Source organism: Podarcis pityusensis (assembly GCF_964106645.2).
Source record: "Podarcis pityusensis genome assembly, chromosome: 1".
NCBI classification, from domain to species: Eukaryota; Metazoa; Chordata; class Lepidosauria; order Squamata; family Lacertidae; genus Podarcis; species Podarcis pityusensis.
In genome coordinates this window covers 43094244-43237981 of record NC_138028.1, presented here as the reverse complement: position 1 = coordinate 43237981, position 143738 = coordinate 43094244, and the positions used below count along the sequence as shown (strand labels likewise).

At 44.5% G+C, this 143738-nt stretch overlaps 4 protein-coding genes and 1 pseudogene across 9 annotated transcripts; 3 read left to right on the top strand and 2 right to left on the bottom strand.

Moving 5' to 3' along the window:
* Positions 1-27034: 27034 nt before the first annotated feature.
* On the bottom strand, positions 27035-36680 carry VPS18 (VPS18 core subunit of CORVET and HOPS complexes). The gene is made up of 5 exons (XM_081022717.1): positions 36435-36680; positions 33446-33587; positions 32286-32377; positions 29532-31402; positions 27035-28115 (listed from the first exon to the last, which is right to left on the bottom strand). The coding sequence occupies exons 1-5, from the start codon at positions 36523-36525 to the stop codon at positions 27387-27389; spliced, it is 2925 nt and encodes a 974-aa protein (XP_080878843.1). The 5' UTR covers positions 36526-36680; the 3' UTR covers positions 27035-27386.
* Positions 36681-46518: 9838 nt separating this feature from the next.
* RHOV (ras homolog family member V) lies at positions 46519-65751 on the top strand. Of its 2 annotated transcripts, XR_013983597.1 has the most exons (4): positions 46519-47001; positions 61469-61527; positions 62959-64486; positions 65190-65751. XR_013983597.1 is itself a non-coding variant. In XM_080997663.1 (3 exons), the coding sequence occupies exons 1-3, from the start codon at positions 46803-46805 to the stop codon at positions 63397-63399; spliced, it is 699 nt and encodes a 232-aa protein (XP_080853789.1). In that variant the 5' UTR covers positions 46519-46802; the 3' UTR covers positions 63400-65751. The 2 variants fall into 2 exon arrangements, 1 of the variants encoding a protein (XP_080853789.1); XM_080997663.1 differs by having other exon boundaries at positions 62959-65751.
* Positions 65752-79771: 14020 nt separating this feature from the next.
* LOC308459441 (2-iminobutanoate/2-iminopropanoate deaminase pseudogene) lies at positions 79772-80923 on the top strand (annotated as a pseudogene). Its single transcript has one exon. The product of its transcript is annotated as a 2-iminobutanoate/2-iminopropanoate deaminase pseudogene (transcript).
* Positions 80924-84359: 3436 nt separating this feature from the next.
* On the bottom strand, positions 84360-117207 carry SPINT1 (serine peptidase inhibitor, Kunitz type 1). 2 transcript variants are annotated; one of them, XM_080997259.1, is made up of 10 exons: positions 115362-117203; positions 99853-100004; positions 95747-95882; positions 95363-95533; positions 94295-94321; positions 93314-93439; positions 91148-91198; positions 89983-90153; positions 88715-88771; positions 84360-86989 (listed from the first exon to the last, which is right to left on the bottom strand). In XM_080997259.1, the coding sequence occupies exons 1-10, from the start codon at positions 115804-115806 to the stop codon at positions 86781-86783; spliced, it is 1545 nt and encodes a 514-aa protein (XP_080853385.1). In that variant the 5' UTR covers positions 115807-117203; the 3' UTR covers positions 84360-86780. The 2 variants fall into 2 exon arrangements, with proteins under 2 accessions (XP_080853385.1, XP_080853386.1); XM_080997260.1 differs by lacking the exon at positions 93314-93439 and having other exon boundaries at positions 115362-117207.
* Positions 117208-129077: 11870 nt separating this feature from the next.
* On the top strand, positions 129078-140493 carry PPP1R14D (protein phosphatase 1 regulatory inhibitor subunit 14D). Of its 3 annotated transcripts, XR_013983611.1 has the most exons (5): positions 129078-129737; positions 133690-133788; positions 134518-134550; positions 136503-136595; positions 138106-140493. XR_013983611.1 is itself a non-coding variant. In XM_080997771.1 (4 exons), the coding sequence occupies exons 1-4, from the start codon at positions 129495-129497 to the stop codon at positions 138134-138136; spliced, it is 393 nt and encodes a 130-aa protein (XP_080853897.1). In that variant the 5' UTR covers positions 129078-129494; the 3' UTR covers positions 138137-140493. The 3 variants fall into 3 exon arrangements, 2 of the variants coding, with proteins under 2 accessions (XP_080853897.1, XP_080853896.1); XM_080997771.1 differs by lacking the exon at positions 136503-136595 and having other exon boundaries at positions 138119-140493; XM_080997770.1 differs by lacking the exon at positions 136503-136595.
* Positions 140494-143738: the final 3245 nt, after the last annotated feature.

Below are 143738 nucleotides of genomic sequence, written 5' to 3'. Positions count from 1 at the left end.
CGTGGCAATTGCTATTTAAACTGTTACACACACACACACACACACACACACACACACCTTGCAGTATGGTGGCAGGGGCATTCATGATTGAGAGTGCAGCTCAGTGAGTGTCGGAGGGAATATTTAACTCTTCCCCACCTCCCACTGCAATGATCTGAAGGAAAAATTCCATCTCCCCCAACATTTAGGGGTGGAGAAAGTGGACTGCTCCTTTGGCTGCAAAGTCTGGAAGCAGGGCTGCTATTCCACTTCCAACTTAAAGCACAGCAGCAGTCACTGGGTGCTGCTAAATCGCTCGTGTCTAGGGAAACCCTTCGTTTGCTGAAGCCCACTGACATCAAAAGGTTTACACGCAGCTACATCTGTGTTGAGCTGCGGCCACTGTCTTCTCTGGAAATGTATGGTCTACTTCCCTAAACACGTCCAAATGCAGAAGCCTTTGCAGCAAGTTTTCAATGTTGTGCTTTAATTAGGCCATTTCCGTCATCTCCACAAGAGACCTGGATGAGGCCAAGTCTTGGCAGGATGTAGCTGAGTCTGTGTCAGATGGAGAAGGAGCAGGTGGTCCTGCCCTGAAGCTCTGTCATTGCCACACTGTGGCCCTTGGAGAACAAGCAGAAATGCAGAAGAATGGATGATGGCTTTGGTTGTTCACTTGTCAGTAAATCAGAGTAAACTCCAAATCATTCCCATTCCCCACTTTGTGGCAAATAATCAACTCTTAAATATCGCATGACTTTGAAGGCCTACATGGCTTGCCAGAACTGCTTGACTTGTGACTCTGCCTCCACCCAGACAAATTTATGTAGTGTCTTTTATTGTTAGAATGTTGGTGCTAACCCAATGCAATAATAAAACGTGTATAGCGCTTTCAAGTGTTCCAACATTTGTACAGCACATTTCAGCATATATTGTACTCCATTTTGCAGCTTGAGGGGACCAAGACTAAGAGAGGGAGTGGCTTGCCAAATACACCAATCTATGGGAATCTATGGGAAAGAAATATTCAAACAAGGGACCTCCTGAGTGCACTTGTTGCACAGTCTTCAGACTGAGGAAATTGCCATGTTTATTCATGATTACATCATGGCTGAGATTGCCTTTGTTTGGGACTGCTCTTGGAGATGACTCGGAAGCTACAGCCCTATTCAGACTCCTTTCACTGGATAGTTCTTGGGTCTGATCCAACCAAAGCTATGCTTTGTATCATGGATGGAAACCTATAGACTCGAATTCCCATCAGCCCCAGTCAGCATGTCCAGTGATCAGGGATGATGGGAGTTGTAGTTCTGCAGCCACAGGTTCACCTACCCCTGTTCTGTCTACCTGAGGGCAAGCAAACATAACAAAAGTGAACATAAATCAGACCCTCCAAAAGGTTCTGTTTTTGTCCCCCTTCAGAACTAGTTCAGTCCTCATTGACAGGAAATTTGCATCAGGAAATCATTAATCATCTCAGTGATGATACCTGTAAAGGTAAGGTAAGGTAAAGGACCCCTGGACAGTTAAGTCCAGTCAAAGGCGACTATGGGATTGGGGTGCTCATCTCGCTTTCAGGCCGAGGGAGCTGGTGTTTATCCACAGACAGCTTTCCGGGTCATGTGGCCAGCATGACTAAACCGCATCTGGTGCAATGGAACACCATGGCAGAAGCCAGAGTGCACAGAAATCCCATTTACCTTCCTGCTGCAACGGTACCTATTTATCTAATTGCACTTTGATGTGCTTTCGAACTGCTAGGTTGGCAGGAGCTGGGACAGAGCAATGGGAGCTCACCCCATTGCAGGGATTCAAACCACCGACCTTCTGATCGGCAAGCCCAAGAGGCCCAGTGGTTTAGACCACAGTGCCACCTGCGTCCCACCGGTGATACCTGTAGGACTCTTCCTGCTTTCCAAACAGCTGAGATGTGCTAACTTGTTATCATTTTTTGGGGGGGGGGGAGAACTCCTTAAAAACAACTCTTCTGTCTTCTCTTTGTTTCAAATCTGCTTGCGGGGGGTGAAAGATAGCTGTATGTGGTCATCTGTCCTCCAAAGCCAATTTCACAGACACTTAACCAGGCTGTCAGCTTCACCCCAGCCTCTAATTGGGCTACTCATGCCACCGTGTTAAATTGAAACAAAGCCGGGATGCAAGGAGAGAACCATACTGAAAGGAACAAGAGCTGTGTTCTTGGAGCCTCAAAAAAGTTTGCCCGCTCGAGGTGCCAAACAAATGCCAGCCGTGATCGTTTACTGCCATGAATATTCAAGCCCAGCTGCCAGCAAGAAGGAGCAGCTGTGCTGGCAAAAACTGGCACGTCCCCTTCAGGGTGCCCTTGCACACTGACCCTAGCATCTGGGTCAGCTTAAGAAGAAAAGCCCTCTGTGTCCCAGGCTTGCCGAGCTGATAAAACGGATGCCTCAGGCCAACACAATTTTGCAAGCAGAAGTGTTTTAACAACAACAACAACAGCCCACAATCATAAAGTTGTGCCCATCCACTTCTGAAAGATGCCTTTCTCTAGCTCAGGTGTATCATGTCCATGTAACACTGAATCGTCGAAAGTAGCAGTTTAGGTAAAGTGATAGTGGAAATCTACAGAATTCAAATAGCGCTGGAGTTTTGGCAAAGACCACCAGGGACTCAGAAGAAACACCCTTGTAGATCTCAAGGTGTGGAGATGACTTGGTGGAGGCGCAGGCTGGGAAGTTAGTGCTGGTTATTAGAAGGGTATAAGCTGCTGCCATGGTGGCTAAGTAATTACACTCCTAAGAAAAGGAGCAGATGTCTAAGTCTTTGTCTTTTGCACTAACCGAAAGCATCTGGGGGAACAGCACCACTTGCTGCTCCAGATGGCTTAGGGCCTACAAACAGCAACTGGCAAGGAGTGGTAAAAGTGGGCAGCGATGGAGGGAGATCAAGTACCACATTTCACTCATGATCAGTCCTTAAGCTGAGAGTGGTTCGTGCGCACTTGCTCAGCAGCATTGCATGGGGACTTTTATATGTGAATGAGCCGTCAGAATTCATCAGTCCAAAGAAAGAACTTTCAAGTATGTAACAAGTACAATGGAGTCAGTCCGCACATTTAGCTGCAAGTTGTCAAGCGTAGTGGTAACAATTTTTATTTGTTTAAGCTATACGCCTGGAAGACAAGTTGTAAAATATTACGGGCATTGTGAAAGAAGCGTGTAGTTCCTTTTCAATGCTGTTGGCAGTGAAATTTCCAAAAGCAAAAACAAATGGTATCTTCTTAAACAAGCAAGTATTTCAACTTAGATACTTTACTGGATACAAGTTGTGTGGAAAAAAGGGATATATATTTGTATATATCCACTTTAAAATTTATGTATTACTGACAAAAATTCCAAAGTGCATTAAGTTAGGGAAGATAGTTTACAAAAATGTGCAAATTAGGCAAAATTACATACAAAAACCTGTGTATTAGAAGTGTGCACTAAAATGCTGATATATTTTCACGAGGACTGGCAAACTGATGCAGAAAAATGTTGATGAGAATTTAAGATTGGGAAAATAATAAACTTACAGAAACCAAAACTGAGCTAGTCATCTACTCCTAGCTACAATTCTAAACACAGCTATGGGAGGATAAGTTCCACCTTGCCTTTTTTCATTGACTTTGTGTGTGCCCAGTCCCTCCAACTATATTATTGTGGGTGCCCAAGCACCCACGGCCCCCTGGAGTGGGCTCCTATGGTGGGAGTTATTCCAAGTGAAAAAGGCATAGCATGACACTGACAGATTGGAAAGTTTACAGAAAAGGGTAACTGAAATCCGTAATGGACCAGAACAACTTCACTTGGAAAGAAACCCCCAGTCTCTGGGAAATTTTCAGTTCAGATAAAAGAGGACCAAGGAGTGGTGGCGGACATAATAAAGAGGTTCACAAAATTATGAACAGTGTAACTAGAGTGGAATGACATATGTGTATAAAATTATCAAAAACCCAATAAAAAATTGTAAATAAAAAAACCAGAGCGGAACAACATTGCTCCTCTTGCCCAGAGTGCTAGTCGTTACTCAGTGGAACTGATTTGCAGTGGATTTAGAAGTGATAATATTGTATTTTAATGTTGTAACTCACCCTGGGACCTTAGGGTGAAGCACAGTTAAATATAGTAGTAGTAGCAGCAGTAGTAATTTCTTCTTCACACAATCTGTGTTGAAATATACTAAGGGGACTTGGTGGTGGTAGCAGCCGCAAATTCACACCTCAAAACTGAAGATAGTCACCAGTTTAAGTGCCTTTACCCCCCCCCAAAAAAAGGCTTAAACAAATTAGCGATTAACTGAAAAAAATATCTGAAGTGCTGTTTGATGGCTTCACACCTATTTATCTATGGGCTTATCCACACTTACCTTTTGCCCCACACTCACTAGGCACAGATCTGTACTTTCCCGGTCTGTGTCTGTTTTCTTTCTCCCCCACTTTCCCCAGGAAAACCTGCTCTTTAATGCCGAATCAGAACAAACAGCAGTTTGGGTTTTCCACAGAATTATTTTCAGCAGTAAGGAGAGGGTTTTCGCAGGGGAAGCACTGGGGCAAAAAGAAAAAGCACTTGGACCCAGTGCTCTAAAGTGCGGACCTGTGCCTTGAAATGAGGCATAAAAGGAAGTCTGGATGAGCGTTAACTATCAATACAGATATATTTTGACCTTGCAACTGCAGCAACTCTTCCTTTTTCTGGCTCCATCGCGGGAGTTTCTTCCCGTTCATTTCCATATAAGAGCAACTGCATTCCCAGGAGACCCAACTACTACAGTTAAGGCAAGTTTGTTACATTCAGCTTGAGTTTCTCCAACTAAATCTGGACTTGATTAGTTCTTTTCAGAAGGGTGAAAGTACAGAACAATACGGATGTGTTTGCCAAAAGCCCATTGGGCCTTGAATGTCCTTGTATGGTGACCCGCAAATGCCATGGAAGAACAGGACAAGCCTGTAGCAATGGGAAAGGTCGCTATTGGAGCCCCCGATTCGCTTTATACTCGGCAAGCTGTTTTCCCATGTTGCTTGGTGGCAGCTGTGGCAGCCTTTGCTGACAAAATTGCATGAGCCTTGACACATCCACAGGCTGCTTATGTCTTGGCCATCACAGTTTACTCTTCTCTCTCCTGCCCCCCAACCATATAGTCACTTGCCTGGGCAATGAAAGCAGTCGTCTTTTTTAGAGTGTTGTGGTTTTTTTTTAGAAAAAATAATTTTTATTGGAATTTTATTTACAACATAACATAAACCCCCACCCCCAATACACAAATCCACCCTCATTAAACGTGAACATAACATACAGTGAGCATAACATACAACAATACAAACAACCAAATAAAAGACTTCCTTTATCCTGTATTTGACCTCCTTATTTACTTCTTACAAACTGCTTCCTTTATGAATAATTATTAAGATTTTTTTTAACTATAACTTTAAGATCCACAACGTCTCCTGCAGACATTAATCGAAACAAGTCCAGATATGTATTTTAGGGCTCTGTTTTGTGAAGTATTCTCTGCATTTTCCCCATGCTTTTTGAGACTCTTGTCTAGTGTATCTCTAATCATAGCTGTCAACTCTTCCCTTTTCTTGCGAGGAATCCTATTCGGAATAAGGGGGTTTCCTTAAAAAAAAGAGAAGCGTTGACAGCTATGTCTCTAATTGCGTCTGTTAATCTAGCCAGTTCAATATACTCTAACAGTTTTGTCTTGCCATTCCTTTATTGTTGGCACAGTTACCAACAATTAGTTTTTAGTTTTTAGCAATTAGGATCCTTGCCACTCCTGTGGCATAAAGGTAAAGGTAAAGGGACCCCTGACCATTAGGTCCAGTCGTGGCCGACTCTGGGGTTGCGGCGCTCATCTCGCTTTATTGGCCGAGGGAGCCGGCATACAGCTTCTGGGTCATGTAGCCAGCATGACTAAGCTGCTTCTGGCGAACCAGAGCAGCACACGGAAACGCCGTTTACCTTCCTGCCGGAGCGGTACCTATTGATCTACTTGCACTTTGACATGCTTTCGAACTGCTAGGTTGGCAGGAGCTGGGACTGAGCAACGGGAGCTCACCCCGTCGCAGGGATTCGAACTGCTGACCTTCTGATCGGCAAGTCCTAGGCTCTGTGGTTTAACCCACAGCGCCACCCGCGTCCCCCTCCTGTGGCATAGAGTTTTGGAAAGAGAAATAGTATTTTGAAAGTTGGTTATCTTTCCCCCCCTTTAGGCAGAAAACACTGACGGGCTAGTAACATTTGTATACTTTACTGCACAGCTGCAGTATGCAGACTGACTCTTTAGATATAGAATCATACAATCATAGAATTGGAAGGAACCCCAAGGGTCATCTAGTCCAACCCCCTGCAAAGCAAGAATCTCAACTAAAGCATCCATGGCAGATGGCCATACAACCTCTACTTAAAAACCTCCAAGGAAGGAGAGTCTACAACCTTTTGAGGTTCCACTGTCAAACAGCTCTCGCTGTCAGAAAGTTCTCATTTCTTGTAACTTGAAAGGAAAATAGAATTGCAGAAGCTAGTCAAGGCACCTGACCCATTCATCCTAAAAAAAAGCCAGAAGATCAAATCATGGATCTTCCCTTAACATGTGTTTGAAATTTACTACAAGGGCCTAAATAGTTCTCAATTCATCACCAGGGAACACATTTACACCCTTTACTTCCTAGTTATTCAAAATAACATTTTTCAAAGTCCTGATCAGCCTATTACTATGTCTATGGTATTTTCAGAAATGTTATGTACTGAGTTGAATAGGATCCAAACTGTAGCAGTCTGATTGGTCCTAGAACAATGCAGCAGTATGATTGGTTGGCAGGAACCACCCAATCCTGCTCCAGATAGAAGTGAATCCACAACCTGATTGGCTTACAGTAGAATTCCAGAATTAGCCAATCATGTGCAGCCCATTGTGTAAATAATGTATATAAAGCAGATACTGTGAGGGGACATTCATTCATTCCTCCTCACCACTATGAGCTGAATAAAGAGCATGAAATCACTTTGCGACTCTGAGTATATTTCACTGGCGACGAAGGTGGGATCCCGCTGAGCTGACTGCCACACACAGCACCGCAGCACCGCCAACTGCCGCACCGCTGCCTCGCACCGTGTATCCAGGCTTCAGCTCCGGGGCACAAGGAACTCAGAATGGCAGCCAACAGCAGCTTCTCGCCATTCAACCCAGCATCTGGAGACTGGGAAGCGTACGCCTCCCGTTTCACCTTCCTCCTAGAAGCCAAAGGGGTCACCGACGAAGAAGACGCCAAGAAGAGGGCGATATTCTTCAGCGTCTGCGGAGAGGAGACGTTTGAAATCGCCCGGGCTCTCCTTGCGCCTGAAGACGTCGCTACTGTTCCATACAAAACAATAATGGAACAGCTGAAGGGGCACTTTTCGCCGCAGCCCTCAGTGGTGGCTCGTCGAAATGCCTTCTACGCAAAGCGGCAAGCCCCTGGGGAAACCATAACTGGGTTTGTGACCTCTCTCCGCCAAGCCGCCCGGTTCTGCAACTTCTCAGAGCTGGAGAACATGCTTCGTGACCGCCTCGTCGGTGGCCTGAAGGATGAGAAGCTGCAACGGCGCCTCTACGCTAAGAAGGACCTAACGTTCCAGGTCGCTCTGGAGGAGGCCCTGGCAACAGAAGCTGCCGAGAGGTCGACCCAAGAGGCACGGCCGAGCCTGCCATCCCAACCGAGGGTCCACCATGAAGACCTCACCGACGACTCAGGATCCGACAGGGAGGAGGTGCACCGAGTACAGCAGCGCACTCAAGCAGCGCACAGACCACAGCTGCCTCGACGAGAAGGAGGGAACTGCGCAAGCTGCGGGGAGAGTCACGAGAGGAGGACCTGCCGTTTCCGCAACGCAGAGTGCAGGCAGTGCAGAAAATCGGGACACATCGCCCGGGTGTGTCGGGCTCGGCCCACCCGACACCAGGCATCAGATGACCAATCCAAGAGCCCCAGGTCCCGGGGCCCAACGCACCAAGGCAACTCGACGGAGCTCACGGACTTCCAGGTATACCAGTTGCCCCACCCCAACGTAGAGAAAATTTATGTAGAGGTACAGATAGAGGGGGCCCCATGCCGCATGGAGCTTGACACGGGTTCAACTCTATCCATAATCTCGGCAAGGACCTTAAGGAAACTGTGTCCCACTGGGGGTCCCAAACTCAGGCCGGCCCCATTCACCCTCCGGGACTTCCAGAAACGTAAGGTCCCCACAATGGGGGTGGGGACCTTCAGGGTGCAATACCGAGGGCGGACGCGGCAACTGGACTTGCTTGTGGTCAAGGGCCCCTACATTAGCTTACTGGGATTGGCATGGTTTGGACCACTGGGGCTAGCTGTCACCGGGGTGAACCACACTAGCTTACAAGTGGACGTGGACGCCATATGCAAGGAATTTCCAGGGGTTTTCGATGGGAAATTGGGACAGTATACGGGCCCCCCCATTGCGCTACAGCTTGACCCCGCAGTACGACCGGTCAGGCTCAAGGCCCGCCGGGTCCCGTTCGCCTTGAAACCCCGTATAGACGAGGAATTGGACCGACTCGTAGAGCAAGGAGTGCTGGAGCCGGTGCCTAATGCTCCCTGGGAAACCCCAATCGTCACACCCGTCAAGCCTAATGGTTCGGTCCGCATCTGCGCAGACTACAAATGTACCATAAACAAGGCCCTCACGGCCCACGCATACCCAGTGCCAGTGGTCAGCCATGTCCTTGCCACCCTGGCTGGGTCGAAAATTTTTGGCAAGCTGGACTTGGCCCAAGCATATCAACAGCTGCCAGTAGATGAGGCCACAGCAGAGGCACAGACGATTGTGACGCACAGAGGAGCGTTCAGGGTAAAGCGGCTGCAATTCGGTGTCAGCGTGGCACCAGGCATATTCCAGAATATAATGGACTCTCTCCTTAAAGGGATTCCTGGCGTCACCCCCTTCTTCGATGATGTGTTGATTGCCGGCCCCACACCAGAGGAGTTTGAGGACCGCCTCCGCACCGTTCTGCACCGTTTCCAGACGGCGGGTCTCAAGGTGAAGCGGGAAAAATGTCTACTAGGAGTGCCTCAGGTGGACTTTCTGGGATTTATGGTGGACGCAGAAGGGGTCCACCCGACTGGGGACAAGGTACGGGCCATTTGTGATGCCCCAGCGCCCAAGAGCAAGACTGAACTTCAGGCCTTCTTGGGACTATTGAACTTTTACCATTCCTTCCTTCCCCACAAGGCGGCGGTAGCGGAGCCCCTACACAGACTCCTGGACAAGCGGGCCCCTTGGGTGTGGGGCCAGCGCCAGGAGGCCGCATTCCAGGCAGTCAAGGACTTGCTTGTCTCAAACTCGGTCTTGGCACACTTCGACGAGAGGCTGCCGGTGGTGCTAGCATGCGACGCCTCACCCTATGGCATTGGAGCTGTCCTGGGGCACCAACTCCCGGATGGAAGAGAGGTACCGGTGGCGTACTTTTCCCAGACACTCAACACAACCGAGCGGAACTACTCGCAAATCGACAAGGAGGGTCTGGCAATCGTAAAGGGAGTAAAAAAATTCCATGATTTCTTGTACGGGCGGCCCTTCACCGTGGTGACTGACCACAAGCCGTTGCTTGGCTTGTTTGCCCCCGAAAAGCAGACCCCCCAAGTGCTGTCTCCTCACGTCCTCAGGTGGTCAATTTTCCTTGCCAGCTACCAGTATGCACTGATTCACCGACCTGGGAAGGCGATGGGCCATGCGGACGCCCTCAGCAGGCTACCACTACCGGAAACAGGCCCTGACCCAGCACCTGCACAAGAGGTTATGAGCCTGGAGCTGCTTCCCGACCGCCCCATTCAGGCACAAGAAGTTGCACACCATTCCAAGAAAGATAGGGTCATCTCCCGGGTCCTGGACTGGGTGTGGAGGGGATGGCCCAGCAGCAGCCCCGGGCCAGAATTCGCCGGCTACACAACCCGCAAACATGAACTGTCGGCCCACAAGGGGTGCCTGTTATGGGGAAGCAGAGTCGTTGTTCCCCAGCCCCTCTGCAAAAGGGTCCTCACAGCCCTACACGAGACACATCCAGGGGTAGTAAGAATGAAGGCCCTTGCCAGGAGTTATGTGTGGTGGCCGGGGATCGATGGAGAGATAGAGGCCTGGGTCAAACACTGCCAGGCCTGCCAAGAATCCCGCCCAGATCCCCCAAGGGCCCCAGTCCAGTCCTGGGAGTCCGCCCGAGCACCATGGTCACGCCTGCATGTGGATTTCGCTGGCCCCTTTCAGGGGAAAACATTCTTCATAGTGGTGGACTCCTACACCAAATGGCTGGAAGTCGCACTGGTACCGTCCACTTCCACGTCCGCAGCCATCCGGGTACTACGCAGGCTGTTTGCAACCCACGGGCTCCCTGACACTCTCGTCTCAGACAACGGGACTGCATTTACGTCAGGAGAATTCCAAACCTTCACAGCGCAGAACGCCATCCGCCACATCCGTTCGGCGCCGTTCCACCCTGCCACCAATGGCCAAGCAGAACGCATGGTGCGGACCACCAAGGACACCCTTCGCCGCATGACGCAAGGGGACTGGGAGTACCGCCTTGCCACATTCCTTCTAGCACAGCACAGCACCCCCAGCTCAACGACTGGCCGGAGCCCCGCTGAACTACTAATGGGTCGGCGCCTTGCAATCAGATTGGACCGCCTTCACCCCGATAGAGCTCAGGATGAGGTAGTGGTGGGGGAAGGCAGGAACCCCCGGACCTTCGAGGCCCAGGACCCAGTGTACGCAAAGAATTTTGGGGCAGGCCCAGCATGGGTACCCGCCACAATCACCAGGGTCACTGGCCCCGTGTCGTACGAGGTGCTAACGGATGGGGGGCAATGCTGGCGCCGCCACTGCGACCAGATACGGCGACGATTCCCGGGAGAAAACCAGGAGGAGGACAGGTCAGAGGAGTCCCAAGGGAACAGCGGGGCAGTGAGGCCCATAGAGCAGGAGGGGCCAGCAGGAGAGGCAGAATCAGTAAATACAGAGAGGACCCGTGAGGCCGAAAGGACACCGGAACCAGAACCACGACTGAGCGAGCCGGTTGCACCAGACCAAACAGCCGCATCACAGCCAGCATCCTTGGAACACGAGCCAGAACCCGGAGCCCGGACCAGGGAACACCCCAGGCCACAACGCACACGTAGGCCGCCGGCATACCTTGAGGACTATGAATGCGACCTCCCGGGCAGGACTGGAACTTAGAGGGGAGGGGTGTTATGTACTGAGTTGAATAGGATCCAAACTGTAGCAGTCTGATTGGTCCTAGAACAATGCAGCAGTATGATTGGTTGGCAGGAACCACCCAATCCTGCTCCAGATAGAAGTGAATCCACAACCTGATTGGCTTACAGTAGAATTCCAGAATTAGCCAATCATGTGCAGCCCATTGTGTAAATAATGTATATAAAGCAGATACTGTGAGGGGACATTCATTCATTCCTCCTCACCACTATGAGCTGAATAAAGAGCATGAAATCACTTTGCGACTCTGAGTATATTTCAAGAAATGTTCAGTATACTCCATAGAAATCTGATCTTACCTACTGAACTGAAGTTTGGTTAAGCAAAAATCTCTGTTCACATTTTCCATGCATCTGATAAGATCCGATTCAGAGGGTAAGATCTGATATTAGCAAGGCACAGCTGCAGAACAACAGGAGAAGCTCTCAACCTGGAAAAATCAAACCAAGGACCCCTTTCTCTCATACACATATTAACCATAACAATAACCAGTGCTGATTTTCTAGGAAAAGAGGTGCCAGAACTCACCATGATCTCTTTTAATGACAATGGCGCCCACCTGAGAGGTGCCAGTATTGAGTTCTGGTGAGTTCTGCCTGAAAAAATGCCCTGACAACAAGAAGTTTATTATTTATACCCCACCCATCTGGCTGGGTCACCCCAGCCTCACTGGACAGCTTCCAACATCTATAAAAACACAATAAAACATTAAACATTAAAAACTTCCCAATACAAGGCTGCCTTCAGATATCTTCTAAAAGTTTTGTAGTTCTTTATTTCCTTGACATCTGATGAGAGGGCATTCTACAGGGAGGATGCCACAGGAAGGCCCTCTGCCTAGTTCCCTGGTTCTTCTTGCAGTGAGGGACCTGCCAGAAGGCCCTCAGAGCTGGACCTTAGTGTCCAAGCTGAATGATTGGAGTGGAGACGCTCCTTCAGGTATACAGGTCTGAGGCATAGCATGGGAGTTGTTCTCTTATAATGGCAATGGCAACTGAGTTCTGGTGAGTTCCAGCTGAAAACAACAACAACAACTCCTCTATGGCATGAGAGTCCACATAAACAGTCTCATCCCATGCTCAGAATATTCATGCACATTTCCAACAATATGGAGAATTAGTTTGTTTATTTCTTTGTTGCATTTATACCCCGCTTTTTCTCCAAGCAGTTCAAGGTGGCCTAGCAGTGAAAGCTTCAAGGATAACTATGAAAAATGTTGGCCTGAAGTGAAAAAAGACTTAGAAATATGGTCAAATTTGAAGCTTTCACTGCTAGGCCGTATCGCTGCGATAAAGATGAATGTATTGCCAAGAATGTTGTTTTTGTTTCAAACACTGCAAATTTTGGACAAAATGGACTGTTTCAAGAAGTGGCAGAGAGATATTTCCAGATTTGTCTGGCAGGGCAAGAAGCCCAGAATAAAATTCAAAATACTAACGGATGCAAAAGAAAGAGGTGGATTTGCCCTGCCAGACCTTAAACTTTACTATGAATCAGCCACATTTTGTTGGCTGAGAGAAGGGCTGCTTCTTGAAAACACAGACATTTTGGATTTAGAAGGTTTTAACAAAGTATTTGGGTGGCATGCATATTTGTGGTATGATAAGGTCAAAGCACATAAAGCATTTAAAAACCATATTGTCAGGAAAGCATTGTTTAATGTCTGGACAAGATATAAGGATCTACTTGAAAATAAAACTCCAAGGTGGCTGTCCCCGATGGAAGCGAAGGCTCAGAAAAAGCTCAATATGGAGGCCAAATGGCCGAAATATTGGGAAATTTTGGAACAAGAGGGAGATAAATTGAAATTGCAGAGCTTTGAAAAATTAAAAAATAAAGTGCAAGATTGGCTTCACTATTATCAAATAATGGAGGCATACAATTTGGACAAGAAAATTGGCTTCCAGGTGGAAAAATCAAAATTGGAAACAGAACTGTTAGATCCTAAAGTTAAGAATTTGTCAAGAATGTATAACTTGCTGTTGAAATGGAATACTCAAGACGAAACAGTGAAATCTGTTATGATTAAATGGGCACAAGATGTTGGACATAACATTAGGATGGCTGACTGGGAACAGTTATGGACCACAGGTATGAAGTTCACGGCATGTAATGCCTTAAGAGAGAATATTATGAAAATGATATACAGGTGGTACATGACCCCAGTCAAGCTTGCAAAAATTTATCATTTGCCCGATAATAAATGTTGGAAATGCAAAGAAACTGAAGGTACATTCTTTCACCTTTGGTGGACGTGCCCAAGGATTAAGGCTTTCTGGGAGATGATCTATAACGAAATGAAAAAGGTATTTAAATATACCTTCCTGAAGAAACCAGAGGCCTTTCTCCTGGGCATTGTCGGCCAATTGGTGTCAAAGAAGGATAGAATTTTTTTTTATGTATGCCACAACAGCAGCAAGAATTCTTATTGCAAAGTACTGGAAGACACAAGATCTACCCACCCTGGAAGAATGGCAGATGAAGGTGATGGACTATATGGAACTGGCGGAAATGACTGGCAGAATCTGAGACCAGGGAGAAGAGTCGGTGGAAGAAGATTGGAAGAAATTTAAAGACTATTTACAGAAATACTGTAAAATTAATGAATGTTAGATTGACGTTGGAATGAAGCTAAGGGGTTTTTAGCAGCAATGTTATAAGGAGTATGTAAAAATGGACTGATAACAGATGAGAATATATAGTTATTACATATTAAGATAAAGGATTAAGATAAAAACAAAGAGGGAAAGGATTTGCTGAATTAACTAACTGAACCGGAATACAAAAAAGGGAGGTGTGAGGAGGTCAGGGAAACAAGTAAATGAAAGACAAGACATGGAAAGATTGATTTGTTTTTAATTGTCTTTATTTTTCTGTATTTTCTGTATTTTGCATTTTCTCTTTTCTTTTTTTTCTTTTTCTTATTCTTGTAACTTTTTTTTGAAACTTTAATAAATATAATTTAAAAAAAAAAAAAGGTGGTGTACATGGTTCTCCCTCTCATTTAATCCCCTCAACAACCCTGTGAGGTAGGTTACTCCATGAGACAGTAACTGGCCCTCAGTCACCCGGTGAGCTTCATGTCCAAGTGGGGATTCGAACCCTGTTCTCCCATGTCATAGTCTGGCACTCTAACCAGTACACCACACTGGCTCTCGTACTATATGGCTGGATGGCTGGATGTGTACATGTGTGCAGGGGACCTAGAACACTTATGTAGAAAAGGAAATCGTATGTGCAGCCTGCTGAAGCATGCAAATGTGACACGGAGTCCTGCCCCAGAATTTGACACTGCGTCAGAAAATAGAAGCAAAATGCTACTTTAACCTAAACAGTTGTTTTCACATCTTTAACAGAGGGCCTCTTCCACCTTAGGCTGTTGTGATAACAGTTTGGCTGGAAACAGATGCTTTGTCCTTGAACGTCATTGGACAACGTGCACTTGGGGCGATGCCATAGACTGCATCAATAAAGGAGCCCAACAGGGCTTTGCTCCTTAGCACCAAGCCCCCAGCCTGTGATACCAGCACGGTGCCTCTGTCCTGATCCTTGTAAATGAAATTAGGAAAACGGGCTGCCTCAGTTGCATCTGCTTTTGCACTGCACGAAATGGCATTACAGGCAGGGTTCACTGGCTGGGGAAAGTCATAAATGTAATTTCCTTCTCAAATTAGCTGTGCCAATCTGGCAGTGGTGGGTTGTTGTTGCTGCTGTTATTGTTGTGTTGTTTTAAGGAGACTCTAACCGCAACCTGTTTTTAAAAAAATAATACATTTAAAAACCCACTTTTGGCCCCAAAGGGACAGATCTTTAGGGGATTTAAAAAGGAAAGACATTTCTAGATTTCAGTGAAGCGTTGGTCAAATCAAAATCAAATATCTTTAATACGTTCAATGACCAGCAAGCAATTTATAAAATAAAATATGACAATATAAGTACTATTGTACTACAGATAACAGTGGAGATATGGGCCTTGGAAGAGAAACATGCAAAAAGCTTAGAGATGTGGTGATCTTTAGCTAAACCCTTGTGTGAAAGACCTGTGGGTGGACAAACGGGTAATTTCAGGAAGGGATTTACATAGCAATTTTTTTTTTTTATTAAACAGGTTTGAATTTAAGACAAGAGCTTTAGCGTCAACAGGGTTCTGCAAAGTTTCAAAAGTGTATCCGACACTGGTAGTCTTTCATAGTCCTGGGCTGGCCCACACATTCATGTACATCAAGTAATTTCTCATCCACTTGATAGTATGCAAGTGAATATGTGAATGGACGCTACATCAATATGTTGTGATTTGAGTGATATTAGTAGTAGTAGTAATTAAATGTGTATACCGCCCTTCATCCATAGATCCCATGGCAGTTCACAGCACAAAATATTATATGAAAGTTACACCTGTAATGTGATGTTGACTTAGCATGCAGCAGCAGCAGCAGCTACTGAGTCCATTGGTGCATGAGATTTGAACTTGCACAAAAACTATCCAAGCCAAAGACTTTAGTCACTGGTTAGACTGCACTACAATGGATCTCTTAAATTTATGCTACAGATGAAAAGCAGAAACAAGCTTAACCTCAAGACTACCCTCCCATATATCTACCTATTTCCCCACCAAAATAGGGCATGATCCAATGGACATTTATTAAAGTGACAGAGTAGTTAGTTACTTTATCGTATATTGCTCCATAAACATGAGAAATAGTGAGCCAAGGAATGAGCCAAGATTGCTATAAATTGCTGGTGAAATCTACCACTGTTTTAGCAAGTATGACAACTGTCCAGTTTCTCTCCAGCACAGAAGAAAGACCAAAAGATGAAATCATCTACCAGGCTAAACTTTGTATGATTTGATTACAAATATAAATGAAATAAAAGGGACAGCTTCTGGCTTTTAAATAAAGACACAAGCTGTTTATCAGGACTGGAACAGGAACAGGAGATGGTTTTTTGTTGTTCAAGTTAAGCAGGACCATTTAATCTCTACTGAGAAACACAGGAAATCAAAGAGATGATTTGGCCAACCATGGACCATCCTTGCTGGATCAGGGAAGTATTACTGAAACAAGAAACCTGCCGTTCTGACAGCCAAACTTGTTTACTTGTAGGATATATGTTGTGATTTATTTGTATACCATCTTATGGTCCAAAGGTTGCCAAAGATACAAAAGAATACAAAAAGAGAAATCCAATAAAAGCACAATCAATACAACAAATCATCATCATCATCATCATCATCACACACACAGACACACACACACAGAGAGAGAGAGAGAGAGAGAGAGAGAGAGAGAGAGAGAGAGAGAGAGAGCTGCTCCAGTCTGTCATCTAGGAGCAAGCTCAGGCCCTTGCCCTACTCCAACAGAGAGACATTTTCCCTTCATTGATGCCCTACCAAGGCTGCCTCAGCAGTGGCGATGGACTGCCAATAGCAGTCTCCAAACAGCAGATTTCCACTTTGGGAACCAGCTACAGTCGTGGCAAAGTTCTTGCTCTTCATGGGTGGGGCCAGCTGGTCAACGCTTCTTGCCCCTCTTACAGGCTGCTGTTCTCCAGCTGCGGTAGAAAAAGCCTGGGGAGGCTAATATTTGTACCCACCTTCCAAACAGCAGATGCCCAGCTACTGCTACCTGCTTCCTATGTGGAAGATACTTGTAAGTGGAAAACTACTATTTCAAAGCTCTCTAGGAAGGATTAGGCAGAGGCTTGGTGTGCCCTTTGATGTGACACACTGTAGAATTATAATATTATCCACTGAAAGAGGATACAATTGGGATGGAGAACTAACAGGTGAGGATCTAGTCTGCTTTTTTAATTCATATATCATCATCAATGTCCAATGCCTAGGGGGCTATTTATAGTTTTATCCCACCTTTCCTCCAAGAAGTTCCAGGTGGCATGCAGTCTCCTCCCCCCATTTTATCCTTTACCACCCTGTGACATAATTGGGAGAGGAGTTGGTGATGAGTCCAAAGTTATCCAGCGAACACTATGGCTGAGTGGAGATTTGAACTCAGCTCTCCTTCAATAGCTCTTGAAACAATCATTGGCTTGCTTGCACACTAGCTATTTTCTCTGGAAATGCCAGCCTTGGGTTGTTCATTCTTTTTATGCCCAAAGTAATTTGCAAAGTGTTGCATTCCAGCGTTCAGAGTCAGACAATTCAATTTCTGATTTGATTGGTGGCCTTTTTAAATTTCACTTTTTGCCTTTCGGGGCTCCTGTGCCTTTTAATTTAAAGTTTCCTGTTTGCAGATCCAAACTGTTTGACGGTCTCCTGTTGTTTAAACAAACGGTGGATTAATGCTGAAGAACTTCATAACTGCCTCGATATTATTTTCTCATGAGGTGGAAAGGCTTTAAATACCCATTTCCTCTCTTCACCTTTTAAAAACAAACATAAAAATGGAGGGGGGGGAATAATGCAACACAACCAATAATTGAAGCCTCCCGCTCCGTCCACAGGAGCAGACACTGACATCGGGGAAATTTAAGAGACCATTCCTTACCAGGCCCATAGTCACAGTCAACAGGAAACCATCAAATGAACAGAACCTGAAAACCGGAAGCTTCTTATAAACAATGGGAACAAACTTTACTGAACAGGAATGGCATGTGAGTAAACACGACAGGACGACTGTGGCTGTGGGGACTTGCATTGCTAGAGAACATAATGCTGTATTAAATGCTGTGTAAAAACTTTGTTTCCATTCCCCTTCTACCTAATTATAGTGCCTGAGCCACACACTAGTGTGTCTAATGTAGAAGCCCCACCCTGGGAATGGATCTGGAAAGCTCAGGTTCAAAGTTCTACCTAGGGCCAAACTAGATGCTACCATAACATGATGAAATGGGGGGCATGCCACCCCCCCTTTCTCCCTGACATTCCTTTGCTTTAAATAGGAGGTCCTCAACATTGCACAGCCCCCCTGAAAACAAGCACCAAAGCCCCTGCTATCTTTTATTTTTAATTTTTTACAATGAGGGGCTTTTGTGGTTGCTTGGCTAGGGGTGCTTTGGGGGGGGCTTCTTTTTGGTCTGTGTTTCATCTGTTTTGAGGTTTGTAGGTGTTTTGCCTGCTAATGCTTGGAGGGGAAGTAAGTTGATCAACACTAGTTTTTCTTCTGGGAAATGGTTTTTTTTTTTATACTGTCCGTGTCAGTTTCTGAGATATGGAAGTGTTCTGCAGGCCTAAGAAAATTTGAGCTGCCTTCCCTAAAATCATGGTCACTGCCTCCCCATCTGCTTTGCCCCCTGAAAGTGAATTGTCTCAGGGCCAGCATCAGCAACTGGCACCCTTGAACTCCATATTTTATATATGGGCCAGTGCCCCAAGGAGCATTGGGCAACTGGGTCAAGCCACCACCCACTCCTTCCATGTTGCATCAGAACAGGGACAGGCAACATGATGCTCTCTAAGTCCCATCAGCCCCAGCCAGCAGAGCCAATGGTCAAGGTTGATGGGCGTTTTCATCCAGCAATATCTGAAGGGTGCCACATTGGCTACCCCTGCCCTTGAACATTGCTACTTGGATGAATGTGGGGAAGTAGTGCCTACACAAGCCCTCCTTGGAGTTCTGCTGCCACCATTGCCTGATAACCCCACCAGGACCCACTGATAGACCCATCAGAGGGCACTTTGACCACAGTATTGCCTGGGACAAGTCATTTTTCTCTCTCTCTTTTAATCTACTTCACATGTGAAGCTAAATGGCAGGCATTTGAAACAGGCTGGCTTGGCAGTTGTCTTACAATGAGATCCTATGCATGTCTACTCAGAAGCAAATCCTATTGAGTTCAGTGGGGCTCCTTCCCAGGTAACCTGGAGGCAAAGCAGATGCTCTCTGCTCCTGAGCTGTAAGGCATACAGTGGCACACAGTTCATGATAAATAACAGCAGGCATCTTTGCTTAGCTGCATGGCAATACCAGCTCAAGTGCCAGGCAGAAAGCAAGTGCAAAGAGCTATTGCCGGTGCTCAGCTGCTTCTAAATTTAGCTTCATTCCTAACAACTGGCAAGGCTTTGGACTAAGCTGAAATGAGCATAAAATCCACTAAACAAACAGCCTTTAGCTGAAGCTGCTCTCTCGCCTTCCAACGGCTGTGTGCCATCTTTGCGTCTTTCCAATCTTGTTCCCGAGTTAGATGATTTCTGGGCAGTCCTTTGGTATAAAACTCCCAGGGCAGCATGCAATTAGTCATAACCTTATGTGGGGGTGGAGGAACCAGCATAAAAGTAGCTGGCCACGAAATAAATAAAATCCAGCAGAGCTATACCATTCAACTAAAATCATTTCAATAAGGTGCTGAAATATCTGGGCCTTTTTTTTTTTTAGGTCTTCACCTGGCATTGAGAGAGCAGCTAGATGGGCCGCCAGGTAAGTTTCTCAAGGGGCTGCATTTCATAGATAGAGTCCATGCCCCTCAAAGCCATTTCCAGTTATCACCTGGCATCCACCTAACCTTTGTATAGTGGGACAGGAGATGGGACATGGAAAGCTTTGTGAATAATGGAGCCTTTGGGTTGAATAAGGTGCGCCTTCAGGTAACCAAGAGTCATTTAAAACTCTATAGGTAACAATGAATTGCTCCCACTAAATGGCTTTGAATTGCCCCCACTAAGCAGCAAGGTAGTGCTGCTGTTTTAAGTCCTGACAAGCTGCTTCCTTATAGCTGTTCCAATTAGCAACCTAGTATTTTTGTGCTATGCTATGTTTGAAAGTCTTCAAGGGCAGCCCCATGTATATAGCATTTCAGTAGTCTGGTTGAGAGGTTAGCAGTGGATGGATAACTGTGGAGTTCTCCCTCTTTTAGGCCTGAGCCAGAGAGACCCAACATGGGAGAGGTCCAAGGTCCAGCTGACAACTGTCTGTTCAGGGCACAGAAGCTGACAGTAGATGTCCCCAAAACATCCCAGAGGAGTATGTGGCCTCCATTCTTAAATATTAAGTGTGTTGTCATCAGTTTTCCACTTGCCACCAAACTCCTTTCACAAGTTTCTCGCTCTTGTGCAATATTTGCTTTGGTGAAATTTGCCTGAGAAGTAAGTGTTAGATTTTCTCACAGTGCAAGCCCTAGAAACGTAAAAACCATTTGAAACCTGTTCGCAAGCTGATTATTATGCAGATCAGTCAACATTATCCTTTCCCTCATTACCTCAAATGCTTTGTGCCATCTGTTGGTAACAAACCTTCATCTGGCAAATTACCCATTGATTAGGGCTCCTCTGATAATTAGGGTAGAAGCTCGTGGAGAAGGCCCACCAGTGGGCACAAGGAAAGCTACTGGTGTGAAAAGAGAAGGACCCTACAGAGTCAAGGTCTTGCATCCAAATGTATATCTGACCAGGATTCTTCCTGAAAATGACTAGGACCAAGATCAGCTGCATCAGTTTCTTTCAACTGCAGTAATTCCCTGCAGTGATTCCTGATTGATTTCTTGTTGGGCAATCAGAACTCTAGTAATTCATTTCCTGTGCACAATATTCCTGTTCCTGCATAGTCTGCATATAGGGACAGCCTAGTGAACTACAGTGAACCAATAATGCAGCGGTATTCATCGTGTTGTTCTTTAGAGACAGGCTACAACTCCCATCATCCCTGGCCACTGGCTACGTTGACTGGAACTGATGGGAGATGGAGTTCAGCAACATCACCATATTGGCTACCCCTGACACAGTGGAGCCAAACTGATCTGGGTAGAGCTTGCTAATGTGATCTCACTCCTCACATGCACATCCTCACTCCAGGCATGTCCATCATAAGGACAAGGCTACTGTGATTTGTGAAACAGAAAGCTCCACTAACTTAGCCACGAATGCGCACACTTGCCTTCCCAGATTCAGATTCCACCCCCCCCACACACACATACACCCTGTTCTGCAATACAGAGATTATACCAATGACCTAACTTACAAAATTGTTGTAAGGATTGCTACGATAATGTACAAAAAAAGATTACTAATACTTGTCAAACAGTAATAGGTATTTGTTATTTCCTATTACATGAGGCCTACAATATGAAGCCTTTATGAAGGCTTGAAAGAGGATATATGAAAAAGTAACAGCGTGGGATAAAGTGAGTGATGAACATACAATAAAATGTTAAGTGTGAATATGTAGGCAAGTTATGGGCCACAAATGACCAAAGGCAAAGTTTGTCAAACAGTAATAGGTATTTGTTATTTCCTGTGACATTCACCTCTGCTCCACAGAAGAGAGAAAAGGGATCCACACTGGCAATGGAAGATACAGAAGTAGGATACATTCATCTACACCAGGCATAAGCAAACTTGGCCCTCCACATGTTTTGGGACTATAACTCCCATCATCCCTAGCTAACAGGACCAGTGGTCAGGGATGATGGGAGTTGTAGTCCCCAAACATCTGGAGGGCCGAGTTTGCCTATGCCTGATCTACACAAATTTATGTGCCTGCCATCTACATGAAATCCAACAGTCGGCCAGCAGAATTGACATCGCTGACAGAACAGATCCCCCTTTCACAGCCCTCCAAAATGCTAGAGGACTGAGGGACCCTCTGAAACAGATGAGGGGCCCGGGAAGTCCCACTGCACAAGCCCCATGATGCAGTGCTGATGTTGCCCACTGACTTCTAATGGATCCTAGGCAGCAAACAACAATGAAACCTGGAAAAGACACCCAGATGAGACCTGGAGGCTATCTGGCAGCAAAGTTGGGAGGGCATAAAGCCGTCTTCCTGCCCAGCTCAACTTTACATCCGTACCAATAAAGGGCACCTGCAGGCCGGGAGACACAATTCTCATTACGTCAGCGCATAAAGCCCCCGATTCACCTCTATATTATGGAAAGACAATACACCCAACAAGGAAACCAGCAGGCCTCCCCTTTCAGTCACACCCCTTTCAGAATTATTTCCTTCTTTTCTTCTCTGCTTCCCAAGTCCAATTTCGGCGAGTTTCACTCTCTCCCCCACCTGCTCTTCCCATATTAAACATTGATGCAGGAGCGGAACGTGATAGTGCTGGCATTTCTTTACCGATGCAGCGAGTGGAGGAAGGGCCGGGGGGGCGGAGGAGGGTTGATGCTGAGGGTGGGGGAGACGTGATCGGTCGGTGAGCCTGCTTTGGAGGAGAAGCAACAGAGAGGAAGCGGGGAGTAACATCTGGCAGGCAGAAGCAGGGCTGAGAGTGGGGTCAGAAACAGGCCTTGTGCTGAGGCAGGTCATTGTATATGCACTTTCAGCCTCAACAGTGGAACGAGGAGGGTGTAACATTACACACTTCTCTTAAAGCCTACCCAGGTAGCAAGCTTTGCAAGGCACCGGCAGCCTATTCAGCAGCAAGGGTGTTTTCAGAGATGGCGCAAACCTCATCCAGCAGGCACACGCTATTTCAGATCATCTTGGTCAGGTTCAGAGGCCGAGACTGCCAGATTTGGTTCGCTGCTTCTGTAGAAGGTAACTGAAGATGGGCAAAGACCCTACAAGAGCCGATAAGCTGCGCCTGCATCTTTGCTCAGGTATCAACAGTATCCAGTGAGCATCTGAAATCAGAAGCAGCAATGGGCTGAAGCGAGAGAAGCGTTTCAAAATGTACTCATCTATATGTTGGTGACCATTAATATTAATTAATATTACTGCAAAACTCAGAAGACAAACGGACCAACAGGTTCCGTTTGCTTCCCATCATGATCTCGAACCAACTATGAAGCACTTAAATGGATGCACACCTATACAGTGTTGCACAGGTTTACAGCATCAGTATCCTCTCCAAGGCTCAAAACACCAACCTAATGTAATAACTGTGAGATAGGCTATGTGGAGAAATTAATTTGGCCAAGGCTACCCTTGTGGGCATAAAAGACTTTGTTCTTCCAGTTGCTATTGGAATAAATTATTGATCCACAAATCCACAGGACTTTACACGCGAAAGTAATTGTTTGCATACAACTGAAACCTCTGCTTTATGATCAGTATCAATTTGTTTTTAAGTAAACCCTTCTCTCGGTCTTTGACAAAACAGTGGCATCTAGTGGCTGGTCCCAGAGTTTTTACTGTTACTTCAGCTTAGCATTTTTAGAACAAGATGGGGGTGGGAGTCGAGAAACCTAGTTGTTCTGGATAAATGCAAAATGAGTGGCAGATTACCCCCATCGTTCTGCCCGGACACTGAGGTCCAGCGCCAAGGGCCTTCTGGCGGTTCCCTCGCTGTGAGAAGTGAGGTTACAGGGAACCAGGCAGAGGGCCTTCTCGGTAGTGGCGCCTGCCCTGTGGAACACCCTCCCAGCAGATGTCAAGGCAATAAGCAACTATTTTACTTTTAAAAGACAACTGAAGGCAGCCCTGCTTAGGGAAGTTTTTAATGTTTGATGCTGTATTGTTTTTAATATTCGGTTGGAAGCCGCCCAGAGTGGCTGGGGAAACCCAGCCAGATGGACGGGGTATAAATAATAAATTATTATAATATTTTTATTTGTGAATTCTTGTACTAGAACGGTTTCAACAGTTACATTATATACAATTAGAATTTCATATATTTCCAGTTATTGTTTAGCTGGCTTAACAGCTTTAAAAAACACACACTTTTAACAACTGCGTAACAAAATTTGTTTTGGAGAGCGAGGTTTCTTTGCTGGTCGCCCAAATGACACAGATGTTACAGAAAAGGATAGCACCTGTCAGTGGTCCAAACACTCTATCAAGAAGCAATAAATCCAGAGAGAAAGGCATCTGGCTGGCCACTGTTAAGAAGTGGGTGCTGGACTTGATGGGCCCTTGGCCTGATCCAGCATGGTTCTTCTGTATATTTTTGGGTGTTTATATATCAGTCTTACAATAATGTCAGCTGAAATGATTACTGTAAGCCCATGACCCTGTACCATTTGTACTGTTATCATCTTTCATTTTCTTCTTTCGCTGTTCTTGAGGAAAGGCTATAGCTGTGGAAACAGGTTATGGTTTAATGGCACAGCATCTGCTTTGCATGCCGAAGGTTTCAGGTTCAATCTCTGGAAAGGTTTCAGGTTCAATCTATGGCACCTCCAGGTAGGACTTGGACTGTCTGAAACCCTGAAGAGCTGCTGCCAGCCAGAGAAGGCAATGCTGATCTGGGTGGACCCATGGTCTGACTCAGTGCTAAGGCAGCTTCTACGTACTGATTCACAACATCAAAATACAAAAACACAAAACAAAAACATCATAGCTAGATTTCAAAAAGCCCAACTAAAATTAGTGTGTGTTTTAGTGACATAATCTTGTAGCTTATGCCCTGACCAAAACAACAAAAGGCCAAGGGAAGCCACATACCAGGATGTTTACTCCCAGCATCTCATGTGACCATCTAGGCTCTCAGCAATGCATCCCCAATAACTGTTTATGCAGCTTTAAAGAGCAGGTTTTTGTAGAGAAAGCTCCAGAGCTTTAAAAGGGTGTGTGTGTGCTTGGACACACAGCTTTAAGGCACAGACCTGTGTCTGTAAAGAGTCGGGCAAAATGTAAGTGTGGATTGAACATAATTGCACAAGTCTGACTCAAACAGAAATTGGATCTGGCATGCTGAAGGCTAACACTGACCTCAAGAAGAAATCCATCTTTAATATTGATAATGAGCATGGTCAGCAGGAAACGCTAAGCATCATTGTACACAATTCTAGAAAGTTTGTAATAACGTTTGAGTTTCCCCATGAACAATTCCTGTTTCTGTGTCGCATATTACTTTTAGTGCCCATGCAGTAAATAATATTTTTAACTGAAACTAATGAGACACTCAGGTGCTCCACAGCTTCATCACACCAGAAGCAGGCAGCCACACGCATATTCCAAGCATCCAACAAAAACCTCAAAAGCCAGCTGACCATTTCAGAAAAGTTTAATGTGCATTTAAAAAATAACAACTGAGGCACATCCTTAGAAGCAGCTTCACCATAGAAACCCTCTAGTTCAGACATAACCTTGCTCATTATTAAAGGTAATTCATAACCAGAACTAAGAGCGAGTGGATCAGTCACAGCCTGGACCCATCGTGTGCTCCCCATTCATGCTGTTTGGTTGCATCTATTAAGGTTTAACTCTGCCCAAAAGAAAGGCGGCAACTGCAGGTGAGGAAATGGAGGCACCACTGAGACAATCAGCTAGATTATCTGCTAAACCTGCCCCCACCCACCTAAACCAGTCAAAGCCCCCAAAAGAAGCACCTGATAAAGGAAAAAGGAGCAAATGATGAGAGACGACTGAAAGGTAGCCAAAGGGAAGAAAGGAGCAAAGGAAAAAGATGAATCTAAGCAAGAAAATGATGCTGAAGTGTCTGACGACAAGCCAAGTTCTGAGTAACAAATTTAGCCCCCTTCATTTCCATCATTTGGTATCCGTACCTCCATACCGTATTGGTAAGAGAGGAATGTTTTTCTCCACTCTTTTATAAATGCAGGTTTTCTTAGAATGAATTTAATTATGGAACATCTTGATTTCAATTACTTGTATCTTAAACCAATGGGAAAACAAACAAAATCATTGTTTTGTGATTGTCACAGTTTGTATGGTACCTGGAAAGAATGAGTGGTGGCTTCCTATTGACTTCTGTCACTATATAATCCCTTTTGTTTCGTAGGTCATACAAGACTTCAAATTTCCACCCTTCGTATGTGCTGAATGGTTTCTTAAAGTAGGGCAGTCTAAAAATGATTATGATAATAACGCCACAAAATAATTGCATCAGACATTCCGATGGTTCTGTGGGTTGCTTTTATAAAGAAGCTGGGATATTTCCAGGAAAAATCATAAGGAACTAGAAACCTTGTATCCCAAATGTAGTTCTATTTTGCCACATTTTACAGAATAATAAAGAATGTAAAAAAAAAGGGGGGGGAGACTAGAACAAAGAGGAAATGTAGTTCCAGTTACATAGTACCTTTGACATGATTTAAACTTTGAGTCCCTTAGCTGGCTTTCCTTGTGACCTAAAGTCTATTCCACATCATTATTACCTTTAAAGAGGGTAATAATGTTGTTCCAACCACACCATTTTTCTATGGTCATTTAAGGATGTGAATCCTGAATTGTCGTGCTCCAGCTTCAGGATGGATTTGCTGATGGCGACATGCGAGTTTCCAATTCTATGTTTTAATATCAGTCCACAAAAATGTGCAGCTAATAGTGTACAGCCGTTAAGACCAGGAATGGCTAGGTGCTGCTATAATGAGGGGCAGTGTGAACATTCAAATGAGATAGTGTAAAAAATAAAAAGGCAACAAAACTAGCATGGAACATCTTAGATCTGCACAAATGCTATCATTTCAGAGTGCCATAGTTTTTTTCCTGCATTCTGTGAACAAAACGAAGAAATCTTACAGAATGTTAACAAGCAGCTACCTGACATAAGCTTTCAGAAAACTAGAAAAAAAGAACAACACAACCTCAAAAGAGAAAAATAAAAACGTAGCATTTTACATGGGATTGCTTTGCCTAAATGTGAAGCTTTTATGCCATATTACAGGCATAGGCAAACTTGGCCCTCCAGGTGTTTTGGGACTACAATTCCCATCATCCCTGACCACTGGTCCTGTTAGCTAGGGATGATGGGAGTTGTAGTCCCAAAACATCTGGAGGGCCGAATTTGCCTATGCCTGCCATATTAAGACAATGGACGTGTGTCCGTAACAGAACTTTATGCACATTTTCTCCTTTTATATTTCTGACACAGAACGCGATCTCAGTCTCACGACCAAGAAAAACAGCAGGAGATGCTCCACATTTGAAAACAATACAAGTGTATCCCCACCACGGCCCAATTCATTATAGAAATATGGGCGTAATCCAGATATGGTAACACAAGCAGTAATGTTTGGTTACCTCTCAGCAAGAAAAACATCCATTTAGAATTCATATTAAGGATGTCTCTGAAGAAGCCTTGTGTAGGCAGCCGTTAAGAGTGCTTTGTAGAGCTTCAATATAATTGCCTTAGTAGCAATGACCATTACTGACACCCCACTTTGCCCCACTAACTTACAGATTGTGAGACTCGCGTAATACTTTTTCAAATCCCCATGGAGCCCACATGCCTAAGGTGCCTGGTGGTTAACTGCCAAGCCTCATGCTCTCTCTGCAGGCAGTTTCATGCTCCAGTGCAGGCAGGAACATGTTGGCCTTACAGCCAGCTCTGCATCTCCTCTTCATACCTCTGTGGATCAATGAAAGGCTTGTCAATGGACCGGATCATCAGCTCTCCACAATACACACATTCAGCTGCCACAATATCATCAATGTCAGCTTTCATCTGCTCACGGCTTAACTGTCCCTTTCCTTGGCTAGAAGTATCGGTGTCCTTAGGCCGGTGGTGGGATTTGGAGGGCTGGCTTGTGGCCGAGAGCTTCTTTTGAAGGTCTTCCAGTTTAGCCTGCTTGTAGGCAGGCAAGTTTGGATAAACTGCCTGCAGAAGGCAATCGTAGTGGAACATGTGCCCACAGAGGAAGAGGTAGAAGGGGCGGTTCAGGAGCGGGAAGTCACATGCCGCACATTTCTCCTGGGGTTCCACAGAGCCATATTTGTTCCTCATTTCCTGAATGTCTTCCCGGATCCTTTTGGCACTCTGTGTGGCTTCCTCCATCTCCGTCTTCAACTCCTCTATGTGCTTGTTGTAGGCCTCTAGAGAGTTGCAGATGGCTTCCTTGAAGTGATCGATGGTGACAAAGTCTGGAAAGAATGGCAGGACATCTTCAATCTTCAGCAGGTTGCAGCTGGAAAGGCAGGCCATGGCCTTCTTGACATCCTTCTCCTCCTGGACGACATGTCGCGCAATCTTCAGCCAAAGCTTCTTCCTCAGCTCCTCATCGTCTTCAGGGAGGTCTGCACAGGACTTTGCCATATCTACATCCACCTGGGAAGAACAAAGCAAAAAGGAAGGAAAGAAAGATAAGGAACTAGTCACCATTTATACCCCTCGCTCCTGTCACTAAATACACGGTTGGTAAAGGAAAGACACTGGTAAGAGGAACCAGACATAGTTACATAAAAATAAAGGTAACAAGAGGAAGATGATGTGTCTTATCTCCCCCAATGAAATCTTGATGTTGTTTTTGGCTGCTGCTTTCAGTGGTCAGGGATCATTTTGAAAACTCCTCTATCCATAGATGAAACAAGACAGAAAAATTCAAAAGGAGTTGCATTTCCCCATGGGACACACTTTTTGCTCTTAACCAACATGGCTGGGGAAACCAAACCAGATGGGCAGGGTATGAATAATATTATTATTATTACTATTATCATTATCATTATCATTATTATTATTATTAACATAGAGAGAATTAATAATGTAGAAGACCATTTGGATGCTCTCCTTACAAAACGGAGGTTACTGGATGCTTTCATTAATTGCCCACGAGAACAATAGTCATATGGCACCTTAAAGAGGAACATGTTGAAGAATTCACATTTCAAATGCTTGTCTGAAAGACAGTGAAGACAGGGTTGGTTCCTGCTGAGCCTCTACTGGCAGGGAGTTTCACAGGACAGGACCTGCCATGCTAAGGGCTCAGTCCCTAATAAAGGCTGACTGAACCTTAGGGACATGGGGAACCACAAGAAGTGCCCCATATACACATGGCCAGGAGAGGGAATTCTAAGCAGTGAAGTCAGAGGGAAATAAAATGGAAGAAGTACAGACAGTGGGTTATATCAAACTCACGTCTCTCCACAGATGAAAGGCTTGGAGTCTTCCACCAGTGGAACACAGATCAAGGTGATCTTTGGCGATTTTGCCCTCCCCGTTACATTACTTCCTGTGCTATTCCAAAGGGTCTCCCAACCCTCTGGAGCAGATTGGAAGTGATGAAGGGCGGAGGGGAAATTTCCAAAGATAGCTTCACTCCCTGTTCCACTGACAGAAGTCTCTGCTGGGATCTAAGAGCCTTCCAACAGTAGATGGACGCCAAGTGTACACAGCCCAGCAGCAATTACGTGAAGGTGACATAGAAGAGCTAAATGAAACCTTGTTGTCTAGAAACAGAATCTCTCAAAATGCCAGGTGTTGGGACAGATAACCATACGCTTCTTGTGAGTTTCCCCCCAAACAACTGCTAGCTGCTGCTGAAAAGAACACCCAACCAAGCCAGCAATGCAATTATTCCCTTAGACAACGCTGTACTAACAGACTCTTGCTTTCCAGACAACGAATATGACAACAGTGTTTCCCAGGTCTTCTGTCTACACCAAAACTTCCACAATCCTTTCAAGCCTTGAAATAAATCTAATGCATTTTCAAGTGCATAAACAAACAGGGTCATTGTTCCCCTACCTGCAAAGCGAGATCCACAGCTTCCTCGTACATCTCCATAACTTTGTACACATGGACACAAGCCCGGTGGTGGCCGTGTTCTGCACAGAGCCGAAGTGCGTACTTCAGGTCATAGTGGATGTTGTCGGCGTAGGTTCCAGCGCGTTCCAGATACGACAACAGCGAGTCAGGGCGACACAGAGCATAGAGCGACAAGAGGTAATTGTGAATGGCCTGCTGAGTTTCCTTCAGTTCACTCACACAGAACTCCATGTATCGAATGGCTTCATTGATCTGTTCGGTGCTCCCACTCTGGCTGTAGTTGACAAGGGCGGGGATGAGGTTCTTGGCATCCAGCTTCTTTCCCATTTCGATCCAAGCATCCACCAGCTTCCTGGGGATGTGCTGGATCAAGACTGGAGAAAACTTGTAGAAGAGCACGTCGTCCCTGATTTTGGACAGGACTTCCAGAGCTTCGTTGTAATTCTCATGTTGGCAGTAATGGGCTATCACCCGTTCGTAGTCGTGCATTATGACGGCAAAGTACACCATGTGTTCCGTGTCGCCGTGGCTCGCCAGCAGCTCATGAATGGTTGCTCGGTTGTTGAACAGGCAGTCTTTGTTTTTGGGGCTGCCCAAGAAGCTGCGGAACTTGTCCCGGGTCTTCTCGTAGAGGTCCCGTTTGGATGCGTCTGCTTCCAGGACTCCTAGGCGGTTTAAGTACAGCTCCGTCAGCCACGTGGTCAGCAGGGTTGTCTGAGTCTTTTCCGAAGGCTTCAAGCTAGCCAGTTTCTTAATCAGAAACTCCATCAGCGCCTCTTCCTGCTTGGCTTCGATAAATTTAAGCGCAATCTCCTCAAAGTAATTTTGAGTCAATGCGTAACACTTTGCACTATCCAGGTATCTCTTGTTCTGGAAGCAATATTCCGCCTCCTTGGCCAGCACGATATCCAAGCACTCGGGGCGGTCCTTGCAGTACTCTTTAGCCAGATCAAACTTGTTGATGTTCGTATACATCTTCCACACGTCACGGGACTCTCGCTGCACATTGTATCGAAACACGGCCTTTTCTGTGTGGATCCAGATTTGCCCAAACGCGGGGTCTTTGATCATACGCTTCAGCGAGCCAAACTTTTCCAAGAACACATCCTGGAAGACAACTTGCCCATTCAGGGTACACACAGCCTTCACTCTGTCGGGAAACAGCAGCAGAAAATGAAACTGCGTGAGCACTATATTCATGGGCTTGTTGGCTACCGCATCTATATCAGATGGATATTCCCAGACCTGCTCATCGCTAAGAATAGAGTCGGGACGTCCGTAGTCCAGCGATCCGTACAGGACACCGTTGCCCATCATCCAAGCAAAAGCACTGGGGGTGGAGCGAAGCTTTGGAGTATAAAATGCAATTTCGCTGTAGCCAAGGCTAGCTGGAAACTCGCGGAAGCCGGGCAGGTGATCTGCGGGCATGCTAAATATTGCTCCAAAGGCTTGCTGTTCAGATCCCTCTGGAATCTTGCCCACAAACTGGAAAAGCCTCTTGCGAGTAGTAGCAATGATAAAGCACTTCCCATCAATTCCTCGTTCTATCTCGAGGCAGCAGACTGGGGCAGGTCCTGCCTCCTCTTCTAGGTTATAGATCTGGCGGAAATACTGGTCAGGGTTAGTGCCGAAGAGACTGCCTTCACTGACCGAGACCTCAGCCTCGTATATCTGGCCTTGGGATGTTCCCACCAAAATGGGGCCCGTGTTCATCTCCGAGCCAAGGAACTTGTTCCAGCCCACACTTTCAATCAAATGACCTTTCCAGCGTGACAGGATCCGCACCTTCTGAGCACTTCGGTTCAAATAGAGACACTCACTGGTGTTCAGGGCAATGATAAGGTGAGAACCTGTAGTAAAAAAGGGGCACAGCAACAAAGATGAAAACAGAGGATCATAGCAAAATTCCTCTCCTTAGACACATCTTCTGATGCCTAAAGTTTTCAGAAGGTTCTAGAAATAAATTTGACAAGCACAAAATATTCATCTCCCCTCCTCCACATCATATTTGTCATATCATTAAATACCTAGCATAACAGTATAACATATCACTTCATACACATTTAGACAGGAAGGCCATTAAAAATCCTGATTATTCTTCAGGAATCTCCTACTTGCCTTCATTGTTTCTATCCAAATGAGAACACTCATAATTATGCATAAATGTGACTTAGAATTTGGCTTCTTTTGGTGTCAGTAGATGTCAAATTTGCTACAAATTTGAATATTTTTTAAAACCCTTATTAAGATATCAGCTAACACATTACCTTATTTCAGTTAACAGAAACATTCCAAGCTTCACTCAAAGATCAGTTTATCTTGAGAAGACAGAAAGCATACAAGCTGCAGTGCTCCTGTGATAAATCTTAAGATAACGACTTTTGGACATCCAAGTCTGAATATCATCACTGTGCTATGACCACATTTAATTGGCAAAAAATGTACTGAAGGAATACCCTTACAGGATGGTCTGACCAAAACTATAGGTAAAAGAAGAAAGAATAACAGAGGCTACTGCAAATGTGTGTTTTCACATGAATGTGCACTTTACAAAAAATTCCTTAAGGGAGAAAAATATATTTTGTTAATACTGTATATGGAGTGAACTAGGGATGGCTTTTCTAGACAGAAACATTCATATTGCATGCAAAAAACAAACGAACTCCGTAACATAATGTTTGTGGCATTTACTGAAGATGCCAGAGCACTTTGCAGCTCCTCTTCTTGCCTCACCTGTGTGGTCCAAAAAGAGCTTGTGAACTCTGGCTTCATCCTTTCGTCCCAGCTCTACCTGGTTAGGCTCATCTGCCTTGGCCAGGTCAAGCCTACATAAAAGGGGAAAGAAAGCAAATGGTTGAAAATTAGGGGGCGGGATTGGGTGGGACTAGCAGAAACTTTGCTGCTTGGCAGAATTATCATTCAGGCTGGGATTTGGGACTGGAACAGCCTCAGTTGCCATGACTGATGTTCTGTTCCTGATGTCCTCATCTAGATGTTAATTATGCTGGAACTCTCAACAGCTTTTAATATCAACAACCATGGTATATTATGAGACTGCCTCTGTGAGATGGGAGCATTGCGCTATTGTGGTTCTCTTCCTACCTACAGCATTAGTTCCAGATGGGTAACTTCTGCTCTGTCCTGTTGCCATTACTCTGTGAGGTACTGCAGGGTTCTGTGCTGTCCTTCATGCTGTCTAACATCTATATAAAGTTGCTGGGAAAGGTCAGCAAATATTTGGGAGTTAGGCGTCATTGGTATGCTGACAACACTCAGATCTTTTTCTCCAAGTCACTTGAGTCAGGTGAAGGGGCTGGGCCACTGTCTGGTCAACATAATGGGCTCAATGAGGGCCAGTTAAATAAAACTGAATCCCAGTAAGTCACAGATTGTGTAAAGTAGTGGGTCCAGACCCTGAGGTTGTCATATGAGGACCTTTGCCATGTGCCTCCATGGTGACAAGAAAAAGGACCTTCACAGTTATGGACCCTATTTTGTGGAATGTGGAAAGTCCACCAAATACAGACATTCACATCATTTTGGCACTAGATAAAGACTCTCCTCTTCAACCAGACATCTGACTGTTAACATCCTTAGGTTTTGCTGGACATTTAAGGGATTTACTTTGTGCCGATTATGATACATGTATTTTCCTTGGGGATGTGTGGGTCGCTTTTAGAATTGTACTGACACAGTTGTGGGTTGACTTTATCTCTGCTCTCAATTCATGTACATTTTTATAGTTTGTAATTTTATGTTGGGATTATTTTTTTAGTAGAAAGCGTCTAATAAATTGATTAATAATAGGAGGGAGGAATTCAGCATCATGTTCTTCTTTCATCCTTCCCACACCCTATGAAATTTCAAACAGGATAACAAAAGACTTTACATACCTAAAAATGATGTCTTTCCCAAGACTCATACACAGCTGGTTTGAAGAGACAACCAGGCTATTAATCTTTTCAGGGGGGTTGAAATCAATCCGCTGTTTGTTAAAAATTGGGGTCTCTTTTTCTAGGCGAGCATTCACATACCCTTAAAAAAGAAGGAAACAGTTAGGTTTTAAAAAATTGAAATCAAACTGCAGCACAATCTTGTGTATAAACCCTCAACTGCCATGCACTTACTAGACATGGAAAAGTGATCCAATTACATACACTGCATTTATTGAAAACAGTTAACTGTCCTTTGTGCCAAATAAAATAAAAAGAAACATTAATTTATTCCTGTTGAGGCATGGGCAGAGTGCCCACCCTCATGCCAACAGAGTGTGCCAAAAGAACAGAAAAACACCAAAGAGCTCTAGGAAGAGTCGGTTGCTTTATATAAGCCATGAATAAACCAGAAAAGAATGACCAGCACACAAGTAATAATGCAAGCAAGTTTGCAAAATGTATGCACTGCAAATAAAATTCAACATCATGCGAGGGGTGCTTCTAGGACTATGGTGAAACTGTGAAGCTCCCTTGATATTTTTACAGCTGGGTGCTGCATGTTATTTAAGTAATCTTGATATATTTATTGTATTGGAATGTGGTTGTTTGATATGTTATTTTAATTGCTTTTTTTGCTATGTTATGAAATGGTTGCTTTGTTAATATGAAATTGTTTTTGTAGTGTGTGTTTGAAATGCATCCATTTATTTGTTGTAAGCCACTTTGAGCATGGTTGGGGTTTTTTTGGCAAAGTGGCATACAAGTAAAATGAATGAGTGAATAAAAAAATGCATGCAAAAGCAGACTGTGGAGTAGGTTAAACAAAGACTATTATAAGAATCTCAGTGTTAAAAGATATTAATCTGGAAATATTGAGAATAAAGATACAACTTGTTTCCAAGCAGACATGCACAGCATTGTGCTGTAACATTATAATCTCTCATTCAATCTACAGCTACCATACATAAAAGATGATGACTCAAAGTGGAAAGGAATCTAATGTGCTTTCCAAAATATATATCCCTTTCCTTTTGGTTCACTTTCCATTTTAAAAGTATTCCGTTAAATGCAGGAAGTTACAACACACACGCTAATGACAGCTGCAAACAATTTCACTGAACACACTTAACCACATTTGTTAGGGCTTTCATCTCACTAGTGACCGCAAACGTTAGTTGACAGTAAATCGCACTGGCCAGTACAGAAAGATGCAGAATCTTCATTCATACAAATATTCAAGGATGTTATTTTACTACACAGATACACAGCCTTCTGTTTGGGAAACTTAAAAATGTGTAGTTTCAAGAACTTTTGAAACCTTCCCAAGATAAATATGTCTCTTTTCAAGATCAAGGAGAAAAGCATAGTTTTCCACTGAACTGGAAAATAGTGTGACATCCTCATAGAACAACACATAAATGGAGCCATTTTTTATCATCCACAAACAGATAGTATCAGAGCTTTTGGACCACATCTGTCCTTCAAAGACACCCATTTTTCCTAGGCTCACATTCATTGCAAGTCTGCAGAACAGTAGAAACCCCTTTAAACAAGATCTGCTAACAAGATCTGCCCATATCACCTCAGGGTGGATGACAAAAATGGGATGAGCAGTTGTGGGTCCCTTCCCAAGTTAATTAATATCAGATTCACTGGAAGCAAATGTAGGGGTGGAGAACCCTGATGCCAAAGGAATTTATATAAGCGGCAATACAAGCCTGGGAAAATGTTCACAAGTAACATGTACTTGGAAGAACTGACATGGACTAAAGCAAATGTTCCAGATCATCCGGCTTCATTCTTTGCAACATTGACCTATGCTGTTCCACTTGCCTCAGTTCTTCCCAAGGAGTTCCTTACTATATTCTGGAATGGGAAAGTTCCATTAGCACTGAACTGAAACACAGAAAGGCACTATGGCAGCTGTCTTCCATATTTTGACCCTGCTTTAAGGTTACCCTCAAATCACAACCTGTGTTAAAATAGGACGGCATCTAGATAACCGCAGATTCTGTTTGCTTTTCATTCAAATGGGAGTGACACGAAAAATAAAGTGTATGACAGAGTATAACAAGAGGTCAGCTGTGGGCTCCTTTTTTCAACTATCATTTCTGTTCTGTTGAGACTATCTGTAGCATCTGAAGGACCATCTCTTCCCCCACAGATCTACCTGTGGGTTGCAACCAGCACAGAAGACTGTTGTACATCCTAGCACACAGTGACACAGGACTGAATTTCTACTCCAGTAGCATCTTCTAGACTATGAAATTCCAGATATAAACAACTTCAAATGCCTTCTGACAGCAAGAGTAGGCCGTTCATGGTACTGCTTAGTGATTACTTCTGCTGCTTCATTTTTGTGTGGTGGCACACAAACATGGTTATTTCAAAGTTCTAATCATGTTTTAGATTTGCCCTAAACCTCTCTGACACCCCTCCTCAGGTAGGAGAGTGGGATCTAAACATTTTGAAGAGATAAATCGCCTCCGTTGTGAACTGAGAAAGAAGCAGAAGCAGTGGGGTTTTGATCTGAGAGTAACAAACAGGAGGGAAGACAACAAAACGTTTTGCCACACCGGCGAGGGATCCAGAAGAATTAGAATTCTGATCGCTCAACAGAGCCTATGGCTGCTTACTCGGGAAAGAGCGGCCTTAAAAGCGAAGGGCGCATGGGTGGATCCAGTATTTTTGTTGGTTGTTGTTGTTTTTTTGCAGGCCTTTTGTTGGGGAGGGGGGAGGCAGAACCACAGTTTGCTATGCATTTTTATTTATTTTTGAGGAGAAGGCAGCTGCCCCTCCCTTGGCTACGCCCATGGAAGGGGGCATGGGGAAAATGTGCATTCAACTCCTAGCAGAGAGGAGGAGGCAGAAAGAGCCGAAATACACGCTGCTTGAAAGAAGAGACTCAAGTGCACTAATGAATGGATTCTGCTTCCCGTCCTCCTACCCGTGTGCGGGATGCCCAGGCTGGCGCGGTTCTGCTGCGAGGAAGCCGAGTGCGAAAGCGAGTCCACGTACTGGTCCAGAATGGAAGCCATGGCTGCTCCGGCCCAGCCTGCCCGGAGAGCTCTTCCAAGCCGCCGCCGCCGCCGCCGCGCAGCACCTCCTTGGCTCCGGCCCCCAGAGATCGCCAAGAGGCTCGGCTCGGCCCTCTCCCTCCCTCTCTCTCCCACCACCGCCTCCTCCTGCTCCGATCAGCTGACGAGACCCACGAGCGCAGGCTGCGCTTCCTGTTTCCGGGTCGAAATCCCGACCATAGAGAAGGGAGCGCAGGCAAGAGAGTTCAGTGGGCAGCTTCTCTTGCGTCGCCCGACTCTCTAGGCACAGGAGGGGAGGGCTTAGGACAGTTGGGTGTTTTTTGAAAGAGTAATAAATTCAGAAAAATATGAAATGTTCTCCCTATGCATGAGGGCCTGAGTTAGACGCGGAGTGAACGTTTAGCTTTACTACTATTATTATTATTATCAATTAAATTTCTGTACTACCCTTCATCACAGGGTAGTTTTGCAATATAAAAAACATAACAAGGGCTGGCAGGAGGTTATTAAATCGCGGTAATGTGTTTCTAGGCGCACAAACTTGGACCTTTTGGCAATCGTTCGGTGGATTTTTAAAATGTATTTATTTAAACACACACACAAATATATATATATATATATATATATATCAATCACTTAACTACAATAGTCTCTTGTGTGGTTTACAAAGATGCAGTACAAAAAATAAAAATCAGTTAAACTGTGCAATCGAATTTGAAAAGTTCTGCAATACTGAACACAGCACTTGGTTGATGCAAGCTGTGCATCAAAGCCACAGGGACTGCTAACAGTGGCTCCCTGAAGACTTCAGTGATCAGGCATGAATACAAGGGAGTGGACGTCCTTGAAGTATGCTGGAGCCAAATTGTTAAGCGCCTTGTAAATGCATACAAGAACCTTGAACTGGTAGTGTGTGGGCAGTCAGTGCAGACCCCTGAGCTCTGGAGTAATGTGCTGGTGTTTGTCTGCAGTGTTTTCCATCATCTGGAGACTCTGGATCAGGCCCAAGTGTAGCCCCACATAGAGCACATTGCCGTAATTGAATCTTGAGGTTACCAATGCATGACCACCCCTCTCAAAGAATAGCTATTGTTGATGTACCAGATGTTGCTGGTACTGTAATAGGCACTCCTAACCCCCGAGGCCACCTGAGTTTCAAGGGACAAAGATGGATCCAGGAGCACCCTCAGACTCCAAGCCTGTACTTGAGGGAGTGCACCCCACCCAGAACAGGGAGCTAGCCAATTTCCCAGACATAGGAACTACCAACCTACAGTGCTTCCATCTTTCTAGGGTATTGGCGCTCATCCAGTCCACCATAAATGTCTACTCAGAGACAAGCCCTGCTGAGCTCAGCTGAACTTGTTTCAATCCTATATCCACTTACCTGGGACTAAACTTTAGTTAAATCAATTCATTGAAATGAATTCATTGAATTTCTGGATACATATGTAGGATTATGTTGTTTACATTGGTAGAAGGAGCTAGGGAACATCCTTCTGGTTTCTTTTTAAAACTTTTTATCAAATAAGAAGGCCCAGTACTAAACTCCTTTTAAAAGCCTATTTGTAACATTATTTTTTTCCCATGGACTGAAATTAGCCGCTGGGGAAAGTCGGTACTTGAAAGCCCAGCTGGCTCCAGTGCTCCCAAGAGGGGCTTGAGAACAAGACAAGTAAGCTGGTACTAAGCGCCTGAGGGGAGAAAGAAGCAGCTCTTTCCACAGGGTGATTAAAATGCTTTACTGTATCTTCTTTCATACTCACAGAGCACAGCGTATGAACAGCTTTGTCTGTGGCACATCTGTAGATGAATAATATGTTCAGCATCACTCTGAGCTGGACGAAGACATTTTGCTGCCTGAGACAGTGCAGCAGCTGCCCCACCCCTCCAGTTTTGACTCCTGATATCCCACAAGTGTGGCTTCCCCTTCCCTGGCAGTAGGGGGGGAAATGCTAACAATTTGCTGCTCCAAAATCAGTTGCCTCACTGTCAGCCAGTGCTTCAAAGGGAGGTGCTGTGGGTGAGGAAATCAACTGATCTGGATGGAGTGATCTGGTGTTGGACCCACACACCCATCCAAAGCACCAAATTGTTGGCTGGGGATCCTTCTGGAATTGGAGCTGCCTGGAAGCCCACATGGGGGCAGATAAGAGTGCTTTCCCCCCAACTTCAGTTAGCGTGACAGCTACAATCCTATCTTGGGAAAACAGACCTAGCCTCAGTCATGGATGTGGTAGCTGCATCCATGCTGGCCTACTGTAATGCACTCTTAGTGGGGCGGACTTTGAAGACTACTCAGCAACATCAGCTCATACAAAATAGGGCTGCTTGAGCCCTTCTTGGGGCGAGACGGTTCAACCACACCACACAGCTCCTATATCAGTTGCACTAGTTGCCAGTGTGTTTCCAGGGCCAATTCAAAGTGCTGGTTCTGACATTTAAGTCCATAAATAGTTTGAGTCCAGATTATTAAAATGGACTTTGGAAGCCTAACTTGTGTGTCAACCTTTAAGATCAATTTAGACCTGTGGCTACTAGAGGTAGGGTCTTCTCAGTGGTGGTGCTGTCAGTTTGTATTTCTTAGTGAGAAAGTCTTGATCTGATGTGTAGAGATCTTTCCTCTTCTAATTAATTCAAGAGGGTTCTGGAAGCTTCTCTGTGTGAAAGAAACAAGTAGAAGGTTCATGATGTTTGGGTTATTCCTTCAGAGAAGCTGAGTGCAGCTGATTGGTTCTGCCTTCTTTTCAGTCACGTTGACCATAAAAGTAAGGCCAGAAGGAGGCTGGGTTTCACATTCTCTTTCTAGCTTTTTCCTTCTGGTGTGGTGTTCTGTACATAGTATGCTTAGTGTTAAGGTTTAGACTTATTATAAGTTATTGTAAGTTTCAGTTAAGTCTGCTGCAACTGGACTTCTTATGGACAGTGCCAATCCTGAACGTATTGGATTTGTGACCATTATGCTCACTTGCCTTCAGTAGCAGTACAGCTCTGCTGGATGAAGTACTGTACAATTGCCTCTGGTCTATTTTTTGGAATCCTGCAACATGTTTAAGTTTTTACTCTGCTAACTATACATCAGAGTTCTACTGTGGATCAATATTGAGTAGAATTCCATGACAGGTGCCCACTTTATGGAATTTCCTTCCAATAAATATGGCTGCCTCCTTCATTTTCAGGTTTTTGGGGAAGTTTTTAAAAGTCCTGTTTTCCCTGGCTTTTAGTTGAAGGTTTTCTGTATATGCCACTGGAAGACATTTATGGCATTTTAAAATGTATTATGCACAGTGTTGGTCATTTTTATTCATTGTTGTATGATATTTCGTGTATTGTCCTGTTCTTACATATGTTGTACTCCACCCTGATTTACTTCTTGATCAAAGGTAGCACAAAACATTTTAAATAAATAAATGTTGTCGCTCATAGCTGGGCTGATAAAATGTTATAAACTTAAGCTTGTTGCAGATCACATAATATTGTTTCCACCTCAAAGAGCTACCAAGGATTAAGGCTGCAATGCACTTATCTGGGATTAATCATTGTTTAAGGTAGTGGGGCACATTTCTGAGGAGACATGCATAAGAAGTCTTCGTTCCTCTGATGAAATGGGCTTGTGTAGTCTTAGAAGCAAGTCCCACTGTGTTAAATGGGGTTTACATTTTTGTGAATGTCACTGGATTCAGCGTAGCTGGTTTTGTCCACTAGGTGGCAACAAAGATTTATATTTTAAAAGACACATCTGAAAAGTATCAAGCAAAAAAAGACAACTCAAACAAATACCTGTTTGGTGGGTAAATGCTGGCCTACATCTGAATCAAGCCAAGGCAATCAGACTAATATGTGTTGTTGTTTTTTCCGGAGCATTAAAAAAACACACCCTGTTGCTTTAATTCAATAAGCAACTTGTAAAGATCTAAGTAGCCAATATTTTGAGAACGCTGAAGAGTGATGTAGAGGTTATTCCTTCTACACATTTCAAGTGTAATTCTGTTCAGTGTTGCTTTATTTGCATAGCAGGCAATCTAAATAATGACAGAATATAAGAGCAGGCTATACACCAAGGATCTTTATAAAGCCTCAAAGTTTGAATCCATTGCACGCCCTTTGCAGGGGGAGGAATCCCTGCCCATGAGCCCACCTGGAGGATTGATTTTGTTGGTGAGCACAAGAGATAGGGTCTTTTTTGTGGTGGTCCCCAGATTGTGGAATTTACATAGGACCTCAAGGCCGCAGACTTCTTAAAATAAATAAATAAATAAATGGCATTCACATTCTCTAGTTAAAAGTGTGACAATGGGCTTTGGGAATAGTAACCGACCTTGGATCAGCCAGCAAATTGGCAAATATTCCCTTTAACAGAACCACAACAGCATCCATTTTGTTAACAGTCATAACTCTAGCATAGAGTTTTTACAAAGTTTCACGCTATTTACTGTTCCGTACAGTGGGTCGTTACATTTTAATCTTGGGCCTTTCTCATCATGTCCATCAAGATCATATTTTAAGCAGCGATGCTGCAAATTTATTTCACTGTCGAAATTAGGGAGTTGGCTTTCCCCCGACTGGACTGAGATGAGCTGTCAAAAGTGACGCTTGGTGAATCAGCTTTAGCTGGCTCTCTCACTAATTAGATAATAATTAAGCAGGTGATTGGCAAGGCAGGTGTACAGCTCATCTCCAGAAAGATCTATCTTGGTTTCACCAGATCCCTTTTACTTTACTGCCTCTATAGTCACATCTGCAGGGATCCTGATCTTTCTCCACACACCTTTCATTCTTTATCAGTGTGTGGGACACAGGATGCAAGCTATGTTCCCTAATTTGGAAGTTAGTTCCATTGGGTTGGATCCAAACTAGCTTTCAGTGGGAACGAAGTGCAGCTAACTTAGTCTGGATCCAAACCACTGATTCCAAGTAAGCTGGCTTCTACTTCAAGCATAGGGTGTGGCAGAGCAAACCATTTAAGGAGCTGTGACTCTTCAGGAGCCACACACTGATTCTGAAGCATGTCAACACTTCTGTTGACTTCAGCCAGATCACTTTGAGACCCACCATTCACTGAGAACTTAGGGAATGGAGCCTTGTTCCAGTGTCTGTCTGTCTGACAGGTTAGGCTAGCTGGGACCTGTGCTAAGATATCCTCAATTGCAGCACTAAGTTTCAGTCTCCAAGGAGGCCTACTTGAAGACCATCTTTATATTATTCCTTTGTGTGTCAAATGAAAAACAAATTTAATTTGAAGTAGGAGATACAATGTATCGTGGTGGCAGCTGTGGCTTTTGTATTGGATGGTTGAGGTAAAGCATTTTTAAAAAACACAACCACCACCTAAACACACAATTAATTATCCAGTAGAAAGGTCAGTCAGGGGGGCCTTGTCTGCAGGCCCACCATCAAGGTCTTTTCAGTGGTGGCCCCATATCTCTAGAGCTCCTTCCCAAAGGAGGTACATCTGGCTCCTTCCTCTCACAAAGCTACAATTCCTAGACTTCCCTCTAAAGAGGGATTGATTGTTAAACCACTCTGGTAATTGTAGCTCTGTGAGGGGAATATGAGCAAACAACTCTTCAGTTTCCTGAAGTCTTTGAGGGAAACCATGACGGTTTAAAGTGGTATCATAACACTTTAAATGTACGGTGTAAATGTGGCCTGGACCTGCCTGCCTTCCCCTCCTCTCACACACAGTGTGGCAATCTCTTTCCCTGAAACAAGAATAACAAGCAGCTTGGAATCCTTACCCCCCAGATGCCCCTCTGAGTGATGTCGCAAGACATAGTGGGGACAAGGGCAGCCCTCAGGCTCAGCTGAAGCCAGTTCTCATTTGCCTTCCATTTCCCCACAACTGACTTCATTATATCCACCTCCATTCTTTACCAGTACACTCTGCAAGGTCAATTCAACAGGGCAGCATCGTTCTGCTTAACAAGCAATAAACCTTTATGTCTTATCAAGGATTTATGTTTATGCTGAACAGTGGGGAAATTCCCCGTTATGACTGCAAGCTTCTTCCTTTGGTTTATCTTCCTTGCAGACCTTGTAAGTAACTCAGCACAAGACACTTTCCTGCTCCTCCTTCCCTTTAGTTTGTGTGCCTCCAGAGTCGCAAAAGCCACAAACATTCTCTTCCCATGCATTTTGTAGCTGTTTGGCTCCAGTGTTCCTCAAACAATACCTTTTCTCGGGTTCCATATATATGTATGTGGGGCCAGTGTGGTGTTGTGGTTTGAGAACTGAACTAGGACTCAGGAAAGCAGGGTTCAAATTCCCACTTAGCCATGAAGCTCACTGGGTGACGCTGGGCCAGTCACAATTTCTCAGCCTAACCCACCTCACAGGGTTGTTGTGAAGATAACATAGGGAAGAACAATGTGCACCATCTTGAGCTCCTTGGAGGAAAGGTGGGATAGAAATGTCATAGTTAACTAAATAACTATGTTCACAATCTGCAAGCAGAGGAGACTGCTTCATGCATCTGACAAAATCCATGAAAGCTTATGCCACCATTAGATTGGTCACACCAGTTAGCCTCCACAGTTGCTGTGGAATTAACTAGAAGAGGGTTTTTTAATTGCTACCTTAAATATGTCTTTACTGCTATTGATCAAAAGATTCCAATATGTGTACAAAACTGTGAATAAAAGTCTGAATAAAATGTTTTAAAGCCCAGTCCTGTGCAAAGCCCAGTCCTGTGCAGAAGGAAATTCCACAGAATTCAGTGGGACTTGCAAAGGTGCACAGGAGGATCAAAGTCTTAGGTCACAACCACACCATGCACTAAAAGTGCATTGAAAGCACATGGCTTCACCCAAAAAATACTGGGAACTGTAGTTTTCGCCCTCACAGAGCTACAATACCTACGCCACATGGGTGTAGCCGGGGGGGGGCAGGGGGCAACTGCCCTCCCAGGTCAAGTAAAACAATAGAAATACTTAACTAACTGACCGATCACATCAGTTTTGCCCCTCCAAAAAAGTCCTCCCCCCCCAACAAAAATCATGGCTACACTCATGCTGCACCCCCCCCAACAAACTACTGCTCCCAGGATTCTAGGAACTGTAGTTTTCGCCCTCAAAGAGCTACAGTACCTAGGACCCTTAACAAATCACAATTCCAAAGGTTCTTTGTAGGAAGTCATTTGCTTTAAATGTGTGGCATGGATGTGACCTTAGTTTCCAAAGCTATCAGCTGTGCACCTTTCCTGAGCGAGGATATGCTCTGGTTGTAAAAACAAAACTCTTAGCCGAAGTCAGGTCCCATTGTTTGAAAAGCTTTTTACTTTTTTTTTAGTTGAAGTGAAACTGCACCTGTAATTTTTAGATGCTGGGAGCCAGATAACGCCTGAGAAAGAAACCTGTGGGAGCAGGGTTGTTTGTTTCTAACAAATTAATTGCTCAGATTAAAGATCATTGAGACACTGCACAATTCCCACAGAGGTGAAGAAGTCATTCTAGGCAATCGTTGTCAGAAACATATAACTAAGGCAGAAAGCAGGAGTCTGCCAGCAAAATGAAGAGTGATTATTTCAAGAGGTACGTGAGTGAAGACTCAAGCAGCCACTCTCAGGCAGCTGGCCAGAAGTCACGGAGTGATGCAGGAAGCTGGGTTGTGCCAATGGTGGCAAGAAGGGCTCAATGCTGCAGAAGTGGCTAAATCAGAAATGGCCAATATGGAGTTCTCGGACTGACCAATGGCTGGGCTGACTGGGGCTGACGGGAGGTGGAGTCCAGCAACATTGGGAGGGATATCCCTGGGGCAAATGTATAGCAGGGCCAGCAGGGCCTGGCATCCTTGAGCACTGATGATACCTGCCCCGGGGACCAACTTATAGTCATCGTTTTTTTCCTGGCTGGCACTCTAAGCCGCTCCAAGTGGCTGGGTCTAGACACCCTTTTAAATTAACAGGGTAGCTCAACCCAGCCACCCTACAGGCCTCTTGAGTGTTGCCAACCACAGTCAGATAAGCCTACCGTGGCCCAGATGACAGATCAGTGGTGACAACAGAGGAGACTCTGTCCAGTCTGGAGCTGGCTCTGCTTCTAGGGAAAGTTTAGTTCCAAACGACAATATTAATATGATCTGTGAGAACAGGATGCTACACTAGATGAGCCATTGGGCTGATCCAGCAGGCTCCATTTATGTTCCTATAGCTCCCTCCCTCTTGCAGGGGATGTGGATCAGGCATTGTTGCTAGCCATCTGGGTGGTATCTCCTTGCTGGCAAGATGGCTTAGTACATTTGCAGTATAAACAGGTGGGGAACCCAGAGCTGGACTGAATGGACTGGATAGCTCAGTTGGTTAGAGAATGGTGCTGACAATGCCACAGTTGCAGGTTCGATCCCCATCACTACTTTCCTATAGAAGTAAGAGGCCTAAGAATTTTATTCTTAGTTATTCGAGTTAGCAGCTGCATTGCTGAGTGGGTTGAACTAGATAATACTTAGGGTCCCTTCCAACTCTGCAATTCTATGATTCTATGTATTGCCTGGTATGGATTAGCTGCGTCTTGCATGGATTCCATGCCAATAAGCCCTGAGCTTGGAGGAAGAGGATGTGCTAAGAGGTAGCATGCACAGATCAAATTTTGTTGCAATATCCTTAGTGAAAGCTACCACAACCATTGTTCTGAAGAAGGGTGAGGGGTGAGGGTGAGAATTAGCTTTCTCAAGGAGCACTACGGGATGGGTGTGTTCATCTCTCACTTTCCTAATCCTTGCCTGCCAAGTTCATTGCAATGACTGCATTTGCTGCACCAGTGATTGTGTCACTGGGACCGCTAATGTCAACACACAGGAATAAGTCACTTACAGCCTGTGCACTCAGAGGTAATAGAGTTCAGTGGGACTTACTCCCAAATATGTATAATATTAAAGCTTCAGAGCTCTATTTTTAAATCCATTGTCTTTCAGTAACATGCTGCCTCTTCCACTAATGATGATGCTGGTTTTTATGAATGCAGCTTGTCACAGGGCTCCCAGCAACAAATGCAAGAGGAAGAGACCACCTGGGTTTCCTCCAGGAAAATATGCATGAAATGAGCCCAAGATTTCACCTCTTCCAGAAAGTCAGACCTGTTTGCTTGCCATGCTGCCTTTGCAGGATATAGGAGAGCTCACAGCTCCCCTTAGTTTGCTTTAGGTTGCTACGCTCTGCTTGTTGACCAAAGCCACCACTCCTGATCCTCTTTAGAAATCCCCGGCATAAATCAATAGCTGTTTCTGTTTGGGCCAAGAGGCTGGAGGGGTTCTGAAACGCAATCATCTCACTTGCCTCCCCGCCTCACTACCTCTGGAAACACCCTTTTGAAAGACTGCTCAGCTCGGTGAGAAAAAGAATCGTTTGCATCTGCCAGGACCTTGACTCCACTGTTATAGCAAATGAATCTAAAGGGGTGTCCAGAGCATTGTGTGGTCCTGTTTTTTGGATAAGTTTCAGTTAGTAAGGCTCAGGGAGGTGGACTCTTGGCTGCTAAATCTAGCAGGGAGGGGATTAAAGCCTCCTTGCAAGAGGGGGTGGTCCCTGCTTGTACCTGGTTCTCCCTCTCCCTGTTTTATCCTCACAACAACCCTGTGAGGGAGGGCTAAGAGTCCATTAGAGACGTTACCCAGTGAGCTTCATGGCCGAGTGCGAGCCAGATGCCCATGGGAAGCCTGTAAACAGAATCTGACCACAACAGCACTGCTTCAGACAGTGGAGGTAGAAGCCACAATAGCAAAACTGTTTCACCTGTTTGTTTGTTTGTTTGTTTGTTTGTTTGTTTGTTTGTCTGTTGTGCGAGACGGCGCTTCACCCCACCTTACCCTCATGTGTCAGTCAGTCCAGCAGTTTGCCACAAACAGCACCTTCAGTAAGTGCTAGGAAAGGGGGAAAGGCGGCTGGGAGTTTGCAGTTTGCTCAAGCACCTATAAGGCAGCATCAGGTTACCGGGAAAGTGGGTGGGCCCATGCAAATCACAGCTGCTCTGGGTGGCTTAAAGAATTTTTAAAAAAAACCATTACAGGTCTCGGGAGTTAAATGCAAAGTGAAAAGGTGGAGTCCTCGGCCCGGGTGCAACTCTCTTTTGCTCCAGACCCAAGACACCTGAAGGGATGCAGTCCCAGAAAATGAGATACTACCACTGCGCGTGGGAACAGAGTGACTGACCCACGTTTGGCTCTCACTTCTTCCTGCTTGCCAGTTGTGGTGGTGTTTTTAAGCCCAGAAGAACTAACTATCCAATCGCAACATTTTTTGTTTCAAAAGAGGGACGCCAAGTGTCCCCTTTCTCGCTCCTCCAGCGATGCCCCCCCAGGAGCTACTGGATTATTCGCCCACCTTGAGAAGATGCAGCACCCCCAGCAGAGGCAGCGGCTCCGAGCTGGGCATCAAGTGTGTCCTCATAGGAGACGGGGCAGTCGGCAAGACCAGCCTCATTGTCAGCTACACAACCAACGGATACCCAGACCAGTACCAGCCCACGGCGCTGGACACCTTCTCAGGTAAGCAGAGCAGAAGCTGGGCAGCTCCTTCCTTCCTGATATGTGTTGGGGTACATTTTGCCACAATGGGGTACACTGTGGTCATTTTGGCACTCTGCGTGCCTGACTAATCGCCATAAGACCTTTCACAGTGACAAGTGGGATACAAAGTTCATAATTAATAGATCAATGGCATGTGTGACAATTGAGATATATTGAGATGTATATTATTGAGATATATATCGAGATACATATTATTAAACTGCTGGCTTAAATGACTGTGTTTTATTAGAATAGGATGTTGTAATTTAATATTGTTTACAATGTAAGAAGTCTGAGTGGGGATTAAAAAATATATACATACATATTAAGAAGCAATTAAGTAAGCTGCAAAGGATTGCTTTTTTCTCTCCCCCCCCCCCCCATGCCTTTAACAGTAGCATGGAAGGCAGAAATTCACCAGGTGAAGCTATCTCCAGCAGGCAGATGCACAGACAGGGAAAACTTTGCCTACTGAATATCTCCTTTCAAATGGGAGTTTTGCCAGAAGAAAATGAGGGGGAGGCCTACACGTGTTCTCTGTTCCAAGCAAAGACTTTTGGATCTTCTCTTCTTGGGTGTAATTGGAGTTTTTAGTGGAGGGGCTGCAGCTGCAAACAACCAGCCTTCTGAGCCCAGTATCATATCATATCAAGCCGGTTGCAGCAATCAGATGGTGTTCATCTGTACAGGAAATAGATTGGGAAGCAATTTAACCTGATCCCTTACAAAACTTCATTGGCACCACAACCCCAATGCATGTCTGCTCTGAGAAGTTAAGTGGCACTTCCTCCCAGAAAAGCTGCTTTCCTATAAATGCTTAGTACAGTGGCCTTCTTTGCCTGTTGCTTTAAGCCATAGTTAAACTTAGCTATGCGCTGGTGCAGGCGAGGTTGGGGGAAAGGGAAGGAATTACAGTGGTACCTCAGGTTAAGAACTTAATTCAATCTGGAGGTCCGTTCTTAACCTGAAACTGTTCTTAACCTGAGGTACCACTTTAGGTACCATGTGGGTGGTGCTGTGGGTTAAACCACAGAGCCTAGGTAGGGCTTGCTGATCAGAAGGTCGCCGGTTTGAATCCCCGCGACGGGGTGAGCTCCCGTTGCTTGGTCCCTACTCCTGCCAACCTATTAGTTCGAAAGCACGTCAAAGTGCAAGTAGATAAATAGGTACCGCTCCAGTGGGAAAGTAAATGGCATTTCCATGCGCTGCTCTGGTTCGCCAGAAGCGGTTTAGTCATGCTGGCCGCATGACCCGGAAGCTGTACACCAGCTCCTTTGGCCAATAAAGTGAGATGAGCACCGCAACCCCAGAGTCGTCCGCGACTGGACCTAATAGTTAGGGGTCCCTTTACCTTTACCACTTTAGCTAATGGGGCATCCCGCTGCCGCCACCCCGCCACCCCACGATTTCTGTTCTCATCCTGAAGCAAATTTCTTAACCCAACGTACTATTTCTGGGTTAGCGGAGTCTGTTAACCTAAAGTGTCTGTAACCTAAAGCGTCTGTAACCCATGGTACCACTGTACAACCACTTCATTCATTGAAGTTTGGTGGGCTTGTGGTTTGTGTCTCTACAGATAAACCATGAACTGTCACCAAGGTTTGTTCATGGTTTGGGAGAGAAAAACCCGAGCCCTGGTTTGGTTGTAAAGCTAAGCCAAACCATGGCTTAGCTCCTGGTAGCAGGGCAGCAACAAAAGCTTTACCTTTAAACTATAATTAAGCTTCCGTGTGATTTAAAGTGATGTGTGAATGAGGCCATTATTTAAAGCACCAGTAGCCATATGTATCTTACAGAGTCCCACCAATATTGAATCAGTGTCAATATCTTTAAGAGGTTTTGAAAGAAAATTAAAAAGCTGTCAAGTGGACACATCTTGAACCCTTAAAAAAAAAATAATACAAAGGAAACAGGTTTGGTCTTCTACCCGAAACATGGGTGGCAGCACTCTCGCTTAGCTAACTGTGGAAGACTGTTCAACTGGTTTTGGGTGTTTCTAATTGGGAGAGTAAACCTCAAGAGATTGTGTTTCCAGTTCAAGCATAGGAAAAGAGGAGAGAGCAGTTGTGACATTTGAAGCTGTGTTAGTAATTCATTTATTAGGATGAAACTCCCCATAGCACGTGGGGCTGGATTGCCTTAAGCTCTGTACAGACAGGAGGTTTCCCACACTGCAGCTCATGTGATAGGGCACTGAACTGGAAATGCAGGAAGGATCATATGGAAGGTAGAAAAAGAAGTAGACATTTGGAGGGATTGCTTGCCAACTGACAGAACATGCTCTGAGTTCTGTACTTCTTAGGGAATGAGATCAGGCATGATTTTACTATGGTAGCATACATTTCCACTGGAACAGTAAAGCGGTTAGAGTGTCAGACTAGGACCTGGGAGACCAGTCTTCAAATCCCCCCCCCCCAGCCATGAAGCTCACTGGGTAACTTTGGGCCAGACACTGTCTTTCTCAGCCCAACCTACCTCACAGGGTTGTTGTGGGGATTAAATGAGGCAGGGAAGAACCATGTACACCATCCTGAGTTCCTTGGAGAAGAAAGTGGCAATCTGAATCCTGATCTCCCAGGTCCGATGCTCTAACCACTACTCCATACCACTACTCAGTATGGAGCACAGTAAAACACCAAGCATTAAACAACTTCCCTAAACAGGGTTGCCATCAGATGTCTTCCAAAACCCAGAGAATTTTTTATTTCCTTGACATCTGATGGGATGGTGCTCCACAGGGCAGGAGTGATTACTGAGAAGTCCCTCTCCCTTGTTTCCTGTAACCTCACTTCTCGCAATGAGAGAACTGCCAGAAGGACCTTGGAGCTAGATCTCATGATATGGGTGGAGACTCTTCTTCAGATATACAGGGTCAAAGCCATAGGTGTGAGTCGTGCACCTGGGGAACCACCAATGAGGGAAATCACCCCCTCTCCCTGCCAAAAGTCTCTGCCAATATAATACGGGATCAGGAAGTCCCTGAGATGTTCTGGACCCAAGTTGTTAAGATACCAAGTTTGTTTGTTCTTCTATTTGGAAAGTCCATTTCATCATTGTTATGGTCAACAGATGCATTTTCAAAAAATGGAAGTTAATATTTATTCATTTATATATTACATTTCTTTCCTGCCATTCCTCCTAAAGGGACAACAAATGCATTGGCGTTGAAACAGTGCAAAATTAAGCACCTGGGCTTATTTATTTCAAACACAATCCTCTTTCTTTCAATATTAAGAATGAATTTTAGGCTTCAAAAGGATTTCATTAGAACACTAGCTGTTGCCATGTGTGTCTAAATTATCTGGCTCCCTGTCTTTTCATCCCATTGGGGCCTGCCCTGCCCCACACTCTCTCAAGGCTCTTCAAAGGCCATTAGTCCCCACCTCAAGAGAGTTTCTGTCAGTCTGGATGCCTTGTAAGGAGAAGGGAGCAAAAGGCACAGTGGGTGAGAACCAGGTGTGAGGACTCTCCTAGTATTGCCTGTGAATTGCATAGGCAAAGAGATTACCTGTGGAAAGAGGAGGGAGTGTTTATTGTATCTCTAATTGGGATGGAGAATTTCGGGTGCCAGGAGGCAGCTGTGTGGAATGATGGTTCCAAAGTCAAAAAGGGATTGGAACATTCTTGGGTCTTAAAAGACTGTAGCAGATTTCACACTGGAACCCTGCACAAAATGTCAACCAAACATTTTTGATGAAGTAGGCCATTGCCTTTAAGGTATCAGGGCACAATGCGTTTTCCTTGCAGCCTTCCTTAACCCATGCTGCAAAGGCTGCAATCCCATGCAGGCTAACTTGAGAGCCAGCCCTATTGAACACATTGGGATTTACTTCTGAGTAAACAGGGTGTTCTTGCACAGTGTTCTCGAAGCTACCAACATGAGTTTGACCAAACTGTGGGAGGCAGTGGAAGACAGGAGTGCCTGGTGTGCTCTGGTCCATGGGGCCACGAAGAGTCAGACACAACTAAACAACTAAACAACAACAAACAGGGAGAGGATGGGGGTTTAGAAAGAAATGGCTGCAATCCATTTACCTGAGAGTAAAGCCCATGGAATTTTATTTGTTTTTTAATTGTACCTGAAGTCTGCTCTTCACCAAATGTTCCAGGGCAGCTTACCAACCAATCAATCAATCAAATAAAAATTCAAGGATAAAACCATTGCAAATCGGAAAACGAAATCGCAAAATTCTGAAGCTCTCTTTTGAAACAGTCAGAAAATGATTTGGTATCAATTTGGTTAGGTTCCGCCAGCCCCTTTGAAAGTTTCCAAAAAGTCTCTCCCTTTATATTTTGGAAACAGTGGTAGTATATCAGCCTGCAATAAGTAGAACACATCTTCACAGATATTTGGGGCAGCTGTGGGAGTAAAGGGTGTACATCTCAAGCATGTTTTAATTGAGCTGCTTGAAGTAGGGTAAAAGGGGTGGAGCAAGTAAAGAAACTAAACCTTAGCTAAACTAGGCCCCAGTTTGAATCTCACCTCTGCTCTAATCTCACTAGATGGCACTCTCTTTTGCTTAGCCTCCTGTCTGCATAATGAATGGGGTGACAAATCTACCTTACAGGATGGATACAAGGATTATGTATTTGAAAGACTTTGAACGCTTTAAAGTGCTCAGTAGAATTGAGACTGACTTTTACCTTAGGATCTGGCTGTAAAACAGTTTCACCTTTTATTTTATTTCTTTCATTATTTATAAAATATTTACATACAGCTTGGAATATGTAGAAATGGTGAAACTTACCAGAAGAATAAGTAATCAAGATAAAAAAATTAAAATAAAATAAAATAATGAAAATGGTTTATTGAATATTTACAGATAAAAACTTTTGCAGGATTATTGTAACAACCTGCAGTTTTATAAGAGTATATATTTAAAGAAGATGAATAAATGAGTAAATTAATTTAATTTGGATATGCAGAAGATACTTTTTTAAAAAAAAATTAAGGAACCACAGAAAGAGGGGGCGGTAAGTCAAGTTTTGAAATGTCAAAATGAATGTAAAATTAAGGAAATGTATACACTTGTAAAGTATAAATAAATAAATAAAATGGAAAAAAATTATTTACACCCAGATAGTCATAAAAAAAAATCAGAGCGGTTTACAACAATTATACATGAAACCAAACTATAGAAGCCATATAAAATATGTATTCTTAATTGCCTGCATAAGCCTCACTGAACAGAAAAGTTTTCAGCAGGCATTTAAAGTTGAACCTTCCCCCTACACTGCACATAGACTCCCCTAGAAAAATGAGTAGTCTAGTGCAAATAGGCTGAGAATGTCTGGAGGTGATATCTCTGTTCTTTTATTTGGGAGCATGTGTAATGTTTAGATGGCAGGCAGACTGTGACTCAGAGAGCAAAGACACCAATTTCATATGTCAGCGGTCATTCTGCTGGTGGTCATTTAGTAGAATCATTCATCTTTTTTCAGGTTTCACCTGTTGCTTTTATTGTTGTGTTTTACTGAATTGATCTGTTATTTTCTGCACTGTCCTGAAATCTTAATATGGTTGAGGGGAGTATATAAATGTTCAGGGGCAAACCTAGTGGTTGGTTAGGTTGCCCCCGCTGCGCCACCCCACCCCCCGGGTTACTGGTCAGGGGGGACGGCAGCGCAGAAATCTCGCCTCACGCCTCTTCACTTTTTGAGTTTCTGGTCTATGTTCTCACCTGGCTTCAGAGGCGCCACTACAATTCCTGGCCAAGGGTGCAAGGGAGCCTCACTTCTTCAGCTGAGAAGCAGTTTCCTTACACTGGCAACTGTGGGGGGGCTGGGTATTTACCGGTAATATTGTGAAGGCTGTGACGGCTTTGCTCCACACCCAATTCGACACAGCTGATCGCTAACCTTTGGGAGACCAGGCAAGGCCTTATCCTGATTAGGGGCTATTGTATATGACTATCTTCCTGATCTTCAAATTTATTTGCAAGATATGGCAACAACAGCTTAATTGCTCTTTCTGCCCTGTGCCTCCTTGTTCCCGGTGCTCACAGAACAGGCTTTGCAATCTTCTTTCTGAAATGTGTTTGTTTGTTTTTGACACTCCTCCAAGGACTCAAGGCAGGATACAATGCACCCTTATCTCGTTTTCTTCTTCACACAATAGCAGCCCGAGAGATAGTGACTTATCTAAAGATAGCCAATGAGTTTTCATAGGTAAGCACTTATTTGATCCCTGGTTCCCATGCCCACGCTATGTCCACACTCTGCTAGGGTGGCCATCTGCCCTGCTTTACAGAGGAATGGTCCTCTGTTGAAAGGTGCCCGTCCTTTCAAGGGCTGCCCAGTCCAAATCTGGTTTAAAGACTAAAAAAGCCCATCAGAAAGTACAACTGGGGTCTTGGAGCTGCCCTTCAACACTGAAAGCAGCTGGGCAGCAGACATGTGTTGTATTCATATTTAAATAATAGTAATTAATTTTAAATCTGTAGTATATGCACAGGTTATGTGAATCGTTTTTTGTTGTTGCATTTCTTCTTTTTGGTGAGGCATAAGTGGCCCCCACCACAAGTGACTATTCACTGCACCTTCGAGGGGCTGCCTGAAATTAGGGTCCATAAGGACATTGTCATGAGTTCTGCCTTCCAGGCCAAGCTGCAATACATGGCTAAACTTAAATTATCATCTTATGAGCAAGAAAAGGTCTGAGCCACATGGTCAAATCTTATCAGCTATACACCTGAATAAGTTGTCTTAAAAAACAACCTCACTGGAGTTTCCCTCCACAAGCTTCTCAATAGATTTGTCCTTTTTTTTAATGCACTGTCCACTGACCTTCTGTCAGGGTTAGGCTTCTCTTATGGAAATAATCACGTTTTCCCAGAACCCAAATTATAATGTTTGGAGGCTGTCTGCAGGCAGCACATCTTTGTTGTGTGAACCACACACACAAACACACACATGTAGGCTTGCAACAAGGCTAACACTCATGGGAAGTGCCTGCCTTTAAAATACAGTGGTACCTCTGGTTACGAATGCTTCGGGTTACGAACTCCGCTAACCCGGAAGTAGTTGCTCCTGGTTGCAAACTTTGCCCCAGGATGCGAGCGGAAGTCACGCACCGGCAGCAGTGGGAGACCCCATTAGTGAAAACTCATCTCAGGATCAGAATGGTTCCAGCTTAAGAACGGACCTCCAGAATGAATTAAGTTCGTAACCAGAGGTACCACTGTAACAGATCATGAGTAGTAAGTGCCATTACCTTCTCCCTGGTAAGTGACCAGAGAGAAGATAATGGCATTCGACAAAGTAAATTTATATATATATTGTTACTATCCACAGCACCTCCACCTAATAAGGATTCAGTTTCAATTTGTGGCCCTCGTCCAGCCCATCACTGACTCTACACACTGGCCGGCCTGGCTTCCCTGATTCAGATGCAAGTGAAATACAGAGTGGGTGTCATCTGCATATTGATGAAGCCACACTCCAAACCCCCAGCACCACCCAGCAGTTTCATGGAAGCATTTAATAAGACAAGATGGAGACGTGGGTGGCACTGAGGTCTAAACCACTGAGCCTCTTGGGCTTGCCAATCAGAAGGTCAGCGGCTTGAATCCTTGCGATGGGGTGTGCTCCCATTGCTCTGTCCCAGCTCCTGCCAGCCTAGTAGTTCGAAAGCATACCAGTGCAAGTAGATAAATAGGTACCACTGCGATGGGAAGGTAAATGGCATTTCTGTGAGCTCTGACTTCCGTCAAAGTGTTCTGTAGTGCCAGAAGCAGTTTACTCATGTTGGCCACATGACCTAGAAAGCTGTCTGTGGACAAACACCGGCTCACTCGGCCTGAAAACGGAGATGAGCACAGCACTCCATAGTCAAATTTGACTGGACTTAACCATCCAGGCCATAAAGAAGGCTGATCGCCGAAGAATTGATGCTTTTGAATTATGGTGCTGGAGGAGACTCTTGAGAGTCCCATGGACTGCAAGAAGATCAAACACATCCATTCTGAAGGAAATCAGCCCTGAGTGCTCACTGGAAGGACAGATCGTGGAGCTGAGGCTCCAATACTTTGGCCACCTCATGAGAAGAGAAGACTCCCTGGAAAAGACCCTGATGTTGGGAAAGATGGAGGGCACAAGGAGAAGGGGACGACAGAGGACGAGATGGTTGGACAGTGTCCTCGAAGCTACAAACATGAGTCTGACCAAACTGCGGGAGGCAGTGGAAGACAGGAGTGCCTGGCATGCTCTGGTTCATGGGGTCACGAAGAGTCGGACGCGACTAAACAACTAAACAACAACAAACAAACCATCCAGGAGTCCTTTACCAGTGTGGTGTAGTGGTTAAGAGCAGTGGACTCGTAATCCGGTGAACCGGGTTCATGTCCCTGCTCCTCCACATGAAGCTGCTGGGTGACCTTGGGCCAGCCACACTTCTCTGAAGTCTCTCAGCCCCACTCACCTCACAGAGTGTTTGTTGTGGGGGAGGAAGGGAAAGGAGATTGTTGGCCGCTTTGAGACTCCTTAGGGTAGTGATAAGGCGGGATATCAAATCCAAACTCCTCCTCCTCCTCTTCTTCTTCTTCTTCTTCTTCTTCTTCTTCTTCTTCTTCTTCTTCTTCTATACAAGATGAATCCCCACAGTGCACCACAGTATAAATGCTATGAGGCTAAGCAGAAAATCTCCAATGCTATTCTCTGGTAATGGTCCTATTGATAGAAACAGCGCCACCGTAACACAGTGCCCCCATTTTCCTACGCCAGGAAGATACTATGGTCAGTGGTATGCAACATGGCCAAGACGTCCAACAGACTCAACTGGGTACCATTCTGTCTGTCACTCTCCCAAATATAATCAACCAGGGTGACCAAGGCTGTTTCAATGCTATATTCAAATCTGAAGCCAAGCTGAAATGGGTGCAGATAATCTGCTGTATCCAGGGATAGCAGCCACCACACAATCACCCTGCCCAGGAAGTGATTATTGCAACTGGGTGGTAGTTATCTAAACTTCAGGTTCTGGGGATACCATCATCAGGAGGGGATGCACCACTGTATCCTTCAATGCAGTGGGCATCTTCTCCATAAGTGAGAGATTAAGTGCTCCCTATAGACATCTAGTCAATCCATCTCTGCTTAAAAGGCATGATGGGCTATGGCCAAGAGAGAATGCAGTGGGCCTGATCCCTTCCAGGGTCCTGTCCCTCCTCAGGCAGCAACAACTGATCTCACAAGCTTCAAGCAGACAGTGCTCTAAGCACCCTCACAGGACTTGCATTAACTGTGGCAGCAAGTGAAATAGAATAATAATAATAAAAAAAATAAAATAATTTTATTTATATCCCGCCCTCCCCAGCCAAAGCCGGGCTCAGAGCGACTAACAACATTAAAATGATACAACATTCTAAAATCATTTCATTATGTGGATATGTGGATACGAGCAATTTTGCTGATTGCCGTCAAAGGCTGCTTTGCTATGGTTATCTGCTTTCTCTTCAGGGCTGGATTTCAACAGCCCATTCACCACTTGGAAAAGCAACACTGGGCAGTCCACCGAGAAGGCATACAGTGTACAAAGACAGCCCCATGGTTATCATGCCCTGAGGCAGAGCAGAAAATTGGCCCTAATACAGATCTTGGTCCATGACACAAACAACCTAGAGAGAACCTCTGCTAACTTCAGACGCAGGGAGGCTGCGTCAAGAAGTGGGGTGCTGCTCTGTAGCTCAGCCCCTCTGGTGCAGATTCTCATATCCAGTTCCCAGACAGGCTTCCTGGTGAGAAATTAGTTTCCCATGCATACAGGTTGAGATCTGAGCTACCGATAACCTGTCATTTCAAGTTAGTTCGTCACTCGGGGTCAGAAATATGCATAAATATTGACCTTCAACCACCAAACTATCCTGTTTAGCCTGCTTCTCCGTTATGCTGAAATTCTTCCATTGCGTATAGGAGGGGCCAATGCAAGGTTTAAACTTAGAGAGTCCTACAAAATTGTAGTGATGGGGGAGTAAAGAAGCAAACTTCCTCATACCGAGGTGCTGTGCATTATACGCTTGGCCAAATGCATTTGGATGCCCTGAAATGGGGGTCACAGCTCTGCACCTTTTCACACTGCCACCACGTACCCTTCTCTCTGTTGCCATAATTCACGAATGAACCCCGTGTTCCTCCCCTCTCTCCCAACTTCTTTCGCTTTCCTCTTTCCTGATTCTTTCCCAGTTGGGCTTCACCCTGGTAAGGAGAGGGAGATAAGCACAGGTAGTTACTAAAGAAATGTGTGTGATTTTCCTCCTTTAGCAAAATGAAGGGCAGTAATAGTTGAAGGACTGTCCTGAAACCACCTAGCCCAGGGTTTATCTGACTGGGGCTGGTAGGAGTTGGATCCTAATAACAACTGGAAGGCCACAGATTCCCCCAAACCTGATGTACAGGGTAGGCTGCAAAGTGACAGAAGCAATAAAGCCCCAGGGAACTCACGGTCTGTATCCTATTGGTTCACAGTTCTCACATGAATTTCTGATAAAGTATTTGGGGCAGTATACAACTACCACATCCTGTTGGTGCCTTTATTTCCGCTTGCTCAACAGGACACCCCCCCTACACACGTCCTGCATCCTCCCTCAAACACTGCGCATGCCAGTTATTTATTTCCCAGTTAACCCCCACCCATGGGATTGGCAAATACTTAGAAATGAAACACCAAGAGGGAAATGCTCAGCATTTTGAAGATCAAAGTAGAATCTTTTGATCAGGAACAGGTTTCTCTTCTTTCTCTGTAGTTACGAGATGTTAACGGGGCTCCCAGCCATAAGGAAGTGATGTATTTCACACCAGCTCTTCTGATGGCTGAAGAGGCACTCTAGGACCTTGAGCTATCCCTGCCTCTCTCTTTTTTAACCTGTTTTTGCGCTTGTTCGGAGCCATTTTTAAACCCCCTTCTCACCCAACCCAGTGGCAGACAAAGATGTTCATTGCGCTCCAAACATTGAACCCTAAAATTCAATAAGGAAACCTCTATTTTCACCCGGTCACATGATAAAGATGCAACCATGTGTGGGGATATTCAGGGTTGGCCCAATAGGTTTCACTGTGTGAAGGCCTTGCTTAGACCCAGATATGTTCCATCTGGCACATGGCCCCTTAGAAAGAAATAGGAGACCAGCTCCTGAAGGTGAGGCCTAGCTGGAAGAGTTTGTTGCTACCCTTTGCAGAATCCTAGGCCTCATCAAGAAAGACATTGCACGTTCCTTTGTAATTCATGAAAATCATATATTCATATATATATATATATATATATATATATATATATATATGCTTAATTTACCATTAACTCTGTCAGTAATGTGTTCATACATAAACAGCAAGGGGCAAGACATCCACCAGCGTAGTCCTGAGTGGGGAATCTGATGCCCTGCTAACATTGTTGGACTTCAACTCCCAATACCCCTGACCATTCCAGTGACCCTGCTTTTGTATCTGTTTTGCCACATTGAGCCAACCAAAGTGTTTTGGCTTTCCCTGTGTCTCACTTGCTACCTTTAACACCTTGGCTGCACTTCAAGGAATATCCAAGCCCAGCCCAGTTGACAGCTTGGAGGCCTTCAGTCCCTAGGAGCCTGCCTGGCCGCTGAGGCAGCATGTAATGAAATTACTGCAGTGAAAACTGATGGCTCCTTTCTAATTGTCCCATGCCTAAGAGGAGTTTGTACTCCATTTTTCTTTAATCAAAATCCCCTAACCTACTTATTTAATATTTAAACTACTGTGGGATCTTCAACAGTAACTTTGAAAGTATCTTACTGCCTTTCCGTGGTGCAGGATTTTCCACAAATACAGTGGTACCTCGGGTTAGGATCTTAATTCGTTCCGGAGGTCCGTTCTTAACCCGAAACTGTTCTTAACCTGAGGTACCACTTTAGCTAATGGGGCCTCCCGCTGCTGCACAATTTCTGTTCTCATCCTCAAGCAATATTCTTAACCTGAGGTACTATTTCTGGGTTAGCGGAGTCTGTAACCTGAAGCGTCTGTAATCTGAGGTACCACTGTAATGCACTGTGACTGTGCTGTTTTTTTCTCTTGTCTCCGTTTCAGTACGTTTCTGTTTTTCTGCAGTCCCAAAATGCTCCTTGATTACGTAGTCCCAAAACACCTGTTTGTTTATCCTTTGATGCATTTGCAGGTCTCTCCTCAAACTTGTGCTTCTGAGAATGGAGATCTCACATTTTCTAAGTGCTCAATGTGCAATATTTTGTAGCTGGAAAAATTAGTGGTTCCCCCCTCCTCCATTCATGGGAACGGCTATTGCAGAGGTAGCCAAAGTGTCAGTGGGGGTGGTGTCCTCTGGGTACAACCTCCCTCCCCCTCAACACATAAAGTTTTATTTATTTTTAAATTGGACATTTCACCACACTCCCTCTTTCCTGTGTGGGAGTGCACATCTCACCATGGAAAAAAAGGGAAAGAAAGGACTGAACAAAGACACCATCTAGTTGCTCCATTGTCATTGAGATTCGGGGTGGGGTGGGGAAGGAGCTGAGACACAGGCGAAAATGTGATCAGGGCACCCTTTGCCCCACTGCACTGAAAGGCCCCAAGGAAGGGAGAGTTATTTTGCTCAGTAGATCAATGTAAATTCTGAAGCAGGGTTGTTTGTGGTCACCTGCTAATGGCATAAAGCCTGAGAAAAGTTTAACCCTGTCTCTCTACAAAATAAAGAACCCATACACACCCCAGCTGAGGAAAGGACACAGTGGCAATATCACTAGTTGGTGCTAAGTATGGGCTATTGTTGCCTTTAGCACAGGATGTCTGCTTCTCTTGATTACACACTCCTGCTAATTATGCATTTTGTCTTGGGTTGTTGTTTTTCTTTATTACCCTGTCTCTACATTCTCTGTAAGCTACCCCCAATATCTATTAATGTTCCAGAGTTTGTGTTGCTCACAGCTTCACTTTGTAACAGTTAGTTTAATGCAGCTCAAGGTAGATGAAACTTAAAAAAAACATTCCTCCATGGTATATTTCCCTTCGTCAGTCATTCCATTTGCATATTGTCACACACACTCCCTTACATGGTCTCATCTGTGTTGTTCTTTGTCTCGTGAAGAGAAGCTACAAAACTGTGGCATACTTCCAGTGGGGGCTGGCTCCCATTGGGACTGGTGGGGTGGAAGGCAGAGAGGACAACAGTAAATGGAGTCAAAGCCAATGACAGGCAGAGCCAACTACTTATCCTAGAAGCATAAAATTGCAGAGTTGGAAGGGCTCCTGAGGGTCATCCAGTCCAACTGCAATCAAACCTATACCAGGGTGGGCAGAGAGCTCTCCTTCACTGAAAGTCTTCAAACAGAGGCTAGACCGAGATGCTCCCTAGCTCTGCATTTCTGCACTAACCAGAAAACTGGACAATACAGTGGTACCTCAGGTTAAGTACTTAATTCGTTCCGGAGGTCTGTACTTAACCTGAAACTGTTCTTAACCTGAAACACCACTTTAGCTAATGGGGCCTCCTCCTGCTGCTGCTGCTGCTGCTGCTGCTGCTGCTGCTGCCTTGCCGCCGGAGCACGATTTCTGTTCTCATCCTGAAGCAAAGTTCTTAACCTGAAGCACTATTTCTGGGTTAGCGGAGTCTGTAACCTGAAGCGTATGAAACCTGAAGCATATGTAACTTGAGGTACCACTGTATTATATACAAGGGCCCCTTCTGCGTTATTCTGCAGTGTTTCCATTTGAAAATAGATGTAGGCGGTCCTGGCTATGGAGGGTGTATCCGCATCTGTGCAATGACGTAGTTATACCAAGATAACAATCACCACTTCCTCCTTTCTTTATCTGGGGCATGTGCAGGGAGGAAAAGGCATGGATAACCAAATCAAGGGCAAGGTTTTCAAATGCGCATCAAGTAACTACATCCACCCATCCTTGTGGATGATCTAGTATAAACCGAGGTTGAAAACATCATGTTGAGTTCAGACATGAATGATTCCAGACTGAGAAAACTTTGTGTTTGTGCTTCAAATGGGATAGTGTATACGCAGCCTAAGTCACTGGGATTTGTGCACTAGTGGAAGAAAACTGGCCGGCTGCAAAGGGATTGCACGAAACCTGCAAGGGAGAGGCCTTTGTATTGAAATCCAAACTTGCTAGGTTGGTTTGTTGTTTTTTAAAACCATACTGCAATTATGGAACAGTGTTGTTGCAAACATTGCACAAATAATTCACCACCAGTACAGTTTCGCTGTTGACAGTAAACTACACTGGCTATTTATGGCTGGTTCCATCCCTTCATTAGTGTGGCAGCAAAAGAAGGGAGTAGCTGGACATATGGAGGAATGTTTGCTTTTCAAATGGCTGCTTTTTGACACTGTGCAGCTCCTCACATTCAAAGAGCTCCTAGGTATATAAAATGGGGGACATGTTAGTAGATGGGTATGAAATATATCCAGCACTTACCCACTCCCAACCTTCTCTCTCTTTCTGTTTGCAGTGCAGGTCCTGGTAGATGGGGCACCACTTCGTATCCAGCTGTGGGACACTGCAGGACAGGTGAGACTCATAAATTAAAGGAGAATACGGGTTTGAGTTCTGATGGGGTGCCAATAATGTCAGGAAGAAGGTGGTGAAAATCTGGGTCAAAGTGAAATTATGAGTGGCATTAATAATTGCTCTTCTACAGCACATTTCAAGTTCTAAAGATGTTTCAGATACATCACCCCTGTAATCCTTACTACAGACTTACTAGGCCAATCTTACCAAATTAGGAAAAAGCCCTGCTGGATCTCGCCAAAGATCCATTTAGTCCAGCATCCTCTTCTCACAGTGGCCAACCAGAGGCCTGTCAGAAGCCTACAAGCAGGACCTAAACGCAACCAAACTCTTCTTACTTGTGATTCGCCGGAACTGGTATTCAGAGACATACTGCCTTAGACAGTGAAACACAGCTAGGATCCCTGTACCACAGCTGAGGGTATGCAGTATTGTCACCTGATGAGTTTGTGTTTGAGGTAACATTAGAACTGAGGGCTCCAGGAATTGAAATCTACTGAAGCCTCCACAGCCAGGGTACTGAAAAATGTGGGGTACCTCTGTATAGAAGTGCAGCCCTTGCTAGAGAAGCTTCCCAAGCGTTAATTGGAACATCTGGCTTTTTTTGCTTGGCTGAGATCCCTCTTTGTAGTGGACCTTAAAGTCTCTCCCTTTTACAGTTATACCTCGGGTTAAATGTGCTTCAGGTTGAGCATTTTCAAGTTACGCTCCACGGCGACCCGGAAGTAACGGAGCATGTTACTTGTGGGTTTCGCCGCTTGCGCATGCACAGACGCTCAGAATGACGTCACGTGCATGCATGGAAGTGGCGAAACGCGGCACGCGCAGTCGCATGTTACATTTTACTCAGGATGCGAACAGGACTCTGGAACGGATCCCGCTCGCATCCAGGGGTACCACTATACATAGGCCAAACTGAGCTTCCTCTAGTTATGAGAGTGGGTGAGCTACCAAGTTGTCTTTGTTTCCCTTTGGTTACACTTGGAAAGCTCAAGCTGTTTTGTTTCTTGGCTTCAGAAGGGTTGCTGGAACAAAGGATGAAAATGTATGCTTTAGAGCAGGGGTCAGCAAGATTTATCTTGCCTGGGTTGGATCGGTCTCGCGGAGATCCCTCCATGGGCTGGATTGCATGCGCCCGTGATTTTTGACGTCTGTGCGTGCGCAGACGCGGTTTTCGGCACCATGGAAGCAAGTCCCTGTGCCGGTTTAGCGCAGCGCGCAATCAGGTAACTCAGTTCGGGGGCCAGTCAAATGACCTCCGCAGGCCACTTCCGGCCCATGGGCCTTAGGTTGCCGACCCCTGCTTTAGAGCTTTGTAGAAAAGACAGCATTACTACATTTTATGAGAACCCTCTAGCCTATCAGCCACAGCTAGTTTCTGCCGGTATGCATCGCAAACCAAATTCAACATCTCCTATTTTTCCTCTGCAGGAAGACTTTGATTGCCTCCGTTCACTCTGTTACCCTGACACAGATGTCTTCCTGGTCTGCTTCAGTGTTGTAAATCCCACATCCTTCCAGAACGTTATGGAGAAATGGATCCCTGAAATACGGACACACAATCCCCAGACTCCCGTGGTGCTGGTGGGAACACAGTCAGATCTGCGGGACGACGTCAATGTGTTGATCAATCTGGACCACTATCATGCCGGGCCTGTGCCAAGAACTCAGGCCGAGGGCCTGGCTGAGAAAATCCGGGCTCAGACTTACATCGAGTGCTCTGCTCTGACTCAAAAGAACCTGAAGGAGGTTTTTGACACAGCCATCATCAGCGCAGTTGAGCACAAGGCCCAACAGGAAAAGAAAATGACAGCCAAGGGAATAAAAACTCTCTCCAAGTGCCGGTGGAAGAAGTTCTTCTGTTTTGTCTGAAGCTGGTTTGGGAATGAAGAGGCCTAGAAGTCGGGATTGGACTTTGCACTTTCTGCCACAGAGGGCAAAGTGGCTAACTGAATGAAAAAGTGGCTCCAACAAGGAGAGTGTTGTGAGCCAAGGGGACCTGGAGCCCCAGGATTTGCTGGGTTGGGATAGAACTTTCCTGGAAGACAGGAAGTGGACTTGTGTAGTAGTGCCAGGATACCAAATGGCTCATGCAAACTCAATAGAACTGGGGTGGTTTGAAGCTTCTTGTACTGAGTTCAGTATTAAAGAATAGCCAAGCCTGTCATTTTAGGTACCCAGACAGCATGGGCAGTTTCCAGAACCTCCTCACAGCAATCTTATTTAAACCCAGGAGAAGCCAATGCAGTGGGGTGGGGCCAGACCGCTCCCCCCCCCCCCCCGACAATGGCATTGCTGCTTATTGGGGCAAGGGCAGAGCTGCAGGGCCAGACTGACAGGAGCACCGGGTACTGGTGTGCCCTCACAGCCTTGTCCTTCCCACAGCCCTGCCCCATAATTTGAAGTGGTCCCTTTTTCAGCCAAGCAGCAGCACTCCACCTCATGGGATTAAACCTGAGATATATTCTTGAGGCTGATATCTCCTTTTCAAGGCACAGGCAAGGACAGAGGGATTTCTCCTGGGAGACAACAATGTCAAATAACATGGCCTGCTCAAGGAAAAAGTATCTTTTATACTTTGCTTTCAATCCTGCTTCAGGAAGCGGAATAAGTCCTCCAGACAGCAGGGTCTTTGTATGGAGTATCAGTTGTGTGGCACATCCTTAAAAGGACAAAGCATTTTCTAGCAAAATGACATGGAATGATCCCTATGCTTCCACAATGCTATTCCAATACAGTATATCATTTTGGACATCATGTATTTAAGGTTTTTGGTAGGGTAGGGAACCTTCCGGCATCTAAATGTGAATATTTCCCTCTTAAGAAGGACCAAGTGCATTTGAAAGAACTGTAAGAAAATTTCACTGTTGTGTGAAACAAATATTGTAAAAGTGAGAAGATAAAATAGGAGGGAAATGACAATATAGGAGAAGCATGTGACAAGAAGGGCAGAGAGATGGTAGAAATGAAGGAGAAGAGAGCGAGACAGACAGAGATACAGAGATACAGAGGGAGTTTAAGGAAGGTGAAAGGGAGGCATAAAGGAGCATTTCCCAGTGTAGTGCCCTCCAGATGTTTGAACGTCCAGGTCCCATGAGCACAGCTGACTGAGGCTGGTGGAAGTGGTACCAGGCTGGCATAGAGAAACCAAGAGACAGGAGAGTATGTCGCCATGGGGTTTAGATAATGTTGGCAGAGGGTTGTGTTTTTTTGCACTAAGAAACCCTTCAGTGACCTCACCTCTTGATGGTTAGTCATACCTCAGATTCAAATGAAGGAAGATGCAACAGGGGAATTGTCATGGAAATAAGATCTTTGATGTGCTGTACTAAAAGCAAGGAGAGAGACTGCTGTTCTTCCTGTATCAGGAAAGAACTGGCTTTGCTACCTATGGGTGGAGCGTGAGAGCCAGAAATTCTGGCAGCCCTGGAGTAGGAGAGATCCCACCTCTGGATAAGGATCCGAATGCAAGCCTGGACCTTTGTATAAGAGGTGAGAGTGCCTGCAAATTGTTCAGCACAGAAAAAGAAGTGGCACTGTGTTACTAAATACACAAGTATTTTGGAATTCACCAGTTTCTTAAATGCCAGGCTTCGGAAAATGTGAATGAGAAGTGGGAACCTGAGTGGCTTTGCTTATTCAATTGATGTCTCCACAGGCAGAAAACAGCGTCCAGATCAGGGATTGATCATCCCATGCGGTAATCATGCGTATTTCCTTTTTGTTACGAGTGGATACCCTGGGAAGCTCAGCCATGACTTTCCAGCATTTGTACGCCTTGTGTGATGATCAGCACACAGTTTGCATGTTGGAAATGTGCTGTGTTTGAAGCAGGTCTTGATCATCACTATTCTAGAGTTGCACGGCACACTTTTGCTGCACAAGTGGAAAACATTGCATGTTGGGTCTTTATGCATTTCCATTGTACACGGGGGGAGGTCCTGGAATGAGGTTGGACATCATGGCAGCCCTGTGTTGAGGACTGAATCTTAAAGGCAGTGCCAACACCAGGAGTTCAAAGGAACTAAGCATGCTTCCCTTTTCCTGCAGTACTAGGGAAGGATGCATGGGTGTTGTCAGTTCATGTTTGTAGCATTGGAGGGATTCCAAGGAGTTCTTCCTGGGATAGAAAGGATCCTCAATCCTGTTCCCATTGCCCTGGGGACTGTGTATCATACACTTTTTGTTTTGTTTCCAAATAAAGATGTTTTGTTTAAGTATGAATGCGGTTCTGCGAATTATTTGCATTGGTGGGAAATACCTTCACAGATTAAATGGAAACGAATTCAAGGTAGCAAAAGCCTAGTGATGATGAATAAGAGTCACAGAACATTTTCTTCCCACAGAAGTAGCAAGACACAAGTTGCAAAATGTCAGGTGAATTTTGGCAATCCAAATTAAACTGGGCAAATCGGACTCCTCAGCCTTAATCACACATGTGTGGTTGAATTATTGAAGACCTCATTCTATACATATTGCTAAATAAATAAGCCACAAAATATCCCTCCAAAAGCAAAATAAACTGTTGGGAGCAGTACAGACATAATTAATAAATACAGATAATACAGGTGCCATCATACACAAAGTAGGCCATTGGGTGGAATTCAGTGTCGTGTTATTATAATAGTTCCATCTGTGCAACCAGTTCGGTTTTCTGCATTATTTCTTTTGGCAGTAGGAAAGAGTATCTGTGCTGTAAGGCCATTACTTTGATAAAATCATTATTTCACAGCAAGCTACTTGGACGCCAGCAAAATAGACATAGACTAAGCACTTTGATCCTGCTGTAACCAACCGTCACTTGACCTGGCCAAGTTGAAGCATGCCTTGCTGCTTGGGCGGCAGCCAGCGGGGAGAGTTTCTGTTTTTGGTGTATTTAATTCTAAAGGAAATCCACAGTGACACAGATTTTAGAGTTGCTGTGTCAGCTGCTACTGCTGCTTTCCAGACTAGCTGATGAGAAGCAATTTGATGGAAACCTATCTGACTGGGAGTGATAGCAAACTGTCAGAGAACCTTTAGAGTAATTCACTGCAAAAAAACCAAACATCATCTTTTGGGAGTACAGCAAGCCTAGGAAAACACTTGAGGTAGAGGATCTAGTTGGTAAGAAGCATTTTTATGGTGTTCCATATAAGAGTAAACTGATACCTTCCTCAGTTCCCCTGTGCTGAACCAAACTTGCTGGTAGACCCAATTATAAAAGCCTTAAGGCCACAGAAAGGTTCTATATTTTTAACAATAATGATAATTCATATAGCATTCTTATGTGCAAAATCTCTTAAATCTTTATTGCATTCATCTCGCAGAGTTAATATTACTAATTCGAAAAACTCTCTTAAAGTGCCAAATCTCTTACTATCTTTATTACAGACATAAAAGCTGAGAGTTTGTAATAACACAGTGCATTTACAAAGCACACTTCAAAGCGTTTCACATTTGTTTATCTCTGTAATCCTTAACAAACTAGGTCAGAATAATTAATTGTCTCCATATTGCAGATGGGAGTGTGGAAACTGAGCAAACAATAATGGCTTGTTAAAAAGGACTTGAATCTATAGATTTCTCAGGTTCATCCCCGTCATGGCAGCCACTCGTCAGCAATACCTCCAGACAGATCCAGTTTCATGTGTGTGTTTTAAGCTGATTTTCTGCCTGCAGCATAAAGCCACCCATCCATTGACTCTTCTTCAAATCACGCTAAACCATGCGATGCAGCTGAATCATGGTGCAGAAGGCACAGAGTGAGGGCTACCTAAGGGCCAGTTTCAGTCTGGGCACACTCTTTCCAGATTATACCCGATACTGGCTGCATTCTTTCCACAGCTTTATAGTTAGCAGAGGACAGCAGAAACTATGCAACTTAGCTCACTTGAAACCCCTTCTCTTGGCTCCATAAAAAGAGCGGTCTTTATCTATGCTATTAATTTTTTGCTGAGAATCTCCCACCAGTGTGAGACTCATGTGAATGGCAGCGTCCTGCAGCTGGCTGCAAAGTCATATTCCTCATAAATCCCAGCTGATAGCAAACCTAATTTATTCAGGGATGGCAATCTGCAGGGCCATTCACAGGAGGGTATTGATTTTACCAACTCTAGCATTTGCAGTGTGGGAAAAACACAGCAAATGCCTTGCTTACCTTAGGCAGTTGCCCATTTGTTTCACTACAAAAGAATGCATCCCTTAAAAGGCTTGGCTTCACCTCATCAGCTTCCTGCTGGGACAGCTACCCTATTCCCGCTCCTGATCCCAGGCTGCAAATTAAGCCCTGGGACACCAAGTATTGTTCAGTTCAGTGGGGTTCCTCTTCCTAAAGTGGGGTGTGGCCAGGCTTTGAGAACTTCCAAAAGATTCACCCTTCCTGCTGTTTTTCTTCCAAGCCTTATTTACAATGCATGGCGAAATGTAGATGTTGGTTGGTGGTGATGAAGTGAGTCCTTTAGCCAGCCTCTTTTTAACTTAACCGTGCTAATTATGGGGGCCTTTTAAGATAACATGCAACTGGGATGGTCCTTCACTTCCCCCAGAAGCCTGGGGGTATTTCCCCCTTATAAACAAAATTCAAGGAACAGGCAATTATACTATGATGCATTCAAATAATAAAAGATTAGTCTGCTCGTTATCTTACCATTTTTATTTCATGTATCTTCACAAAACACTAAGGAACTAACTTGGGCGTTTTCATTTCACCCCAACATCCTTTAATCCCTGCCTCTTTCTTCATTGTTCAATTTGCTTGCTTAACTTCCCGCCTGATGAAAAGTTTTGATGAATTCGGAAGCTTCTTTGTGATTTTTTAGTGGATTGTGCTTTTGTTACTGTCCATAAGTAATAGCATTACCTGTCTTGTGCTTTTATCTGTGCTTTGTGGCTGTTGTGTGTGTTGTGTGTGTGCTTTCATAAGCCACCCTGGTAAGATATAAACTATAGAAGCAAGCAAGCCAACAAACTTTATTTTTCATAGGTATGTGACATGTCATCTATGGGGAAACTGAATGAAGATGATTTCTGGATCTCATTTTTCTTTATTTGTTCATTCAGTTTGCAAGCACATGTACATTCACATTCCTTTTCCACTCAGTCACAAAGTTGCACCTTAAGATTTTCACTAAAGGTGAGTGCCTTGAGTCTCACTTCACACACGACAGCAGAAAATAAGGGAATTACGCAGTAATACGAACCAACTCTTAAGTTAGGCACAGTGACTTGCTTGAGGGAGGGCAGCCACCAAGTCTACCCATTTCACAGGTAGGGACACCCGGGATCTAGTGTTTCAGTACCCCCTCCCTAATTGTCAACGAATATGGCACATTTCAAGTGGTGTGGTGGATCAAGGAGACAGTAAAATCAGGTCTAGGGCAGAATTGATAGCATTTTCAAGATCAGGTGACTGGGCCAGAGGTGGTAACACTGTGATCAGAAGGGGAATGGAGGCAGTCAGTCAGTGTGACTCAGTTTGGTTTAAGACAGGTGTCAAAAGCCTGTATGTGGTGTGGGGATGGACGTGGGTCAAATAGGAGGAGGAGGAGTCCAAAGCTCCATTTATAGCAGGAGAAGGAAGGTGGGTGGTGGTGAAAATCTTTGGCTGAATTGGACTTGAGCTCAGCATTCAATAATCATCCCAGTGGACAGCACTGACTCAGGCCACGGAGTACAGACCGCCTCCTCAAATGTTGTGAGAGGCCCACAGGCAAGAAGCTCCTCCTTCTGTACAATTTGTAGCGTGGCTTTGATTCCAGTAAGGATAAGGCCAGAGGCGAGGATGTCGGAAAGCCATCTCATCCTGCTCTCGGGGCCTCCCAAATGAAACCTGCTGAGTCATGTAAACTGCAGTCCCTCCTGCGCTAGACAAAAAGTTCCCAGCACAATGATAAGCGCAGTATTGTTTTGCCCTTGTGAAGGTCCATTGTGCAAGCGGGTGAAGAAAGGGGTGGGGGGAGGAGGGAAATGATTCAAGCTCAACCCTGAGACAAGTCTCATCCTTTGCATCATGTGATGCTGGTTCCCAGGCTGACACTGTGCCCTTTGCGCTGTGTGTGAGAGCGCTTGCAATGCTCTGAACTGGTCTAACCAGTCTTGGAAGGGAAAGATCGGCTGCAGGGCCCTGTCTCTTCTTCCACTGACACCACCACCCCACGTGAGGCTGTGTTGTGAACCTGAAGCGCTGCAAGAGAGGGGTTTTTCCCTTTGTCCCTCTGACTGAGGATCATCGGGTGTGTGAAATCTGGCTCCCAAACAAGTTTCGCCACATGTCACCAAGCCAGGCTTTTCTTTCCCATGAGATAATCCTGGGCGGGGCAGGCAATCTATTAAAATCGAAACACAATGAAAATGAAGGGCTTCCCAGGAGTTACTGTAAATCTCCCTTGCTGGGTTTTCTCAAGAAGGACTGGGAATATGAAGGCGATACTGGGGTTTTGGCAAAGAGGATAAACCTATTAAATACCTATATCCAATCACACGTTGGGGCACGGTGAAGAACTCCCAAAGTAAGAGCAGTCAGCAGTCCCCTGATGGACAGAGCAATCCCAATTACTCTTATGCTCAGCTAGGGGGAGTTGGATTGAGTAGACGTATCTCACTGCTCAGCCAACCTCCCATTGGCTGCCAGTTATCTGGGCTTGTGTGCATGCACACTTCTTCAGATACGTGCATGCACATGAAAGCTTATACCAAGAACAAACTTAGTTGGTCTCTACGTTGCTACTGGACAAGTTTTTTTTTTTTTGTATATTTTGACTGCGTCAGACCAACATGGCTACCTACCTGAATCTGTATATGGCAGTTTCCTATGTTCCAGTGTTCCTACAGGTATTTCACACATTGCATGGTAGTCAGTTTTGCCACCTGTACACAGGTGTTTAGCCTTAGGTGGTTGGCAATGGGTGCTGTTTGCCAGGTGAAACAATCTGAAGAAGTGTGCATGCACACGAAAGCTCATACCTGTAACAAACTTAGTTGGTATCTAAGGTGCTACTGGAAGGAATTTTTGTTGTTGTTGTTTCAACTACGTCAGACCAACACGGCTACCTACCTGTAATCAGCAGCCACTATGTGGTGCACAAGGGAAACAGAATTCCCATCTTTACCTTTTGGGAAAGGAGATAGGGAATGCCTCAGTCAGGACCAGGTGGTTTCTGAATGAATAGTTGCCCCCTGGTGTAGGTTGCTAAAGTCTTCAGGGACAATGATGCAAGTTGACAACCATGGTCCTAGAAGAGGAACTGTGAGGCCCTGTCTTCGTTTTTATCCACCAATGTTCCCATCACCTAGTGGTGAATGAAAGGGATCACCACCTTCATCAGATACCACTGGTTTTAACACCCATCCTTATAAAACATGAATGGAGAAGCCCATCTGTAAATGCACATTGGACAGACACAAGGTCAGTGAGAAGTTCTCCAGGGTTTAGAGAAGCATACCCTCTCTTCATTTTGTATGTGCATAGGTGACAATGCAGGTGTTTATGGGCAGCAAATGCAACTACCACATAGAGTGTCGATTGTTCCTCAAACAAAGAATCAAGCAAAACAGGAAGATCTTAAATTTGGGCAGAACATTATAAACTAGAAAGGTGAAGTGACTTCTATGAACATCATTCACCACCAATTGCAAATATATTTAAGATGCCTAACTTCCTTTAAACTCTAGGTAACTTAATCTAAGTTCATATCAGACAGCATCCATAGGAATGCTTCCCTGAGAACACAGAGCAGAAAGCGGTGAGGAAAAAATGAACAAAACAGATATATTTCTATACTTCCTAACCTAATTTAAATAATCATAGCAGTGGCATAGGACATATTTTGGACGGGGTACGAGATACACTGGCTATTCAATTATCATGGAGTTTCACTTTATTGAAATGGAGAACTTACCATGAGAAATTGTGGAAGAAATATAGCAGGTGAGGCAATACCTAGGGGCATTGCTGGGTTAGTTTGTGGGACAAGTTTAAACTAAAAGTTTCTCCTCCTGTGCTCACTGAAAGTCACATCTGGCTGGAGAGGAGTGTGTGTCTGACTGTGTCCCACACTTGAGGAAGAGGCAGGAACATTTTGCAATCAGAGATTGGAGAACTACAAGCCTAAGTATGGTCAGAAGGACTGTCTGAACTGTGCTTTCACCTTACCACCCGCCACCTCCATGAGTCGACAGGTGCCTCAGGCAGTACAATGACGCACCACACACCTGAGATCATCATTTTCATGGGAATAGACTCCTGAGAGAAGAGAAAGAGTTGGTGAGACTCTCCCAGGGCTTCAGTCACAGTCAGCACTCACAGTGCAGATTTCACATGATACTTCAAAAGCCTTTAATAACCGCAAGGGATCTATGTTTAAAAACCTTCCAGAACTGTGCCAGGAGGAAATGCAGTCAATTAGGGGACAAACGTTTCACACCTCTTCAAATGAATTAACTGTATTCAAAGAGAGAGAGAGAGGAAATGTTTCTGTAAGACATAAACCAAATAATTCCAGACACTTATTGAAATTCAATACAATTGGATTAGGTGCTTAATGCTGTACAGTTGAGGAGGCCATTGTGTTCCGTAGGTCTTGGTTAATCATTATGCAAGGTGTATTAGGGTTTCTCAATTTAGGAAGCATTTCGAAGGGAATAAACATGCATCCGACCACCTCAATCCTGATGCTCCCAGGAATGTGCCTGCCAATCAACAACTCCACCCAGCAACTAGATCTGTGCATGGAAGGAATTTCACTTGGAGCCTGCAAGAAAAGGTACCATATTTTTTGCTCTATAAGACTCACTTTTTCCCTCCTAAAAAGTAAGGGGAAATGTGTGTGCGTCTTATGGAGCGAATGCAGGCTGCGCAGCTATCCCAGAAGCCAGAATAGCAAGAGGGATTGCTGCTTTCACTGCGCAGCGATCCCTCTTGCTGTTTTGGCTTCTGAGATTCAGAATATTTTTCTTCTTGTTTTCCTCCTCCAAAAACTAGGTGCGTCTTGTGCACTCGATACCAGCATAGTTAACAAACATAGTAAAAAAAAAACCTATTAGAGGCAAGAATGCCTCCTTCAAAAAATGGAAGTCTTGTTCAAATGAAGAGAACAAAAAGGAACACAAACCTTGGCCAAAAAAGGAAGTGCAGGCAGACAGTAAGGGATGCTTAAAAAGAACATGAGAGGCACCATGGGCGTAGCCAAGGGGGGGCAAGAAGGGGCAGCTGCCCCCCTAAATCAGTAATAATAATAAAAAAATAATAACAAAAATCCTGGCTATGCCCATGTGAGGCACATGCAATAAACCTCAGGAGGCGAGAGAAGTACTGTGCTCAGGCCTTGCTTGCAAGTTTCCCACAAGCATCTGGTAGACACCATAGGAGCCAACTCCTAGTGACTGAGGTCCCTTCAGCACCCCCAAATAAAATATTTGAGGGGGCTGGGATCCCCAAAGTTGGTGGGTATTGCCATTCAAATGGTGTTCATGTGCCGTGTCATGTGATTGATTATGTGGGGCGGGGTTTACCGGCGTCCCCCCAATATTTTATTCAAGTTGTTACATCTGTTGACCACTGTGAGAACAGGATGCTGGACTTGATGTGCCCTGATCCAGCAGGCTCTTCTTCTGTGCTTAAATTCTCAGTCTTGATGAATTCACCTCAAAATCACCATGCAGCGGCCTCAGCAGCAAGAAGAGAGTTTAGTCCTGCTGGCCACATGACCCGGAAAGCTGTCTGTGGACAAACGCTAGATCCCTCGGCCTGAAAGCGAGATAAGTGCCACAAGCCCATAGTCACCTTTGACTGGACTTAACCGTCCAGGGGTCCTTTACCTTTTTACCTTTACGTAAGAATAGTATTTATGAGACTGAGTCATCTTTCATGACTGAAGATCCAGCAGTGGGAAGAAGGTTGGACTCAATGTCCTGCACAACATCCCTTCAGACTATGTAAATCTGTGAGTTCATATCTACCTCATTGCTTTACATACTGTATGTATGGTTTCAACAAATGGTTGGAGTATTAGATTTTAATTTGGCGATCACTATGATCCCCATAGTGGACATGTCCAAAAGCACTTTCAGAAATAAGATTTTTGTAATACTTGTTAGTGTGTTGAATTAGCAAGTGGAAGCAAGTTCTCTGCTGATAGCATTGGTCCCCTCCAATATCTAGCAGGGATTGATACACATGAACAATGTTCAGCATTGGAAGGTGTGTACCAGAGGTGGCAAATGTCTCATCCTTCCTAGTGCCATGAACTAGAACTTCCATCACTGCGGTCAATTGGTCATGCCAAGCCAAAAGGGGGGGATTTTTTTGTTCACAATATCATTCTGGAGGATACCGTGTTGGTTGTCCTTGGTGCAAACCACTATGCTGGTAGGAACCCCCACTTGATCACTCCCACTTCTGGTTCTGCAGTAAGATTGCCACTCTAGTTGCTGGGGGAATACAGATGGCAGAAATGGTAGCTTGGACACTTCCAGTTGGGACATCTAGAACCAGCCAAGCCTTAACTTCCACTATCAGCCAGCTACTTCACAGATATACTGTGAGACCGAGTAAGATCATGAGCGTTTTACTCTGAGAATCCAGTGATATTAATGAACATGACTAAGATCATTGGACAGTGTTCTCGAAGCTACTAACATGCATTTGACCAAACTGCGGGAGGCAGTGGAAGACAGGAGGGCCTGGCGTGCTCTGGTCCATGGGGTCACGAAGAGTCGGACACGACTAAACGACTAAACAACAACGACAACAAGAAGATCATTAATTTCAGTGGGTCTCTTCTGAGTAAAACTTAGTTGAACGCCATCCAATTTTTTTAATGCGAACTCTGATCAGATTCAAGACAGGTAACAACTTTAGTGAACAGAGACATGGTGGAATCTTGTATTCTACTGTTTCAAGTGAAAAAGTTCCATGCCTTCAACTACTTGCTTCTCTCTGTTCACAGCAACCCTGAGGCTGCCACTGCATGAGTCATCAATAGCTGGAAGCTGCTATTGTTACTGTATTTATCCTTAATGGAGCCAAACCAAAAGCAGGCACATTTTATGCACCATTTCCCCCAGGGAGAATGAAAAAAAAAAACATTTGAGGAGAAAATTTCCTCTCACAAAGAAGAATGCAGCTCATCTGGTGGGCTTTGGCACATCTCCATTGAAAACAGCAGCATGACGATATTTCTTTTTGACAGAGGTGTATAACAGGAATTCAACACGTGCATCAGCACCTCCAAAAATAACTACACTTGTTGAACGTAATACTTAAATTTAATACTTACATTTATTTGTGCTCTTAGTTGTATTTGTCTTAATTTTATGCTGTGAGCCGCCTTGGATCCCATACTGGGAGAAAGGTGCAACATAAATAAAATAAATAAATGCATTATTCATATTTATTATACTTATTAGTCCCTTTTTTAAAGCAAAAGTAACTCACAGCAACTTACAATAATAAATAAATAACAGATAGTTTAAAACCAGCATAAAACAAAACAGAGAAAAATCTAAACCTCAGTTTTTAAAAGGTGGAACTAAAACATCCTACCCACTGAAGGAGGCCACAGATAATTAAAATCCAAAGGCCTGGAAAAAAATGGTTTTGCTTGGCAGCTCTGGGTAAGTAATGATAGCGCTAAGTGAGCCTTCCTGGGGAGAGCAAACCACAACCAAGGAGCCACCACTTAAAAGGCCTGTTCTCGTGATGCCACCCTCTGGACCGCCAGGGCAGGGGATACAGAGGAGGACCTCCGATGACGATGGCCAATCAGCAGTAACTTACTAGGGTTTTGTTGCACTGGGTCACAGCATCACTCAGAAACAAGTAGAGAGAGCTATCAAAGCCATACCTAAACAGGTGGATGAGGTCTTGCTGCAGCCACCTGAGATTCAGCCATGTTGCCGTCAGAGCAGGGCTTTGAGATGTCAGCTCTCTCCCCTTTTTGGAGGGCTGCTTTGCCGATGGGAATCTGGGGCCTCCCTGAAACTTGGCTGTGGGCGGAGGTATGCTACCCACTTCAGTAGCATCCCCGACCGCATCACGCCCCCGGCCAGCCAATTGGGCTGCTTGGGGGCTTGGCTACCCACGGTTTAAATTGTGGTGCATCTGGGGAGGTGGCCTCCTTTGCTTCCAACTCGAGATCTCCCAGCCCACCCACCCTCTTTTCTTGCTTGGTTTGACTATGGCATTGCTATGACTTATGTCGGTCGCCTGGTTGTCGGGGCCAGGTAGGAATTTTTCCACTTGGCATAATTGGCACTAGCCATTTGGTTTCCACCTACCTAGTAGCAATCGTCACAACTTTGTAAGGTTAGGCATTGGGTAAGCCTTATTATGGGAGGGGAGGTTGTTGCCTCCGCCTGCCCCTACATGTTAAGGGTCATCCCGTTAAAGGGATCCAGGGGTGTGGTTCCTGTCTGAAGCCTGGGCATGGGCCAGGGCCAGGCCACGACCCCAGTGGTGACCCGTAGCGGGGGGGGGGGGGCTCAATTGATGTACATCATAAGACTCCCCTCTTCTGGTGGTTGACCCTAAAAGAGACTTCCTGAGGTCTGGCAAGAGTCAGGTTATATAGTCTTGCTTCACCCAGTTGCCTAAGCCAAACCACTCACATCTGTAACCAATAAAGTTGTGGCCCCATTAACCCAATATTATTGTGTTTGTGTATTTATTTTGGGAAGCTGGGGGGGTGTCCCTGGGGCCTCGCCACACAAAGGCATTCAAGGCCCCACTCAAAGGAATGAACAGGAGGGCCTCCAAACACATCAGGGTGGGCTTACTGCATTTTGAAATGAGTAAAGCAGTGCAAAATAAGCTGCTGGATCAGGCCAATGACCCATCTAGTGCAGCATCCTGTTCTCAAAGATCATATTAATATTGTTGTTCAGTACTAAACTTAGCAGGAAGGCAAAAAAAAAAAAATGCCTTAGAAGCAGAACCAGTTCCAGATTGCATGCCACAATGGGAAGCCCAAAAGCAAGACTTGAACACAACCCACTTGTGATTCGCAGCAACTGGTGCCCAGAATCCCACGGCAGGAGGTAGAACATAACCATCATGGCCAGTAGCCTTATCCTCCACGAATGAGTGTAATCCTCTTTTAAAGCCATCCAGTGCACATTGCCATCTAGAGAGGGTAGCCCCAATACCATTAAGTCCAGAATCTAAAATTTCCTAATTGCACCATTCTTTCTACTGCCCCTGAAAAACATACATTATTCCACACGGTTGCATGACATTAGTCAAGTTCTTTCCTTGCTGGCAAAAGTAGGTGGAAAGGGAGACTGAGGTATTAAATGGCAGAGAAGAGATGATGATGATAATAATAATAATAATAATAATAATTATTATTATTATTATTATTTATATCCTGCCCTCTCCAAAGGCCTGGTGGAACAGCTCTGCTTTGCAGGCCCTGCGGAAAGATGTCAAGTCCCACAGGGCCCTAGTCTCTTGTGTTCCACCAGATCAGGAAAAAGCCCTGGCTCTGGTTGAGGCCAGCCTAACCTCCCTGTGACCCGAGACCTCCAAGATGTTTTTGTTTGAAGACTGTAAGGTCCTCCGTGGGACATACCAGGAGAGGCGGTCCCATAGGTACGAGGGTCCTAGGCCTAGGGTCCTAGGCCGTATAGGGCTTTAAAGGTTAAAACCAGCACCTTAAACCTGATCCTGTACTCCACCGGGAGCCAGTTCAGCTGGTATAGCACTGGGTGAATGTGATCCCGCGGTGAGGACCCCGTAAGGAGTCTCACTGTGGAATTCTGTACCTGCTGGAGTTTCTGGGTCAGTCTCAAGGGCAGGCCCATGTAGAGTGAGTTACAATAATCAAGCCTGCAGGTGACCGTTGCGTGGATCGCTGTGGCTAGGTCAGGGCGGGAGAGGTAAGGAGCCAACTGCTTAGCTTGACAGAGATGAAAAAAACGCCATCTTTGTTATAGCTGCAATCTGCGCCTCCATGGAAAGGGAGGTGTCGAAGATTACACCCAAACTCTTAACGGACGGTGCTGGCACTAATTGCGCCCCCGCAAGAGATGGGAGTTGCCCCCCCAATCCCATATCGTCCCGACCCAGCCAAAGGACCTCTGTCTTCAAAGGATTTAACTTCAGCCGGCTCCCACGTAACCATCCAGCCACAGCTTCCAAACATCTGATCAGTGTGTCTGGGGCCAAGTCAGGATGGCCATCCATCAACAGATAGATGGGGGCACAAACAAACGACAGGAAGCGTTTTACTTTGACCAAGTCCAGGCATGCCTTTTGTCCTAGGTGTGGCCATCTTTGAGCCTATACAGACAGTGCAATAAGAACTGGAGTGGCCCAGGATTAGGCTAATGTGCTGAGCTGTGACACTGTCAAGCTGAGCTGGCTAACACAACAGTTGTGATGATGAGCCCATTAGTCACCTTGCAGCCCAGGGGACTTGTAGCTGAGGAGTCTGCCCTGGCAACAAACCCAAGTAAGAAAAGAACTGCTTACTGTTCACATCTATGTCACAGCACAGGAGAACTTGAAAAGCCTGGTCATGGGAAGCCGAGAAAGAAAAATGCTTTTGCTGCATGCAGTTTATGAACATAGGAAGCTGCCTTGTACTAAGGCTGTCTCCAGACTGTCAGTGTTTTGTGGGATTCAATTCAATCGCATATTTGAGCTTTAGGTTTGCGCATTGAAAGTGCCCGGTCATTGTAGCAGAGCAAATTTGCTTTAAAGAAGCAACAATACACTTTGCAGGTTGGAAAGTGTCAGGAAAATGCACTGAAAACTGTGGCATGAATGAATGACTAACAGGAAGACTTGCAAACACTCCGCAAGCAAATCAGGATGAATGTTCCTTGTTGGATAACCTCCTTGCAAACAAATCAGAACAGATGCTCAATAAAATCTGGATGAAATCTAACCTTCGTGCAATATCTGTGTAAGCAAATCAAGATAAATGCTCAATAAATAGGTGATCTGGAGGGGCTCTGAGTCATAGCATTGGCCATCTAGCTCAGTACTGTCTGACTGGAAGTGGCTCTTTGGGGTTTGGGGCAGAGTTCTAGCTCAGGCATAGGCAAACTTGGCCCTCCAGACGTTTTGGGACTACAATTCCCATCATCCCTGACCACTGGTCCTGTTAGCTGGGGATGATGGGAGTTGTAGTCCCAAAACAGCTGGAGGGCCGAGTTTGCCTATGCCTGTTCTAGCTCAACCTTACTTGAAGATTCCCAGGATTGAACTTGGTACCTCCTCCATGCAAAGCAGATAACTTATCACTGAGCCTACCTATTGCAAGCAAAGCCCCAAAACCACAACAGTGGAACTGGGAGCTAACTCAGGAAGTGGGTTACGAATACTGTGGTTTTTTCCGCTGTTAGGAACTAAAGTGGTCAGATCAAAATATTCAAAAATATTATTATAGCAACTTTAACTGAGATTCAGAGTGTGAAACTATGTCCCCTTAGGAACTGAAGGCTGAAATTAAGGAGGAAAGCCCTTAAAGTAGACAAAAGCCTTAGATCATGCCCCCATTATTTTTAAGCAGAAGCTGGATGTTCGCCAATCAAGAATGTTGCGGCTTTGACAGGGGGCTGGGCTAGATGGCCTTTGGAATCCCTTCCAACTCTATGATGCTGTGGAAACCTTTCATTGTACAATAGGCTTATACTAAGTCACTTTCAAAGTATTTGTGTGAAAATTGGGATTCATTGATTTCCATGTCACCTTATCTAGCCACCTAAGGTTCGGCCCATTTTATCATCCCAAGAACCCTGTGAGATACTTTAGGCCAGGGATGAGGAACCCCAGGCCTGGGGATTGAATGCAGACCACCAGGTCTCCTTGCCTGGCCCTGTCTCTCTCGAGTCCCCCCCCCCCCCCCTTGCTGCTCCTGCTCCAAACCCTTTTCCTGGCTGGAATGTTCACTTGACAACAGCACACCTGCACTATTTGGAGCACTATTTAAAGCACTATTACACCAGTTTGTGGAGAATGTTTGTTAAGGGAAGTGACCCCTTACAGAGCTATAATTCGCAGTATGCTTGATGAATTACAGTTCTTAGGATTCTCCTAGCATGTGACGGGTGGCATTGGGGCTGCTGAAGTGTCTCACCATGGACTCAGCAAAGGGATCTATCCAGGCCACCCAGTTAACTAGGATATTCAGACTGGCAGGATTTTGGTCTATGTGGCAGCCATTGAAATGACGTTGTGGCGAGGTGGGGGCAGGGAAACAGCCCTGATTACACACACACGGCCATTTAATTGAACACACATATATGCAGTGCTTTGGGGAGTCGGTTAAAGTTCAAGCGCAAAGAGCCGCCGGCTTCGTTCATCCAGCGGTCCGTTGAGCGAGGAGCTGCTGCTCGTTGCCGCCATGGCCGCCTTAGTGAAGAAGATCATCAGCACCGCGAAGGCTCCGGCTGTCATGGGCCCTTACAGCCAAGCAGTGTTGGTAGACAGGACCATGTATATCGCAGGGCAACTAGGCCTGGATCCCTCAAATGGACAATTTGTACCTGGAGGAACAAAGGAACAAGCCAAACAGGCCCTTCACAATATTGGAGAAATTCTGAAAGCTGCTGGCTGTGACTATGACAATGTGGTGAAGACTACTGTGCTGATGGCTGACATGAAGGACTTTGATGATGTGAATGAAATCTACAAGCAATTCTTCAAGTGCAACTTTCCAGCCCGAGCCGCTTACCAAGTTGCTGCTCTGCCAAAAGGTGCTCGTGTGGAGATTGAAGCTATTGCCATCACTGGACCTCTGCAAGATGCCCCACCACGACTATAAATTTAGTTGTTCTTGGTATTTCCTTTCCACAGGATCAGGAATGATTTGTGTAGGGAGTTCAGTTCTGACACTGGCTTCATATAATGTAGTCAAATTCAGGACTGGGATCCTACATGAATTCTTCTGGCAAAGATCCTCCTCCCGCATCCCCTTTCTACTGTGCCATAAATGCTCTGAGCCCTTGCAGGATTTGGTACACATGAAGCTCATTAAAGATCTGAATACTTGGGTACATCTTGGCCCTTGAAGTAGTATTTTGAGGGAGACTGTGAAAAAGTTTATAGAAAAAACTAATGTAGATTCATTCCGTAGTGATTAGAAGGCAAGATAGCATTCTTGCTATGCACTACATTAAGCAACCCTACCCATAAAAATGTTTGACGGAAAGACTATGATGGATTCTTTCGGAATACTGTATTGGAGGTGGATGTTAACTTTAGATTTAGCCACTTTGAAAAACATAGTCTTGGACTTCTGTCCTGACCCCATCTGACTTACTAAACAACCTAATGTTGATGCCAATTTTATACTGAGAGGATCTTTTGAGGTGTTTTGTATTTTTAAATAACATTACCTTCAAAAATAGCTAATTTTAATTAACTTTGTGGTTGTGGGGGTGTTACATAATAAACCAGTTGCATAAAGTATCTATCTATATATATATATATATATATATATATATATATATATATATATGCAGTGCTTTTTTCTTTTGTGAATCTAAGTTTGGCCTCATTGAGGGGCAGTACTTCAATATGAGTAGGAAAATGAGAGTACCCCTAAAAGATTTTTTAGGAAAAAAAAACCAAACTGCATATATGCCATGCTTTTTATCTTTTTAAAAAACAAACTGCCTATCTCTGAAGCATGTAGGAGATGCATAGATCTGCACCGGAATCCCTGATTCAAGCAGAGAGAATACTTGGAAGAGAAAATAACAGAGCAACTGCTGTTGTCTAATTTAAGCTAATAACTTCCAGAGGGTTCACTGTATTTGTTGAAGAACAGACAAAGAATCACCCAATGATGATGCAGCATATTATGCAATGGATTCTGGTCCATGGTTGCTTATGTCACAATAAATTTGTTTAGTCTTTCAGGCGCTACGAGACTCTACATTTGTTTTCAAAAATATATACATATATATGCAGCCAAAGCGCACTAGTGCCACCATGTGGTCCATTCAAGAACTTCAGTTCCTTGACAAGGCTGACAATTACGTCTAATAAGTGGGACCTGCGACGCACTGTTGCAGCATATCTTATTTCTTGAGAGAGGTGCTAGTTTTTAGGGTTGCTCCAAATAGCCTGAAACAGGTAGATAGGTAAAACAAAATAAAATAAAATAAAATAAAATAATTCCTTCCAGTAGCACCTTAGAGATCAACTAAGTTAGTTATTGGTATGAGCTTTCGTGTGCATGCACACTTCTTCAGATACAGTGAAACAGAAGTCACCAGACCTTTATATATAGTGAGAGGGTGGGGAGGGATATTACTTAGAAGGGTGGTGGGAATGGGTGTTTGGCTGATAGGTGTGGTAAACCTGTTGATGACTGTTAACGACTGCAATTGGTCTTACAGAAGAAAGCAAGGGGTGAGATGGCTAAAAATAGCTTTATCATGTATCATGAGATAAGAATCCAATGTCTCTATTCAGACCAGGTCTCTCCATGTTTTTAAGTTTGGTAATAAGTTGCAATTCAGCAACTTCTCTTTCCAGTCTATTTCTGAAATTCTTTTGTAATAAGGCAGCTACTTTGTAGATAGGTAGATTGAGAATCATGGCACGGCAGCAAAAACAAAATCCATATTGCACCATGCGCGAGGCTTGTTGCAAATGCACCAGTGATTTAGGAACATAGGAGGCTGCCTTTTATACTGCCTGGCAGCAGTTTTCCCTGGTTTCAAATGGGTCTCTCCAGACCCCAAGAGAAGATGATGGGCATTGAGCCTAACACCTTTTGCATGCATAGCATTGTGCTCTACCACTAAGCCATTATACTTCTTGTTCCCAATAATTCAGAGTGTCTTAAAAGGGGAACAGACCGTAGTGCCAAGGAGCCATGCACAGGACCCTTGTAATGTAAAAAGGTAAAGGGACCCCTGACCATTAGGTCCCGTCGTGGCCGACTCTGGGGTTGCGGCGCTCATCTCGCTTTATTGGCCGAGGGAGCCGGCGTACAGCTTCCGGGTCATGTGGCCAGCATGACTAAGCCGCTTCTGGCAAACCAGAGCAGCGCACGGAAACGCCATTTACCTTCCCGCCGGAGCGGTACCTATTTATCTACTTGCACTTTGACGTGCTTTCGAACTGCTAGGTTGGCAGGAGCAGGGACCAAGCAATGGGAGCTCACCCCGTTGCGGGGATTCGAACCGCCGACCTTCTGATCAGCAAGTCCTAGGCTCTGTGGTTTAACCCACAGCACCACCCGCGTCCCTTCCCTTGTAATGCAGTTCAGGTCTAAAAGGGATGTGTGAAGAGGACACAGAACATATTCACTCCTGGCTTTATCCTGCTGTGCTATGCTACCAGCCTAAAACTTGAGCACACAATAGTTTGGGATGAGACAAATACAACTCCAAGCAGGAAAGAGGAAAATACGTCCTCCTCCTTTGCTTCCTCCTGAAGGTGCCACTAGAAGTACAGGGCAATATGCCTCTGCATATCACTTGATGAACAGCACAAGTGGGAGAGTCATATTGTGTTCACATTGCACTTATGGGCTTCCTATAGACATCTGGTTGCCCAGTGTGAGAAAAGAAAACTGGACTAGATAATAATAATTTTATTATTTATACCCCACCCATCTGGCTGGGTTTCCCCAGCCAATCTGGGCGGCTTACAGCATATATTAAAACATAATAAAACATCAAACATTAAAAACTTCCCAAAACAAGGCTGCCTTCAGATATCTTCTAAAAGTTGTATATTTCTTCATCTCCTTGATATCTGATGGGAGGGCATTCCACATGGAGGGCACCACTACCGAGAAGGCCCTCTGCCTGGTTCCCTGTAGCTTTGCTTCTCACAGTGAGGGAACCAGAAGGCGGCCCTCAGCGCTGGACCTCAGTGTCCGGGCTAAACGATTGGGGTGGAGACGCTCCTTCAGGTATACTGGACCGAGGCCATTTAGGGCTTTAAAGGTCAACACCAACACTTTGAATTGTGCTCGGAAATGCATTTGAACTTATGTAGCAGGGCCCTTATGTACTTGTGTTGGCAATATAATCTGACAATCTTAGTCATGTTAGTCCCTTGGAATCAAGAAACCATGATCAACTGCAGAGATAGCTCCACAGGATCAGTCAGGCTTCAAAACAGTCAGCCAACTAAGTTAAGGAATGTAGTTAATGGGTTAATTCTCCATCAGTCAGCAGAAGTGACTCATTCCCTACAATGAAGGCATTTTGTCTCTCTCCTATCTGTTACTGGGCAGATTTGGCAAGTAACTCTTGTGTATAAAAGGGCTGCAGAAACTGAGTCAAGCGGTTAAGCTCACCCCTCGATCAGGACACTAGACTTCTGTCGATGCACTTTTAATGTGTACCTGCTATGTTCTCATGATAATCAGGGTGTTGCAGCTTTGGTGTCGTTTTACCTTTATTTTTGTGATTTTATTATTTTACTGGGCCGAGTGCCATGATTGATGATTGTTTAAAAATTATGTTTTATATATTGACTTGTCTGCTGCCTTGGCTTTAACAAAGACCAGTCACTCATAAACCACCCCATAGCCATAGGTTACAAGGAGACGTATTTGAGCAAGCAAGATCCTGCCCGGTTGCATTTTCTCCTTATTCCAAACTAGTCTGACTGGTTGAAGGCCCAGTTTGAGGTGACACCTTTTTCCTCAGTCAGTTTTGGGTCCTAACATGCAGGAAGTGACCTCACAGCAGCAACCCTCTGACCTACTTGCTACCTGGCTGAAGAGCTGGGCTGGATCTACCATTATCGTGACTAACAAAGTTGCTGCTGTCTTATGAAATGTCTGACTGCCTCTTCCTTTCCCTGAAGCATTTTGACAACAGCGACTCCTGAGTCCTTCACAAGTCAACCACAACAAAATAACTTTCCAAGCAAGTAAGTTGCTACAAACAAAATATTTTATTAAAATTTACATCTACTGAGGGAGAGAAATCCAGAATTTAAGGGCTCAGGAAGCAGAGGTTTGCAGAAAGGGAACAAGGGGGGAGGGAGCAGATGGAAGGAGGGCAGAACTAGCAGATATAAAATATATTTTAAAAAGGTGGAGTAACCTGCCAACCACAGAAGATAATGAATTATCTCCTGTCCCATTCCTTCACGGCACATTGGTGACCCTCAGCATCATCTTCTCCTTCTGCCACTTCACTGAGCATTAACAAAATCTGGCTCTTGGAAAGAGCTGTTCCCTTCTCTCAGAGAATTCTTTTTGCTGGTGCAAAAAGTCCTTCTACACACACACACACACACACACACACCCTCATTAACACCACAAAAAGAAGACACAAATATTCTCTGCTCGCTCTCTCAACTTCACAGCAGAGGGCATTTCCAAAGCAGCAGACAGAGCTATATACATTTGCATTCCCAGTACAGAACTGTACAAATTCATCTCAGACAGCAGCCCACCTACCCACCACACAGAGAGGGTATTTTGTCCTGGTTCTTAAAGCAACGTTTGGTTGGATTCTTAGTAGGGCGAAAATGGGAGTTGGCTGATTAGCTAGAATGGGCCCATCTACTTAACCCAAACATTTGCGAGGGCTTCTGTGCCTGAAAGTGTCTGTGAGTCACATGGAAACTCTCAATGATAGCTGCTCTAGGCTCACCATACAGCTTACCCCTATCACATGAATCCTTTTCACAAGCATCCTCCATACCTAGGGGAATGTATGCATGGGGGAGTAGTGTGGCCCCCACAGAGGTCCCATTCACATGGCATGCCTACACACAAGCAGCTGTTATATGGAGGGTAGGGAGAACAACACCATGGTTCATGATACTGAGGAGGGCATTGCAAAAATGTAGGGAAACGCATGGAGGATGGATCTTGTTCAAGCGTCGACAACCACAATCAATTCAATACTCAGGACTAATGAGGGGTAGCCAACATGGTGCCCTCTGAATGTTGCTGGAATCCCAACTCCTACATCAGAATGGAGCGGGGGGTGGGGGGGTGTAAAAAAAATCTGTTATACTGAACAATGATGAACAGCAGCAAAAGGACAATAGCTTGCCTTGTCATCAGCAACTTCAAAACAGTAAATTGCAATTGGATTTAGAAATTATATGCTTTGACAGCTAAGACAGGTGATAAATGAGAAACCGGAACATACACGTCCTTCATTCACCCAGTTCATTTCTGTTCACTTTGGGGCAGAAGCTGCTTCTCTCTCTCCCTCTATATATATTACTGTAGTCCACCAAAAACCAGTGTCTTCCAGCTTCCACAGTGCTCCTTCTGAAGCTCTTGTGAAAGCATGCAATGGGAAATCAGTACGTGGTACTAGCTTGCAAATAAACAATTGGAATTCCCTATAATTGGGGCCATGAGGGCGGGGGAATAGTTACTGCTCCACAAGATTCACTATGTACCTGGGAGACCAGCTAGTTAACATCTTTCTAGTCACATTTTGATTCTATAAAAATAAATACATACAGGTGCAATATGCAAACTCAAGAACTAGTCGTTTAACATTAAAAGCAGAAATGGCAACCTTGGGAGGTAGGAACAGGCGGGAAAACGTCAAGGAGAATGAATGCAGACCCTGATTTTCAGTCATTTAGGAACAATTCAGCCGCACTTCTTAATATGTTCAAATTACGTTTAAAACTTATGGTCATACTATATATTTTATGTTACGTGCACTGCATCTTGCCTAGCGATTAACATGCAACAAGGGCTGCAATATATTTGGGAAGAGTCCAGATTCACTCCAGTGGTGTATCAAGCTTCTTTTTGATATCATCTTGCTAGAAAGACCGCCATGTGCAACCCTGAGTTCACAATGATCAAGTATGAGGACCTGCTCAGGACTCTCAGAAGTATCACGAGGTTTGAACTACTTAGACCCTTAGCACAGAGAGGGTGGCTCTAAGATGGCAGGACTTTCAAGAGAAACAAAAAGGAACTAGGCAGAAGTTCACACACACACACACACACACACACACGAAATGTAGATTTGAGCAGGTTTGTGAAGGGATGAAATCCATACCAAAAATCAAACCACGACTCCTTCAATAGGTACAGTAAGCCCTCAGTGACAGCTTCCTCTGACAGCATAGTGAGCCACTGTTGTCATTACAAAAGTGGGGGGGGGGATACTGTACTTCCTCTTCCTCAGAAGCTGTCACATAGTCAGAACAATCGCTAGGGGCAGTAAGATGGCTGGAATTTGACAGTCTAAGGAAGGAAGCGTGGAAGAAGAGGGACATCCTTCAGCCACAGGCTTTTGTTTCAGAAGTATCATCAGTCAAGGCAACTGTCCCACTCCCAGAAGGGGAGGGCAGCTCTTCCGGATCAAATAGGCTTCGTAGTACTGTTGTAGACGAGGTGCTCCGTGTCTTCGGTGGTGGAGAGCACAGAGGAGAGAGTGGAGTTGGCGGCAGTAGCTGGCTGGCGCCGTCGCCGGTACGTCTTTCTGTTCTTCAGGAAAAAGTAGCCAAGGATTGCCAACACTATCATTATGCATACAGCCAGGAGCACTGCAATGGCCGTTTCGAAAGAACCTGTGAGAGATTTGAGGGGGGGGGGAAGAATCAGGGTTAACCAAAGCTGCTATTTGGGCCTTAACAAGCGTTAAGAAGGAGGTGCTGTTAACGTATTTACAGTAAAGGCTGGAGCAGCCCAGGATTTGAGGCACCCCTGGTTATTTTGCTGCTTGCCTTTCCACACTCAAAATGGCACCTGTCCTCTTTTTGCGGGGTTCATCCAGTGAACCGCTTCTGACTTGGGTAGGTGTCCTAGGGTGAAGGCACTGATCCTGATGCAAGATGCCCTTTTAACGTGGGGTGCCTAGCCATCTCAAGAACAATAAGCAAAAGGTGATCATGGGTCTCTTCCCAGAGCCCTCTGCAACAAGGACTTCCTGACAGAAGTGCAGTGGTACCTCAGGTTACATATGCTTCAGGTTACAGACTCCGAGAACCCAGATTTATTACCTCAGGTTAAGAACTTTGCCTCAGGATGAGAACAGAAATCGTGCTCTGGCGGCACGGCAGCAGCAGGAGGCCCCATTAGCTAAAGTGGTACCTCAGGTTAAGAACAGTTTCAGGTTAAGAACGGACTTCCGGAACGAATTAAGTACTTAACCCGAGGTACCACTGTACTCCATGGTGCGATTCCCTCATCAAGGTATGTAACATGCAGATACCCAGAGGCGCAGAATCCCAAGGTACCATCTTTTTCCGTGTATAGCATGCCCCCATGTATAAGATGACCCCTATTTTTCTGGACCGCAACAAAAAAAATTGGGGGGAGATTGCCCAGAGTTGTTAAGCTTTTTTTGGGGGGGGGGGAAGCAACCACGCCTCACCGCTATTGTAAATAACCCGCCCAACTGCCATAGCAACCAATCACACACCCAATCACCGCTGCCAATCTCCTGCTGGCTGCTGCCACCAATTGCCCGTCCCACCTCTGCTATCCGTGTATAAGACGACACACAATTTTTGCCTATTACTTCTAAGGAAAAAAATGTTGTCTCATACATGGAAAAATATGGTAAGTGTGTGCAGACTTGCAGCCTAAGGCTACAATCCTATACATACTTACAACAGATCAATCCCATTGAACTCAACATGTTATTTCTAGAGCACTCGCTTGAAAAACCTTTGGTTTTAAATTTCACTGTTGTGATTTGTAGTCATAAGCTGTGTGACTAATTGTCGGCCGCCTAGGTCTTTTATTGAGTAAGTGGCATATACTTTTTGCTAACTAAAAACATAAATTACTTTTAAGAAACAATGCAGTGGATGAATACCATATTTTTCGCTCTATAAGACGCACCAGACCATAAGACGCACCTAGTTTTTGGAGGAGGAAAACAAGAAAAAAAAAGATTCTGAATCTCAGAAGCCAGAACAGCAAGTGGGATCGCTGTGCAGCCTCTTGCTGTTCTGGCTTCTGGGATAGCTGCACAGCCTGCATTCGCTCCATAAGACGCACACATATTTGCCCTTACTTTTTAGGAGGGAAAAAGTGAGTCTTATAGAGCAAAAAATACGGTATGTAACACACATAAGTGATGATGACATGTTTCTAAAGGCAACAAGTTACGCGTCATCACTTTCTTTGTACAGAAGTATCAGGATTCTTCCCATGCCTCCTCCCAGTTATCATATTTTCTAAAATACATGGCAGCTTACAGCCGAAGCAAAAGAGACAGACAGCAGAGACTGAGGAGCAAAGAAATAAGTGTGCTACTAGAGCATTGTAGAGTTCGGTTTACATACTTAAACCTGCCTGCCGGGCCTCATAGGTGCTCCATCTCTGGCCAATCAGATCTTCCTCTGTGGAGGAGAGAAAGACAGGGTTGTATAATGATGCTTGGAATAATGGCAGATGCTCCTTCCTTGAGGCAGTTTCATACAGTGCACTTTTAATATTAAAACTCTCCCAAAACTTTCCCTTTAAGTCATATCATATTTTCACCCCAACAGTTCAATCATATGTTCATTTATTATTTTTATTTTACTTCTTAGATTTATATACCGCCTTTCTCTGCTTTCCAACAGCTGGATTAACAATTAAAAAAGAAACCAGAAACCAGAAAGAAAAAGAAAGGAGTGTGGGAGGTAAAAGAAGATGGTGACAATGAAAAAGGTTTATGAGGCCAACAGTTCTTTCGGGGATGCAAGGATACTCACAGGCGATGATCATGCAATAAGCCGGACTTTATGGCTTATTGTGGTATATTTATTTTATTTTATTGTTTATTAAATTTGTCTACTGCCCTTTATCCAAAGATCACAGGAAGAAGTGGCTGATTGCTCCCGCTTTGCTTATCCCCTGGTGCAAGTGGAATAAACAAACTAGGAAGCTGGCTTTCTGTTACACCTGAACAAGGGATCGGGGTTAAATGCTTCCTACCAAGCCACGATTGGGAGGCCAGTCACAAACCAGGTTCTTCCAGGGACCAGAATCAGCAGTTGCTGTCAGCCAGCAGTCTATTACTGAGCTAGATCAGGCATAGGCGAACTCAGCTCTCCAGATGTTTTGGGACTACAACTCCCATCATCCCTAGCTAACCGGACCAGTGGTCAGGGATGATGGGAGTTGTAGTCCCAAAACATCTGGAGGGCCGAGTTCGCCTATGCCTGAGCTAGATGAACCACTGGCCTTGCTTGGACTCAGACAGCTTCTCACAAGAATACAGAAATGCTACGTTGGGTCAAATCAAGAGCATTTAAGCATTCTGTCTTTTAATAACAACCAGATAGATGCCACAGAGAAGTTCAGAAGCAGGTCATGATAAGCACCATTATTTGTTAGTTCCCACCATCTAGTACTGAGAGGTATAAATATGTCAACCTCTGGCTGCTAAACACCAATCTCTTAAAACCTTTCATGCTAGAACAGACACAACAGGAGAAGGGTCTGTGACTCCATATTCTGCTGACCTTTGGTCTGCATGGTGCCAAGAATTTACTCAAAAAACATTTACTAAGGAAAAGATGCCCCACATCTCCTGCCCACCTCTTTAGGTCCTTTTTCTACTTACTTGTGACACCTTCGCAAGATTTCATACACACTTCCTCCTCCTCAAAATTATTCTTGTTGCCTTCACAGCCTCCATAGGTGAAGCGACGGCATTTCTGAGCAAACGGGTTGTAATACCAGCGAGGTATGCTATCGTCACATCTCCCAGTATCTGGCATATCCACACAGTGACCTGCCAAAAAAATATTATTGAAATGGTTTTGTATCAGGACATTAGTTAATACCTGATCATCTGATAAAAATTATTTAAATTGGCCTACTGCTTTCTTAGCACAACTGCCTTCAAAAACTGACTTTCCCCATAACCACTTGTTGCTTCACTTTATTTCTGTTCTAACATTTTTGGCAACTGTAGTCCAGTTTTCCTTAGCCTGACCCCCTCCAGATATTAAGCTTCAATCTCATCATGGCTGACAGTTGGCCACGCTAGCTGGGGCCAATGTGTGTTGCAGTAATGTAACTGTATCTGAAGGGCACTAGGTTGGGCAAGGCTGGCCCAGGTATTTGAGGATAAAAAACAAAATGAACTCATTCAGTGAATGATTCACATTTATGGAATCCTTACCTCACATTGTTAAAAGTTTCAATTAGATTTTTGCAAAAGTTTCATTGTTTCACAGTAACCAAGAGTTGTAGTCAACTAAGTCCTGCTCAGTGTTAGACCTATTGAAATTAATGAGCCTAAATTAGTCATGCCCATTCATTTCAATGGGTCTACCCTGGGCAGAACTAGCATTGGACAAAACATGGGTGCGGTCATACTTTATATGCCAGAAGAAATTGGTTACTCTTTAAGGTGCCATACAACTTTTGCTGGTTTTTCAAACCAGTTGAAGATTAAGATATATTTTTGTTCTTTGAATAAAAATTAATGCATTTAAAATACTTGAACACTACTTGAAAATGCCTAACTTTAGTGTTCATCAAAATGTTGCATATACTAAGGAGCTGAGAAGTGCTACTGTTCCTTTGCAGGAAAGCCTTTGGTACAGTTTATTCTTTTAATTTGAGCAAGGTAACTGCAATCCATCTCCAGTCCTTCTGGAACAGTCACCCTTTCCAACCTCAATTACACTTGGAGAGATGCAAATGTAAGTAATCAAATTGGTTATTAGCACATTCATCCAAAGTAGATCCCACTCCACAGGCATTCAGGATATACTTACTTTGGCTGGTGGTAACATTGATATTACGTAATCGATTGAACCCTTGCACATCTGGAAGAAACACAAAAGGGGAGGGGATAGTTCACAGAATGGTTCTTTCGGTGTGATGACAGTGCAAATAATCAGCATGAAAGTCAGAAACTCCCTGACCTCTTATTTAAATAGTTTACCCCTGTTGTTTTGTTAGTAGTTCTCTGATCTTCCCCATTCACCTCCTTATTTGTTTCTGTTATCAATTTTAGACATACCAGACCAGGGGTAGGCAACCTAAGGCCCAGGGGCCGGATGCGGCCCAATCGCCTTCTCAATCCGGCCCACGTGTTTTTACATTAGTAGAATGTGTGCTTTTATTTAACATGCATCTCTGGGTTATTTGTGGGGCATAGGAATTCGTTCATTATTTTTACTATTTTTCAAAATATAGTCAGGCCCACCACATGGTCTGAGGGGTGGTGGACCGGCCCACGGCTGAAAAAGGCTGCTGACCCCTGTACTAGACAGTAATAAGTAGACCTGTATGTATAGCCTACTTTAAAAACAAAACACCACAATAACATTTTTGCATTTATCTAACTGAAAAGCAAGAAAAGCTGAAATAAAACTAATTCTGGGAAATGGAACAGATTTGTATGTTCTCATTTTGCAAAATGTATCTGGCAATTTTTAAAGTATTAAACCTGTTGGCTGGAAGATTTCCTCTCTGGTTTCTGAGATTTTAGTAGACGTTGCCCACATACTTTTCAACAGCAACTGTGAGTGCTGTTGCTTCTGTAGCCCAAACAGTACTACCCACAAGAGGGAGGTATCAGCAGGCTTAGGGAAAAACCCAAGGTTTGCAAGACATTTTGTTAAACAAAACAGAACACTACACAAAAAGTGTGTGTGTGTGAGAGAGAGAGAGAGAGGGAATGACAGAGAATAACAATTCAATAAAGACTGGGTATTCTCCGTGGCCACAGACTGCTGATTGATTGTTGGGGTGTGTACATGTGCAGAATAGAGAAAACTGGAGCACAGGAAAACTAAATGGAATGGCTGGAATCCTAAACAGTGTACTCTACACGGCAACATTTTCCTTTAGTCCCCCTCCCCAATTTAATGAACAAGAAATAAAAAAATCAATGAAAGCTGGTGTTATTCTTATATTTGTTAGCTGCCCTTTATCACCTAAAAAATATAAGAAATAAAAACACCCCCACCTTCAAATGCAAAACATGTTCTCAATAAGCCACAGTTTGCAGTCCTGTGAAATTGCAACGGACACTTTGACCAGAAATACAAACAAGAGCAACGGGAACATTCGCAAAGGGAAATGCAGGACATTGCCATTAAAAGCTAGTTCACACATGCCAGCTGGCTGCTTCTAGTGTGCACACACGTGCGCACACATGCATACTAGCTCATCATAAAATCTCTCCTCACTCAATCCAAATACAGAGTCCTGCGGTACAACATCAGCACGAACAAGGCAAGACACTGATACAATCAGTAGTCGGCAATGATGCTGGCGATTGCAATAGGTGGAAATATATTGATGGTGCCTCTATTCAGCCCTGTTTGCTTACATTTCTCCACACAAGATCCTGGACTCAATAAGAGAGAGAGAGAGAGAGAGGAGGGTTCATGTAAAAGTGTGTGGAGGGGAGAGAAATGCCTGATTTGCACGAATGAAGCAGTCCTTACGCATTTTTAGATTTCAGAGGGGACTGTGATTTCTGTATTGGACTGATTAAAATGAAATAAGGTATGATCCATCTTTGGTGGTGAAAGAGAGGGAAAGAGAAGACTACCATCCTGCCCTTTCCAGCTTCAGTTCTGTGAACTTGTGGAAACGGTTCTAGCAGAAGAGATAGTAGATTTGATAGCAGCTTCAGTGGTCTGTCCCAAAATTGTACAAACACAAAAAATGAGAACAGAACATGACTTCCTCTCCTGGGGTGGGGAAAGAAAAGGACCATGTCTGCCATCAGAGGGTGGCTGCTTCCACCTGCCATGGTCCACCCGCAGGTATCTCTCTAAGGGAGGAAGTGCCAGGAAAACAGCTAGAGTGTTTCTGGCCTTTTGACTCCAGATATAATTTCCCTGGAGATGCCAAGGCCTGCATTCTTCTGCATGCGTGGTATGATTATGCCCATTTTCAAAGACGTCACAGCAACACCTACTTACACGAATCACATAACTTCTCGTCTGACCCATCTGAACAATCTGCAGTTTCATCACATTCCAGGAAGCTGTCAATACAGCAGCCATCGTCACATTTGAAAGAGTAGGGCAGGCAGTTTTCATTGCACACTATAGGGGAAATATAAACCAGACCTTTTGGTTCTCAGCAAAGAGAGTGCCCCCTTCCGGACGGGGACATTTGCTTCAGATCAATCATCCTTAGGGCAGACCAGGACTAAAGATTGTGCCAGTGAGAGCAGTAAAGACAAGAGCTTCACCATGCCAAGAAAGCTACCTCTTTGCAACACGGCAAGCACAGAGGCAAGAGACCAGTCACCAGTATTTGCCATTGAGGCTCAAGTCAGCAAGAAAGTGAGAAAGGGTGGAGTCATGCAGATATACAGGCAGAACCCGCAAAGCCAAACCTTAGCTTAGGGAGAGAGCACAAAAGTGTTGCAATGTGCTGTGCCGGGCCACGGTTTGGCTTAACATATTGTCAAAATCTGGGCTCGGGGTTAAGTTCTCTCCTCGCTAACCATGAACTGTAACCAAGGTGTGTTACTGCTCACAGCTCATGGTTCGTGAGGAGAGAACTTGACTCAGGGACAGACTGTGGTTTTTGAAATTTCAGCGACGTCCTGCGCAAGGTCTAATTTCAGCACCCCCAGCTTGTCTCTCGCCTTCCGTTCTGCTCAATGTATGACATCGTAGTTGTGACGCTCTGTGGCGCCCCCTAGCCCCAGCACCCAGTGCGGCAGAACCAGTCCTGCTGCCCTAAATCCACCTCTGCTTAACTGCGAGCCCACCTGCAGGCAGAATGTTAAGCCAATCCTTGGCTCAGCTGAGTACAGCAGGGCAACAGAAAGCACCAGGGAAGAGCAGAGTGGCTGCAGGTTCCACTCTAGGAATCTGCACATGTGGGCCATCTCCTAAGCCCGGACTTGGCTTAGTGTTCTGGACAAACCAGGCCACTGAAATGCTTACCTGGCTCATTTCGCTTTTCAACAACACCTAGAGAGAAAGAAAGAGAGATTAGGAGGGGGAGAGATTGCTGTTTTTCAGAAAATTACATGCTAGTCATTGGATCTCATCTAAAAATTCAGACAAAACAATAATGCTTTATCTTATATTTCCCCTCCTTTTAAATGCTGGCATGCACACAATTCATTTCCAGCTACACTACTGTGTTGGAGGGGCCACAGGAGAAAGAGAGTTTTTTTAATGTGGTTTCCCAACAACACCCTTCTAGAATTAGTGAAACAGCTGTCAGTCATTCCCGATTCCAAAACCTAGCTAGCTTTTAGCAAAGTACAAAAAGTCACAGGTTACAGAGACTCAGTGAACTCACTGCATTTAAAGCTATTAAGATTCAGCCAATACCAGGGGGCAGAAGTATGGGAAAGAACATGACTTGTGTGTTGCAAAACTCAGCATTCCGAGGTTATGTCCTGAAAGGATTGCAGGCAGTTTGACCACAAAATTGAAGGTGAATTTCCCCAAGGAAGTGATTTACAGAGAGCTGGCTTCAGGTACCAGGCCTGTTGGCAGACCGACTCTCTGTTATTGGCCTCTACAGCCATAGCAGGCACTGTAACTCTCCAGCAGTTTGACTTTACCCCCCAATGGCACACTCTTCCATTTTCTCTCAAGACAGACGGATGCCAGCAATGTTCAATTTTTAACTGAATGCATTTCTCGCATGCGATGATGAGCTCTGACTAGAGAGATGGGGAAAATCCCATGTTGCTTGGCTAGAATAGCCGGTCCTCATCAATCTTTAAAATAAATGCTTTGCAGGAACTGCCACAATTTATGATCAGTTCAGCATTAAAGATGTTGGAACAAGTCCCAGGCTAATTATTGCTTCCAAATTTATGGAGATTTTTAATCTCCCCTCAAAAAGCCTGAGCACATCACATCGAGACTTGGTATACGGGTTCTTCCTCCACCCCTTCAAAAATTAATTCTCAGTGGGACCTATCAAATGACAAATGTTTTTTCACTTGAATCTCTGAAATCCAGAAAGGAGGGATTTTCTCAAAGGAGACCAACCTTGGACGTTCTTGCAAGCAAGTTTACATTCTTCTTCTCGTATGTAATTGTTCTTGTTGGGTTTGCAACCCCCAAAGGTGAATTCCTGACACTGCTGAGTTTCTGGATTGTAGTACCAGCGAGGAAAGCTAGCCCGGCAACGTCCCACCTTATAAGGAGCCAAGCAGTGCTCTAGAAGAAACACACACAGTAAGTATCAGAGAAAACACTGGTTAGAAAGTACTGGTTAGGTTTAGGTTTAGCTTATTCCCCTGATCTTACAGTATTACTAGTTGGAAGCTCCCAGCATGTGACACTGTTCCCCAGTGTGTCCGTAAGACTAGTATCAGCCAGGGTTCCAGTTCTAGACTCTATCTTTGAAAGGTACAGCCAGCAATGACCCACCTACAGTCTGCTCAGCATTTAGCACAGTGACGGTGATGTTGGTAGAGCCCTTCTGTCCAGAGGTATCCGTCACAGTCAGCTGGAAGATGTAAGTCCCTTCTTGCAGGTTGGTGAGCACCACATGATCTGTCTCTTTCTGAAGATGGAAAATGTAAAGAAGAGAGGTCCTTTCAGAAGGCATTATAACATAAGCTATAGCAAGAGCTTCAGCATTCTCTCATCTTGGTTCAAGAAATGTAATCGTGGTGGTTGCCACAGAACTTCACCTAAAGTAGGCATCCCCAAACTTGGCCCTCCAGCTGTTTTGGGACTACAACTCCGACCATCCCTAGCTAACAGGAACAGTGGTCAGGGATGATGGGAGCTGTAGTCCCAAAACAGCTGGAGGGCCGAGTTTGGGGATGCCTGACCTAAAGTCAGGATGGAGAACTTGTCCACCACCACCACACCAGTGCTGCTGGACTACAACTCCCATCATCACTGGTCAATGGCCATGTTCTGGAAATGATGGGAGCTGAAGTCCAGCATCATCTCGAGATGCCATGGGTTCCACAGCCATGACCTAAAGCATCAAGGCAAATTTGGAGGTTCCCTACTTTGGCAAACTGCCGCAGGAATTTTGAGGGACGTTTTTCAATGTCCATACACTGATACACTGAGAGCCAAGGACAATTGGGACTGCCCCACAGGACATTTCAAACAATGGATCCCAGCACTGGAAATGTTTTAGTAGACCAGTCTTGCAGAAAGACAACAAAATGTTACAGAACACACAGTATTATTAGGATAACTGAGATAGTTGTAATAAAGCATTTGAAAAAGTCACAGGACCTCCAATCAAAGCTGTCCCTTCCTGATTACATCAACTAGAAGGACCAAAGACTAACCCTTTCTACTACAAAGAGTAGAAGGAAGTCATGTTGGCTGTAAGAAAAAAGCTGAAAGCCATATTAGGGCAATACCTTTATTACGCCAACCAAAATGCCACACAGTGATACAGTGAGTGGCCTAAGGAGAAAGAGACAGAACTTTGTAAAAGCTATTTGTACTTGCAGAGATGGTGCATCTGCTATTATGTGTTTTTCGCTCCTAGGAAGAAAGGCCACACTTGCCAGACGTAGACACAGATGGCTTTGAACATTAGCCAACTCTCCTGCCTCCCCATCCCTCAACTTTTTTTAAAAAAAACAATGTAACCTAATGAAGAGTTCAAGGCAAGCTTGGAAAAGCTTTTCAAAATTGTGTTTAGAAGCCATACATTGGTTCTGAAAAAACACGCACCAAGCCTTAAACACTGCAAGATATGAACACAGACTCAGATACCAAGATGGCACTGTAACCTGGCACCTCACATTTGTCCAACATAAAATGAGTGCTTTATATTCACTCTTGCGTCATGAAGTAGACAGTAACAATTTATGGGGCATGTAGATGGCATGGCATTATACAACAATTTAGAGCAGGAAGCAAAGGCACTGGACATAATAAGGTTGCCAGACTAGTCCCACAAGCTAGAATTTACATTTGATCTCAGGTGACCCACAAGGGAAGCTAGCAACCTCTAGTCTGGGATCAGGTTTCTCCCTTTCCCATCTCCCACCATCTCCCCTGAAGCAGAAAACTCAAATTTCCTTGTCCTGTTTGAAATCTGCATCTTCTTGTTTTGTTTGAATCCATTTTTGTAGCCAAGACTCCATTTTCCTGGTAGCTTGTGGCCTAGCAAAACCATGAAATCTCACTATCCCTGCCTAGTTTAAAAAAACCCACACACACACACAAACACCATTTTTAGATTGGAAGTGTGAAATACATGTACCTTGGTATACTGAAAGAATGCACCATTAATCTCTGAAGACAAGTACCATAAGCAATGATTGAAGGAAGTTGGCTAGGTGTAACAACTGACTGAATTTAATCTTGAAGTCAGTAGAAGAATGAAAATACTAATCACAAATAAATAAAAGAGGATGCTGGTGGATAGCTAACGAACAGAATAATTAGTCAAAGGTTAATAACGAAAGACAGAGCAGAATAGCTATACATAATTACATATTTTAATGAGAAGGCTGGGAGGGCTAGTCAAAGGAGCGAAAGGATTCCCAATTGGTTTGGAGTGATGAAAGTGGGTTATAGGAAATTTATTGCAGTCATATGATTGGTTAATAGTAATCACGTGTGTAATACAGAAGTGTATAAAAGCTCTATGCCAGGCATGGCCAAACTTGGCCCTCCAGCTGTTTTGGGACTACAACTCCCATCATCCCTAGCTAACAGGACCAGTGGTCAGGGATGATGGGAATCGTAGTCTCAAAACAGCTGGAGGGCCAAGTTTGGCCATGCCAGCTCTATGCAATTATACCATGTTACAGTCCTTCACTGATTTTTCATGAAGGCTGCCCCTGAATATGCTTGTACCACATAAAGGCCTAGTTTCACTTGAAGCCTGTTTTTTGAATGGCATTTTTCTTGGGACACCCACCCTCCAGCCACAGACCCCTCCCTTTCCTTCCAAGCAGTAGTGATTTGTCCCTGTGACTGGTCCTCCCACTTTGTCTCCCTCTCACATGCAACTCAGGTGGCAACTACCAGGTCTGATGTGGCTATTGTATACCTCCCCACCAGTGGAAGGTACTTACAGTGCACATTACAAGCAAGTGATGCTGTCAGGCCCCCATTTCCCCAATGAAGGATAGAGCGGCAATTCTTAGATCGAAGCCCACCTCAAATGCTACCACCTGCCATGTCTGAAAGGCAGATTGAACACCACTGCATTCTGTGACTGAGGAACGTGAGGATATTCACCCAGTCACAATCCCCAAGACTCTCCCTTGCCCTGGGAAAAGGTCGTTCGCTGCCCATCTCCTTGGGCCAGAAAAGGCAGATGATCTGACCCAGCACTCGTAGTGGCAAAGGACCTGCCTCTTGTTTTTGAACTCATTAAAGATTGCTGAAAGGCAGAATGTCAAACTGCTGGAGCCCTGCCTCCCTTGCAGTCATTACTGGAATCTGCCTAAACTGGATTTACTTACTCAGTAGCAAGCAAGGGATTGTATGTAGCACACATCTAGAATACGCGAACCCAGGACAGGTTCAAGCTTTGAACTGAGGCATGCCTTACATAATCAAACTTACACTAAGTACAGCTTACAGATCTGGCTTTCAGGCAGTCTCCTAATCCAGACACTGACCAGGCTCAGACCTGCTTTGATCTTACGTATAATGTAAGAAAACCATATGCCCTTAAACGATATTCTGGGATTAATAGTACTGAATGCTAATCTCATTGTCTTTTATCTTTGTGCAAAGTTCAACAATACCATATCATTAAATATAAAAAAAAATGCATTAACCCATCTATTAAGGATTTCAAGGATATAAAAAGGTCATTTAGTAGGAGAGGAAAGCAAAGGTGTTAGAGGGAGAAGGGAGTAAACGAATATCAGATGCAAAGCTGATGGCTATTCTCACAGAGCTTGTTACTTTGCATAACATCTCCAGTAATTTGCTTAAAGAAAGGAGGCGTATGCTGAGTAACAACTTAATTGAACCATACTGCTGACATCATGACAAAATGATTCACTGGCTCAATTCAGATGATCATATGTTGACTTAATAAGCCAAGACATAAACCACCTTTTTGTCACAGCATGCAGCCCCTTCGCTCCTCTCTTAATAGGAGCCACAATTAAATCAGGGAATCCCTGAATCAAACATAGTTTCCCATTTCATCCGTACCAAGAAACTATGGTTAGTAATTTCAAAATCAAGGTATGATATTCAACCATAGGCCATAGTTTAAGATTCAGGCTTGTTCTAAAGCTTTTAATCAATCTTAAACTATGGCCTATGGTTGAATATCATACCTTGATTCTGAAACTACTAACCATAGTTTCTTGGTTCGAATGAAATGAAAAACAATGTTTACAAAGAGATTCCCTTGTTTAATCATGGCTGACACAGAGGAAGGAGAGAAGGGGTTTCATGTGCAGGCAGTTCATTCTGTCTCAGCTTATTAAAGCAGAGATATGATAATCTGAATGCTGATAAGTGTAGACTGGCAAGCTATTGTGGAAGCAAACCTAAGCCAAACAATTGGCCTTCCTTACCTCCATCACCAGAGAGTCATCGCCAGAGAGAAGAGTCCATTCATAATTCACAATACCATGGTCATCAAAACTTTCTGAACCCCTCAGCGTCACCGGCTCGTTAGGCTGCACTTTCATCTCCATCCATGCACGGGCCACGGGCGGCCGATCATCTGACAAGGGGGAGAAGCAACAACATGTTTATGTATTAATTCAAAATATATCCTGCCAATCTACATACAGCACCATGCACAGCTAACCAATAATAATATAAACTGAATAAAATCATTTTTTAAAAATCAGTAAAGCGAAAGGATTAACAAAGGATGACAGAATGCTTGGCTCCAACTCTGAAAAATGAAGGGAACAAACACAAGACTAAAATGACATGACAGCTGCAAATGCACCCCACAACCTGCAGGAGATTTTTTAAAAAATGGATGTCCAAGGACAGGTATCGCTGGTGATTAAAATGCTACATTAGCAGTTTATATTAAAAAATTATTAGACATTTTTTCAAAGTGGTAGAAGACAAGTAGCTTTAAGGACAGTAAGGGATGAAGTCAAGTAGCACTTTTGTAGCATATTGTTGACTCAGTGGCTGTTGCCGCCATCTTGTCTACTTCCTTGCCTGTGCCCATTCTTATATGCAAATAGAAGAATAAACAGGGGAGGCTCATCCAGCAGGGCAAGTGGAGCACTGCCCCACTAACCTCAGTCTGCCTTTATCCAGCCCCCACCTGCCTGTCTTCTTACTTTATAAAGCCCATTGATGGGTCTTTTTTTGTCCTCCTTCCTCTCAGTGTTGCCACTGTACAACTCAGCCACAGTGGAGGATGAGGGCAAAACCAGAATCCGTCGGCTCTACCTCTCTTTGGTTCTCGCTCCACCTGTTACAGGTGTCCAAGAGTGGTATTACTACTTGATCCTACTAACTCAACAAACAGGCCCTTGAGACGGTTGCCGAAGAAGCGGGACTACCGTAATCTTTTACCCCAGAAAGTTCACTCCAGCTTTCCTTTCCAATTTATCATTAGCAATAAGGGCTGTCCATCTGGAGGGAAAGGGCCAAATCTAGTAAGCTGCAGGCAAAGACATTTGATGTCAAATGGAAATGTACTGGGAAGTTTCCAGTGACCTTAAACTAGAATGAAGTGCAGCCAGTTATGCCAGAGTTTTCAATCAGCTACCTAAACGTCATTACAGAAAGTGGCCGGAACAGCAAGACTTTTTAAACAACAGGCAAAGACCAGCAAATGCTCAGGACACACCCAAAGGATTACATTAGGTTATACCCATGCAAGCACACTGTTCCCATCATTTCCCCAAGGTCGTTTCCCCACATGGATTGCCAATGCATAGGAAACTGGCAGTGGCTCTCCAAGATCTCAGGCAGTTAAAGGTTTTTCATAGCTTCTGCTACCTGACCCTTTTAACTGGAGATGCAAGGAACTGAATGGATAGAGACTACTTCCTTCTAAAACACAGGCATTGTTTCCATGGAATCCTCTGGTAAGCCAATGGAAGAAAACTCTCCATTTTATAGCAGGGGATTCTGATGCACCCACACCCATCCTGTTTCAACAACAATATGCATGACGCTGCACTGTGGGTGTGCATTCAGACATATATATGACAGATCAGACACATGTCTCAGATGTTTTCAAATTAGAGCAAACATGACTTAATAAATGAATAGCCCCCTGAGTATGTTTATTATGCCACCTCTTCTCCCCAGAAACTCATTAGATTGAGTTTCTCCATGGCGACAGGCTCTTCTCATGTCACAAAGGGAGAAAATGTAACATAAAGGTGCTTTACACAGAGGTTCAAACAACATAAGAATCTGGAAGATCAATTATAAAACTCCCCAGCATTTTTCTGCATGTATTTCCCTTACCCCATGAAAAGCAATAGGGGTGGGGTGCTGATCACAAAAATAGCCTGCAGGGAAATGATAACTACCTCCTTCCGCAGTGATATATATATATTTATATATTACACAGCATTTAAACACAAAACAATCCCTTACAAAATAGAAATAGCACATAACAAAAAATAAAAAATTACATTCTGAAAGTACTGCTATATACAGTGGTACCTCAGATTAAGTACTTAATTCGTTCCGGAGGTCCGTTCTTAACCTGGAACTGTTCTTAACCTGAAGCACCACTTTAGCGAATGGGGCCTCCTGCTGCTGCCGCGCCGCCAGAGCATGATTTCTGTTCTCATCCTGAAGCAAAGTTCTTAACCCGAGGTACTATTTCTGGGTTAGCGGAGTCTGTAACCTGAAGCATATGTAACCTGAAGCATATGTAACCAGAGGTACCACTGTACTGTATCTAATTTATGTTTATTTATAAAAGTATTACTATTCTACTTGATGTACTACCCCCCCACACACACACTGGACCACAAAGCCCTTTCATGTATATCAGAAACAGCTACAGTGGGCCTATTTAGGCATTAATTGGTTACTTACATGATTGTGTTTGTTTGTTACTATGTTATATATATTTTGTGTGTATTTTCATACTGCCTCAGCTCAAATTACTTATTTGTGAAAACCAACCTGCATGATGCATGAAGTGTTATGAAATAAGGAAATCGTTAGCTCCCTATAGATCACAGAGGACCCAGGCCCCTTTTATACTCTAGGCTGTATGGTTAGGATCACATCAAAGTCCCCATAGGTTTTTACTAGGATATCACCATGACAAGTGCACTTACTTGGCATCTGATTACATAAACCGTATGTCTCACAGTGAAGTACTCCTTCCAGAAACATCCCAGGAAGGTTTATAATTGCTCCAGGGAGTACTTCACTGCAAAACATGTGTGAGCATACTTCCTAATCGCCAGTGCTATTTTTCTAGAAAAAGAGGTGCCAGAACTCACCATGAACACTTCCCTCATTCTCTTAGGACGGCTATGGCGCCCACCTGAGACATGTCAGAACCTAGTTCCAGTGATTTACACCTGGGGGGGCGGGGAGCCCTGCTAAACTCCACACTAAAACCAGGGCTAGAAAATATATCTATACAAGCTTTAGGTAGCGTGTGTGCTTAAGCAATTGCCTGACGTGGGACGTGATGGTGAGCTCTTGTCTCTTTCAGAGCACCTCTGCTACATGCCCAGACTGGAAGCCATCATTCATTTGTATCACTGACATTATGCCTCTGTAGTTCATGCACATGGCACACAGTTGCTCTGGGTGAGCTTTTGGGAACTGTAAATGGGTCAGTTTCATTTACTATAGTACTTCAACCTTCCTCCAAGGTGTTTAAAATAAAATGTTATTCTTGCATTGTTAACAGCGCCTGGATCCTCCAGCTGAAGTCCCCAACTGCACCTTGCCCTGACCCCAGGAGGAAGGTGATCTGTTGTGCCAACACTACCTAGGCCAGGAGGCTGCTCAGGCCAAGCAATTAAAACAGGAAATCTGTTTTTGTTTTCAAGTATCTTGAAGGTTCTTTCCTTTTATTGAAATATGGGGGAAAATAAAGATCAATAGCGGATATATTTTTATCAAGACTAAAACACTAATCTAAATAAAAACCCAGAGCAGAAACAGAAGAAAAAATGAATGGGGTAAAAGAAAAAGAGGGAAATAGAGAGAAATAGAAAAGAGAACTTCTGATTCTTTATCTGTCAGCTATTTAGAGAGAATTGTTCAACACATGCACTCCAAGACAACACTCAACAAATCCACCTTTTATAAACTAACATTATCTTCAATCCTCAAACCGAGATATCATAAGGACATTTTCTTTTTCATGCAAAAAACCCATAGAAAGTTTCCAGTCTTTAGTAAATGTTGACAATGGTTTTTCTCTGATTAAACATGTCAATTTCACTATCTCAGCCAAGTCCAGTAATTCTAACAACCATTCCTCCACTGTAGACAATGATGAATTTTTCCTTCTTTGTGCATGTAAAAGTTTCGATGCTGTGATCATATATTGAAATAAAGTTCAACAGACTTTTTCTAATCATATACCCGTAAATCTCAGCAGGCTTGGGACAACCAACATAACCCCAAAAACAGCTATGGCTGAGCATGCTTAGTGGCCATGAAATGCTTGCTGTCTGAGTGTTGGAAGGGGAAAAAAATGGGAAACTGGGAGGAGAAGAGTAAATGGGGGAAAAAGGGATTTTGACCAGGAAGGAGGCCTCATCTGTAGCTCAGTTTCAAAACTCCGCAAGCCCTGCTGCACATTGTATTGTGTTGCAGCCACCCCTGGAATCTGCCTCAACAGGACTTGCCTACTTTATTCCAGACAAAAGATTTCACTCAAGGTACACATGAAGAAAAACAAACAAAACTCATACCAATAAAATTCCTATTTGAAAAGAGAAGACAGATTCTAAAGGTGAGTCTGGTCTTTAAGAGATTAAAGCATTCAAGCCTGAGCCATTCACCTTTATAGAGAAAGACAACAGCACACACAAACCACACTTGGACCTTTGCTCGACCTGGAACTTTTTTTTTTTCCAACACGGAAATTAAATGAGCTGAAGGACATAATTGTACTACTGTACAAGCTTAGATCAAGATTCTGGTAGTTGTATAAGTCCAGGGAGGAGTATGTAGAGTCAAGTCAGTGGAAATAATAAATGCTATTAGGACCAGTTAATGTCCAAAACACAAAGCAGTTGTTGCTTTTGTAGCAAGAATCAGTTTCATGAAAGAGCCCTGGTTTGAACCCAGAACTATAATTCCCAAGGTTGTGTTGGGGAAAGGATCCAAAACAGTTAGACTGGGTAAAATCTGTAGCCAAGACGCCACTGGCAAACCCCTTTACAGACGAGAACATTTGAACCAGCTTGGTTTTTGCTCTGAGACGCAGCAATATTTTGAAGTCTCTGGCTTCTGCAGTTCTGCTATCCAAGATCCTTTTAGCTGGAGATTCAAATTGGGCCTTCTGCATCAACATGTACTCTGCCCCTGGAGATGCAGCCTCTTTCAACACCAGAGTTTCAACGAAGTCCTTTCTCTCTTTATCGTGACCTACACTATACAAAAGCAAACCTCGCCTCGATACATAATCCTGGTCTAACTTCCTTTATCTGTGAACTTTGATTCAAGTAAGCATTTGCCTATCATAAGCTCAGATCAAAGTTCAGCATCATGAAACTGTCCAGTTGTTCGTACTTTCTTTAGCACTGTATACATGACAAATACCTTCCGACTCTAAGTACTGCAACTCTTTTTAGTCTGTACCACTTTGGATTTTCAGGGGTTTCGCTTCCCTTGTTTTAAGGCAAACAGTATCACATTCTCTTTAGCAAATCCAAAGAAATTCAGTAGCCCCATGACACGAAATTTTTTTTGACTGCTGTGAAAGTGATGATGGCCAGTATGAGTTCTCTGCCATCGCAATGAGTGGCTTCAAGCTTTCCTGCAAAAACACTGGCAAAGGTATCAGAACACTTCATATTAATCTAAAGCAGCAGCCAACTGTGTCACGGTGAGTGTTAGGGCTGGGCGATATCAGCTTTGCAGCATCGCAGTATATCACCAGCCAAACGTCATGGTCTGGCGATATACCTCGATATTGAACAAACAAGCTGCACTGGCTGAGAGGCACCGGGTGAAATTGCCGCAGCTCTCACCGCAGGAGCTGATGCGGTTTCACCCTGGCGCCTAGCGGGCTGGGACAAGGCGGCTTGTTTGTACAGCTCAGCTGGGGCACGGGAGGGCTTCCCATCCCCAGTGTTCCCCCAGCTTGCGGATGAGCGGGGAGAGCAGCGGGGATCCCTTGCCTGGAGCCAGTGCCAGGATGGGGGACTCTGAGGGGAGCAGCAACCGCACACTCATCAGCTGAGCAGTTAAAAGATGCAGTGGGGGGAACGCCAAGCTGTATGGGCGCTTCGCCAATGTAGCTTTTTTCTCCCTCTGCACAGTATGAGGGCAGAGCAGGGGTTGGCAACCTAAGGCCCATGGGGGTCGTTTAACCAGCCATGGACCCCCGCCACCCGCTCAGGGAACCCCACTTTCTACTTGGTCAGCTGCTGTGCGCCGTGCTAAACCGGCACGGAGCAGAGCAGGGACCGCCTTCTGTGACGCTGGCCAGCTTCCCATTGACTGCAGGAAGCTTCTGCAGCCAATGGGAAGCTGTGCACGCCTCCTCCGCCCCAGAAGGAGCATTTGTGCATGCATGTGCGCACACACACACTCCAGCCCACCGCGGCGTCTGTGAGACCGTGAACCGGCCCAAGCCACAAAAACTTTGCAGGCCCCTGGGGTAGAGCAACATTCGCTAGAGAAGTCGCTAGCAGAGGGACTCAGGAGCAGTGGTGGTTTCACCAGCGATACACTAGTGAGTGAAGCCGACATCACGGTCGGCTCCTCATATTGGTCCTGGGCTATATACTGATATATCGCCCAGGCCTTGTGTGTGTTGCTAAATCAAAATTAAATCCAGACCAATTCACACTTTTGTCCAGCAACACCTGCTACTAACGGGTGAAAGCAATCAAAAGGAAAGAGGAATTTCTGTGTCCCACCATTTAGTCTTCTGGTAAATGTGAAGGGGCTAAAGTACTTTATGACAACCCTGCAAGGTAGGTTAGGCTGGATGGCAAAGTCTGTTGGGAAAACAAACGGCAAATTGCTGGGCTCCACTGCAAAAACACCTTGGAAGGAAATCCCCATCTCTCTCAATAAAAGCCACTTCCCTGCATGCAAGTGCCTAGGATCAAAGTCCAAAAGTCAACAGCAGTTGCTTCTGGGGTGGTGACAGTTCTGGAGACACTTCTTCCCACCCAATAAACTGAAAAACTGGAGGCAGGCTGTGTTTGCAAGTATTAGGAGAAGGTGCTGTTCTAAACATAGCCAAAAGTTTGAGGAGGTTATTATTCCACTCCCACTGAACTGGTTTGCCTAGACCCAGAATAAACCTATGAAGTCATAACTTAAATAGCAGGCTCTAGATTGTTGCCAGTAAACATCTTTGGGTCCTGCCCTTCCACATAAGGAAAACACAGGATTCCCATTTTATGGAGAAAACAACGAGTGCAGCAGCATCACTAAAGAGTCAACAGCAGGCACCCAAGAATACAGTTTATGATGAACAGCATTATTCCTTAATTCTTAGCAGCCAAAACAATCCTTAACAAAAAACAATCCTTAACAGCCAAAACAAGTGGCGAGAGCTGAGGGGGCGCCAGACTTGCTCAAGAATTACAAACAAGGAGAAGAGTCTTTGGCATATTATTCCATCTAAAGATTCCAGACAAAATGCTTTTATTTCTATTCTTGCTCAGCTTCAGCACAATTATGTATCGTCTTCTTTTGACTATTTTTTTTTTAAGCGGTCAGCAAACAAGTACTCAAATACCCATCTATTCCTAAAAGCAGTTTTCTCATTTGAGCAGAAAGTGTTTAGGCACATAGAATCATAGATTTGTAGTCGGAAGGGACCCTGAGGATCATCTAGTCCAACCCTCTACAATGCAGGAATATGCAGTTGTCCCATACGGGGATCAAACATGCAACCTTGCCATTATCAGCACCATGCTCTAACTACCAACTGAGCTAATGCCTCCCCCCCCCCACACACTTTTTTTCACCCCAGAGCTGTTTTTGCACATCTGAGCATACATTCCATTTTTATTCTGGTATATAAAATCTTATGTGTGCTGATCAAAAGAATCACCATAGATCTTTCACCTGCCCACAAGAGAGGGAAGAAGGCTAATCTCAGTGAAGGAAGCAAATCTATTTCAGTAGGGAAGGGGAGCCTATGGGCTTTCCAGAGGATGTTGGATTCCAACTCCCATCAGCCCCGGCCAGAATGGTGATGGGGGTGAAGGGAGTTCTAGTCCAACAATCTCTGGAGGGGCTACAGGTTCTTCACTCTGTTCTGTGGGATGGAACAGAGCTTCTACAGAAATTAACAGGCCACCCATGTGAGCCAAGGCACATATCGAGCTTGGGCTGTTGGATAAGGAAGAGCATGGCAATGTTATGTTGCAACCTCAGTTGTGTTTGCTGTGCTTGCATTTGACAGCTAACAAATAAAAACCAATGTGACCGTCCTGGCAGTGCTTGGTGAGCTGATCATCATGAGGCTGTACAAGAGGGTGAAGGTTGCCACCATAACTGGGCAAGGCTCTGGAGAAATCATACTGGAATTATACTGGACATACCAGTTGGGGCATTTGGCCTACAGGATGACAAAGAGGAAGTAGCATGGCCCAACTGCCCATCCTTATTCTGACATTATGGAATTTGCCCATTATTACCCTTAATGTTTCGCCAGACTAACACTTTGGGAAGTGGCATGTACCAATTCTTAGAAATTATCTCTAAGGTACTCTTTAGGGCTCCAAATGCTTTGCAGTCATGATCAGATTTATCCTAGCAGCAGCCCTGTTCCCATTTTATTGATGGGGAACTGAGGATGCAAGAAAGGAACCCTGCCCCAATGCATTTCTGAAGTCAGCTCCCACAGGTCTAAATCCAACCCAGCACAGAGGAGAGGACCTGTGGTCCTCCAGATGTTGGACACCAGCCCCCATCAGCAACAGCAGCCAACATGGCCAATGGTCATGGATGATGACTGTTGCAGTCCAGCAGCATCTAGAGGGCTGCAGGTTTCCATCCCTACTCTGGGAACACAGTTGTCTTCTTCTTTGGCAATCACTCGTAGCCAAGTAAGATTGTCTTCCATAAACACGGTTTTAACAGTGAGTCTGTAAGTGACTGTGGAGGCCAATTCTGGACCCACATGTCCTTCCACAGTGGGGACATTGGTTCCCAGTAACATGACCAATGGTCATGGGTGGTGACTATTGCAGTCCAGCAGCATCTAGAGGGCTACACATTTCCATCCCTACTCTAGGAGCACAGCACCATCTGGAGAACACATAAAAACAGAGAATCATAGAGTTGGAAGGGACCCAAGTGTCATCTAGTCCAACCCCCTGAAATACAGCAATCTCTTGGCCAATGTGGGGCTTGAACCCATGACTCTGGGATTAAGAGTCTCGTGCTCTACTGACTGAGCTATCCTTCAGGTCATGCTTGATTTATATTCCGGCCTAGCCTCCTCCATTACCCATGTAGCTTATTTACTACTGCACTTCTGACCGCTATATTGCTCTTTGGGCCAATAACGTGAGAGCTAGGCACACATTACTTATGCACTGCATGAGACATGGTGCAGAAGTGCAAAGCTCCTAAACCAGTGTTTCTCAAACTGGGGTCTCCAGCTGTTGTTGGACTACAACTCCCATCATCCTTGACCACTGGTCCTGCTAGCTAGGGATTATGGGAATTGGAAACTATGGAGACCCAAGTTTGAGAAACACTGTGCTAAACTATACTATTTGAACAGTCAACTCTCCTACATTTTTGCTGTCCCCTCTCCCTTTTTGACTCTACATATCCCTTCACATTTACAATAACCTAAACACATCCAGAGAAAAAGCTTGGAGAACTGATCAAGCGGAGTGGACAACATGTATATCTGACCTGTTCCTCTTGAGACTGCATGAAGGGTTCATTACGACCGGGATGCTATTCTACACATTCTCGGCGGTCTCTGTTCCATACTCTTTGGGTGGGGTCATATGCATTGCCTAAGTCAGACAACCACACAGCCTTGCCTGCCAAAACTAATTTTAATGATATGCACAGACTGGAGGCAAACTTCTGTGTTTTGTCTCTTACATTCCCTCCAGCGCAGCAGAAGTCTCAGGCAGGTCATGGAGAGAAAGTGACGTAAACGAAAAAGTATCTGCCAGGTAGGTAAGTCACCTCACTGCTCAGGGGCTTTGTTAATCCGGTCTCCTAGAAACACACCTATAGTAACCTCACTCTTCCCGGGCACCCAACGGAAATGATGCACTCACTTGTCCTGTTCAAACAAGCCTTCCATTCCCCACGGGATTCCCCACCTCCTGACCTAGTTCATATGTCATAGCTACAGAATACATTTGTTTTCTGGCTCAGATCCCACCACCATTCCTTGTCAGCAGCTTCAATTGTATTTCATTTTCAAATATCTCAATCCCACAAATCAGCCCCCAGCAAACATAAACATGCAGAGATTTTTAAAGCCACACACAAAAACAAAGCGGGAAAGAAGCAAATTAAAGCTGGAGTAGACAAAAGAATAAGCGTTTAGCTTATCTCCAAAAGCCCATCTGGATAGAATTTACAATCCTGGGTCAAAATGAAGAACAGGCACCAAGCAAACCTTCCCGGAAAGGCATTCCATAATCTGGAGAGACCAGCAAGCGTCTATGATAAGTCATTCAGAGAAGGCGCCTCAGAATATGCCCTCAACACAAGGAGAAGTTTATACAGGAGAAAGCCAAATTGGTATTACAGTGGTACCTCGGGTTAAGTACTTAATTCATTCCAGAGGTCTGTTCTTAACCTGAAACTGTTCCTAACCTGAAGCACCACTTTAGCTAATGGGGCCTCCTGCTGCCACTGCGCCACCGGAGCACGATTTCTGTTCTCATCCTGAAGCAAAGTTCTTAACCTGAAGCACTATTTCTGGCTTAGTGGAGTGTGTAACCTGAAGCGTATGTAACCTGAAGTGTATGTAACCAGAGGTACCACTGTACTGCGTACAGTCTCCACCTCATTCAATTTTTGTGAGCTAGTTTTTTGTTCACCAATCTTTCCATCTCCTGGCTTGAAACAGTTTTTCAGCTCCCTTATAATAATTGGGTGGTGAAGGTTAAGCTTCAATAACGTCAAACTTTTACCTTTTTGGAACTGCCCCCACTAACAGATAAAGCATTAAATTTGTTTTGGTTACTACTGAGAAATCCTGCAGCAATTTTGAACAGGGAAATGTGTAATGAGTGCAGGGCAAATTGCTCTCACAGCCTTCAAAACCATCCATGCCCATATATTTGCCATGCCTAGCATAAAGTATAGAAAGTAGGAAACTAGTGTTTTCATATACCATATATCTATCATCCACTACAACAGCTACATTTTTAAAAAATGTGGTGGATTGTTCAGGAACATCAGAAGAGAGTGCTGGATCAGGCCCACCTAGTCCAACATCCTGTTCTCACAGAAGATAACAAGATGCCTATAAAAAGCCCACAAACAAGACCTGTTATTGATGGCATCATGCACACACAACAAAACCTTTCAAAAATACCCAACATCACTATCATGTTAACCTCCTCCTCTTTCCAGTAACAGAAAAGCATGAAACATTCTGAACAGAAGAGGAAGCAAAAATAAAAGGTCTTCCTGGCTGTGACAAGACCTCCTTTTTTAATGTTTTATTTATGCTTTTACAGTAAATTGGTGCATCCAACTGGTAAATAGGTGCTGAGACCTCCTATATAAACATAGGAAGTTGCCTTACATCAGATCAAACCTTTGCCCATTGATCTTTCTAGCCCAGCTTTGATCACCTCCATGCTATATATTTAAAGACGGAGCTGTTCCACCAGACCTTTGGGCAGGATGCAGTTTGACTTACTTTCCTTTGTATAAAACAAGCCCAAAGGAGGCCCTCAACCCGCTCACAGGTCCTTGTATGACCAGTGGAAACAGTTGGTCCTGGCAAGTATTAACCACTCTCAATTCCAGCCTGATAATTGCCACCTGCCCAGATTTTAACTTGTCTGAATTAATTTTAAGATGTATTTTAATTAATTTATGTCTGTTTTTATGCATATTGTCTTGTTTTTATGATGTTAGCTGCTCTGAGCCTGACCTCGGCCAGGATACAAATAAAATATTTATTATTATTATTATTATTATTATTGCACTGTTATGCCACTTTAACACTCATGGGGAATCCTGGGAACTGTAGTTCTGTGTGGGTCAGCAGCCAAAACAAACTACAGTCCCCAGGATTCTCCATGACTGTCAAAATAATATAACAGTGCTTTAAATGTATGCTGTGGATACGACCTTTGGCAGTGGCTCTCCAGAGTTTCATGCACACAACCTGCTGCCTGAGCCTTTTTAAACTCAAGATGCCAGGAAGCTGAAGTTCCACCTCCAAATACAGGACCTTGCACTGTATTCTTCTCCTCCATTAAAGCATTCCTGGTTCAGCATGAGGCAATTAGGTTCCAGGAAGGCTCAGACCTAATCCCCATGAGACTCCTTGCTAGGCCTAGGTTTAGATTTCTTTGAAGACTGGTACTTCTGTTGCCAGGCCGCAAATAGTTAGAGAAGAGAAATGGAAAAAATGCTTCAGGGAAGGCACATCTTTCCATGCAATTAAATGCTGAAAGCGGCACTTTTAAAATGTTTGGACCCGCAAAGATATTTTGATAGGTGCACAATGAGCTTTTACTCAAAGCTCTCTTAAGTAATCCAAGATCTGAAACTCCCGTTTCTCTCCCACAAGTCTCTGGACATTCAGGAGTCAAAGCACATTTAGGCCAAAGGAAAAAATAATAGACTATGGGTATGGATTGGTATATCACATTCCCTTGACCCTTCAACATTGTATCTGCAGATGACCTGAGTAAGGTCTGGGGTTGTGCATATTCAAAATGTTCCCTATGGCCTGGCACCGTGCTTCTGTCCCCAGTGAAATGTGGTAGAATCCCTTCTTACAGACTCTACTAGAGTAGTGCAGGACTTTGAATGTCATTTCAATGACTGTGCATGCGCTGCTCTTATTTGTTGATATACTCCTTAATATTCCCCCAGAAGTTCATGTCTGCAGTCAACGGGGCTAAAAGGTTTATCACTACAACAAGGAACCTGAGTAGGGATTAGAAACAAAGTTTCCCTGGTCCAAATCCTGCACAAGTCCAAGTCATGTCCTCATTGGGAATGTCCAACCAGTTATGAGACAGGGCATTCCAACAGCCTTGATTGAGTGTAAGAAGTACAGCATCACATCATGGGTTGTTGCAGGGGAATTATTCTTGTTGGGGAAGTCAGAGATTTTCAACCTTTTTGAGTCCACGGCTCCCTTAAGTAACTACCTTCTTTCTGCGGCACCCCTATGGGGCTCAGGAGTCCAGTTAGGTCACCCTGTGCCCACACAGATGGCTGCCACTCACTCCTTTTCGAACATCCTCCTTTGTGGAGTGTTCCCTCAGCCTCCTCTTCTCCTGCTGCCGCCATTCTTGCTGCCCCCCACCCTACCCCAAAGAGAGGTGCCTTCCAGAGACACCGTTCACCTGCGGAGCTTATAGCCAGGGCTGCTGCAATAAACAGCTGTGCAAGCCTTTGGGCAGCAGAGACATGAGAGGGCATCAAAGGGAGCGAGGGAGCGAAAGAAAGAGGGACAGAGGCTAGTGTTGCCCATGGCACCCCGACCATCATTCAAGGCACCCCAGGGTGCCACGGCACACTGGGTGAAAACCACTGGGGTAAGTGATAGTCAAGCTGATATGCAGGCTGGTTAGTTAGTGACAACTGATAAAATTACACCACTGACTACATCCAGGAGTTGCCCATAACACAACCTGAAGCTAATCACAACAACCACAGATGCACTGTTGTGGAATGGGATGTAGTTTCCTAGGCACGCAAGGAAATAGAGGAATCAAATAGTACAAGCAGATCATCTTTTCTTGTAAATCTGGCAATACTCACCTGCATGCCTAATACTGCATTGTTTGTGTGTTTGGGGGAAGGAGCTATTTGCAGGAATGTTTATAAGATCAGTAACACTCAAATGGTATGTGCTTGACCAATGATGATCAGATACATTTGTGCAAATTTACTGTCTCGAGTAATAATGATAAATCACAGATGAAAATTTTGAAGCAAGCTATAAAATGAATTTTTAAAGACTCAAGTTACTAAAAAATTGAACAAGGCACTCTTTGCTAGAGTTAGTATGCAGCCAAAGGCCACCTTGGCTGCAAAGTACTATAAAATATAACATTTAGTGGGTGGGAAATGCAATCACCCTGAAACAAAAGCCCAGTCTTGAGGAAGGATACACAGGCAGCACACAAATAATGGGCAGCACATGTACATTTGTAGTGTTAGAGATCAACATGTGCAGAAAGGCCTTTAGTGGCATTTCCCCATGAGTTTACCATTCTTTTTGTTAAAGGGCTGCCCTGCGTCATAATCCATGTTGCATGGGGATGTGGGATAGATGTTTTACACGGTCACAATTTGCATACGCACACAAGAAGCCACAATGTGGAAAAGTTCCATAGTTAAAGTAAACTGGAACATTCCTGTAATATTGCACTTTTCCAGGAAAAAGTACAGAACTATGTTATTGATGAAGAGCCTGACTGCCTGCCACTCCTCATATTTGTTTTGTTAGAAACTGCTGCATGTATTTTGAAAGATCTTTATGTAGACATTCTACTGGAAGGCTGCCATTATAGAGAGGCAATAACAACAAACTACAGACCCTTGCCCTTCACCCCTATAACACGTCCAGTTAAATTATTCAGCCAGGATCACACAGTGAAAAGGCTGAAAGTTCTTAAGCTTTCATTTACACATTCCAGTTATGCAGCATAATCTGAGCATCTTTTTCTCACAATTAAATCCCACTAAATTCAATGGGATTTGCTCCCTGGTGGGTTTTTCCAATGAGATGTCCTCCCTGTGCTTAGATTTCAGCCTTTGTAATATATGTGCTTTCCCTTCCTCCTGTTAAAGATTCTGGATTTATGAATTTTCAAAACAATGCTTGGCCAGAGTCTCTCTCACAAAAGCATATTAACTTTTTCCAGATCAGACCAAGGTCAACTGGTTCCACTATTCAGTTTCCAGGGGCAGCAGATGCCTCTGGTTACTCATGATCAAGGCATGAAGGTGGTCGCTTTCTCCTGCCATTTGTGCCCAAGAGGTATAAACTGCTCCTGGACATGGGGGCTCAACTCAGTAGTTAAAACTGCTTTGATAGACCTACACTCCATTCACTTGCCTAATCCAGGGGTCTCCAATGTAGCACCTCTTGGCACACATGCACCCTTGACACCCACAGGGTGCCTGCTCCTCCCACTGCTGAAATTAGGCGTGAAGGAAGCATTTAGCTGTAGCCAACTGAACAGGTTGTAGTGTGTACTTGGTTGTGAGGGTGGCAGCAGCTGTATAAACACATTAAACTTAAAGGGCAAAAAAGAAAGAAACCTGGGTTCGCTTCTACATACTTTCATCCTTAATTCAGACTTCGCGATATATCGGTATATTGCAATGCTCAGCTGGTAATATATCACAATATTGAAAACTAGACATCACCCTGTCTTACAGGGAACTGCAGTTTGTGCTGAGAACTGAACCCAAGAGGGGTGAACTACAGTTCCCAGGATTTGGGGGGGGGGATGTTGTGTGTGTTGTGTTACCTACCACATTTCCTCCAGTTTGTGAATAAACTCAAAGCCCCTAAATGTTGGCGACCCCTGGTCTAATCCTTTTTTCAAAAACCAGCTCCTAACTCCAGTAGAAGTCCTACTTCTCCTTACTCCTGACCCGCCTTGTTTGGGTCTCTCTGGAATTCTAGTATTTTTTGGGGGGGAATAATACTTCAGTCCATAGTAGGGCAAATCTCGACACGTCCCACAAGACACCCCAACCACCACACACACACACATCTCCTTACCCCGATGGCCTTTCCCCCGCATGGCCACATAGGCCTCGTACACGTCCTTCTTGACATAGTTGAGGAAGCCATCCTTCCGGGCAAACTTGCAGACGAAGGCCTGCTCGTAGAGGCAGTCGAGGAGGAAGCAGCTGTGGATGCCGTCTTCCTCGTCCCCCCCGGGGACCTTCTCCACCAGGGCCAGGTTGCACTGCGGGTGCTTGCAGCAGGCCCGCACGCAGTCGCGGCCCCTCTCCACCGACGGCGAGGACAGGAAGGTGGCTCCGTTCTCCACCGAGGCGTCCGTGTCCAGGACGAACTCGGGCAAGCCGGCCGTGAAATGGGCCTGGCACCTGTCTCCGAAGGACTCTCCTTCCGCCGCCTCTTCCTGCCCGACGGCTACCAAGGCAGCCGCGACGAGCTGAAGCAGCAGCCCAGCCTGGACGTGAAGCCGACGGGGGAGCATCGTGACGCAGGCGGAGCCCCTTCTGCCGCGCAGGCGGTGGATCTCCGCAGCCGAGCGAGGGCGGCGCGCTTCGAGGAGCAGGCAAAGCGCAGAGGGGCTCGCCAAGGAGAGTCGACCGCACCGTCGACTAGGACAGCTGAAAGGGAGTTCTTTCCCCTCCCCTCTACTTGTGGCTCTTTAGCCCAAAGAGCATTTCTTTAAATAACTTTCCCCCCCAGATTTTTTCTTCTTTTAAAAACTCTGGCTCGCCTGTTCCCAAAAAGTCCAGCTGCCGATGCGCGACGGCGACTCTTCCTTTCGGTTCCTCCTCGGAGAGAATTGCGGGCGGCGGGCGCGTGTCCGGGGATCGGAAGAGTGAAGCTCCCTGGGCGCCGTCCCTTCGGTTTTGTGCGACGACTTCCTCCCTCGGACCTCTGCGATCTGTTTCCCTTTTCGGGTTTTTTTTCACTACCTGCCGACTGGTTTCAGGTGAAACTGACTCACGGGCTACGCTGCAGCCCAAGAGGGGTGTTTCCCTTCCGCGGATCTCCGATTAACTCCTTCCCCGCCGCCTGAACTTCAAGGTGCGCACTTTAGCAAGAGCTCAGGGAGAGACAAAAGACTCCAGGTGACAGGAAGTGAAATTCAACGCCTGGACACCCAGCCCTTCCTATTTACTTTGAGCACGCAAGAGGGAAGGGAAAGGGGAGGATGCTTAGAGGCGCGCCTTCCCCCCCAGCCGCCTCCTGTGAAAGGGAAGAGGACGGGCAGATCTGAAAGAATTTGGAAGCCCTTTCAGGTCAGGGGGAGAATGTGAAATTGAAATACTGCCTATATCTTACTGCCCGCTCTTCCCTGTGGAAAACGCCAGGCGAAAACGGCAGCCTTTGGCTGATTGACATCCGATGTTCTGGGAAAGGGATTATGGGTTTGTTGTTCTTAATTTTACAATATATATTTTATATTGTATTTTTATGTTGTGAACCTCCCTGAAATATATCGATGAGGGGCGGGATACAATCAGAAATAAAAATAAGATGTTCCAACTGTGGTCCCCCCCCCCATTGATTTCAAATCTAAACATGACTTACATGGGGCAATTCATCTGTGAATCTTCAAATGTGAAATGTTTCACCAGTGAAATATGTGACATTGAGCAAACATATTTATTATTTATTTACTTATTATCTGCCAAGGAGCTTTAGGAGGCATACATGATTCTCTCCCATCATGTACCTCACAACAACCCTATGAGGTAGGTTTGGCTGAGAGACTATGATGGGCCCTACGTCACCCAGTGAGCTTCATGGCTGAGTGGGGATTTGAACTCTGATCTCCTGGATCCTAGTCCAGCATTCAAACCACTGCACCACACTGGTTGTACTGTACAATATTATACACTGTAGAATTATTTATTTTGTCTAGTTATGTAATACATTTTTAAAACAAAGAAATTTAATTAAAGATTTTCTTAGGTTACAGAAGTATGTTCATGGTCTCTTTTTTTCCCCAGGTCATGATGTCTTTTCTACAGATCAGTTAGGTTCAATGTGAGACTGGGAGAGGCTCCTGCCCACCCAGCAATATGCCAGAAATAGTGCCACTGTACAGTCCAAGTTAACAACCTAAATCCTGAGCATAGAGGTGCCTAAAAGCTTTCCATAATGGCACGCCAGATGTGTTTCCCTTAAAAAAAAAGAAAAACCAAGATCACATGAAAAGCATATTCTTTGTTCCATGTATAAATCCTTTAAGGAGCTAGATGTGTGCTGCAGACCAGCGGACATCAGGTCAGACATGAGGAATCTTCGTCCCACCAGATGTTGCTGAACTACAAAACCCAACTCCCATCATGCCAGTGGCCAGGCATGATGGGAGTTGTAGTCCAGCAACATCCAAAAAGGCAAAGCTTCGTCACACCTGCCTTAGCCGTATCCTTCACTTTGCTCTGATAAAGTCAACTTTGGATCATGTCTGTGACTCGGAAAGGCGGGTGGGGAGAATAAAATTCCCCCTGCCTCTTCATCTGTAGGGCCTGCCCTGCTGAAGTATGGGGAAACCCCTAGATTCATTGCCAACATAACTAAACTGTAGGTTCACATTCAGAGTCAGAATTCCATTGAACAGCATTTGGAGTGAGTCAACAGAGGGGGAGGGGGCTCTTGTCCTCATGTCCTGTTTCTATGGGCTTTCCAAGGGCATCTGGTTAGCTACTGCAAGAAACAGAATCCTAGACTAGATGAAACTTACCTTGATCCAGTTTTCTGATGCTGGAGACCAAAGCTTGCTTTTCTTTCTGTTGCTTTAGCTTAACAATGGGAAGAATAAGAGTTGATGCATCCTAGCAGGTGGGAGCCTGCAAGGCAGATATGAGCCACCCTGGCGAAACCCTCCAATGGCAGTGTGGTAGCAGGAGAATTGCAGTCCCCAGATTGTGAGTGTGAGGCAGCAGAAGATTCAAGGCATTCCCCATCCCCTTACCAATAGCCCCAGGCTCTTATAACAGGAAAATGATGTCAACAGTTTCTGCAGATTTTGTCTCGAGACTTTATTTGGATTTGATCTAGAAGTGATTTAAAACAAAGCAAAACTGCACAGTTTGGCTAGTTGAAAGTGATGAAGGACACTTCCGCATTATGCTTCCTCAATAGCTGCCACAGTGCTTACTCCCCCTCCTGCCACCCACCAAAAAAAAAACAACTAAATTGAAAACCTCTTAAAAACCACTTTAGGGTGATTACATAAAAATCAACATTGTTTGAAAAGTTAGGGAAGAGAAGACTGGCTTTTGTCACCCGTCAAGCAGCCTGTGTACCAAGGGTGATTTAAAGGGGTACCTGGGTAGTGTGTGGCGTTGTGGTTTAAACCACTGAGCCTCTTGGGCTTGCCAATTATTTTTTCCTGCCCTTAACCCTGAGGTCCCAACAATAGGATACAACGATTAAAGCACAATGTTAAAAGCCGTTTGAAACAACTTACAATCACAGAAATAAGCTGGGTCCTAAAAATATACATCCCAAAGGTCAAAAGACAGGGCAAAGAGGGGCATCTTCAGCGTTCACTGCGAGTTGTATGATGAAGGTGGCAGATGCACCTTTGTGGGGAGGGAATTTTGCGGCTTAAGTCTAGCCATGGAGAATGTTCTCTTCTGGAGCACCACCACCCTGAATTTCTGAGGCTGGTGGAACAACCAAGAGGGCCCCCTCTGCAGATCTGAACACCTGAGAAGGACTATATGGTAGGAGGGGGTCTATCAGATATTTGGGGCCTGGGTCATTTAAACACTAATGTGAGCACCTTGAATTGGGCACGAAACAGCTGCCAATCTCTTTCGGTGCATAATAGGCGAAACCTTACAGGTGAAACTTTACCTCAGCATCAAGATCTAGTAACGCAGAGGAGGCCTGGTACATTTGAATCTCTGCTTCTTGTGAAGTTGCTAGTGTCACTGGAGCCCTGCCAGAAAAGGGTGGTTACCTATTCAGAAGAACCACTACGTATTGCTTTCCAGTGCCAGAATGTGTGAAAACAGGAATGACTGTGTCTTATTTTTACTCCTGCAGCTAGGCCAACTACTACACAATTAGCCTTAATAAGGATAAGGAGAAAGGTTGCATTTTATTAACGCTCTTCAGTGGGGGGCAGGAACAAAACCCATTTTGATTAAATCTGCTACACAGTAACCTTCTGAGGAAATACCAGAGTATTTCGATTATTGGAGTAATCGTCTTTGCTTACCTTCCTCCAACAACAACCATTTCCAAATTCACAAGGCCAGTAAAATCTATTTATCTCCCTGCTCTAATGTGGAGAACCTGTGGCCCTCTAGATACTATAGGACTCCCACTCCCATCAGCCCCCAACAGCATAGTCAGTGGTCAGAGTCATAGATGATGGGAGTTCTAGTCCAGCAACAGGATATCCTGCACAAATGGATACTCAGAAATCTCTGTCAAGCTTGCCAGCAGTTAAAGACATGTGCAGGCAAACATTCATGCATGTGTAATATTTGCATGCCTGTATTTTATTTAAACATGCCTTTTATTCTAGTAGAACATAACATAAATCAAAAGATTAATTGCTAACTCAGCCTTGTATTTATTAGCTCACCTGGTTGACATAGGCGACAAGGAATTCCATGCAGGTGAGTGAGCAGGCTGGTAAACGAGGGACCGATTTTCTCCATCCTTCCTCTGCCAGCCTTCCACATTGCTATGCTACCTAGCTATGCCAGAGAGCACCTCCTCCTCTGTTCCAAGCATGGAAACATAGTGGGCTGGTGGGGGAAAGTTTCTGCAAACAGTTGCATGGCGTTGTTTAAACTGAGACTGGAAGAGCTGAAACTAGGACTCAGAATTGTTGCCAGCACTTGCTGCAATTGGCACCTGTCAGTTGTGATGAGACTGATCCTCTCACATTCAGCATTTTTGAAACTCTATTCACAGTTTTAGAGAAACAGATAGAATTAGTTAAAGGACGGGTGCATATTCAAGTATATACACAAGTAACTCTTTAAAAGGAAAAATCAGTGCAATGCTACCTTTTCCATTTAGCAGTGCCCTGCAGAACACTTACTTTTCAATTTATAAAGCATTTTGCTTAGTGGTGAAATTTATAGTCTCTAAACGCTACTTACGATCTGGTCAATTTCATTATCCCATCGGCTTGTATGAGACAATTGCAATTCAGACAGTAGATTGAACAGTTTTCTTCCCTGAGGCAAAGGGAAAGAAAGATTGCAAAAAGCAAGTTTGTTCAATTAATTTTTTTGTCTTGTTCTTTCCTAGGTGAGCACTGGATGGAGTGCATAATTCTCTCCTCCCTTTTTATCATCACAATAATCTCATGATGTAGGTTAGATTGACAGACAGAGCCCAAGGTTATTATTGCTTTTAAAAATTGCTTATAGTGCACAGTTAAAACATTTTCATGCCATTGAAATGCACTTCTGTAAAAACAACAACAACAAAAGGTTTATTCAGCTATATCTCATTAGAAAATAGTGACATAAGACACCTGATAGCTTAGGGACTGCATCAGAATTACGCTCGTACATTGTAATTAACATCCTAATCTAACAAACAGGACAAAGCTGGCCAGCAAAAGCATATTTTGAAATATATAGATGATAGATAGATGATAGATAGATAGATAGATAGATAGATAGATAGATAGATATTGTTTTATTTAAATGTATTTCTAATTGAGCTGTTTGATATGCTGAAAACTGCATAGTACTGATGTGATAAAGGGTGGTCAATTAAATATAATGAATACATAATAAACATTCTAAATAATAAAAAATAAAAGGTGGTTTCTTCTAAAATACCACTGCTGGTACTAGTGGGGCACTAAGAAAAACATACTGACACAGAATCCAAAATATAAATATAGGCAGCTTCAGAATGTCTAGTATGCTGGCTTATCTAAGGTCAACTAATTTGCGTGTTGTCTTTTTCTCTTAACTCTTTATTTGTTTGCAGTTTCCACATAAGGTCACAAATTCTTATCAAGAATAAATACTGGGCCTATTACATTGCATGACTTTCCATGGAAACTGTCTGCCCAGAGCAGACAAAAACGCCGCCTTTCTCATATTGATCTCTGTCCTTCAGAGAGGCATTGTTTTGCCTAGTGGTTAGAAAACAGAGTAACTGTTTTATTTCATAGAATCAGAGAAACAAGGAATTGTAGAGTTGGAAGATCCCCTGACGGTCATCTAGTCCAACGCCCTGCAATTCAAAAATATATTGCCTGTTGGGCTCAAACCCACAACCCTAAGATTAAGAGTCTCATGCTCTACTGACTGAGATATTCCTCTCATCCTATTGCCATATACTGTATTTTTCGCTCTATAAGACACACTTTTTCCCTCCTAAAAAGTAAGGGGAAATGTGTGTGCGTCTTATGGAGCGAATGCAGGCTGCACAAGCGATCCCAGAAGCTAGAACAGCAAGGGGGATCGCTGCACAGCACTCCCTCTCGCTGTTCTAGCTTCTGGCTTCTGGGGGAGCCTTCATCCCGCTGCCCTGAGGAGGCTTCGCACAGCTATCCCAGAAGCCAGAACAGCAATCCCTCTTGCTGTTCTGGCTTTTGGGATTCAGAATATTTTTTTCCTTGTTTTCCTCCTCCAAAAACTAGGTGCATCTTATGGTCTGGTGCGTCTTATAGAGCGAAAAATACGGTAATAGTTTTCTTTGAACTATCAGCTATTGATATATCTGCCCCTTGAGAAGTAGGATTCACTTTTTGCAGTCTCAGTTTCTCTATATCACTGACAAGAATGTTTGGTGTCCCATAGTCAGGAGGCCATTAAGCATCACTTTTGAAAAAGAGTATCCATTTATTCTGTGTGGAAATGTGAATACAGGACATTAGGCTCCATCTATATCCAGATGTTCTAGAATGATATGGACCACCCTTTCAAACAAAGGATATTCTTAATTTCCAAGGACCTTAATGTGTACTTAAACTGCAGCTATGGTTGAAGCATGCTTCAACTTGACCGTTACAGTACTTTGCTCTAGTACTGAATGTATACACTTCACTAGGATGTTTAAGGTCGAAAAAACTTGCAAATTACAGTATGGGAAACATAGGTGCCGAGTTGCACCCAGCGTTGAGGGGCTCATTGCTTGTGCATGACATCACATGCCTGACACACGCACCCCAACCTGACCAGGCCGACTCGGCCCGCCATCCCCACACCCCACCGTCAGCTGCCTTACCTTTGCAAAAGGGACATGCGGGGCGAAGATGCTTCACCCCACATGTCCCTGGCAGAGATTGTCATGGGCCAGGAGTTGGCTTCACCTGCTGAGCAGCAGCCTGAAGGAGCATAAGGCGAAATGACTCCAACTGCTGCTGATCAGAGAGCCAGTGTGGTGTAGTAGTTAAGAGCGGTAGACTCGTAATCTGGTGAACCGGGTTTGCGTCCCCGCTCCTCCACATGCAGCTGCTGGGTGACCTTGGGCCAGTCACACTTCTCTGAAGTCTCTCAGCCCCACTCACCTCACAGAGTGTTTGTTGTGGGGGAGGAAGGGAAAGGAGAATGTTAGCCGCTTTGAGACTCCTTTGGGTAGTGATAAAGTGGGATATCAAATCCAAATTCTTCTTCTTGCTCCTGATGAGAACCAGCTGGCTCCAGCTTTCTTAAGCAGGGTTTCCAGCCTCAGTCAGTTGCTGGAAACAACATTTGTCATACCTGGTCAGATCTTGCTGCTTCTCGTTTCTCGTGACCTTGGACCCTCAGAATTCATGCCCCCTGGATCAACTGACTACTTGAACTGAGATGCTCGTGACCTTAGGATTGGACTGAATCTTGCATATGGAGTCTGCTTCCAGGCAAGTACCCCACTGAGATTCGGCTGGTTGGCTGGCTTCTCCCTCCACTGAGCTCTGCCATGGCTGGAAGCACAGGACTACAACAAAGATCACAGGAACGCCTTGCCGCATTCCTGGTGGCGATCCCCAGAAGGCACTCTGGCAATCACCAAAGGGAAGCATGGGGCAAAGCTTTATCCTGCCGCATCCCTGGCGATCCTAAGTATGTGGCATCTTCATCCTGGTGTATCCTTTTGAGGATCACTGTGGAATTTGGGGCGGCGACCCCCTTCTTGAACATATTGGGGGGCCTGCTCTCCCTGCCCTCCCCTATAGATGACACCCTGTTTGGAAACTAGTAGAGGTTTATACACACTGGGAAATAGATCAAATGGTACTATGCACACAAAAGACTGACACAACCCTTCACACAAGGACCTTAAATGTACCAACTCTGTTTTCTAGGTGGTAAAATGTGATCATTTTCAAGTTAAGTTTTTCATATTTCTTTTATGGGGCACGCAAACCACCAGACTCCCCAAAAGTAGCTTATTTGTACCAGTATGAATAGATAGACATAATAACGAAGTAGGACAGTATGAGCTGCAATACTGTGGAGCCCTGTCCTAAGGACTCTTGAATGCCTGCTCATTGCATGGAGACAAGGCAGTGTGAATCAGTCCTTTGTATAATCCCAATATGACCTATTTTTGCAACTGCAAAAATAACCACTTTAAAGTAAGGATTTGATAATGGAAATAGGCTACATTCTTATATATTGTGGTCTCATGAAGTGATAACCAATGCCAGCCTCCACAGGGGACCCCAAAGCAGGCCTGCCCCCCAGAATGGCATGCATGTTTGCCACTAGCCATGTAGTGACTGACTTCATGTCAATATTCTTGGGGCTTTGCTTCCATGACTTTATTCCCTTAAAGGAACTACAAATCACTCACCACAAATTAATCTGATGCTGTGATTTTGCGTACAAAAGATACTACTAGGGAGAGAGCTATATTTTTTCAGAGCTCCTTCTAACAGAAAGAGTTGTCATTCATAGTTCAGGATCTGTCACTTTTCAGATAAGGCTAAAACAAATCAGACTATGGCACATTCCATTCTGCTCATACATTTGGGTGATAGGAGATTATTGCCAAGCGTAATGTCTAAATGTGTTTCTGGCATTATACATTGACTGAGCATGTTTGTGAAACATCTTTGGCCTCAGCAGAAATGTCTGCTTTTGGATCTATAGTGCTAAAATGATCAATTAGTCTGCATGGATGGATTGATGTGACGTGTGTCTAGTACAATAATAGTTATTAAACAAATATGGCATGCCACATGCAGCAGGTTACATCAGAACTGATTTCTTAAATATGACTCAGAGCTAAGCTAGCCCACATGAAGTTTATGTGCAGCAATCTGTTTATATTCTTTTCTTCTAACTTAAAATTTAAGGGCAGAATCCAGGTTAGGCTCACAGAAAGGCTTTTATGTATCCACTAATGGAAGAAAAGGGGAGCCAAGCTTTGCTCCCCCAGTGCCCCTGAAAATAGGCTGCAGACCTGAGTAAGTCTTCTCACCAGTCAGAGAAGTGGAGTGGTTTTGTTTTGGATCATTTCTTCATTTTGGTTTGACATCTCTTCCCATTATTCTAGTTGTCTAAAAACAAGGCATGGTAGAGACAACAATAGGATGGAAGGATGCTCAAGTTGCAGGGAACGTTTGCAGCCAAAGGCAACCTGACCTTTCACATAAAACTTAAAGAGGTCAGCGAGTGCCTTTTGGATCAAACTGTAAAACACCCACTCCTTTGACAACAAAAATGATGCCGACAGGTTGCCTAGATACGCCAGATGTCTCTGGGCAACCTGTCAACATCACTCCTGTTGTTCAGGGCATGCTTTATGGTCTGCTGCAAGAGGCAATCTCTGGCCTGCAATCTCTTATCTTAATAATTTTTGGCTCCGATTGCTCTCTGCAAACTCTCACCTTGTTCCGTCTAGCTGTTGACTGCCTTGTTTCTAAACAGCTTTTAAGAGGCAGCTGAAAAAGGATTGGCTTGTTTGTCCTTTGGCTCCTCCATCTCCACCCACAAGTTTAATTGCCTTAGATGTTGTTGGGTGTCAAATTTCCAAGGCAAGAGGAAGAGGTGTGGACCTAAGGGAAGACAGAAAGGTAGCGCAGGAAAGGGAGATGGGGAAGGTTTCCAGAGTTTGGCAGTTCATGACTAACAGCCAAGTTAAGCTGTGGTGTGAAATAGAGCAGAAAAATGAATGACAGGCCTCTGAGTCCACAAGGAAATACACTGCTGCAGCGTTTTGCAATGTGTTTCTCTGATTTGCCCCATAGATAAGCTTTCAGATGAGCAACTGAAGGCTCATCAACCCCATATACTTGGGGTTTATCTGGTTATAGTGAGTGAGGAGGGACCTACCAGGGCTCTGCAGAACCCTTGTTTACTGTCAGCAGAAAGCCCAACATTCCACGCCAGAAACTGTTTGGATGCCCAACACTTTCCTCTTTGTGGTTCCTCTTGCCGTAGCATGTTCAGCTGTAGTGCTTTGCACCTTTATTGGAAGGTAAATTCCATTGGACTCGGTAGAACTTACTTCTGAACAAGCACACTTGGGATTGTGCTCTCAGTATGTTACCAGAATTCATCCAGAATTCATTCCTGTTGTATTTGTTCATTCCTTTTGTTATTTAAAACATTTTTCAACCACTTAATATATTTGTTTAAAATACCTATCTAGGCAGTATACAACATAAATCCAGTTAGCAACAGCTTTAAAAGAAAAAGGTAGCATGAAACTGGTGAAACAGTAGTATGAATGCATATAAAAACAAAAACAGGAATTCAGGGAGTTTATACAAACAAAAACAGGGTCCAGTCTTATGGGTCAGGGAAAGCATGGGTGAAAAGATACGTTTTACAAGATATCAAAAACAAATGATGGCTGCTGCTTCACGTATGGGTGCTGAGCTGTCCCCACTGAACACAACCCCTGAAATGACTTAAGTAATCTTTTGTCAGGCCTTCAAGATTAACCATGAGGAGAGTCAAACTGCAAGAAAACACAAGTAATTAACATGCCCTCTGAAGTTCCACTGCTTAGGAAAAGTGTCACACCTACTGACTGAACAGTCCTGGGACTCAGCTAGACTGCTAAACAAAAAGCGATTTACAGTGGTACCTCGGGTTACATACACTTCAGGTTACATACGCTTCAGGTTACAGACTCCGCTAACCCAGAAATAGTGCTTCATGTTAAGAACTTTGCTTCAGCATGAGAACAGAAATCCTGCTCTGGCAGCGCGACAGCAGCAGGAGGCCCAATTAGCTAAATTGGTGCTTCAGGTTAAGAACAGTTTCAGGTTAAGTACGGACCTCCGGAACAACTTAAGTACTTAACCCGAGGTACCACTGTATATGTGTTGTATGTGCAATATAACATTGTACCACCAGATGGCGATGTGGAGTCCCGTTTTTCTCTACTTGTTTTCCCTGTTTAAATTTACAAACGCTTTAAACTGAAATGCTTCTTTGATGTGTCTAGATCCAGCCCAGGCCATAGGGAAATAGGAAGCAGCCTTATATGGAGACAGCCCATTGGTTCATTTAGCTCAATATTGGCTACACTGGCAGGGGAGGGACTTTCCCGGCCCTAACTGGAGACGTCAGGGATTAAACCTGGCACTAATGGTTTCATAGCTTCCTTTCATACCGAGTATGAATCTTCTTCCCTAACAAGTCTTCTTGCTGTTGGTTCCTGGTTTTGAAAGAAGTGGCAATATATCTTAAATATTGGGAAATAATGAAGTTAGTCCATATGGGCAATAACCAACTCAGTCATATTCAGACTACACACAGTGAAATCTACAGACCTGTCAGTTTATTTCAATGGACCTGCTACTCTGACAAACGTTGGACCATCACCCTGTGGGTTTTGCAATGTGGCTTCCCACTCTGCAGTAGGACACGAGGAGATTACAACGGCCTGGCTCCTTGTAGAAATGGCTTCTGAATTGTTTAGTGTGTGCACCAGTTGTTAGTTTTGACAGAGAGATGGATAGAGGCTACTGGAAGAGGATGTAGCTTAATTGGTTCCAGAACAGAAACATCTTTCTTCTAACTGCCTGAGGAACAACTGTAATATGTTTCATTCTCTGCCTGAATGGAATGCGGATCCTGGCTAAGACTATAATGGACTTTGTAGACATGTGTCTGTACATGTCTCCTCTTATTTCTTTTCTTAGTACAGTAACCTATACAAACGTTAACTTTTATGAGAAAGGTCTGCAACCAGTCCGTGACAGGAGATGTCAACAAGTCTAAAGACTTGAGGTAAAATTTCACATGCAGAGTATAAATTTGAAATGTCACATTAAACTTTGGTGAAATTGGTGTTGCCAGCTGAAAAAATATTTGCAAATTTGTGTTTCAGGTTTAATTTCATGTACCAAAATATGAAATAATGCATTGAATTAGAGTAACTATCACAGGGGATTTTGTTGGTTTCCACTATCGAGTCTAATTCAGAAATCATTTATACAAACTAGACTTGTTTTTTAAATTTCTTTCTTAGCCGGGTATTCAAACTAAGTTCAAACTGGTATTTAAGAAATTTATTATTTTTATTTCAGAAATTCACCTCCCCCCCCCCCCACATGTAGTAACTTTAAGGCTCTGTTACAAAGCAATGATATTATTGCTGGCTGACAAGTCTTAAGGCCTCAAGCCCAAGTGAAGCTTCCTGGAGAGAGATCTAAATCTTTAATTCAGGCCTTGAGTCTACGAGGCATGGATCTCTGAGCACACTTCTCTGGTCTGGGAAGGGCAAGATCAAGTAATCTTTCTGAGGGAAGACCTTTATAACAGGAGCTACTTGGTCTTCCTGGTCTGGACATTGTCACCTGCTCAGCTTCTGGATCTGATCTGGGAGTGAAGAGTGTTTCCAGGGTAGACTTCCTTTTAATGAGGGGAGGACAGCCATAACATATAGAACTGCATTATAAGAACATGAAGAACTTGGACTTGAGCTTACTTACCCCTCCTCCCTTCCATTCCTTTTTCCTCATGTGTCATGTATTTTTAGATTACAGACCTGAAGACAGGGACTGCCTCGGTATGGATTTTTGTAAGCTGCTCTAAAAGCCTTTTCAACTAAAGGACGTGAGTGGCGCTGTGGTCTAAACCACTGAGCCTCTTGGGCTTGTCAATTGGAAGGTTGGCGGTTCAAATCCATGCAACGGGGTGAGCTCCTGCTGCTCTGTCCCAGCTCCTGCCAACCTAGCAGTTCAAAAAGCACACCAGTGCAAGTAGATAAATAGGTACTAATGCGGCAGGAAGGTAAATGGCATTTCTGTGCACTCTGGTTTCCATCACGGTGTCCCATTGCGCTAGAAGCCATTTAGGCATGCTGGTCACATGAACCAGAAAGCTGTCTGTGGACAAATGCCGGCTCCCTTGGCTTGAAAAGTGAGATGAGTGCCAAACTCCAGAGTCGTCTTTGACTGGGCTTAACCATCGAGGGGTCCTTTACCTTTTTACCTTTTCCTATAAGGAAATGCCACAAATAAATAAATAAAGAGATGTGTGTGGGTAAAATATATATCCTGCTTTTCTATGGCAATATTGACTCAACACAGCTGTGTGTGTGTGTGTGTGTGTGTGTGTGTGTGTGTGTATTGTGAACTGCCCCGAGACCTGGGGGTATATGGTGGTATACAAATTTAATAAAACAACACTAGCAGTGGCAACAACAACAACAATAGATAGCAGATAGATAGATAGATAGATAGATAGATAGATAGATAGATATAGATAGATAGATACTGTATCAGAAAGAGGCCTCCTTACCGTAAGGGTATTAGAGTTAGACTATTAAAAGGAAATATAGCATATTTAAAGCACAAAATGTATTGATCAGAAATGCATCAGAGAGATGTGTGGTGGCTGTTTTTTGCATATTTCAGAAACATGCAATTTAATATTGTCTGCCTTCCCTCTCCTCGCTCTCAATTATCCCCACTTAGCTCATTCTCCTCAGGAAGTGGATTGCATAAAACATTAATGGACTCTGTCTGCCCGGTCTATGATCGCTCAGCCTCTTCTAACAACAGATGTTATTACAACTACTCTCCCTCCCACATTGCTTTTGTCAGTGTCACTAACAGTGAAACCAAATCAGCTTTTTCCTAGAGCAGCTGATTGATTGCTTCTCCTGCGACTTCTCTCTCTCTCTCTCTCTCTCTCTCTCTCTCTCTCTCTCTCTCTTTCATCTAGCGACTTGCTCTGGGACACTACAGGCGCTTCTGCGCTTTGAAAATAATCAATGGCAATTTTTTGAAGGAGGAGGAGCAGGGTAGGGGGAAGAAACATGCTGGAAGAGAGAACATTGTCCCCGGAGAGTACAGAGGAGGTGGGACAGTTAGTGAGCATAGCCCAGGGCCCAAGTTCCCTTCCTCGGGTCACTTTTAATGCTCCAGAGAAACCAGAAGAGGAAACATCCCACAGAAGGCTGGGCAAATTAACCATCAAGTATAACCGAAAAGATCTTCAGAGATGGCTAGATCTGGAGGAGTGGATTGATGCCCAGTTGCAAGAGCTGTATCAGTACCAGGTGAGTAACTATTTGACTGGATAAAGACATCACACATAAGACCAAAGAATTTTACCTATGCCAGGACTGTCTCTAGCACAATGTATGGCTTGGAATGGAATGGACATCTGTTTTGGTGATAAAGGAATGTGATTCACTGTCACACTCATTAACTTGTTAAATTCTCCCACTCCCATTCTGCATGGATTACTGTGTGAGATTAGACTGGGGCTTAATGGTAGAGCCACAAAGCATCTGCCTGGAAAGGATCAGCTCATCCAACTCTCCACCCTGAGGCAAAGACATCTTATATCCAAAAAGCATTCCTGGCAGACACCTTTCTGCTCTTACCTTGGAAATTTCCAAGCAGGACGCCTCAAAACCTTAAGTAGCTTTTTCAGTTGTGGGAATGCTCCCATGATCAGGAAGTTTGTCCTAATCTTGAATTTAAATCTACTTCCTGCAACTAAAAGCCATTGTTTGTTGTCCTGAATGCAAGTTGAAAGAATGGGTGACTGTTTCCCTTTTATTTTCCAGTATCTCTAAAAATGTTTGGTGCATGTCTGGGCACCTTACAGAATTTCTGGATATTTTAGACTGGCCTCAAAGGATTTGCTTTTTTATTCAGGGCAGCCTTCCCCAGTTTAGTACCCTCCCATCACCCCTGACCATTGTCCTGATGGCTGGGGCTGCTGGGAACCTGAATCTAAAACATCCAGGGTGGATCAGGGTGGGGAAGGTTGACTTTGATTGGCATCCGTCTGTCTCAGGTACAATGAAGGGGTTTGCCTTGGGTGTATGTGTGAAGTCAAACTGTTGGGAAGTTACAGCACCTGTTGGGTTTGTAGAGACCAATGTGGGAGAGACATGCTTTGTTGTAGCGGGGGCAGATGAAGGCGTCAAGTTGTGCTGTTGCAGATGCACCATGGCTTTTCTTCTCCCAGTGGTCATTCCTCCTCAGGTCATTGCTATGGATACACAACTTGACTGCATGTCTCCAGACACTGTGCTTGTCTACAAAGGATTCCCACACAGCAGGGTCGATGTTGCCAACCTCAGGTCACATTTGCAGACATTTTTGTTACGCATAATTGATTATGGCATGTGTGTCCTGCCCAATTTGCAAGGGCATTTTAATTTCACAACATCCCTTTGTGGAGATGATCAGCTGGGAGAGATTGAGAAATCTGTCCATAGTCATCCCAATGAGTTTTGTAGCATGAACTTGAATAAATGTTTTCCATTTCCAAACTCACCTTGAACCATTTAATCCACATTTACTTTCTGTGGCTACTTCCACACTGGGCATTTTCTGTGGAACACCTACCCTCTGTTCACTCACTTTTTATGGGGAATCTGCATGATGCCGTTGTCAAAACATCCTCCCATGATGATCTTCTTCAACTTCCATCCTTTTCCAAAGCTCAATTTCCCAAGAGGTAGATGACCTATCAGGCGGCTGCTTATTAGGTTGTTGGGCAAGTTATGGATTGTATAGATTGCTCTAACAATTTCCTTCCCTATGATCCATCTCTCCTATCTATGAATCAGATATATTACTTTAACCCTTCCCTTCTCAAATAGCATTGCATTTATATCCATTTCTATTCTACTCTCCCCATACATCACACCAAAGGGAGGTAACTATGATCAAGACTGCAGCAAGTGGAGGAAAGGGGGGGGGGACATTTAACCCTTTCCTCCATGCCCTTGCTGAAGTGAGAATTCTCTTCCTCCCCATGGACACTTGAGACTTGAAGGCACTGTCTAGTAGTCACAAGCCAAGCAGAGAGCATCCAGGACCTTGGACAGCTCCAAAAAGCCCCCCTCTAAAACAGCCACAAGAGCAGCTGTTGCAGCAGGGAGCTATAGCCTTTGCTGTTGTTTAGTCTAACCAAGCCTAAAGTGTGGCAGACTCCACTGCCCTGGAAGAGCTTGTCTGCTGGTTAAAGGTCCCTTGCCTTATTTTGTAGTCTCTGGGTTCTACAAGGTTTGAGAGACAGAAGTAATGCAGGGGACTCACCCTTTAAGTCAGAAGATAGTGGCAGGACTGTGTCTGCTAGCCCTGAGTAAGGCACTGTTTGTTCTTCCTCTAATGAGTAGCCTGAACTTCATCTGAACAATGCACTGCAAGGTTCCCAGGTCATGGGTCATGACACCTCAGCATTCGAGGCTGTTTTTCTTGGGGGGGGGGCTACCCACCTGGGTACATGTTGAATCCTAAAGACAATAAGCCTGAAAACAGAGTTGCTATTCCACTTGCAGCCTAAAGCAGGACAGCAATTATTGTGTCCAATTAATTATCCACACCTGGAAACACCTGAGATCTTTACCCAATCTTGTAGAGTCCTCTTCCATCTTGTCAGCTCTTGAACTATGGAACTTAAAACTCAACATAATACTCTAAATGAGGTCTCAGCAGGGTCCCTCAACAGCACCACTAAGTTTCTAAGTCTGGAAGACCATTTGATAATTTGATCGTACCTAAAATAAGTTTGTTTGTTTCATGAAATGCATACACCACTTGATTGTAATTTTTTTTAACAATACTTTTAAATATACAGAAAGCTAAACTATTAAAACAGATTAAAATTCACACCAACATTTCTAAGCATCTGGGTAGGCTTGCCTAAACAATGTTTTTAACAAGTGCCAAGAAGAATATAGTGAAGATAGCTGCTTGATATCAATTGGCAGGGAGTTCCAAAGTGTAGATGCTGACACACTATTGTGTTCTTATAAAGGCCGAATGGGTCTTATGTGGCATCTGTAATATTGCCAATTCTGCCAATCGAGGTGGAATTAGCTTATTGGGATCCTTTGCAGGGGATGAAGGAGGCTGAGGGAGCGTATTAACAAACAAACTAATTGTGGGCTATCTTTCACAATTTGGGTCATTGAGAAGAGTATTTCAAGCCTGTTTCTGTACAGGCAGCATGTAAAAGCCCTGCCCTCTTATCTCCATTCCAAAGGTTGTTTTCCCGACACAGTTTTGCTGATGCTTTACTTTCCAGCAGCCTAATCCCTGCTTCTCAAAGGCAGGTAAAGGTGAGGATATTATTCAACCTTATTGAAAGGAGGTTGTTAAGTAATCAAGAAAGACATTTGCTGACCTGTCTGTGTAATATGGAACTGAAATATGACTGTGTGCATGTGTCACTGGCGGAGGTCCTGGAAAGATGGAGGAGGCAACCATTTGAAATTTGCTTCAATCAATCAAATTTATGTATATATAAAATTTACCTTCAGAGTAGCAATGGGTGGGCCAGATGAAGAAACAAAAACTGAAGGTGTTATGTGCCTCATTAAGTGTGCACACACATACACCTGAATGAAACAGAATCACCCTACCTGGGTAGCAGTCCTATATGAGATGCTACAGTATTTATTATCGTCACCAAATCCATAGTAATAATTCATTACAGCTGGGTGGAAATGAGAGGTTGGGGTAGATTTTTTTTTCAGGGGATAAACAGCACAGGGAAACCCCCTCACCCTACAATCCTGATTCAGATTGGGGTCTTCCTGCAGCTGCTAAGAAAGGTGTGGCTAGTTAAGAGCTCACAATTTAAAAAATGTGCTTAAAGTCACGTCTCATTGACACTTGTTAGGCCACTGGAGTCGTTGGAGCGTGGCAGGAGGCTCTTGACTGGCAGGTGCAAGTATCTGATCAAACAGAGTGCCAGGCACTAGCTAAAGAAAGATCCTGCCTGGGGACGTAACAGGAGTGGTTCTGCCTGAATAAACAGAGCTATGCCTGGCCGGGGGCCAGTTGGCCAGCTTCAACCAGACTGGTAGACATGGTGGAGCTGGAGAAGCCCAGGCAGGATGGTGGTGGCATCTGATTAGAGATTGAGGTGGGGAGGAAAGAGATGATGGTTCCAGTGCCTTCTAAAAGCAATAGAGAAGGGGGCAACCCCAAAACATGAAGGGCAGCGCCTGTGTAATTTGAGCATTGGTGATTCTGCTCCAGTTGCAGGAGGAGACAGAAGCCACAGCCGCTCCAGAGCCAGAAATCGACATTGAGGATCTTCTTGACGTCTCTAACGAGGAGCAGAAATCTAAACTGCAGGTTGGACAGAGGCACCTTTAACTGCCTATTTAGACGGTTTGTGGGGGACCAAAGGGGCCTTTTCCAATGTTGCCGTGTTTGTCATCATGAAAGGAGGTTCTCAGTGAGCTGTTGAACACAGCGTGACTCAATGAGACAAAGCCATCTGCCCCATTTTTTGATGTGGTGTCTGAAAACGGAGTCCTCCACAACTAAGTAACTGGAATTGCAGGGCGGGGTGGCATGGGGTGCAAGCTCTGTGTACCGTTTTTGCATGTGGTTGGATTCTGAGATTGATTCAAAGCAGGCAGGCCATTTCCGACTTGGGAGTGTTTTGAGAGACTGTCCATAAAGTACATCAGTTTTAAACATATGAGTTTGCCTAATACAGAGTCAGATGATTGGCTCATGTGGCCCAGTGTGGTATACTATTGCAGATAAGCGAAAGGCCATGGTTCAGTGCAAGAGCATTTGCTTTGCATACAGAAAGTCCCAGGGTCAATCCCCAGTATTTCCAGTTAGGGCTGGGAGAGGCTCCTGCCTGAAACCCTGGAGAACTGCCAATCAGGGTAGACTATACTGAGCTAGTTGGACCAATCATCTGACTCGCTATAAGGCAGCTTCCTGTGTTCTTTTGGCTGCCAACCAAAGAGATTTTGCTTCCTTGCCCCGGGGGGGTAAAATGTAGAGGAAGATATATAGAGATATATAATTCAAATACATGCATAAATGTTTTATCTTATCTTGTAGGAAATTCTCCAGGAATGTTCCAGACCTACAGAGGTGAGCATAGAGCAAGGCAATTGTCAGTGCTTTTTAAAAAATTTTCTAGGAAGTAATCAAGTGTACGCAGTACCGGCACCTTTTTTGTTGTTGTTAAAAATTGTGGCACTTACTCTAACAACTTCATGGTGAGTACTGGCACCTATTTTTCTAGAAGAAGAAAAAGCACTGGTGATGCTTTAATATCACAGTGTTCTGCTCTAGGAGCAGCTGAACAGCCAGTTCTACAGATGTTTTGAAGCTATGTTTAGTGTGCATTGCTCATGCTTTCATTTTTCAGCCATACTTACACAGGTATAAATTACTTTATCCCAAATGGTTTGTGGCTCAACCAAGAGGTTTGGATAATGCCAAAATTTGGATAAACAGGAGTGCAGTTTATTTTCTCCAAATAGCACAAAACTACTAGGGTTGAATGTGGTGGGTGGCCAAGATGGAAGTTCTACTTCTAAATATATTTGTTTTGGATGCAGTAGAGCCAAACTCACTTAGGAAGGGCTGTAGCTCAGTGGTAGAAGGTATCAGGTTCCTACCATCTCCAGATAGGTCTGGATATGTCCCCCTGTGTGAAAGCCTGGAGAGCTATGGCCAGCCAGAGTAGACAATGCTGAACTAGATGGACAATGGCCTGACATGCTATAAGGCAGCTTTCCTATGTTCAAACTATATGCTACTCTTAAGGTGCAGCTATGTATCAAGTCTCATTTTCCTTAACTACAAGCATATGGGGAAGAAATTATTACAGGGAAGTTAGTGGGGGCTTATTTCTTCCCTCTCCAGTGCAATCGGAGCCAAAATTGGCTTCCTTGTGCAGCTAAAATGCTTAAGGAAAAAAATTCCCATTGATAGCAATGGTAAGTTTTCTTTAGTATTAGATGCTGGAGGGGGAGGATGATTTTGGCTCTGATCACACAAGAGATGTTCAACTTTCCTTGCAAGGATCACACACATACACCCCTACACCTGTACTTAAGAAAGGGAAAACTTGATAAGGTTTAATATCAGGCAGACATCAGTTTGGCCCTAAGAGAACTACGCAGTTCTCATGACATTCATTCCTCTTCCTTCTATCTGCGTTGGTTCATCCATGGAGTCACTATCATCAACTTTCCCTTCAAGGTTAACACCCATCCCTCATGCAGAGAGCTGCACATGAGCTAGGCGACTGTGTTGTTATGCAAAGGACACCACTCGTTTTCATTCATTTCAATCGGTCTACTCAGAGAAAATTACTTGCATACCACCACCCTGTAATTATGTTTGGAAGGGAAATCAATTGGGTTATCTATTGAAATAGGACTCTGAACTATATTGTGTGCTACAGCTGAAGGAGGCAAGATTTTCCTTCTCCACAACTAGTGGCGGTTGAACTTCTTGACTCACCATTGCTGATCTCCATGGTAACTTGACCAATCCTTGTAGAAGTTGTTCAAAGGTGACTACACAACAAGCAGGGTTGGTGAATGATTTACTTGTGAACAATAAGAGAGCACTCAGATGTGTCTGGGTAGAAAGGGAAACCCACCAATAACGGTGCTAGCTTGAAGGATGACAAGAGGTAACACACAAAGTCCATCACTCGGTACAATTGGATGTGTGCAAAATAGTCACCACCTGTCCAGCTAGCGGGGTATAAGCACATGGAAGGCGGCTTCTAGATGTGTAACTCAAGCGGGATGAAGGGCAATATGTGATCTAGCTTCAGGACTGCGTCCCTCTCATTCTGTTAGAAAATAGCAGCAGTAATCTTCAGTTACTAAAGGGCAAGTGGAGGCTTACATGGCTGAATTGTACCTGCAGCAGGGTTTGGTGGAAGGCCAGGATATGCATTTAACAAATAAATGAACAAATACATGTTCCTCCAGACAAAAAAAAAAAGGCCAAAAAAACTGAGTGTCAGGAAATAGGCTAAGCTAGAATGCTTCTTCCTGACATACCCATTTTCTAAGCAGGAGCTATTTTCGTGTAGATGAGTATTCAGACATAAGAGTTGCCACCTGCAGTCTGAGGTGGTACAGTCCAGAACCTCAATTGCTGTGCTTTTGGTATGCATAACTTACATTTAATTTGCTTGATCAGCCGAGTCTCTCCATTCTACTTGCACTCCAGGGTAGAATGGTTGAAGTCCCCCAAGAATAGATTTCAATTTATATTTATAAATTGGTTGGCATTTGGTTTATATTTAAATAAATCCCCTTATGGTGATCTTAGCAGATAGGGGGGAGAAGAATCTGTCTTGTAGTTGATCTTGTTTTTTAAAAATACATGGCGATTCTTCTCCCCCGTCTGCTAAGATCTCCATTGCATGAATGGCTTTTCACAAAATGCATAGCAAGTATGGGGACCCCAGTCCAGACTGGAACCCTGGTACTGGTGGGAGAGGGCCTTTAACCTTTTGCCCCTGCTGCAGTCCTGATCCAGCCTGGGGCAGGGGAAGAGGGGAGGAGACAAGACCTGGGTGTCAGCGCTATATGTCTTCATTTGACCTGGAGAACCGGTGTGAACTAAAAACTGCTTTGTAGGGTAACAGAGAGGAGGAAGGCCTACCATCTGCATTAAAAGAACAGCTCCATTGGTGTGAACGGGAGCTTCTATTCCAATGCAAAAAGTGGGTCTGGGGACATAGATCCATACTGGAACTGCAATGTGGGCCACGCCAAGATCCCCATCCAGACTGGTGGCCCTGCACTTGCTATTTACTTACTTAACAAAATAACTTTGCAATTGGTAATGGCGCAGAAGACGTTTTGTCTCCTTGTGCCCCAAAGCCACCGTGTCAAACAGGCTGGCCTCAGTCCAGCGAGGGTCAGGGCTCCTGAATCTTTAATAGCTTGAAAGAAGGAGTTTCAGCAAGTCTGTCATGTCAACTCCAGGCTCATCCAGACTTCTTTTTGTGCTGCATTTCTAGGAAAAGATCTGTGCCTTAAAGTGTCTAAGCGCTTTTGCAGTGAAAACTCGCTCTTTGCCTCTGAATCAGAGCAAATGGCAATCTGTAGAATCTGTAGAAATCTCAAATTGCTGTTTGTTCTGAGCTAGTTAAGGAAGCTACACCCACCAAGTTTCCTCTTCTACACAGCTACTGCACCATTGTTTATTTGCATGCCACTTATCCATGGAAAACCATACCCAAGGCAGCTCGTAATATCAAAGTTTACATAAGATAATTCACTAGTAATTACACGACATAACAAAATGTAAATAGTCATATAAGCAATATGCCAGTGAAAACATCTCACTCTAATGAAACTATAATAAAATTAAACAATCTGCTGGTAATTCCTAATAAAGGCCTATAAAATACAAGAACATAATAGCAAAACTTCTCAGCCACAGCAACAACCCTAAACAAAACTCTACCCTGATTGTCTGAAAACCTTAATCTTACCCTATTTTAGCCCGGGGGGGGGGGTGGTCTTTTAATTATGGCTTAGCTGCTTCTTAATGCTTTGCAAGAGGAGCATGCCAGGAGGTTGTAAAGATCCAGCTACTTTTAATTTGGTGGAGGGTGAGTTAACTTTATGAATTAAAACCTTGTTTTAATGGATTTTGATTCAGGACTTTGTTACAGAACTGCTCGATCGATTGAAAGGTCTCAGGAGAATGGCCAACAATCAAAAGAAATGAACCACGATGACAAAAACCGGTAACACAAATGCATCATCCCGTGGAAGAGAATTATTAGAAGAAGCAGGGATGGAATTCCAGCACTGCCTGATATCGTACACATCAGATTCCAAAGCATCCATCTTCATTCGCCCCTTGGATTTCTATCTGCAAGCAGTAGCTTGTTTGCGGGGAGGAGAGGCCATAGCTTAGGAGGCAGATCAGATGCATTGCTGGTCAAAGCTCCCAGGTTCAGTTCCTGACATCTCCATTTGAAAAACACTTATGGAGCAGGGCTGGGAAAGATCTCTGCTCAAAGCTCCAGAGAGGTAACATGGAACTAGACATGCCAATGCTCAGACTGTTAGAATCAAGCTAGGTCTTTAAGAACAGGGACAGGGAGTCTGTGTCTCCCCAGATGTTGCTGGATTTCAGCCCCCATTGAATCCTCCCAGTGTGGCCTTTGCTCAAGGGTGCTGGAGAGCAGGGTGGGGAGGGAACAGCTGTTATGGGAGGGAAGCATCTCTTTCCTCTTTGCATTAAATCAGGGAGGGGAACCTTTGGTCCTGCAGATGTTGCTGGGCTCCCATCTTAGCTTGAGCCAGCATGAAAACCAGAGGGCCACCAGATCCTTGTTATTATAATTAAATGTGTATACTGCCCTTCATCTGAAGATCACAGGGCAGCTCACAACACAAAAATACAAACACGAAATACGTAAATCCCTTGTTGCCCTCCACCCATTGTGTCATGTTTTTGAGGGATGGGGGACCTGGGGCTCTTGTTGTTGGACTCCGGCTTCCATCATCCCTGATGCTGGCAGGGTTTGGTGGGAGTCAGAAGACAGCAACAGCAGATTCTTTGCCCCTGAATTAGAGCATGGGGGACAGGACAAGTCCCTCAAGCAGTACAGGTTATCTGTTTGTATGATGGCATTTGCAAGGAATAATAATTTTCAGTTGAATATTTTTGTGCTTCTTAATATGAATGTATGCACCAGACATTTAAAGCACACAGTTTCCTCATAAATCCTGGGAACTGTATTTTGTAAGGGTAGTGGAAATTGTAGCTCTGTGAGGGGCATTCTACAGTTCCCTGGATCTTTTTTGGATTTATAAATGTATTATAAATGTATGGTGTGTGCATAGCCTAAGAGAAGCATTTATTAGAATTTATCAGACTCCCCAGTTTTCATTGACATCACCTCTGAGATCAGTCTTTAAAAACATTTTTCCTGCCTAAAGTGATTTCCAGCTTTACTTCCATCAACGATACAGCTGAGAAGGTAAGGCACAGGAAACAGAGTCATACAGTGAAGAATGATATCATGATGGGGGTTTACAACTGGAGTATCCTATCTTTGTTACATACCTACGCACCATTCAAAATGCAGAAAGCTGACAGAATGCCAAAAATGGGAAGCGGGGAAGTCAAGTTTTCAGTGACTGAAAGAGGGGAAGAAGTTGGACATGGGAAAGTGGATTTAGCTCAGCCCTTGATTATTTCTCTTTCATGGATAAATGCTCTTAGGTAATTGCACGTGGCTTAGCTACCAGAGTCTAGAATCCAAAAATACTGAGGCATGGGAGTTTCTAGCAGCTAAACATGAAGGAGGTGGGAGATGAAATACCTGAGCTGCTGCAGATCTGTGAGTTTTCTTGAGTAACACATGTCCATTCATGTAATTACAAGGTGGGGTTTCCTGTCCTTTTTATTTCCTATTCTGAAGAATACACACTGGTGACTAAGGCAATGTTGAGATCGTTCATTCTTCTGAGCAATGGGAATGACTTCACCAAAAGATCTGTGCTCTTTCAGGCACCAGGGCTGCATCCATAGCAAAAAACTGTGTTCACTGTTGCTTTCCCCCCCTTTCAAATATTGTGTTTCAGCACAAACACCTCAAGCATGTGATAGTGTGGGATGCATAAGGAGTTAACAAAAATGTATTTTTGCCTTTCATTTCAGTCGCTTTGTACAATGTCTTCATCATCATCATCATCCTCATGTTTAAGAGGTACATTTTATATGGCCTGGGTGTGGTCTTTCCAATGTCACAATTCCCATGTGCCCATCTCCAGGTGTATATCACTTGCCACATTGTGAATGGAGGTGACTGTATAATGCTTGGTAGCTAATCTGTGGCATGGGTGCTGTAAATGGCACAAGGAACACAGGTCTGTGCCATTCCTGGACCAGAGCAAGCGGGTCTCTGGGCAGAGGTGGATTTCGGGGAGCGTGACCAGCTTGCCCCCACTGGGCTGCAGGGCCCCCCACAACTATGACTTCGAACAGATGAGAGACAGGGGGCACCGCTGAAATTTGAAAGCCCAAAGTCTGCCACTTGGACTATGTGCCTGCCTCTCTCACCTGCCTTGAGATCTAGAGCTTGGTCTCATATCTCTGTCTACTGGACTACACATATAGTTTGGGTTTCAGGCCAATTTCTCTGTCTGCAAGAGGTCCATTGTTAGGTTACTTCTGAAACTGAAACACGCCATGGATAGTGTAAGAGGAGAGCAGCATGTACAGTGGTACCTTGGTTTTCGAGCAGCTTAGTTCCTGAATGTCGCAAACCCAGAAGTGACTGTTCCAGTTTGTGAACTATTTTTGGAAGTCAAACATCCAACAGGGCTACCGCGGCTTCTGAGCAGAAGCTGCAATTTGGTTTTTGAATGTTTTGGAAGTTGAGCACACTTCTGGAACGGATTCTGTTCGACTTCCAAGGTACGACTGTACTGCATTGCAACATGCTTCCAGGCAACGTCTTCTGCTCGCACACTATGCTCACATGGATTACAAACACACCACCTGAAAGAAAACACTCATTTCACCATTCTTCAAACCGCCTGGCTAGCTTAGCCTTCCTAACAAACTGATCAAAGTGCACTGAGCCTCATATTAGAAATGTTGTGTCTGTTTCCCTCCCTTTCCTACATGCATTTTCTTTGCAGTACTTGCTGGGCAAGTTGCTCAAGTCCATAAAACACACTCGAGAACGGCAAACAACAAACACAAAGGGTCAAACTGAGGTTGAAGAAGAAATTATATTTGTGGAAAAATACAGCATCAAGGAACTAAAACCGATGCTTCCCTCTCCAGCAGGCAGTTTCATGCATCTTTTTGCATGAATGCGTTTAAGCACAACATGCCACAGAAGGCATTGTAAAGAAAGCCTGTCACTGACTTCAGAATTTGTAGGAACTGAAATCTCTGTGGGGAGAAAGTGACTACGTGCTTCTGGGCCAGTTCGTATTCCCCACCCTGCTCTATAGTTGTCTTGGTTCAATCCCCTTTCCTTCCCTTTCAGCAGATAGTCTGAAAAAAAGGACACACACACAAAGACCAACATGAAGAAAGCTTCAATCCAAGGGCAGGGCCCATAGTGGTTAAAAATAAAACCTGGCAGACTGGTTACTGAAACAATTCAAGGGAGAATAAGCTGGATGTCAAATAGATTGTCACCTCTGAGCAGGCAGACTGCTCCTCCCTTTTCCCCCATCCTGTCTTCTTCAACACGGTCCAAATATGCTAACCACAAACACAGCAGCAAAAACTGCTCTGTCTGAAACCTGCTGTCCATACTAAGCAAATCGGAGCTGACAGTGCATGACTAGACACTACAACTATAAATGTTGTGGTTCAGCTACTAATCGTTTCTATGAAAGTGAGACTGCCTTTAAAATTCTTATCCTGCCCCCTAACAGCCATCCAGCCCCCATGATTATGCATCTGGATTCTGCATCAGGCACACTTCTGCTTCACTGTAGACATAATGCTAATATGGGATGCTGATCCTTTTTAGGGGAAATCATGACATTCAAGCCTCTGCAGCCACAGACCTCTGAGTGGGGCAGTCCATCACAAATTACTGAATGCACAACACCTGGTGGATACAAGCCATGCATCTGAGCATGGGGGGGGGGGATTATGCTAAAGTGCTTCCGTTTATTTCAACCCATCTTCCTGCTAAAACACTATTTGTTTTCTCTTTGGGCGGTGTCCAGAGCCGATGATGGGCATGTTACTCTAGCACTAGTCATTGTCCGGGTATTACTTGCTCTATTCAGAGTAATTACCACCATTCACACTGAAAGGAAATGGTCTGTATGTGCTTCTTTGTCAGCTCACACCTGCCCATCCAGACTCCTGCCAAGTGCCTGGCTTCCCAGGTAGACTGCCCTTCTGTTCACCCTAGATGGAAACACGCAGAAAAGGCCACCAATCCACCCAAGAGTGTGTTGCAATTGCAAACCAGCTGCTACAGAACACAGCTTTATGCCCAACCTCCTCTGGCTATTTAAATTGTTTAGAGGAGAGATGCATCAGGAACCCATGCCCACCCAGCTATGAATTCTCGAAATGTTTTTACCGCCTTCAGTTCAGACATGCAGAGTCCTTCAGTCACCTTGGTTCACATGTCCGAGAATGCCATTTCCTTGAGTTAGAGGAAAGCAGAAGATCTGGACACCAGTAAGAGCCAATGAAGAACATTGCTTCGCATCCAGTGGCGCCATCCCGTTCACAAAAGGACTTCCACAATGGAACTTCCCTTTTCTCTCCTGTTCTGGGGGTTTGCCAATGCTGGCAGTTCCCTCACTGCAAGAAGCGAAGTTACAGGGAACCAGGCAGAGGGCCTTCTCTGTAGTGGCACCCGCCCTGTGGAACGCCCTCCCATCAGATGTCAAGGAAATAAACAACTACCTGACTTTTAGAAGACATCTGAAGGCAGCCCTGTTTAGGGAAGTTTTTAATGACTGGTGTTTTACAGTGTTTTTAATATTTTGTTGGAAGCTGCCCAGAGTGGCTGGGGAAACCCAGCCGGATGGACAGGATATAAATAATAAATTATTATATTATTATTACTGCGACATGGGGAAATGAGAGGGAGGGGAAGTTCCACTGCAAAAGTCCTTGCAGGATGACTTCATTGGATGCAACCCCATTGTTTATAATTTCATTTACCTCACCACTTGGATTTTTCACTTCAGATGCCAAAACGTCTTCGGCAAACCCTACAACATGGCCGACTAGGACAAGCAGGGCAGATGAAGTGACTGGCTGCACCAGCCTGCCTCCTCCCCCTCCCCTGGTTCCTTGTAGGGGTGTGATATGCTCTGATACAAGGGAAGTGTGACCGGAACGAATAAAAATACAGTGGGCAAACCTCTGTCTGCCATACTCTCCAGAAGGGATAGTTCTAGCAAAACCTAGCACAGAGAAGATAAAATAGCATACACTTGAAGCATAAAAGTAGTCAGAAGCAGTTTGCTGGATGGAGTGGAGCCATAATGCTAGTTTTGCAATGTGTGTGTGTGTCTCACTGTTGCTTACAATGAGAGAAAGGGACAACATGCAGAGCGGAGGGTAAGTCAGCACAGTACAAACATACTGGCAGGAGTGCTGGATTGGGTCCCATGCCTTTGCACTTCAACAGCCTTCCCACAATCTCTGCCCTGCCCCCCCCCCAAGCCACTTCTAAAAGAAGCAATGTAAGGAGTGAAGTGGTCAATAAATCCATGTGTTTTGCCTATGAATGAACACAGAACTGAGAAACGGGGTTCCATTTCTAGAATCTGCTGTTG

Excerpts from the sequence above, each read along its gene's own strand:
- VPS18 (XM_081022717.1), bottom strand. The coding sequence starts at position 36,525 with ATGGCTTCCATTCTGGACCAGTACGTGGACTCGCTTTCGCACTCGGCT. Across the intron at positions 33,588-36,434 it reads CCTGGGCATCCCGCACACGG|GGTATGTGAATGCTCGCCTA; the intron begins GTAGGAGGACGG and ends TTCTTTTTTAAG. Across the intron at positions 31,403-32,285 it reads GCTCTTTTTGGACCACACAG|GTTCTCACCTTATCATTGCC; the intron begins GTGAGGCAAGAA and ends TTTTTACTACAG.
- RHOV (XM_080997663.1), top strand. The coding sequence starts at position 46,803 with ATGCCCCCCCAGGAGCTACTGGATTATTCGCCCACCTTGAGAAGATGC. Across the intron at positions 47,002-61,468 it reads GGCGCTGGACACCTTCTCAG|TGCAGGTCCTGGTAGATGGG; the intron begins GTAAGCAGAGCA and ends TTCTGTTTGCAG. Across the intron at positions 61,528-62,958 it reads TGTGGGACACTGCAGGACAG|GAAGACTTTGATTGCCTCCG; the intron begins GTGAGACTCATA and ends TTTCCTCTGCAG.
- SPINT1 (XM_080997259.1), bottom strand. The coding sequence starts at position 115,806 with ATGCTCCCCCGTCGGCTTCACGTCCAGGCTGGGCTGCTGCTTCAGCTC. Across the intron at positions 91,199-93,313 it reads CGAGAAGTTATGTGATTCGT|ATGTGCAAGGGTTCAATCGA; the intron begins GTAAGTAGGTGT and ends TGTTTCTTCCAG. Across the intron at positions 86,990-88,714 it reads GGCCCGGCAGGCAGGTTTAA|GTTCTTTCGAAACGGCCATT; the intron begins GTATGTAAACCG and ends AATCTCTCACAG.
- PPP1R14D (XM_080997770.1), top strand. The coding sequence starts at position 129,495 with ATGCTGGAAGAGAGAACATTGTCCCCGGAGAGTACAGAGGAGGTGGGA. Across the intron at positions 129,738-133,689 it reads AAGAGCTGTATCAGTACCAG|TTGCAGGAGGAGACAGAAGC; the intron begins GTGAGTAACTAT and ends ATTCTGCTCCAG. Across the intron at positions 134,551-138,105 it reads AATGTTCCAGACCTACAGAG|GACTTTGTTACAGAACTGCT; the intron begins GTGAGCATAGAG and ends ATTTTGATTCAG.